This window comes from Tachyglossus aculeatus, chromosome 4, assembly GCF_015852505.1.
Source record: "Tachyglossus aculeatus isolate mTacAcu1 chromosome 4, mTacAcu1.pri, whole genome shotgun sequence".
Lineage (NCBI taxonomy): Eukaryota > Metazoa > Chordata > Mammalia > Monotremata > Tachyglossidae > Tachyglossus > Tachyglossus aculeatus.
This window is the reverse complement of record NC_052069.1, coordinates 40,051,823-40,196,001: the sequence shown is the minus strand read 5'-3', so window position 1 is coordinate 40,196,001 and position 144,179 is coordinate 40,051,823. Positions and strand designations below refer to the sequence as shown.

Sequence of the window (144,179 nt, the reverse complement as noted above, 5' to 3'; positions counted from 1 at the left end):
GCTCTAGAACTTCATTTTCTGTGATCTTTTCTGCCTATTTGATGTTGAGTACTGTCTCTAAATAATGCTTATGGAACTTTTCAAGCTCAATGTGGTAAGGGAATGCGTCTCCCGACACTGTTATGACAGAAGCAGCATGACCCAGTGGATAGAGCTTGGGACTAGGAGTCAGAAGGTCATGGGTTCTAGTCCCAGCTCTGCTACTTGTCTGCTGTGTGATTTTGTCTCTGTCTCCCCGTTTTAGACTGTGAGCCCACTGTTGGGTAGGGACTGTCTCTATATGTTGCCAATTTGTACTTCCCAAGCGCTTAGTACAGTGCTCTGCACATAGTAAGCGCTCAATACGATTGATGATGATGATGATTTTGGGCAAGTCACAACTTCTCTGTGCCCTAGTTAACTGTTCTAAGTGCTGGGGTAGATACAACGTAATCAGGTTGTATCTATGTATTCTAAGTGCTGGGGAAGTTATAAAGTGATCAGGTTGTCCCACAAGGGGCTCACAGACTTAATCCCCACTTTACAGATGAGGGAACTGAGGCATAGTGAAGTTATTTGTCCAAAGTCACATAGCTGGTAAGTGGCAGAGGCGAGATTAGAGCCCACAACCTCTGACTCCCATTCCTGGGCTCTTTCCACTAAGCCACCTTAGAGGTGATCTAAGGTTGTGATGGGGGCTCATTATAGTCAGGAAATGCGTCTGTTTATTGTTATTTTGTACTCTCCCAAACTCTTAGTGCAGTGCTCTGCACACAGTAAGCATTCCAATATGATTGAATGAATGAATGAATAAATGAATGAAAGAAAGACTGACAGAGGGACAGGGGAGTGAAGCAGATTGGAGTGAATTTGTGCATGAGCAAGCGAGGTTGGTTCTGGAGTTCAGTGAGGTACGGTGATCTGGGATAAGTGGAGGAGGTCAAGAGATTGGAGGGCTCTGTGGAGGAAGGGCAGGCGGGTTAGAAGGTGGTGGTCCAATAGAGGGCTTTCAGACATGGGGCTGCAGCTTCTAACTCCTGGTCTAGAGTAGCTATGGCTTCCAGTTCAAGATCTGGAGTGGCAACAGCTTCCAGAGTAACTACAGCTTCTAGTCCCTGATCTGGAGTGACCACAGCTCCCGGACTCTGGCCCGGTGTGGCTGCAGTTTCTAGTCCCTGGTATAATACTACTACTACTAATAATAATAATGGTATTTGTTAAGTGCTTACTATATGCCAAGCACTGTTCCAAGCACTCGGGTGGATACAGGGTAATCAGGTTACCCCACGTGGGGCTCACATTTTTAATCCCAATTTTACAGATGAGGTAACTGAGGCACAGAGAAGTGAAGTGACTTGCCCAAAGTCACACAGCAGACAAGTGGCGGAGCCAGGATTAGAACCCACATCCTCTGACTCCCAAGCCCGGGCTCTTGCCACTAAGCCACGCTGCTTCTAACAGAGATTAGAGTCTCTGGTCCAGTGAGGCTACAGATTCCAGTCCAGAATGGTCACAGCTTCCTGACCGTGCTCTGGCATGGCCCCCTCTTCCAGTCCCTGGTCCAGAATGGCTGTGGCTTCTAGTCCCTGGTTTGGAGCAGCTGTGACCTTGGGCAAGTCACTTAATTTCTCTGTGCCTCACAGATTAAGACTGTGGGGATTAAGACTGTGAGCCCCATGTGGGACAACCTGATCACTTTATAACTTCCCCAGCACTTAGAACAGTGCTTTGCACATAGTAAGCACTTAATAAATGCCATCATTATCATTTAGACTGTGAGCCCACTGTTGGGCAGGGACTGTCTCTATATGTTGCCAATTTGTACTTCCCAAGCGCTTAGTACAGTGCTCTGCACACAGTAAGCGCTCAATAAATACAATTGATGATTATTATTATTATTATTATTATTAATTCCCACTTTACAGATGAGGTAACTGAGGCACAGAGAAGTGAAGTGACTTGCCCAAAGTCACACAGCTGACAAGTGGCAGAGCCAGGATTAGAACCCTTGACCTCTGCTTCCCAAACCCGGGCTCTTTCCCCTGAACCACGCTGCTTCAGTACATTTCCTGGGATATAGGAAGCGCTTTACAAATACCACTATTATTATGATTTAGCAATTAGGAAAAGAAAGTTTACTCTCAATTAGCCATTCTGTTCATATCTTGCAAATTTGATCCATGAATCAATCAATCGTATTTATTGAGCGCTTACTGTGTGCAGAGCACTGTACTAAGCGCTTGGGAAGTACACGCTGGCAACATATAGAGACAGTCCCTACCCAACAGTGGGCTCACGGTCTAAAAGCTGAATATCTCAGCTTTCATGTCCTGAGTCTGTAGAGAAGGAAAATACTTAGAAGTTTCAGGTACTTTGGTAATCTTCGAAAAACACTCATTTTCTTCTTTAGGGGAATTGGCTGGTGCCATCTGCTGGTCAAATCTAACTAGAATAATTATAATTATGGTCGTTATTTGCCACCGTTTTTTCTAATAATTTTCCCCTCAAAAGTACCTCTCCTACAACTGAATTCTTCTCTTTCTGTTATCCTAGGCCTGTGCACTTCGGGTCGGATTTGCTCTTGGGAGCAAGATCTGTATAAGTGGATTACCAAATGACAAAAAGAGGGATAGTTCAGGGCCGCTATTGAGTTTTAGCAAAGATGTATTTATATCCTGGGCATATGTTACCCACCGAGGAACTGCAGAGTCTCATCCATTTCCCACTATAGGAGTAACTGGTCAAAAATGCAAATTTTTCCACGCAGATCATGTCATGCAATGAAACCACCATAAAATACAGCTTTTGAACGAGCACATTAGTTTCTGTTCAATAACTTGGTTGTGTTGTGTACATGCCAGACAGAATTTATCAAAGCCTAATGGTAAGATTTTTTTTTTAGCTGGAAAATACATTAACTGTGATACGAGGCCTGAACATCCTGACAAAAAAAGCTGTTCCCTCCCCCTGCCACCTGAGCCCCATGCAGGTCGGGGACTGGGGCTGACCCCAATGCTTAGAACAGTGTTTGACACATATTAAGTACTTAAAAAATACCATTTTTTTAAAAAAAAGAGTCCCTGCTTTGAGACATATGTTGGTTATGCGGGAGTAAAGGGGGCACTGAGAAGTCCAAGCTTACCTTCCGCACAATTTCAACCTGCTGCTTTGGAGAGATGCCAAGTGGCCTAGCGGTTAGAGAAACGGTGTAGCTCAGTGGAAAAAGCATGGGCTTGGGAGTCAGAGGTCATGGGTTCAAATCCCAGCTCCGTCGCTTGTCAGCTGTGTGACTTTGGGCAAGTCACTTAATTTCTCTGTGCCTCAGTTACCTCATCTGTAAAATGGGGATTAAGATTGTGAGCCCCATATGGGACAAACTGATCACCTTGTATCCTCCCCAGCACTTAGACTGAGCCCCCATTTTCCTCTCCTCCTCCCCATCCCCCCGCTCTACCTCCTTTCCCTCCCCACAGCACTTGTATATATGTTTGTACTGATTTATTACTCTATTTTACTTGTACATATTTACTATTCTATTTATTTGTTAATGATGTGCATCTAGCTTTACTTCTATTTATTCTGATGACTTGACACCTGTCCACACGTTTTGTTTTCTGTCTCCCCCTTCTAAACTGTGAGCCCGTTGTTGGGAAGGGACCGTCTCTGTATGTTGCCAACTTGTACTTCCCAAGCACTTAGTACAGGGCTCTGCACACAGTAAGCACTCAATAAATATGATTGAATGAATGAACAGTGCTTTGCACATAGTAAGCGCTTAACAAATACCAGAATTATTATTATAGAGTACAGGCCTGGGAATCAGAAGAACCTGGGTTCTAATCCTTACTCTGCCACTTGTCCTCGGTGTGACCTTGGGCAAGTTACTTCATTTCTCATCTGTAAAATGGGGATGAAGACTGTGAGCCCCACGTGGGACATTCTGATCACCTTGTATCCTTCCCAGTGCTTTGAACAGTGCTTTGCACATAGTAAATGCTTAACAAATGCCATTATTATTATTATTATTATTGTTCTCTGGACTTCGGTTACTTCATCTGTAAAATGGGGATTAAGACTATGAAGCCCATGTGGGACATGGATTGTGTCCACTCTTGTGTCTACCACAGCGCTATGTGCCTAGGCAAGTCACTTCACTTTGCACATAGTAAGCGCTCAATAAATACAATTGAATGAATGAATGGGCCAAAGTTACCTCATCTATAAAATGGGGATTAAAACTGTGTGGCCCATGTGGGACATGGACTTTGTCCAATCTTGCTTAGCAAAGTGCCTGGCACATAGTAAGCACTTAATACCATTTAAAAAAAACACCAAAGAGAAAAGCAACAGCAATAGAGCTGTAATTACAACAGGACCTTCAATCACTCCCGAGATCAGAATTCAACTGTTATCATATTTAGCGATGGACTCCTTGAAAAGGAACATGAAAATCCAGGTGGCATCAGCCCGGCTCTGCTTCTAACCTCTCAGAGGCTAGAGGGAATTTATATTGAAAGCAACAGTAATTGTATGTTACTTTTCTCTGCAAGAAAATGCCTAATGCTGTCTGGGGGGAAAAAAAAGTAAAATAAAAGAGAAAAGACTGTGCGCAGCGTGGTGCTTTCCTAAAATAAAAGGCAGCCTTTTGAGCAGCAGTTTGAAATAAACAGCTGGACCCTTTCAGCGGACCTATTAGCACGTGATGGAGTCTGCTGAAACACAGCTGCTTGAAAGGGAAAAAGTGATTTCTCCACACAAAGATTTAGTGGGGAGGGAAGGGGGGGGCATGCAATTTTTTCCTTCTCTCACAAAGCACGCCATAGGGTGGACATTTTGGCTCTGCTAGATCCCCTGGAGAAGAAGAGGGATAAACTCAGTGGGGCTGCCACTTGGAGATGTGAACAAGAGGAGAGGGAGAGAGGTACAAAATAGCGCACGGATTTAGGGACCAACGATTTTCACCACAGATGTTGCTACTTTCCAGTGGCCTTTCGGCAAAGACTAACGGCAGTATGTTTTATCAACAGGACAGCACAAGGCTTCCCGGCCTTCTAGTGTGACCGAGACTGGTGGAAAGAATCCCAACCATCTCCAAAGTTCACTCGAGTCCTGACTCCAGCTCGGATGCCCTCCTTTGTCTTGGGCCGACCACTAAATCCATCCAAATATTTCTGCATGAGACCTGAGGCCAAAAGTTCAGCCCGGCTAAATTAAAACACATCTCACCAATCAAACCTCAAATAAAATCACCCGGAAATCACTGAATGAAATTGAAGCAGGCTTTGCTGAGATATGATTGAAATGGAGCCTAAATCTTATTGAAAAATTGGGAAAGGGCACTAGCCCTCCCCGTGGTCATAGACATGGTTTTTAGTTGCCACAAGCAAGTGGATGAGAGCTTATTGGTATGAAGTAGAGTGGCCTACTAGGGAGACCACAGGTTGGGAAGTCAGTGGACCTGGGTTCTAATCCTGGCTTGGTCATTTCCCTGCTGTGTGGCCTTGGGCAGGTCACTTCACTTCTCTGTCACTGGTTTCTTCATCTGTAAAATGGGAATTAAGTGCTTGTTCTCATTCGACGATGATGCTAATGGTATTCGTTAAGTACTCACTATGTGCTAAACACTCACTGAAAGGTTTTTCCCCCCTACCCTGACCCTGCCTACGTCCCACATCTAAAATAAACTAAACATCTATCCTGTGTACTGAAATTTCATTTTTCCTTTCCATTTCCCTCTCAGTATCTTCCAGTAAATTAGCAGAATTCACAGTAAAAACTGTGATATTTGAGGGCTTGCTATGTGCCAAGCACCATACTAAGCGCTGGCGTAGATACAAGCTAATCAGGTTGGACACTGTCCATGTTCCACACGGGACTCGCGGACTGAATGGGAGAGAGAAACTCCACTGAATCCCCATTTTAGAGATGAAGAAACTGAAGCAACAAGGAGTTAAGTGACTTGCTTGATTTGTCGCACAGCAGTTAAGTGAAGGAAGCAGGATTAGAACACAGGTCCTTTGTCCTAGGTCCATGCTCTTTCCACTAGCCCACATTTTTTTCCCTCCATTTTAGACTGTGACCCCCCCCCCCCCATGGGGAACAGGGATTATCTCAGACCAAAATCTTGTATCCACCCCAGCACTTAGTACAGTGCCTGGCACATAAGCAAACACTGAAATGTCACATTTTTAACTGTGAATTCTTTGTGCGAAATGGAGGAAGATATTGAGAGGTAAAAGGAAAGGAAAAATGAAATTTCAGTACACAGGACAGACTGATGGTTAGTATATTTTAGATGTGGGAAGTGAGGGGGAAAAAACCTTTTTATGATAAAAATGCAGAATTACTGTCTGAATATTAAGCCTTTTACAAATAGTTTTCTGACATCAGTGACGGATAGAAAGCACATTAGCATGGAGAACATACAGCCCGTTAATAATCTGAATTTTAAAAAGGGGTTTTTTTCTGACGGCTCAGAATTGTTTTATAAATTTTTAAAAAATGTTAAATGGCTGTCTGGCATGAACAATGAAGAGGAAAGTATTTAGTATTGCAGGATGAATCAAAGCTTTTAAAATCTCTCTCCCCAGTTATGGGCAGAAGCAAAACTGCTGAAATTGGAGTAATGAATTGGGAAATTGCTACTTCAAAAAGGGAGACGTCTCAAACTACCTCTCCAAAAATAAAACCCTCTTTCAGTGATGGGGCTGGGATCGCTGAGAAGCTAAATTTTAAGGCTTGGCATTGATATGCAAATCCACCAAGAGACCAACAACGGGGAAAATGATTTATGCCCGTTAAGAAGGAATCGCTCCCACCTCCTCTTCTCTCCCCATTACATGATCTCCTCACTCCTCAGCCCCCTACTTTCTCCAGCTCTAATTCCACCCCACCTCACATGAGCTAATTTATTCTGTCAATTGTATTTATTGAGCTCTGTGTGCAAAGCACTGTACTAAGCGCTAGGGAAAGTACAATACAACAAGAAACAGTGATGTTCCCTGCCCGTAATAAGCTCACAGTCTAGTGTGACACCTCAGCCCATGAGGGAGTGAGGGTAGTTTCTTAATAACAATAATAATAATAATAATAATAGTAATGATGATATTGTTAAGCACTTACTATGTGCCAAGCACTGTTCTAAGTGCTGGGGTAGATACAAAGTAATCAGGTTGCCCTCCATGGGGCTCACAGTCTTAATCTCTATATTACAGATTAGGTTACTGAGGCACAGAGAAATTAAGTGGCTTGCCCAAGGTCACACAGTGGACAAGTGGTAGAGCTGGGATTAGAACCCACGTCCTTTGATCCCCAATCCTGGGCTCTTTCTGCTAAGCCATGCATAGTTTCCCCCAAATGGCCACCTTCTGTAAACAGCTTTGGAAATTTGCATTGCATTGTTAAAACACTTATTTCTTGCCTAATTAAGAAAAATCTTATTCTTGAAGAAAAACAGTGTGGGCTAGTGGGAAGAGCATGGGCCCCTGGGAGTCGGGAGAAATGGATTTCGATTCCAGCTTCATCAGTTGCTCAATGGGTGACCTTGGGCAAGTCATTTAACTTTTCTGTGCCTCGGTTTCCTCCTCTGTAAAAATGGGGATAAAATATCTGCTCTCCCTCCCCCGTAGACTGCAAGCATCATGTGAAACAGGGGATGTGTCTGATTTGATTGTATTTTATCTAGCCCAGTCCTTAGCATGTACTAGACATGTGACAAATACTATTATCTTTATATATTATTGTTAATAATAAGAATATCTAGTGAAGTGAGCCCAGGATTGTGAGTCCCATATGGGACAGGCACTGTGTCAGATCTGATTATCTTGTATCTAATTCAGTGCTTAGTTCTCGTATGTAATTCGTACTTGGCACGAAGCAAGTGTCTAATTATTATTATTATTATTAAGCGCCATCGAGTCATTTCTGATTCATAGCAACTCCATGGGTATACTTTTTCCAGAATGTCCCATCCTCTGCCACAATCTGCAATCTTTCTAATGGTTCTTCCGTTACCATTGTTATGGTCTCTGTCCATCTAACTGCTGGTCTGCATCCTCCACATTTTCCCTGGGCTTTTCCTAAAATTAGTGTCTTCTCCAGAGAGTTAGTCCTCCTGATTATGTGCCCAAATTATGCTAATCTAAGTCGAGTCATTTGGCCTTCCAAAGACCACTTTGGTTTAATTTGCCTAACAAATATTATTATCTAATCATGTTAAAGTAACTCTAAGAGGTGGTGGAACCCATAGTCTCATAGGATAAAAACGCTTAGCATTTAGTACAGTGCTCTGCACACAGTAAGCGCTCAATAAATACGATTGATGATAAAAACCTAAGAACAAAGAAATGACTGGATCAGACCATTAATTCCCCCCCATCCCAGCATCCTGTCTCTGACAGTGACACAACAGGATATGTCACCTCCCCATCTAGAATTCGGTGACAGACCACTCTCATCAATGCATTTACCCATACTCAATCAATCAATTGTATTTATTGAGCACTTACTGTGTGCAGAGCACTGTACTAAGCGCTTGGGAAGTACAAGTTGGCAACATATAGAGACAGTCCCTACCCAACAGTGGGCTCACAGTCTAAAAGGGGGAGACAGAGAACAAAACCAAACATACTAACAAAATAAAATGAATAGAATAGATATGTACAAGTAAAATAAATAGAGTAATAAATATGTACAAACATATATACATATATACAGGTGCTGTGGGGAAGGGAAGGAGGTAAGATGAGGGGGATGGAGAGGGGGACGAGGGGGAGAGGAAGGAAGGAGCTCAGTCTGGGAAGACCTCCTGGAGGAGGAGACCTCTTGAGACCTCATCACTTCCAGTGGTGACAGATTCTAGAGGTTCAGTTAGAGAAGCAGCGTGGCCTAGTAATAGAGCCTAGGCCTGGGAGCCAGAAGGACCTGGGTTCTGATCCCGGCTCTGCCACTTGTCTGCTGTGTAAATTTGGGCAAGTCACTTCACTCCTCTGTGCCTCAATTACCTCATCTGTAAAATGGGGATTAAGATGAGCCCCACCCCATGTGGGTTAGGGACTGTGTCCAACCCAGTTGACTTGTATCCATCCCAGCGTTTAGCAGAGTCCCTGCCACATAGTATTTAGCAAATACCACTATTATTATTATTCAGTATATTACAGTCTGGGAGACTCTGAGAGAAGGCAAAGGTGAGTGGAGAATCCATCAAGTCGTTGTATTGACTGAGTGCCTGCCAAGTGCAGAGTTCTGTAAAAAGCCCATAGCAAGTAGTGCCAGAGGACTTCAGTAATCTCAGAGGACTTTAGTAATCTCACCCCTTGGACAGAGCTCAGGTGATAGATTCATCATCATCATCCATCCCTGAGCAGAGGCTGAGGGCTTTCTAGGCCACGAGGGCCAACAGAATCTTAGTAATTAATTTGTCTGCTGATGCATGGCAAACATGGGGGACACTGGTTAATTCATGTACCGAGAAAGGTAAACATGGTGTGAGGAAAATGGGATATCAGCCAGGGTAAGTAAGCAGCAATGTTGGATGAAGAAAGAAGGGGGAAAAGGAAAAGGGGGGGAAAGGAAAAGGGGGGGAAAGGAAAAGGGGGGGAAAGGAAAAGGGGGGGAAAGGAAAGGGGGGGAAGAAAGGGGGGGAAGAAAGGGGGGGAAGAAAGGGGGGGGAAGAAAAGGGGGGCAGAAAAGGGGGGAAAGAAAGGGGGGGGAAGAAAGGGGGGGGAAAGAAAGGGGGGGGAAAGAAAGGGGGGGGGAAGAAAAGGGGGGGAAGAAAAGGGTGGGGAAGAAAGGGGGGGGGGGAAGAAAGGGGGGGAAGAAAGGGGGGGAAGAAAGGGGGGGAAGAAAAGGGGGGAAGAAAAGGGGGGGGGGGAAGAAAAGGGGGGAAAGAAAAGGGGGGGAAAGAAAGGGGGGGGAAAGAAAGGGGGGGGAAAGAAAAGGGGGGAAGAAAAGGGAGGGAAAGAAAAGGGGGGGACAAGGAAAGGGGGGAAAGGAAAGGGGGGAAAGGAAAGGGGGGAAAGGAAAGGGGGGAAAGAAAGGGGGGAAAGAAAGGGGGGAGAAAGAAAAGGGGGGGAAAGAAAAGGGGGGGACAAGGAAAGGGGGGAAAGGAAAGGGGGGAAAGAAAGGGGGGGAAAGAAAGGGGGGGAAAGAAAGGGGGGGAAAGAAAGGGGGGGAAAGAAAGGGGGGGAAAGAAAGGGGGGGAAAGAAAGGGGGGGAAAGAAAGGGGGGGAAAGGAAAGGGGGGAAAGGAAAGGGGGGAAAGAAAAGGGGGGAAAGAAAAGGGGGGGAAGAAAAGGGGGGGAAGAAAAGGGGGGAAAGAAAAGGGGGGAAAGAAAAGGGGGGAAAGAAAAGGGGGGAAAGAAAGGGGGGGAAAGAAAGGGGGGGGGAGAAAGAAAAGGGGGGGGAGAAAGAAAAGGGGGGGAGAAAGAAAGGGGGGGGGGAGAAAGAAAAGGGGGGGAGAAAGAAAAGAGGGGGAGAAAGAAAAGGGGGGGAGAAAGAAAGGGGGGGGAGAAAGAAAAGTGGGGGAGAAAGAAAAGGGGGGGAGAAAGAAAAGGGGGGGGAGAAAGAAAAGGGGGGGGAGAAAGAAAAGGGGGGGAGAAAGAAAAGGGGGGGAGAAAGAAAAGGGGGGGGAGAAAGAAAAGGGGGGGAGAAAGAAAAGGGGGGGGAGAAAGAAAAGGGGGGGGAGAAAGAAAAGGGGGGGAGAAAGAAAAGGGGGGGAGAAAGAAAGGGGGGGAGAAAGAAAAGGGGGGGAGAAAGAAAAGGGGGGGAGAACGAAAAGGGGGGGAGAAAGAAAGGGGGGGGGAGAAAGAAAAGGGGGGGGGGAAAGAAAAGGGGGGGAGAAAGAAAAGGGGGGGAGAAAGAAAAGGGGGGAAAGGAAAGGGGGGGAAAGAAAAGGGGGGGAAAAAGAAAAGGGGGGGAAAAAGAAAAGGGGGGAAGAAAAGGGAGGGAAAAGAAAAGGGGGGGGAAGAAAAGGGGGGGAAGAAAAGGGGGGGAAGAAAAGGGGGGGAAGAAAAGTGGGGGAAGAAAAGGGGGGGGAAAAGAAAAGGGGGGGAAAAGAAAAGGGGGGGAAAAGAAAAGGGGGGGAAAAGAAAAGGGGGGGGAAAGAAAAGGGGGGAAAGAAAAGGGGGGGGGGAAGAAAAGGGGGGGAAAAAGAAAAGGGGGGGAAAAAGAAGGGGAAAAAGAGGAAAAAGGGGGTGTGTGTGTGTGTGTGTGTTTGTCTGTCTGTCCCAATCTTGGTACCCAGTCAGTGACTACACAGAAAGATTGGAGCTTGCACCATGCAGAAGCTCCAGACAATTCTCTGCTCACATGTCTTTTTGCTGTTGTATCATGCTCTCCCAACTGCTTAGAACAGTGCTCTGCATACAGTAAGCGCTCTATAAATATGATTGAATGAATGGATATAGGAGAAACACTGTGGCTTAGTGTAAAGAGCACAGGCTAGGCTTGGGAGTCAGAGGTCGTGTGTTCTAATCCCAGCTCTGCCATTTGTCAGCTGTGTGACTTCAGGCAAGTCGCTTCACTTCTCTGTGCTTCAGTTACCTCGTCTGTAAAATGGGGATGAAGACTGTGAGCCCCATGTGGGACAACCTGAGCACCTTGTACCTACCCCAGCACTTAGCACATAGTAAGTGCTTAACAAATGCCATCATTATTATATTATTATTACTACCCCACAATTTCCCTTGTGCCCTACCAGCAGGCTAGTTTGTCTGCAGGTATGTAGGTAGGTGGGTGGGTTTGGTCACTCAGTGTGGAATCCTCACAGGCTAGTGAAAGAGTCTGGGGCTGGGAGTCGGAGTCAGGAGCACCGAATTCGAATCCCAGCTCTGCCCCTGGTCTGCTGGGTGACTTTGGACAAGTCGCAAAACCTCTCTGACGCTCAATTCCTTGTCCCATAATATCTGGCAGCACAGCTTAGTGGAAAGAGCATGGGCTTGGGAGTCAGAAGTCGTGGGTTCTAATCCCGGCTCCGCCACTTGTCAGCTGTGTGACTTTGGGCAAGTCACTTAACTTCTCTGGGCCTCAGTTCCCTCATCTGTAATACGGGGATTAAGACCGTGAGCCCCGTGTGGGACAACCACTCCAGCGCTTAGAACACTGCTTGGCACATAGTAAGCGCTTAAATACCAACATTATCATTATTATTATCTCACTGGGATTTTCTGATAAAAATGGAGATAATTAATCAATTGTACTTATTGAGTGCTTCCTGTGTGCAGAGCACTGTACCAAGTGCTTGGGAGAGAACAATACAACAATAAACAGACACATTCCCTACCCACAGAGAGCTTACAGTCCAGAGGAGGAGACAGACAGTAATTTAAATAAATTACATACACACACATGCTGTGGAACTGGGAGTGGGGATGAATAAAGGGAGATAACTGATGTGAAAGAGCTTTGGAGAAAAGAATAGCAATAGCACCAGACCAATATGGAGATGTATTTTACAATCTTCCTTGAAAGTCTTTTTACAACTGGGGCCCCAGAGAGACCATTGATTGATTTTGTGGACTAGAACCCATCTACCTGTCCCCCACCCCCTCCCCAAAGATGCCATGCTGCTCACTGCTGTTTCCACCGGTTTTCTGCTTAGTGCCTTGGTGCCATCCTCTAGACTCTAAGCCTGCTGTGGGCAGGGATTGTCTCTCTTTATTGCTGTATTGTACTTTCCAAGCAGTTAGTACAGTGCTCTGCACACAGGAAGCATTCAATAAATATGACTGAATGAATATTGCACAATAAGGTAATTTAAATTGCACATTGAAGTAATTTAACCTCTGGAAGCAGCATGGTCTAGTGGAAAGAGCCCAGGGCTGGGAGTCTAAGGGCTTGGGTTCGAATACTGATTCCGCTACTTGTCTGCTGTGTGTGACCTTGTGCAAGTTATTTCACTTTTGTGCCTCAGCTCATGCATAAAATGGGGATTAAGATGTGAACACTACATGGGGCAGGTAGTGTATCCAACCCAATTACCTTTCATCTACCTCAGCATTTAGAACAGTGCCAGACACCTAGAAAGTAAAAAGCAAAACAAAACAGAAACACAGTCTATTAAGCCCATTCATCCCATCCTTTAGAGAAGCAGCGTAGCTTAGTGGGAAGAGCATGGGTTTAGGAGTCAAAGGACATGGGTTCTAATCCCAGCTTTGCCACTTGTCTGGTGTGACTTTGGGCAAGCCACTTAACTTCTCTGTGCTTCAGTTACCACCTGTGTAAAATGGGGATTAAGACTGTGAGACCCACGTGGGACAACCTGACTGCCTTTTATCTACCCCGGCACTTAGAACAGTGTTTGGCACATAGTAAACACTTAACAAATATCATAATTATTATTCTGCTTATCAGAGCATCTGCTTTTAGGAGAATTGCTCTATGCCTACGCCTCTCCCTCCCTTGTCCCTGCTCCCTAGATGGTGTTAATAATAATAGTAATAATAATACTAGTACCTGTTAAACATTTACTATGTGGCAAACACTGTTCTAAGTGCTGGGGTAGATAAAAGGCAGTCAGGTTGTACACAGTTCCTGTCCCACATGGGGCTCACACTCTTAAAACCCATTTTACAGATAATAATAATAATAATAATAATAATAATAATGGCATTTGTTAAGTGCTTACTACATGCAGAGCACTGTTCTAAGCGCTGGGGTGGATACGAGATGATCAAGTTGCCCCACGTGGGGCTCACAATCTTAATCCCCATTTTACAGATGAGGTAACTGAGGCCCAGAGAAGTCAAATGACTTGCCCAAGGTCACAGCAGACATGTGGCAGAGCTGGGATTAGAACCCAGGTCCTTCTGACTTCCAGCCCTGTGCCCTAACCACTAAAGCCACGCTGCTTCTCAGCCAAGGTGTCCTCTCAAGGATGGCTCTGTTCCTCCTCCCCTGCATCCACCCCCAAGTTTGATGTAGCATGGGCTTGGAAGTCAGAAGTCATGGGTTCTAATCCCAGCTCCACCACTTGTTAGCTATGTGACTTTAGGCAAGCCACTTCACTTCTGTGTGCCTCAGTTACCTCAGCTGTAAAATGGGGATTAAAGACTATGAGCCCCGTATGGAACAACCTGACTGCTTTGTATCCCCCCCCCCCCCCCAGCGCTTAGAACAGTGCTTGGCACATAGTAAGCACTTAACAAATACCATTATCATCATCATTAGGTCCTGTTCTGCTTCAGCATCTCCAGTCACTGCCCTCACTTCCAGCAGCCTGCTGGGCCGCAGAAATTTAACATTTGTCCTGGATCCTGTATCTAAAGTACCTTGTTTTTCTTAAAGTTGCAGACTGCAAGTTTTGAAGTGATGGGGAACATTATAAGAGAGAAAACGGAGGCTACAGAGCAGAGGAGCAAAGGGCCAGAGCGGGAAGTAATAATAATAATAATAATAATAATTAATAATGATGGTATTTGTTAAGCACTTTCTATGTGCCAGTCACTGTATTAAGCACTGGAGTGGATACAAGCAAATCGGGTTAGGCAGAGTCCCCGTCCTACCTGGGACTCACAGTCTCAATCCCCATTTTATAGATGAGGTAACTGAGGGCACAGAGAAGTGAAATGACTTGCCTAGGGTCACACAGCAGACATGTGATGGAGCCAGGATTAGAACCCATGACCTTCTGACTCAAATCAGTCCATCACTGGTTTTCATTAAATGCTTATTTGATCAATCTATCAGTCAATCACTCAACAAAGCACTTGGGAGAGTTCAAAAGAGTAATCCGTCAATCATATCTATTGAATGCTTTACTGTATACAGAGCACTGTACTAAGAGCTTGGGAGAGTACAGTGTAATAATAAACAGACATTCTCTGCTTACAGTCTACAGGGGGAGATAGACAATATAAAGAAATAAAATTAGATATGTACATAACTTCTGTAGGGTTGGGAGTGAGTATGAATAAAGAGAGCAAGTGGAAGGATGACAGAGGGGAGTGGGAGAAGAGGAAAAAAAGGGCTTAGTCAGGGAAGGCCTCTTGGAGGAGATGTGCTTTCATTAAGGCTTTGAAGGTGGGGAGAGAAATCGTCTGTCAGATAGGAAGAGGGAGGGTGTTCCAGGCCAGAGAAAGGACCTTGGCAAGATAGATGAGATCAAAATACAGTGAGAAGGTTAGCATTAGAGGAGTGAAATATGTGGGCTGGGTTGTAGAAAGAGAGTAGTGAGGTGAGGAAGGAGGGGGCAAGGTAATTGAGTGCTTTAAAGAGTAAGTAGATACAATCACTGCCTCAAGAAGATTGCAATCTAGCGGCTCAATTTCAAGGGCTGTGAATCCCTCTCTCTGGGATTAGCAATCAACCAGATTTACTGAGCATATACTGTGTGCAAAGCACCATTCTAAGTGCTTGGGAGAGTACAATAAACAGAGTTGGTTGCTCCCTGCCCACATTGACCCTACAGTCTAGAGGAAAGATGAACCCCCCCTCTGACCCACAGGTGACTTACCCAAGGTCATACAAGATAGTAAACACCCTCTAATGATGGTATTTGTTAAACACTTACTATGTGCCAAGCAATGGGGTAGATAAAAGTCAATCAGTGGTATTAGTTGAACACTTACCATGGACAGGGCCCTGAACCAAGCACTTGGGAGAGTACAGCACAACAGAAGCTTGTTGTGGGCAGGGATTGTGTCTGTTTATTGTTATATTATACTCCCCCGAGTGCTTAGTACAGTGTTCTGCATACCATAAGCGCTCAATAAACAATGGGAAGCAGCGTGGCTCAGTGGAAAGAGCACAGGCTTTCGAGTCAGAGGCCGTGGGTTCAAATCCCAGCCCCACCACTTGTCAGCTGTGTGACTTTGGGCAAGTCAAGTCACTACACTTCTCTGGGCCTCAGTTCCCTCATCTGTAAAATGGGGATGAAGACTGTGAGCCCCTCGTGGGGCAACCTGATTACCTTGCATCTACCCCAGTGCTTAGAACAGTGCTTTGCACATAGTAAGTGCTTAACAAATACCAACATTATTATTATTATACAAGGTAATCAGGTTGTCCCACATGGGGCTCACAGTCTTAATCCCCATTTTACAGATGACATAACTGAGGCTCAGAAAAAATTAAGTGACTTGCCCAAGGTCACACAGCAGACAAGTGGCGGAGCCAGGATTAGAACCCAGGTCCTTATGACTCCCAGGCTTGTGCTTAATCCACTGGGCCATGCTACTTTTCTAACTTCTCTCTAGACTCTAACCTCACTGTGGTCAGGGAATGCATCTGCCACATTTTACTGCCACATTGTATTCTCCCAAGTGCTCAGTACAAGGCTCTGCAAACTGTAAGTGCTCAATATAACTGATACATTCTTTGCCCACAATGAACTTACAGTCTAGATTTTATAGCCTCAGCCTTCCCTTTGGCCTGACCAGGCTCCATTCCGGCAGGGTCTTAACTTCCACTATCCCCCTGCCCTGGACTGGATCAGTCCACCAGCACGAGTGTCCTTATCTTCCAACCCACTTGACTTTTCTGAAGTCATCTTCAAAGGGTGAAATTCATTTTGTGCCTGAAGAGTTTCTACCAGTCGATTGCTATGTTATAACTGCCCCCACAGGAAAATATTTCTCTTTGTTTTGAATTCAGCAACTGGATCGGTTGTTGGTGCCCACAAATTAAAACAAAAACAAAAAAACTGTCCATGCAGAAAGGTCAACGCATTGATCTTCTGAAAATGTTAGGACGGCTGCTAGGTAGCCTTGGATTGTCCTAGATTTCAATCCAAGCCTTGCTGAATGGAAGCCTGAAGTGTGTTCTTGCGCTCTCTCTCTGTCTGGAATTCTTGCTCTTTTTTTCTCTCTCTCTGGCACTCTATCACTGTCTCTCTGTCTCTTTCTCAGGCTCTCTCAACTGTTCTGGCCTTTGCACTTTCTTAGACTGGGACAGAGTGGTTAATTGCACAGATCAGTGAAACACAACAAAAGGAGTTGCTGAGGAAAGGTCATCTTCACATCCCACCGCCATTCACATTTCTAGGTTCCCCATTTGTGTTGCATCGGCTTCATTTGGCTTCGTATCTAGTTTGGGGGATGGAGGCCTCGGTTTTCCAGCACTTCTCTCTGACTTTCTCCTAACTGCTAATGAACGGCTCTCTCTGGCCGTAGACTCGGACAGGAGGGCAATTAAGTGGCTTTCCGGATCCCAGATAAGTATTATCAGCCCAGTAAATCCAGGTCTAGTGGTTCAATTGGGTCTCAATTAATGGCCTTGCTAGTAGGGTCCCCTGCACTGGCTTGATTTAGCCCTGCTAACAATGTTGATTTCAGTAGCTCTGGGATCTGCTTTTAAAGGACAAACATATACACAGAGCCAAAAGTAGGAGGGATGGAGGACAGAGCCAAATGCCAACCGTCATTGGTTCTTTCTCTTTCTTCCACAAATTCCCTATTACTTCACTCTCCTAGCAGCTCTTCCACAGGAGTGGTAATTACAGGCCAAAGGAAAGAAGCACGGAAGGATCTATGACCCCCCTCTGGGCTTCCTTCCCATATCCATTCATGAGCCCAGGAACATTGGCCCCAGGCAGAGGAATAATAATAATAAATAGTGATAATGATGACATTTGTTAAGCACTTACTATGTGTCAAGCACTTCTAAATGCTGGGGTAGATACAAGCTAATCAGGTTGGACAAAGTCCCTGTCCCACCTGGGGCTCACAGTCTTAATCCACATTTTACAGATGAGGTAACAGGCACAGAGAAGTGAAGTAACTTGCCCAAGGCCACACAGCAGACAAGTGGTGGAGCCAGGATTAGAATCCAGGTCCTTCTGACTCCCAAGCTTGTGCTCTAACCACTAAGCCATGCTGCTTATTCCGCTCTGAAGTGAATGCACAAACACACAACCATCATTCAATAGTGCTCACTGAGCAATCAAATGTATTTATTTAGAGCTTAATGTGCACAGACCACTGTACTAAGCACTTGAGAATGATGTAATGGCATTGGTAGACACGTTCAGATAAGGTTAAAGTCTTACAGCTAAGTGCTTGGGAAAGTCTAATTAAAGAGACACAGTCCTTGCCCTGAAAATGCTATGAAGGCTATCTTGTGAAAGCTAAGTTACGTGGTTGAGAGGCCTCAGGTTTCACATCTGGTTTCTTGAGCCCTTTACCTTCACTAAATAGAAGTTGCATAAAAAGACATTATTTTCAGGTCCATCTTCCTGATAGACTCTAAGCTTCTTGAGGGCAGGGATTGTATCCACTAACTTTATTGCACTCTTCCAAGCACTTAGTACAGTACTCTGCATTCAGTAAGAGTTCAATAAATGTTCAGTATAGGACAGCCTAGGTTGATCAATCAGTCGTATTTATTGAGCATTTATTGTATGTAGAGCACTGTACTATGATGATGATGATGGCATTTGTTAAGTGCTTACTATGTGCAAGGCACTGTTCTAAGCACTGGGGGATATACAAGGTAATCAGGTTGTCCCACGTGGGGCTCACAGTCATAATCCCCATTTTACAGATGAGGTAACTGAGGCCCAGAGAAGTGAAGTGATTTGCCCAAAGTCACACAGCTGACAAGTGGCAGAGCCAGGATTAGAACCCATGACCTCTGACTCCCAAGCCCAGGCTCTTTCCACTGAGCCACGCTGCTTCTATAACCATATAATAGACACATTCCCTGCCCACAATGAACTTATGGTCGAGGGGGGGGGGGATAGACTTAATATAAATTAAACTTACAGTCTAGAGGAAGAGATAGACAATATAAATTAATGAAATACAAGATACATACACAAATTCTGTGGGGCTGAGGGCAGGGGGTGAATAAAGGTAGCAAATCAGGGTGATGCAGAAGGGAGTGGGAGAATAGGAAATGGAGGCTTAGTCAGGGAAGGCCTCTTGGAGGAGATGTGTCTTCATTAAGGCTTTGCGAATAGAGTGAGAGTGATTCTTGTTCGGATATGAAGAGGGAGGGTGTTCTGGGCCAGACGTGGGACACGGGCAAGCAGTCAGCAGTGAAATAGATTAGATGGAGGTACAGTGAGAAAGTTGGCCTTAGAGGAGTGAAGTGTGTGGGCTGGGTTCATTCATTCAATCGTATTTATTGAGAGCTTACTGTGCGCAGAGCACTGTACTAAGTGCTTGGGAAGTACAAGTTGGCAACATATAGAGACGGTCCCTACCCAACAACAGGCTCACAGTCTAGAAGGGGGGTTGTAGAAAGAACAGCGTGCAAGGTGACTGAACGCTTTAAAGCTGATGGCAATGAGTTTTTGTTTGACGTGGAGGTAGGTAGGCAACCATCGGAGGTTCCTGAGAATAATAATAATAATGGCATTTATTGAGCACTTACTATGTGCAAAGCACTGTTCTAAGCGCTGGGGAGGTTACAAAGTGATCAGGTTGTCCCATGGGGGCCTCACAGTCTTCATCCCCATTTTACAGATGAGGTAACTGAGGCCCAGAGAAGTTAAGTGACTTGCCCAAAGTCACACAGCTGACAAGTGGTGGAGCGGGGATTTGAACCCATGACCTCTGACTCCAAAGTCTGTGCTCTTTCCACTGAGCCATGCTGCTTCTCTAAGCAGTGGACTTGTGTAGAAAAATGATCCGGGAAGCAAAGTGAAGGCCAGGAGGTCAGCAAGGAGACTGATGTGGTAATAAAGGTGGAATAGGGTAAGTGCTTTGATTAACGTGGTAGCAGCAATCTGATTTTGGGCCCCACAAGAGGACAACCCTGGATATTTCCAGAACTTCCTTTAACTACTCTCTTGCTGAGGAATAACATGTTAAAATAACCCCACGACCCCCTAGAATAACTCTGAAGGTTGATTCTGAAGCAATGTGGCCTAGGGAAAAGGGCCTGAGCATGGGAGTAAGAGCACCTGTGTTCCCCCTAGACTGTCCGCTCCTCATGGGTGGATCATGTCTATCACCTCTGTTGTATGGTGTACTCTTCCAAGCGCATAGTACAGTGCTCTCCCAGTAAGTGCTCAATAAATACCACTGACTCATTCATTCTAATCATGGCTCTGCCCCTGGGCTGCTGTGTGACCTTGAGCAAGTCACTTCACTTCTCTGGGCCTCTGTTCTCTCATCTATAAAATGGGAGTTAAATTCCTGTTGTCCCTCCTACTTATACTGTCTGTGCCTGTTACCTCAGCTGTAAAATGGGGGGTAAGACTGTGAGTCCCATGTGGGACAACCTGATCATCTTGTAACCTCCCCAGCGCTTAGGACAGTGCTTTTCATGTAGTAAGTGCTTAATAAATGCCATCATTATTATTATACTGTAAGCCCCATATGGAATAGAGACTATGTGTAATCTATCTTGTATGTACTACCACGTACGTTGTACCTACGGGGAACTGAGGCCCAAAGAAGGGAAGCGATTTGCCCAAGGTCACCTAGCTGACAAGTGGTGCATGCTGTGGGGCTGGGAGGGAGGGATGAATAAAGGGAGAAAATCAAGTGAGGCAGAAGGGAGAGGGAGAAAAAGGAAAGCTTAGTCAATTGAGTTGGACGCATTCTCTATCTTATTATAATAATTATGGTATTTGTAAAGCACTGACTATGTACCAGGCACTGCACTAAGCACTGGGGTGGATGCAGGCAAACGGGGTTGGACACAGTCCCTGTCATCATCAATCGTATTTATTGAGCGCTTACTATGTGCAGAGCACTGTACTAAGCGCTTGGGAAGTACAAATTGGCAACATATAGAGACAGTCCCTACCCAACAGTGGGCTCACAGTCTAAAAGGGGGAGGCAGAGAACAAAACCAAACATACTAACAAAATAAAATAGAATAGATATGTACAAATAAAATAAATAAATAAATAGAGTAAAAAATATGTACAAACATATATACAGGTGCTGTGGGGAAGGGAAGGAGGTAACATGAATCAGGAGAAGCTCAGAGCTCTTTACTCAGCTCCTTCTACTGAGGGGTTCATAATAATAATATTCCCCTTGCTGAGGAATAATAATAATAATTGTGGTATTTGTTAAGTGCTTATTATGTGTTAAGCACTGTACTAAGCTCTAGGGTAAATACAAAGTAATAATAATAATGGTATTTGTTAATACCATTTGTTATTACAGTGCTAAGCACTTAGTACAGTGCTCTGCACACAGTAAGCGCTCAATAAATACAATTGAATGAGTGAATGTTAAGTGCTTACTATGTGCCAGGCACTGGAATAAGCGCTGAGATGGATACAACCAAATTGGTTTGGACACGGTCCCTGTCCCACTTGGGGCTCACAGTTCCAATCCCCACAGAGGCACAGAGAAGTATAGTGATTTGCCCAAGGTCACAGAGCAGACAAGTGGTGAAGTCAGAATTAGAACTCATGACCTTCCGACTCCCAGGCCAGGGCTCTATCCCCTATGCCATGTTACTTCAAGTCTCACGGTTTCAGGGGGATGGAGAGAGGCATTGAATCCCCATTTTGCAGATGAGGGAACCGAGGCACAGAGAAGTTAGGTGACTTCCCCAAGATCACACAACCGGTGCACGGCAGAGCTGGGATTAGAACCCAGATTCTCTGATTCCCAGGCCCATGCTCCTTCCACTAGACCACACTGCTTCTCCGTGTGGGAAGCAATAGCAAGAGATTTGCTTGTTGAATTGCTGTATAGAGTGAGACGAGAAGGGGTAAAACCAAGCAGGGAGCGTGCAGGAGTGATGAAGCAGCGTCTGGGAGAGGGGAGAAAGGAGAGGCGGCTGAAGGATTGCTTTGAGGTCCCCCATCCCTTGCTCTCCCATTCCCCTCACCATCCCACCCAGGTGAGTGACTGGTCTTCACCCAGAGAAAGTCACCAGCAAGGCTGACTTGGAGCCGAAAGGAGCCCCTTTCTGTGGATACTGATCCACTTTTGGGACCAAGTGCTATCACAGTTCCCTCAGCTGGAGTGAAGCACCGTGGTCTTAAAAGAAAAATAAATCAATGGTACTTATTGCTCAATAAGCTGCTCTTAATGTGTGCAGAGCACTGAACTAAGCACATAGGAGAGTACAATATACAACAGTCTCGGAAGACACATTCCCTTCCCACAGGGAGGTGGAGACAGATATTAATATAAAGACACATACACGTACAGCTATGCGCATAAGTGCTGTGGGGCTGAGGGTGAAGTGGATATCAAGTGCTCAAGATGAGCTTCCACCTTCTGTTCGTGTTCTTTGGTGACTTTTCTGCAACTTTTAATGCTAGCTAGATTTGGGCAGAAGAAGTGACAAAAGGAACTAAATCACTAAACTGCAAAATTATAAAATTTTTGCTTGGAAATGAGTGCTATTTATGCAATCTGAGATGCATTATGGAGATGGCTTCAGCTGGTACACACAACTTAGCTTTTATAATGCTTTTTGTTGTCATCATTCTTATTTGAAATTAATTTTTAAAGCCATTTCTGCCGAGCATACCCAGCATGTGAATTTTCTGTCAACTACTTACTATTCGACACAGGATACACTAAAACCAGCTCCCTATGGCAGTTTTAGATGTTGTATTGTGCTTTCCCACGTGCTTAATACGGTGCTCTGCACTTAGTAAGCGCTCAATAGATAGAATCAGATGATGAATGAACTCCTTTTAATGAGTCCTACGAGGCAGCAACGGGATCGTTTTCTTTCCTTTCTGAGTCATTTTCTCCTTTAGAGAAGGCAGGATTCTGCCCCAAGTCCCCCAGGCATCCAGAAGTGGGGTGCAGCCTGGCTCAGTCCTCTGTTTGTAGCAGTAGGCACAGAGACAGGTGATTATGGAGTTAGGCAGCGGTGGGAGAGGCAGCTAAAATAATAATGATGGCATTTATTAACAATAATAATAATAATGGCATTTGTTAAGCACTTACTATGTGCAAAGAACTGTTCTAAGCGCTGGGGGGATACAAGGTGATCAGGCTGTCCTGCGTAGGGCTCACAGTCATCATTCCCATTTTACAGATGAGGTAACTGAGGGTCCGATAAATTAAGTGACTTGCCCAAGGTCACACAGCAGACGTGTGACAGAGCCGGGATTCAAACCCATGACCTCTGACTCCAAAGCCCATGCTCTTTCCACTGAGCCACACTGCTTCTCATGCACCGCTTACTATTAGTATTAGTACTGAGCACTTACTATGTGCCAAGCCAGTGCTGGGGAAGATAAAAGCATATCAGGTTGTTCCAGGTGGGGCTCACAGTCCTAATCCCCATTTTACAGATGAGGTAACTGAGGCACAGAGAAGTGACTTGCCCAGCTGACAAGTGGCAGAGCCAGAATTAGAACCCACAACCTTTGACTCCCAAGCCCGTGCTCTTTCCATTGTCACAACTTATATTAACATCTGTCTCACCCTCTAGACTGTGAGCTCACTATGGGCAGGGAATGTGTTCGCTAATTCTGTTGTATTGTACTCTCCCAAGAGCTTAATACACTGCACATAGTAAGTGCTCAATAAACATAATTGATTCCAAAAATTAAATGGAATGGATCATTCAATCAGCAGTATTTATTGAATGCGTACAGTATGTCAAGCACTGTGCTGCATGCTTGGAAAGTGCATTCATTCATTCAATTGCATTTATTGAGCGCTTACTGTGTGCAGAGCACTGCACTAAGTGCTTGGGAAGTACAAGTGGGCAACATATAGAGATGATCCCTGCCCAACAACAGGCTTACAGTGTAGAAGGGGGAGACAGACAACAAAACATGTAGACAGGCAGTGTGGCCTAGTAGATAGAGCACTGGCCTGGGAATCAGGAGGTCATGGGTTCTGATCCTGGCTCTGCCACTTGTCTGCTGTGTGACCTTGGGTGTGTCACTTCACTCCTCTGGACCTGTTATCTCACCTGTAAAATGAGGAGTGAGACTGTAAGCCCCACATAGGACAGGGACCCAACTTGCTTGTGTCCACCCCAGCGCTTAGTACCGTGCTTGGCACATAGTAAGCACTCAATACCATTACTACAATACTATTAAGTCGGCAAACATGATGGAGTTGGGATTTGCTTAATGTTTTTATTTTGCCCTTTTTCACCCTCTTCTCTTCCGGCTGGAGATGGGTGATAGAAAAAGACGGGTGCATTGAGATGGTCTCAGATGCCGCTCAACCAACTCCTCAGGCTCGGTAAGATCACTCATTCATTCAATCATATTTATTGAGCACTTACTGGGTACAGACCATAGAACATGGTGGGGATGCCTCAGTAAAATGCAGGGACATACAGTGATGCTCCTGAAGCACCCACTTTCTGTGCAAAACATTTCACTAGACTAATATTTTACTTCACATTCTTTCATCTGGAGCTTTTGATGGGGTGATAGGGTAGGCAGGTGACAGAGAAGCAGCATGGTTCAGTGGAAGGAACATGGGCTTTGGAGTCAGTCATGGCTTCAAATTCCAGCTCCGTGACTTTGGGCAAGTCACTTAACTTATCTGTGCCTCAGTTACCTCATCTGTAAAATGGAGATTAAGACTGTGAGTCCCCCATGGGACAACCTGATCACCTTGTAACCTCCCCAGTGCTTAGAACAGTGTTTTGCACATAGTAAGCCCTTAATAAATACCATTATTATTATTATTCTCACCCACTACCTAGTAAGGCTCATAACTTCCTGCTAGTTCTGTGGGTAGGGAAAAAATAAGCACAGAGTAGTCATATAACTTAGCCCCAATTCTGTGAGTATTGGTGATAAAACTCAGAGAACTTACCACATTTCCTGACTCATCAGGCCCTCCTTCTCTTAACTCCTCAATTCTGGCTCTTTCCCTGCCAGAAGAAGCTGGAAGCACAAATGAGTGGCAGTGTGGATGATCCAGTAGTGAGTTGCTAATGAGCCATCTCTCATTAGTCAATTTGTAACCACCTGGTTTTTAAAGGCAGCCATTGATTATCCACGTTGGGTCTGGCATCAGGAGAGAAACTGCTGCAGGTTTGCAGTTCTACTGAGGCAGCCAAGGAGAGCTTCTTGAGGGAAGGGGAGGAAGGGTAGCTCGGAACAAAAATAAATTATCTGCTAATTGGAATGAAATTCAATCTTTCTTGAAGGCAACTAATTCCCTTCTGTTCCTTAGATTTAGCCAATTTTGTGAACTATCCCAATGAAGCATTGTATAGTGCTTTAGCTTATAGTGAGTTGAGGGAGAAACCTCATTAGAGATAAAGTGAGAAGTAAGTTGAGTATTACATATCTTTTCTAAGATGCATTATGTAACTTCTTGGAGAGAATTACAAGGAAAAAGTGCCTTGTTTTCCCCTGGGGCCTCCTATGGGCAATTAATAAGCTCTTCTGAAGTAGGGACCTTGAGTGGAGGAAGAGGAAAATGGTTTGTGGCAAAAAAACAAACAAACAACACTCTTTGGTACTGATTTCTATCAGTATGCTCAATTGGTAAAAGCTGGGAGGTCCTTCCCACACCCAACTTGAATCCTCTTCCAGGTAAATTCTCTTAGCTTCATTATAATTACTCAAAATCAAACAGGTGGGTGAAATGTGAGGGTTTTTTGCGGTGGGGGTGGTGTTTGTTGTTGTTTTTTTTTTAAAAATGGCATTTGTTTAGCACTTACTATGTGCCATGCACTGTTCTCAGCACTGGTGTAGATAAAAGGTAATCAGGTTGGACACAGTCCATGTCCCACATGGGACTCACAGCTTTCATTCACATTTTACAGATCAGGTACTAAGGCACAGAGAAGTGAAGTGACTTGCCTAAGATCACAAAGCAGACAAGTGGCAGAGTTAGGGTTAGAACCAGGTCCTTCTGGCTCCAGGTCTGTGCTCTAGCCACACTGTTTCTCCATGGTGGTGAGAAGTCAAGAGATTCTTATTTCATTCTTGCTTGTGTATGTATGTGATTTAATAACTGTCTGCAGAAGTTGTTCAGTTTTTGTTGAAGGTGTACAGAGATAAGGCAAAATGAGTCTAATTGCCTAAATTTTTGTACCTGGATTTTTCTCAGACTTCAATATTAGTTACGTGAAGGTTTGGGGTTTTTTTAATAGATTTTTTTCCAACTACTATACTTTAATTCGAAACAAGAAATAAATTGAGTTTAGCTTGTCTCTCAAGTGGATACTCTCTGGTGGAAACTCAAGATCTTGGATTCCAGCCACATCTGGAAATGTCTGCATTTCTACATTTTCCCCTTCTCTACAGGCCAGGCTTCATTTTGGGAATTAGATTTAGCTTGGTGTGCTTTCCCCTGGCCCCACTCAATTGTTAAGCCTTTACTGTGTGCTAAGCATGGGATATAACCATGGTTTAGTGGATAGAGCATGGCCTTGGGAGTTGGAGGTCATGGGTTCTAATCGCAGCTCCACCACTTGTCAGCTGTGTGACTTTGGGCAAGTCACTGAACTTCTCTGTGCCTCAGTTACCTCATCTGTAAATTGGGGTTTAAGACTGTGAGCCCCATGTGTACTATCTATGTATCTATGCCAGTGCTTGGCATATAGTAAGCGCTTAACAGATACCATCAGCACCATCAACCAATATAAAGAAATAGGACACAGTTCTGGCTTTCATGGGACTGATAGTCTAAGGGGAAAAGACAACAGGTATTTATTTAATCATCATTTTACTGATGAGGAAAATGAGGTGTAGAGAAGGTAGGTGACTTGCCCAAGGCCACACAGCAAGTGGAGCTGGGATTAGAACCCAGCTCCTCTGACTCTTATCCCGCCTTGACTACTGCGTCAGCCTCCTTGCTGACCTCCCAGCCTTCTACCTCTCCCCATTCCAGTCCATACTTCATTCTGATGCCTGGATCCATTTTTTACGAAAATATTCAGGACTTGTTTCTCCACTCCTCAAGAAACTTCATTGGTGCCCCATACACCTCTGCATTAAACAAAAGCTCCTCATCATTGACTTTAATGCACTCAACCACCTTGGCCCCTCCTACCTCAGCTCACTACTCTCCTCCTCCTCCTCCTCCTCCTACTACTAATAATAGTGGCATTTGTTAAGCGCTTACTATGTGCAAAGCACTGTTCTAAGCGCTGGGGGGATACAAGGTGATCAGGTTGTCCCGCGTGGGGCTCACAGTCATCATCCCCATTTTACAGATGAGGTGACTGAGGCTCCGGGAAGTTAAGTGACTTGCCCAAAGTCACACAGCAGACATGTGGCGGAGTAGGGATTCGAACCCATGACCTCTGACTCCAAAGCCTGGGCTGTTTCCACTAAACCACCCTGACTAAGCCCTCCTTTACTCTTCTCCCACTCCCTTCTATGTTACCCTGATTTGCTCCTTTAAATCATCCTGCTTACCAGTCCCATATTACTTATGTACATATCTGTAATTTATTTATATTAATGTCTGTCTTCCCCTCTAGACTGTAAGCTTGTTGTGGGAAGGGGATGTGTTTATTGTTATATTGTACTCTCTCAAGCCTTTAGCACAGTGCTGTGCACACAGTAAGTACTCAATAAATATGATTGAATTACCTCATATCTACCATGGTGCTTGGCACACAGTAAGTACTTAACAAATAATAACAATGATGGTATTTGTTAAGCACTTACTATGTGCCAAGCACTGTTCTAAGTACTGGGGTAGATACAAGGTAATCAGGATGTCCCCCATGGGGCTCACAGTCCTAATCCCCATTTTACAGATGAGGTAACTGAGGCACAGAGAAGTTAAGTGACTTGCCTGAAGCCACACAGCTGACAAGTAGCAGAGTCGGGATTAGAACCCATGACCTCTTACTCCCATGCTTGTGCTCTTTCCACTAAGCCACTTATTATTAAATACAGATGAAGGATGGGATGTGACTGGCAAATTGTTTGGGAAGTGTAATATTTAAAAACGGTGTCTGCAAAGCGGATTGAAGTGCCAAAATAAAAAGGCAGTTTTATTGTATGACCTTGGACAAGTCAATTTGTTAAGGGAAGGCCTCTCTCCCTCATGACCTGGTACAACCAATCCCATAACATCCTTTCCACAGCCCTCTGTGTCTGCCCCAAGAACCAGGACCACAACATTTAAATGAGCACTGGATTTATTGCTGTGGTCCCCCACTTTGGGTGCACCCCAAAGAGAGACCCCAATGAAGTATTTATTTATTTATTTAATGAAGTATTTATTTAATGAAGTACGACCTCAATCGTATTTATTGAGCGCTTACTGTGTGCAGACCACTGTACTAAGCGCTTGGGAAATACAAGTTGGCAACATATAGAGACGGTCCCTACCCAACAACAGGCTCACAGTCTAGAAGGGGGAGACAGACAACAAAACAAAACATGTGGACAGGTGTCAAGTCGTCAGAACAAATAGAATTAAAGCTAGATGCACATCCTTAACAAAATAAATAGACTGGTAAATATGTACAAGTAAAATGGAGTAATAAATCTGTACAAACATATATACAGGTGCTGTGGGGAGGGGAAGGAGGTAGGGTGGGGGCATGGGGAGGAGGAGAGGAAAAAGGGGGCTCAGTACATGAGTGTTGTAGGGTTTGGGGAAGGGTGACTGAAGGGTGGAAATCTAACTGCAATGGTGATGCAGAAAGGAGTGGGAGAAGAGGAAATGAGGGTTTAGTCAGGGAAGGCCCGTTGGAGATGTCCTTTTAATAAGGCTTTAAGGGTGGGGAGAATGATCATCTGTCGGATGTGAAAAGATGGGTATTCCAGGCCAGAGGCAGGACATGGGTTAGAGGTTGATGGTGAGATAGAAGAGATGGAAGTACTGTGTGCTGCATGAAAAGCGTGGGAGAGTACAACGCCATGGAGCTGGTAGACACAATCACTGTCTATAAAAGACCGCTGTCCTCTTCAAAGACTCCTCCCCTTTCCCCCAATCACCTCGTCCCAATCGGCTTCAACTGGAGGTTTGCTGTGCATCCTTACTTCAGTGCCTCCACAATCCCTGACTCGCTGTCTTCCAGTAAGTAGTTCCTCTCTTTTCCACAGCAGCTGACTTTTTCCCTTACTTCCCAAGCTTATGTTTTCATTTTACAACCGGCCTTCAGCCCATACATCCTTCTTGCAATTCCAACTTTTCATCTTTCATTCTTCTTGCAAACCCGGTCTTTGAAGGCAAACATTCTCTAGCTCTGAGTCCCACAGAACCCAGGGTAAAGAGTCACAAGTTCTCTCTTGTTCTCCCTTGGCCTCAGGAGAAGCAGTATGACTTAGTGTATGGGAGTCGGAGGACCCGGGTTGTAATCTCTACTCTGCCAAATGCTTGCTGTAATAATACATAATTATGGTATTTGTAAAGTGCTTATTATGAGCTAGGCACTGTATTAGGCTGGGGTGGATACAAGCAAATCAGGTTGAAAATAGGCCCTGTCCCACATGGGACCCACAGTCTCAATCCCCATTTTACAGATGAGATAACTAAGGCTCAGAGAAGTGAAGTGACTTGCCCAAGGACACACAGCAGACAAGTGGCAGAGCAGGGATTAGAACTGCTCAGGCCTCAGTTACTTCCTCTGTAAAATGAGGATTAAATCCTCCTCCCTCCAACATAGACTGTGAGCCTCATGTGGGATAGAGACTGTGTCAAATTTGATAAACTTTTATCTACCCCATTGTTTATAACAGTGATTGACACGGTTTTAAGTGTCAAAGTGCATACTATGCACTTAAAAAACACTTTTAAAGGTAAATTGTGAGCCGCAGGTTACACAGGGACGGAGTCCAATCTTATCACCTTGTGTCTAGCCTAGAGCTTACCACATTGTAATAGTAACATTAATAATATTATATAATTATATAATATATCAGTATATAAAATATAGTTATAATAATTATGATATTTAAGTGTTTATTGTGTGCAAGGCACTGTACTAAGCACTGGGGTGAATATAAGCAAATCGGGTTGGACCCGATCCCTGTCCCTCATGGGGCTCGCAGTCTTAATCACCATTTTACAGATGAGGAAATTTAGGAACAAAGAAGTGAAGCGACTTGCCCGTGGTCACACAGCAGACACATGGCGGAGTCAGGATTAGAACCCAGGACCTTCTGACTCCCAGGGCTGTGCTCTACCCACTAGGGAATACTGCTTCTCTTTATTAAGTGTAAGCACTTAATAAATGCCATATTTACTATGCAACAAAACTCACCACTCAGAAAACCTCCTTATAGGTAGGAATCCTGTCTACCAACCCTATTATATTGTACTTTCCTGAGTGATTAGTATGGTGCTCTGCCCATAGAAATCCCTCAAATACTCTGATCCAGTAGGCCTGTGAAAACTAGCCAACCAAGACTCATGTCTTAATGTAGTTAAGAGCAGTTCCTGATTTATTTGCAAGACCTCTAGCATCTTCAGAGAGACTTCTCGGCTAATGCAAAGTGGACAGAGGTTTGGGACTCTTGTCATATTTAAAAATGAATTTCATTCTTTTACCAATTAAAGACTACCATTAGCAGACACAAGGAGAACAACGCCAGTTGGTGAGAGAAAGAGCTAGCACTGAAATTGTACTTGAAAAGCATTCAGTTTAAGGCACCAGTGAATTCATCAAGAATGGTCCATTAGACCTATGATTGGAAACTCCAAAGAACATCTGCTCTTCCTCCTCCACTCTCCCTCCCTATTAGAAATCATTTTAGACTAAATTAGAGCCAACCCTCAAATTATTCAAGGACTGATTACCCAGGACGTTGGGCTGCTTTTTATCCCTTCTGCTGTCCTCTTTTTGCTTCTTTTATTGCTTCTTAGCACTCATTTTTCAGAATGTGCAGGAGGTGAAGGTACAACCAGTCCATTTTACTACTCATTTACGGAAATTTGAAAGCCGTTTGGCGGGAGAATAAATCGAGAGTTGGCCAAAGTGAGTTTTTTTGATTGTCCATGGATTTTATAGTTCTCTGCACACAGTAAGTACTTGAAATATCACTCTTTTTTCCTAATTTTCCATTGGCTCCTCATTGTCCACTTCCATAGAGGGTGATGCTGAACTAGTCACTCCCATCTCCCTTTTAGAGTAATAGAAATCTCCAGATGGGGTTGTTTGAGTGTTGTTGATTGTGAGAGTTGTTTGCGGTTGTATCTCCATACCCCAGTATACTGGTCATGGTCAGAGAACTAGAAACTGATTCTCTAGTGTGGAATGCAGCACAGCTGGATGCTAACAGATTCTAAACTGCTGTAGATCAGAGGCAAGACAAGCAGTGCAGCCTAGTGGATAATAATAATAATATTAATGGTATTTGTTAAGCGCTTACTATGTACCAAGCACTGTTCTAAATGCTGGGGGGGATACAAGGTAATCAGGTTGTCCCACATGGGGCTCACAGCCTTAATCCCCATTTTACAGATGAGGTAACTGAGGCCCAGAGAAGTTAAGTGACTTGCCCAAAGTCACACTGCTGACATGTGGTGTGGTCAGGATTAGAACCCATGACCTCCAGCTCCTAAGCCCATGCTCAATCAATCAATCAATCAATCAATCAATCCTACTGATTCAAACAATTTCTACTGAGCCATGCTGCTTCAGAGCATGGGCCTCAGAGTCAGAGGATCTGGGTTCTAATCCCAGCCCTGCCACTCATCCGCTGTGGGACCTTGGGCAAGTCACTTCTCTGTGCCTCAGTTACCTCATCTGTAAAATGGGGATTAAGACCATGAGCCCCATGTGGGACATAGACTGTGTCCAACCTTGTATCTACCCCAGTGATTGGTACAGTGCCTGGCAAACAGTAAGCCCTTGAAACATACCATAAAAAAGGCAAATTCTGGTGCACAGATGCCTGCACTGATGATGATTTGTACTTTTGAGTGCTTAGTACAGTGCTCTGAACACAGTAAGTGCTCAATAAATATGACTGAATGAAATAATAGTATTACCTGAGTTATTTAAATGATTATTCTGTGCCTGGAACATAGCGCTCAACATATAATAATAATATTATTATTATTATTATCATCTTCAGAGGAGTGAGGAGGAAGAGAGAAGACTCCCTTTCCCCTAAGTAGGGAGGGAATGGGAGAAGGTGAGGCCTTCTCAGGACAGAGAGGCAGAGGAGAAAGGGTTGTCCCCTTCTCCATCCCCCCCGCCCCCATCTTACCTCCTTCTCTTCCCCACAGCACCTGTATATATGTTTGTATATATTTATTACTCTATTTATTTATCTTGTATATATCTATTCTATTTATTTTATTTTGTTAGTATGTTTGGTTTTGTTCTCTGTCTCCCCCTTCTAGACTGTGAGCCCGCTGTTGGATAGGGACTGTCTCTATGTGTTGCTGACTTGTACTTCCCAAGCGCTTAGTACAGTGCTCTGCACACAGTAAGCTCTCAATAAATACGATTGATTGATTGATTGTCCGGAATGAACCAGGTCTCAGTAATAGTGATGATGGTGATGATGATGGTATTTAAGCGTTTACGATGTGCCAAGCATTGTTCTAAGTGCTGGGAAGGATACAAGGTAATTGGGTTGTCCCACGTGGGACTCACAGTCTTAATCCCCATTTTACAGATGAGGGAACTGAGGCACAGAGAATTTAAGTGACTTGCTCAAAGTCACAAAGCTGACAAGTGGCGGAGCCATAGCGATTGGCTGTGTTAGGAATAGGTCATGGTTGAAGGGTAGTTTGTCCACATGGAACAGGAATTCCTCAAAGGATGTTTGGATGAGGGGTGGGGAGCTGGAGAGAGAATGGAGCAAATGATGGGGATGGATAGAGTGGAAGCAGCATGACATAGTGGATAGAGCCCAGGCCTGGGAGCCAGAAGGTCCTGAGTTTTAATCCTGGCTCTGTCACTTTCAATCAATCAATCAATCAATTGTATTTATTGAGCGCTTACTGTGCACAGAGCACTGTACTAAGCGCTTGGGAAGTACAAGTTGGCAACATATAGAGACAGTCCCTACCCAACAGTGGGCTCACAGTCTAAAAGGGGGAGACAGAGAACAAAACCAAACATACTAACAAAATAAAATAAATAGAATAGATATGTACAAGTAAAATAAATAAATAGAGTAATAAATATGTACAAACATATATACATATATACGGGTGCTGTGGGGAAGGGAAGGAGGTAAGATGAGGGGGATGGAGAGGGGGACGAGGGGGAGAGGAAGGAAGGGGCTCAGTCTGGGAAGGCCTCCTGGAGGAGGTGAGCTCTCAGTAGGGCCTTGAAGGGAGGAAGAGAGCTAGCTTGGCGGATGGGCAGAGGGAGGGCATTCCAGGCCAGGGGGAGGACGTGGGCTGGGAGTCGATGGCGGGACAGGCGAGAACGAGGCACGGTGAGGAGATTAGCGGCAGAGGAGCGGAGGGTGCGGGCTGGGCCGGAGAAGGGGAGAAGGGAGGTGAGGTAGGAGGGGGCGAGGGGATGGACAGCCTTGAAGCCCAGGGTGCGGAGTTTCTGCCTGATGCGCAGATTGATTGGTAGCCACTGGAGATTTTTGAGGAGGGGAGAGCACTTGTCTGCTGTGTGACCTTGGGCAAATCACTTAACTTCTCTAAGCCTCAGTTCCTTCGTCTGTAAAATGGGGAGTAAGAGTGTGAGCCCCATGAGGAACAGGGACTGTGTCCAACCCAATTATCTTGTATCTACCCCGGCATTTAGAACAGTGCCTGGAACATAGTAAGCACTTAACAAATACCATAATAATTAATAAGTGAGATGACAGGATGCTACACTAGGTATGGGTCACTGTGATGTGAGGGGCGGAGGGCTGGCAGCAGGAGAGGAGAATGGGGAGGCAGAAGCCCTGGAATCTCATGTAAGACAGCTTCCAGTCATTGGTTCAGAAACTTGTTGTTATATTGTACTCTTCTAAGTGCTTATGATGTAATAGAAAGAGCAGGGGCCTAAGAGTCAGAAGGCCATGGGTTCTAATCCTGGCTCTGCCACTTGTCTGCTGTATGACCTTGGCCAAGTCAGTTCACTTCTCTGTGCCTCAATTACCTCATCTGTAAAATGGGGATTAAGACTGTGAGCCCCATGTGGGACAGGGACGGTGTCCAAACTGATTTGCTTGTATCCACACCAACGTTTACTATAGAGCTTAGCACATACTAAGTGTTTAACAAATACCACAATTATCATTAGTGCTCTGCCCACAGTAAGCACTCAATAAATGAGCTTAATACCATAATTATTATTATTATTATTAAATACAACTGGTCAGGCCAGTAATGTATATGGATTTGTAAGGTCGAGCTTATTTCAGAGGTTTCAGCAATGGAAAGAAAAAAGCTAACCCACAAAACCAACCAGGGTGAAGAAATAATAAGAATGACGTAGTGGGTAGAGCCCAGGTCTGGGAGCCAGAAGGTCCTGAGTTCTAATCCTGCCTCTGTCACTTGTCTGCTGTGTTGCACTGAATAGGCAACATAACAAATAACAAAACTACATTTAAAAATTTCTACAATTTAGACAGTGTATCCCCACCCTCCAGTCAAATCGTATTTGCATCTGCCCACTGATTTGCTCTTTAATAGCAGTCCCAGTTAATTGACAAGAACCATGCTCTACACAGTCAATTTAATCAATGTAATTTAATACAGTGGGGAGAATGCATGGTGATTCATTCTTTTTTTGGTGTAATTGTAATTTTGTGTCAGCACTGGAATCAACTTAAAGCTGGTACTCATCATCATCATCATCATCATCAATCATATTTATTGAGCGCTTACTGTGTGCAGAGCACTGTACTAAGCGCTTGGGAAGTACAAGTTGGCAACACATAGAGACAGAAATACACTTATTTCAAACAACTGAACTTTCCACAAGTCACAGGCTGATCTTTCTGGTTTAATGGTTACGCATAAGGTAATCCTTTGGCTTTATGGCTTAAGGTTGGGATCTTGATGTTGAAATGTATCGGCATTCTTCTTGACTTCTCAGCTAGAGAAGTAGGGGATATTTCCTCAGTCTCTGGAGAAACGGGACTTCAGAGATGAAAAAGGTGTATTTTTCTGGCCCCTTTTAAGATCTGAGGCACAACTATGCAAAATTCATTAATGAGTGCGGTTCTGGAAAAAATGAGAGGGCAGAGGTTTCATTCTGCTTTCACCGTCAGTCAGCAAGCGGACCAGGAGAAGAGCTTTGAACAAGCCGTTAAAGGCTAGTCAATCAACTCTGGCAGAAGCCACTCCAAAGGCAGTCCTTAAGAAGAGGAAATTCCTTCTTCCAGAAACTGAAGTGAGGGGCTGCTTTGTGTATTTTGAAAAGAAACAAAACTGGTCTTGAACAATCTAATAGAAAAGTATGGGCTGTTCTTCTTGAGTTTTTGCCTGTTCAAGTTGAGCTGGTTTATTTAAGATATTTAGCAAAATGGTCAGAGCACTATCAAATGCAAAGTGTTCTATGCTTCCAGTTAGAGGGTTGAAGGATTACTGACTGATCAGCTAGCAGGATGATGCTGGGAGTCTCCCGTTGAGGAAGACAGACGAGAACAACAACAACATAATAATAATAATGGTATTTGTTAAGTGCTTACTTTGTGCCAGGCACTGTACTAAGCACTGGGGAGGCTACAAGAAAATCTGGATGGACACAGTTCCGGTCCCACATAAGGCTCATAATCTTAATTGTCATTTTTCAGATGAGGTAATTGAGGCACAGAAGCGAAGTGACTTGTAGACAAGTGTTGGAGGTGGGATTAGAACCCAGCTCCTACTGATTTCCAGACCCATGCTCTATCCACTAGGCAATGAAACAGTTGCTTCTATCCTGTGCCTCCACCAGTCACTTTCTCACTGGAGCACAGAGTGGAAGCATAATAATAATAATAATAATAATAATAATAATAATAATAATAACGGCATTTTAAGCGCTATGTGAAAAGCACTGTTCTAAGTGCTGGGGGGATACAAGGTGATCAGTTGTCCCACGTGGGGCTCACAGTCTTAATCCCCATTTTACAGATGAGGTCACTGAGGCTCAGAGAATAATAATGATAATAATAATAATAATGGCATTTATTAAGCACTTACTATGTGCAAAGCACTGTTCTAAGCACTGGGGAGGTTACAAGGTGATCAGGTTGTCCCACAGGGTCTCATAGTCTTCATCCCCATTTTACAGATGAGGTAACTGAGGCACAGAGAAGTGAAGTGACTTGCCCAAGGTCACACAGCAGACACGTGGCAGAGCTGGGATTAGAACCCACAACCTCTGACTCCCAAACCCGTGCTCTTTCCACTGAGCCACACTGCTTCTACTCCCCATAACCTAGTGGGAAGAGCACAGGCTGAGAACCAGAGGACCTGGGTTCTAATCCCACCTCTGCTAATAGTCTGCTATGTGACCTTAGGCAAGTCACTTCTCGGTGCCTCAGTTATGTCATCTGTAAAATAGGGATTAACTCCCAATGCCTCCTGCTTGGTGTGCTCCACGTGGGACAGGGACTGTGCCCAACCTGATTATACTGTATTTTCCCCCACCATTTGTTAGAGTGCTTGGCACAGAGTGAGGGGTTAAAAGGCATCATAAAAAGGAAGTGATGGTGTAGAAAGGCGGGGGTGGAGCACATTACGAAGTGCCTGTAAAACATCCAACCCACATCTTACCACTCTGACTCCACTCAGCCATCACCAGTTGAGGTTTCCGACCAAAGAATAACCTCGGAAGTCTTGTGTGAAGGAAACGCTAAAGCGGGGATCCTAGAAGCAGCTGGCTAACATGGGTGGCCCCCTGGCAACCACCCCTGGTCTGGGCCACTACCCCCCTTGGCCTTGGCACTATGTTGTGGTCACCTGAGCCACAGAGAGCTGGAAAACTTTCTGCATGCAATTAGTAAGATGTGGCCTCAGAAAAACAAAAAAGGTTAGAACTGTCACTCCTGATTTGAGGTGAGCTACCTTAGCCCACCCCTTATTTAAAACTGCCATATTTTGTTCCCCCAAACAACCCATGTCACTGATATGTTGCCAACTTGTACTTCCCAAGCGCTTAGTACAGTGCTCTGCACACAGTAAGTGCTCAATAAATACGATTGAATGAATGATGATAGTGATAGTCATGATAATTGTGATATTTGTTCAGCTTAGTGCCAAACCCAGTATTAAGTACTGGGGTAATAATAATAATATTTGTGGTATTTTTAAGAGCTTACTATATGCCAGGCACTGTACTAAGCCCTGGTAGATAAAAATTAATTGGATTGGACACAGTCCAGCCCACATTGGGCTCACAGACTTAATTCTCATTTTACAGATAAGTTACTGAACTGAGGCACAGGGAAGTGAAGTGACTTACCCAAGTTCACACAGCAGCCAAGTAGCAGAGCTTGGATTAGAACCCAGGTCATCAGGTCAGTCACAGTCTCTGTCCTACAAGGGGCTCTGGTTTAAATTAGAGGGAAAATGGGTACCAAATCCCCATTTTGCCGATAAGGAAACAGAGGCACAGAGGACATAAGTGATTTGCCCAAGGGCACACTACAGGCAGGCAGCAGAACTGGGGTTCTAATCCCCGGCCCAGGTCCTCTCCACTAGGCCACACTGCTTTCATTTAAAATATTTTAAAACATACCTGTCGTCAGGCAGCATAAAGGGAAGGTAGTGTGACCTAGTGGAAAGAACATGGGATTGAGAGGCAGGAGACCCAGGTTCAGTCCCAGATCTGCCATCTGTCTGCAGTGTGTCACCTTGCCTCAGTTCCCTCATCTGTAAAATGAGAAGCAGCGTGGCTGAGTGGAAAGACACCACAACTCCACCACGTCTGCTGTGTGATCTTGGGCAAGTCACTTAACTTCTCTGGGCCTCAGTTACCTCATCTGTAAAATGGGGATTAAGACTGTGAGCCCCACGTGGGACAACCTGATCACCCTTTATCCTCCGCAGCGCTTAGAACAGTGCTTTGCACATAGTAAGTGCTTAACAAATGCCATTAAAAAAAAAGAGCATGGGTTGGGAGTCAGAGGTTGTGGGTTCAAAGCCCGGCTCTGCCACTTGTCAGCTGTGTGACTTTGGGCAAGTCACTTCACTTCTCTGGGCCTCAGTTCCCTCATCTGTAAAAGGGGGATCAAGAATGTGAGCTTCATGTGGGACAACCTGATAACCTTGTATCTATCCCAGTGCTTAGAACAGTGCTTGGCACCTAGTAAGCACTTAACAAATACCATTATTAAAAAATGGAGATAAAATACCTGTTCTCCCTCCCTCTTAGACTGTACACCCCACGGAGGACAGAGACTGTGTTTGATCTGATTATTTTGTATCAATCCACTGTTCTGCACATAGTAAGCACTTAATGCTGTTCTGATTAAACAGAATAGAAAGAGATTAGCAGAAAGTGCCAGTGCTGAATCAGGGTATTGCTTTCTGTGTAAAACAAATATGCATTGGAGTATGATATTTCAGCCAGATAGATTCTTTGGCTGTAAATGAAGTAGTACAGGAAAGTCTATGAACCAGGAAGGATGTGATTATCATGGATTCTACAGTCTAGGCAGAGCACTTCACAAGCAATTAGTGAAATTCAGGGTGACTCTAATCTTTGGAAGGATTATTGCATCAAAATCAGATTTATATATCTGCTGTATTTATTTTAAGCTATGCTGCCCATATTCCCAGAAACTTTTAAAATTACCTCCTAGTATTTCCAACTGGTTCCTCTGACCTGATTGCTTAATCCCACTAGGTAATCATGACCAACGGGATCACATAACAGGATCATGGCTTAGGGCAGATCCTCTTTATTATTATTATTAATAATAATAATTATTATTATTATGGTACTTGTTAAGTGCTTACTCTGTGCCAAGCACTCTTCTAAGCACTGGGGTAGATTCAAGTTAACCAAGTTGGACACAGTCCCTGTCCCACATAGAGCTCACACTCTTCATCCCCATTTTACAGATGAGGTAACTGAGTCCCAAAGAAGTAAAGCGACTTGCCCAAGGTCACACAGCAGACATGTGACGGAGCAGGGCTTTTAGAATTCATGACCTTCTGACTCATTGACTCCCACATGCTGGGGTGCACCATCCCCACACAACTGGAAGATAAACATCTTTGCAGCAAAGTTTTGTTTCTTTTATAAACAAAGAAATACACTCTCCTTAATTCCCAGTCCACCACGGAGTTCTTCAGGATGAGCAACTTCCTCCTTTCTTTTTTGTTTATGTATTTTAAGTGGCTACCAGGTGGCAGGCACTGTACTAAACGCTGGGGTAGATCCAAGCTAATCAGGTTGAACGCAGTCCATGTCCCACGTGAGGCTAATCCCTCACTTTACAAATGAGGTTACTGAGGCATGGAGAATTTAAGTGACTGACCCAAGGTCACACACCAGACAGATCCTTCTGCCTCCCAGGAACATGATATATCCACTAGGCCACGCTGCTTCTCTAATCTCTGTATTTATATAATATCTATTTCCCATCTGGTTTCACTACTTTTGACGAGGAAGCCCTGTTCTCCCAATCCACTTGCCTGAGGAGAATTCAGCCCCCATACACAGCAAGCATTTGAAAATTGTCAGAACCCCGCTACTGGCTGTGTAGTTAATTATTTGTTTAAACATTAAGTAATTATAACCTAACCTTCAGCTCTCCACTTATACTCCCCACTGAGCCCTTCCTCCAAACACTCCCTCCTATTCAAGGGAATAATTGAAGTTATAATCAGTAAACCAATTGCTAATTCGAATGTAGGAAGCTCACCCTAATGCTGATTCTGGTTAATCTTGGGGGTTTGATTACTATGATTACTGCAGTTGTTAATTTGGAGACCTTGTTAACTCCAAATCCTTAACTGGAACAACATTCAAAAAATCTGAAAAACAAAACAAAACCCCAGAACTTTGGGCTGTGTTAATCGGGGAAAAACACAGTGAATTGTAAGCCCCACTTCTAGAGTTCCAATCATAGGATGACACTTCGTGTTGTAAAGTTAACCGTGTTTAAGAAATAAAATCTGGTTAAATGGTAGAAAGACCTATCCTCTAACTGGGTAGGAGTCCTGAAGAAATAAGGCAGTTTTGATACTGTAGTTAAACACATTACAATTTTGAAATGTTAACGGAGGCATTTCTTATAGGTGAGGCATACCAGTCTGACTGCTTGCACACAATTTTTTAATAATGGCATTTGTTAAGCGCTTACTATGTGTCAAGCACTGTTCTAAGCACTAGGGTAGATACAAACTAATCAAGCTAAATCCAGTCCCTGTTCCACATGGGGCTCACAGCCTAAGTAGTGGGGAGAACAGGTATTGACCCCCCTTAGCAGATGAGGAAACTGAGGCACAGAGCAGTCAAGTGACTTGCCTAAGGTCACACAGCAGGCAATTGTCAGAGTCAGAATTAGAACCCAGGTCCTCTTTTCACTAGCCACTCTGCTTCCCAATTATTCAAAGGGGACCAATTTCCACATTAATGGAAAATTGGAGGATAACTGACAAATTACCTTTAAATTATCTGTTTACTCTCACTACTTAGAACCACCAAAAGGGTTTTTATTTAGCAGGAAGATTTATTCTAGTAGGAGGCTGCCAACAGATTGTCTCCCTAAAGTATTTGACTGAAAACCGTACGATCGAGAACACTAGACTCTGTCTCCTAGGGGAAGAGGAGAAAAAACAACACTGACATTCCCCATCATTCCAAAGACTAGCGACGGAACCACAAATTATCACCTTAATAGGAGTTGGGAAGTGGTTGTATGTCTGCCACACTAGAAGGGAGAAGAAAGGGGACAAAATGCCATTACATCACCCAAAGAAATTCATTCTCACTACGATGGCAGAGTTAGTGCCCGAGAAAAAGGAAGCAGGCTGGGCTCCGGAGACCAACGTGTTCCAGCATATGAAACCTTCTGTTTTAACTTCCAAGTGGCATTAACTTCCTCTAATCCTCCTCCAATTTCATTCATTCATTCATTCAATAGCATTTATTGAGTGCTTACTGTGTGCAGTAAGTGCTTGGAAAGTACAATTTGGCAACAAGTAGAGACAATCCCCCCAACAATGGGCTCACAGTCTAGAAGGGGGGAGACAGACAACAAAACAAAACAAGTAGACAGGCATCAATAGCATCAATATAAATAAATAGAATTATAGATATATACACATCATTAATAGAGTAATAAATATGTACATATATACACAAGTGGGGTGGGGAGGGGGATAGAGCAGAGGAAGGGAGTTGGGGTGGAGGGGAGGAGGAGCCGAGGAAAAGGGGGGCTTAGTCTGGGAAGGCCTTCTGGAGGAGGTGAGCTTTCAGTAGGGCTTTGAAGGGGGGAAGATTGATGGTTTGGTGGATGTGAGGAGGGAGGGCGTTCCAGGCCAGAGGTAGGACATGGACAAGGATTGACGGCAGAACAGGCAAGAACGAAAAGGTCAGTGGGTGACCCTGGGTGGACTGGGGAAGGGGGGTAAAGGTCGGGGGGCGACCCTGGGTGGCCTAGAGGAGGGGATAAAGGTCTGAGGCTAACCCCAGGCGGACTGGGGGTGGGGAGGTAAAGGCTGGGAGGTGACCCTGGGTGGACTGGGGAGAGGGGGTAAATGTCATGGGGTGACTCCTGGTGGGCTGGGTGAGGGGTCCTAGGCTCCCAGCTCAAAGTTGTCATGCTCCTCATTGTAGTTCATGATGTGCCGCTTGATCTTGGAGGAGTCCAGTTTCTCAATTTCTCAATCCAGGGAGAGATTGTCTGGCAACCAAAGAAAGGAAACAAGGCCCAACGTGTGGAGTAGTGAATGGTAATGGTGGCAAACCAGAGGAAACAGTGAGTTAGTCTCACTGCCCCTTAGCAGGTGTGTGTGTGTGTGCGTGCGTGGGTGTGATTAAATAACAGTCAAAACCAGAGAACAAAATGAGTCAGCCTCCCTGTCTCGGTTGGTTTGTTAGGGTAGGGATTGGGGGAATACGTATGTTTGTGTGTGCACACATGCTCATAAGTAATATTCAATACGAGTCTTCCCTGCAAAAGATACTGCATTTGACATCTTGAAAATTCAGCACCCACATCTCTACTTGCTTTCATCTGCCAATTTGATTTCCTCCCTTGCCCTCAAACCACTTTTGCCAAGTAGAACAGATCTAGTTCCGCCTGTCTTGTTCATCCCAGGAGAGTCCTAAGTTCTATGGATAGGATAGGATAGTGTAGGGCTCAGCATATGATCAGAAGAGATGATCATCTCATTCCTGCCATCAACAGACCACTTTTTCAATCCTAAACAGTGTCAAGTGATGTTGAAGCATACATAAGAGTAACTGTCCTAGGTGGACGGAAACTTCTGAATTCAGTAAAGGACATTCACCTCTCATCTATTTCCATCTTATGCAACCAGGAGACATTCAGATTCTTGAATCTAGGTTGTATTCCTTACCATATACCATATGGGAGGTAGCATGGTCTAGAGGAAAGAGCACAGGCTTAGGAGCCAGAGGACCTGGGTTCTAATCCTGACTCCACTACTTGCCTGCTACATGGTGGTGGGCAAGTCACTTAACATCTCTGTACCTTAGTTTCCTCATCCATAAAATGGGGTGAAACACTTGTACTCCCTTCCTCTTAGAATGTGAGATCCATATAATAATAATAATAATAATGATGGCATTTGTTAAGCACTTCCTATGTGCCAAGCACCATTCTAAGCGCTGAGGGATATAAGTTAATCAGGTTGTCCCACACGGGGCTCACAGTCTTAATCCCCATTTTCCAGATGAGGGAACTGAGGCACAGAGAAGTTAAGTGATTTGCCCAAAGTCACACAGCTGACAAATGGCGGAGCTGGGATTAGAACCCATGACCTGTATATATGTATATATGGTTGTACATATTTATTACTCTATTACTCTATTTATTTATTTATTTTACTTGTACATATCTATCCTATTTATTTTATTTTGTTGGTATGTTTGGTTTTGTTTTCTGTCTCCCCCTTTTAGACTGTGAGCCCACTGTTGGGTAGGGACTGTCTCTATGTGTTGCCAATTTGTACTTCCCAAGCGCTTAGTACAGTGCTCTGCACATAGTAAGCGCTCAATAAATACGATTGATTGATGATGACCTCTGACTCCCAAGCCCGTGCTCTTTCCTCTGAGCCACACTGCTTCTCCCTATCAGACAAGGACTGTATCTGACATGATTACCTTGTATTTCTTCCAGTACTTAGTAGAGTATTTGTCATATAGTAAGTGCTTAACAAATACTATTATACACAAGCTAAAAACATTAGTTGGGTCCGCACTGAAGCCTAAATTAAAATCCAGAGCAATGATTTTCAAGAGTGCTATTCACTAGGGACCTAACCTTTCATTCATTCATTCAATCGTATTTATTGAGTGCTTACTGTGTGCAGAGCACTCTACTAAGCACTTGGGAGAGTACAATACAACAATAAACAGACACATTCCCTGTCCACAACGGGCTTACATTCTAGATGGGGGGAGACAGACAGTAATATAAATAAATGACTTCTAGATGCATTTATAAGTGCTGTGGACTGGGACACGGGAAGAACAAAGAGAGCAAGTCAGGGTGACAGAGAAGGGAGTGGGAGAAGAAGTAAGGGGAGGCTTATACAGGGAAGGCCTCTTGGAGGAGATGTGCCTTCAATAAGGCTTTGAATGGAGGGAGAGAAATTAGCTGTCGGGTTTGAGGCGGGAGGGCGTACCAGGACAGAAGCAGGGGTTGGAGCCCATGCAAGGGGTTGGAGGGGAGACAAGTGAGATCGAGGTACAGCGAGAAGATTAGCAATAGAGGAGTAAAGTGTGTGGGCTGGGTTGTAGCAGGAGAGTAGTGCGGTGAGGTAGGAGGGGGCAAGGTGATGGAGTGCTTTAAAGCCAATGGTCAGGAGGTTTGGTTTGATATTGAGGTGGATGGGCAACCACTGGAGTTTTTTGAGGAGTGGGGTGGCGTGTCCTGAATGTTTTTGTAGAAAAATGATCTGGGCAGTTCAGCTTGAGGTGATGGGAGGACATTCAAGAAGGGATGTCATGAAGGCAAGAGGAAATGTGAGACTGCGGAGAGGGAGAGAGATCAGGGCTGGAGGTGTAGATTTGGGTATCATCAGCAAAGAGGTGGTAGTTGAAGCCATGGGAGCGAATGAGTTCTCCAAGGCGGTGGGCGTGGATGGAGAGTAGAAGGGGGCCCAGAACTGAATCTTGAGGAAGCCCCACAGTTAGGGGGTGGGAGGCAGAGGAGGAGCCCATGAAAGAGACTGAGAATGAATGTCCAGAGAGAGGAGGAGAGTTGGTATAGAGTCCTTGAAGCCAAGGTTCCAGGAGAAGGGGTGGTCCACAATGTTGAAGGCAGCTGAGAGCTTGAAGAGGATTAGGATAGAGTAGAGGCAGTTGGATTTAGCAAGGAGATAATTGGTGACCTTGGAGAGGGAGGTTTCTGTGGTGTGAAGGGGATGGAAGCCAAATTGGAGGGGGTCAAGGAGAGAATTAGAGGAGAAGAATTTGAGACAGTGGGTGTAGACAACTTGGTCAAGGAGTTTGGAGAGAAATAGAGGGCGAGGGGGTGAAACTGGAGGGATCGTGGGGTCAAGGGAGGGTTTTTTTAGGATAGGGAAGACATAGGCATGTTTGAAAGCAGTGGGGAAGAAGCCATTGGAGAGCAAACAGTTGAAGATGGATGTTAGGGAGGGAAAAAGGGAGGAGGCAAGAGTTTTGATAAGGTACGAAGGAATGGGGTTGGATGTGCAGGTGGAGGGGGTGGCTCTTGAGAGGAGGCAGGACCCCAGAGCTTATTATATTGCCTGGCAAACAGTAAGTGCTTAACAAATACCAGAATTATTATTATCTTTAAAGACACTGCTGGGAAGGATGGGAGAGTTGAAGAGGGGACCAGAACCAGAAGGGGGAGGGACTGAGGAGGGATCAGGGGAGATTTTAGGGACACCTAATGGTGCCGATTTTCTTGAGAAAGTAGTTGGACAGGTCACTGGGGGCAAGGGATGGGGGAGTTGGGGGGCAGGGGACCTGAGGAGGGAGTTAAACGTCTGGAACAACTGGCGAAGGTGATGGGTATAGGGTGGGGAAATAATGTTGCCGGACAGAGGAGAGGGCAGAGTTAAAGTATGCAAGAATAAATTTGAAGTGGACGAAATCGGTCTGATATTTATCAGTGAAGTGTCGATCCTTCTCTGACTTAGTTGATTTTTCTACATTTGATTCTGTTGGTGTTATAAGAGTATTTGAGGTAGCTTGATTCATTGCTGAGACCATTATTCAATTTCAAAGACAGACACACCTAATAGATACTCTGCTTCATTAAACCACCCCCTAAATTGTTTTTGCCAACTCTCGATAATCCACAAGGGATCATTCTCTTTTATCCACAATACTCTATGGATATGGAAGCATATGCTCCAGTAAGTGCAATTAAGCTGCGAAGGTATTGAACTGAATTCTAGCGTCCTCTTCCCGCAAAGACCAGGCTAATTGAAGGTGATGGAGGGCCGTAGCCATAGAACAGAAGGTCTGACGGTCTCAGGCTTCTGCTGCCAAAAACCTGCCCAAATGACAAAATATAAACCCAGTCAATTGAGGGTGTCCTGTACTGTCTTGGATGAATAGAGAAATTGAAAAGTAGCATGGCATAGTGGATAGAGCACGGGCCTGGGAGTAAGAAGGTCATGGGTTCTAATCCCAGCTCTGCCAGTTATCTGCTGTGTGACCTCGGGCAAGTCACTTCACATCTCTGGGCCTCAGTTACCTCATCTGTAAAATGGGGATTGAGACTGTGAGCCCCACGTTGGGCAGGGACTGTGTCCAACCTGATTTTTCTTGTATCCACCCCAGTGTTTACTACAGTGCCTGGCACATAGTAAACACTTAATACCATAATTATTATTATCATTAGAAATTAATCCCTACCTAGTAAACTACAAACCACAAACTATCACTAGAGGACACAGCTCAAATTCAGGGGGTATTTCCTAAGAGCTTGCTGTCCAGTAGAAAGTGATCAATTCCTCCTCCAGAAATCAAAGGATGACAGAACCAGAATTGAATTCCTTGTGAAGAATGCCATCTGTCATGCATTTATATCATTTCTCCAAGAGTAAAGACGCAACCCGCTATTTAAGCATTGTAACAACCAAGAGATGCCCACTGCCATGGCCAGAAGACAAGGAAACTGTGTGACTCTGTGGAAAATAATAAGAGCAATAATGATAATAATAATGATAATAGGATTTAAGTGCTTACTTTATGATGTCAGGAGTGTGGCCCAGTGGAAAGAGCACGGGCCTGGGAATCAAGAGGACCCGAGTCCTCATCCTGGCTCTGCCACATATCTTTCAAGAATCCTTCCCTAAGCCCTCCTCTCCTCTTCTCCTACTCCCTATTCCTTTGCCCTGACTTGCTCCCTTCATTATTCCTCTCTCCCATCCCCACAGCACATATGTGTATAACTGTATATATCTGTAATTTATTTATTTATTTGTATATTTATATTAATGTCTGTCTCCCCCTCTAGACTCTGGGCTGGGATTGCGTCTGTTATTATATTGTACTCTCTAAAGTGTTAAGTACAGTGCTTTGCACACAGTCAGTGCTCAATAAATACGATTGAATGAATGAATGCGGTGTAACCTTGGGCAAGTGACTTTACTTCTCTGTGCCTCAGTTCCCTTATCTGCAAAATGGGGATTCAATACCTGCGCTCCCTCCTACTTAGAATGTGAGCCCCATGTGGGACCTGATTATCTTGCATCTATCCCAGTGCTTAGGACAGTGTTTGGCACATAGCAAGTGTTTAACAAATACCACCATTTTTATTATTATTACTATTATTAAGTATCTTAATAATAATTATTATTATTTTATTATTATTGTTATTATTAATTATTATTATCTTATTATTAAGATACTTAATAATAGTTAATAATTTTATTAGCTACAGAAGCAGCGTGGCTCAGGGGAAAGATCCCAGGCTTTGGAGTCAGAAGTCATGGGTTCAAATTCCGGCCCTACCAATTGTCAGCTGGGTGACTTTGAGCAAGTCACTTCACTTCTCTGGGCCTCAGTAACCTCATCTGTAAAATGGGGATTAAGACTGTGAGCCCCCCGTGGGACAACCTGATCACCTTGTAACCTCCACAGCGCTTAGAACAGTGCTTTGCACATAGTAAGTGCTTAATAAATGCCATTATTATTATTATTATAGAGAAGAGAGATAATTAATCTCTCATTATTATTATTATTGGAGAAGAGATGATTAATCAGGTTGGCCACAATCCCTGATGCGCATAGTCTAAGTTGGACAGAACAGGCATTTTTACCCCATTTTATAGATGAGGGACCAGAGAAGTCAGGTGACTTACCCAAGGTCACACAGCAGGATGTGGCAGAGCCAGAATTAAAACCTTGACTCCTGACTCCCAGGCCAGAGTCCTTTGCATTAGGCTACCCTCCTTCTCAGTTGAAGTTGTGCTTAAAAAAGCACTATATGCCATGGAAAAAATGGGCTTCCAGCTGCTAGGGGTAGACAGTCCTTGCCACCTGAGTCTTCCTTAATAATAATAATAATAATAATAATAATAATGGCATTTGTTAAGCGCTTACTAAGTGCAAAGCACTGTTCTAAGCGCTGGGGAGTTTTACAAGATCAGGTTGTCCCATGGGGGGCTCACAGTCTTCATCCCCAGTTTACAGATGAGGTCACTGAGGCCCAGAGAAGTGAAGTGACTTGCCCAAAGTCACACAGCTGACCCCCTTTATTCACCCCTCCCTCAGCTCCACAGCGTGTATGTCCATAGTACTAATGATAATAATAATGGCATTTATAAAGCGCTTACTATGTGCAAAGCACTATTCTAAGCGCTGGGGAGGTTACAAGGCGATCAGGTTGTCCCCTGGGGAGCTTACAGTCTTTATCCTTACTGGTGGGGAAGCGGGTGTGAGACTAAAAGGAGGGGTAAATTTACAAAAGGTGAATAGGGGGTGGGGGGGACTGCCAAGGTGATTCCCCAGCCTGCTTGGGTTTGGGAGAAGCAGGGACTGTGATCCCCATGTGGGAGGGAGACTGTGTCTAACCTGATTATCATTCATTCATTCATTCAATCGTATTGAGCGCTTACTGTGTGCAGAGCACTGTACTAAGCGCTTGGGAAGTACAAGTCAGCAATATATAGAGAAGATCCCTACCCAACAGTGGGCTCACAGTCTAGAAGGGGGAGACTAAGCGCTTAGTACAGTGCTCTGCACACAGTAAGCACTCAATAAATACGATTGAATGAGAGACAACAAAACAAAACATATTAATAAAATAAAATAAATAGAATAGTAAATATGTACAAGTAAAATAGAGTAATAAATATGTACAAACATATATACAGGTGCTGTGGGGAGGGGAAGGAGGTAAGGTGGGGGGATGAGGAGGGGGCTCAGTCTGGGAAGGCCTCCTGGAGGAGGTGAGCTTTCAGTAGGGCTTTGAAGGGAGGAAGATCATGATCTTACCCCAGTCCTTACTATAGGGCTTGGCACATAATAATTGTGGAATCTGTTAACTGCTTACTATGTGTCAAGCACTGTAATAATAATAATGGTATTTGTTAAGCGCTTACTATGTGCCACACACTGTACTAAGCGCTGGGGTGGATACAAACAAATCGGGTTGGACACAGTCCCTGCTCTGCTTGGGGCTCACAGTCTTAATCCCCATTTTACAGATGAGGGAACTGAGGCACAGAGAAGTAAAGTGACTTGTCCAAGGCCACACAGCAGATAAGTGGCGGAGCCAGGATTACCCTGTACTAAGCACGGGGGTACATACAAGGTGATTTAGACAGCTCCCAGTGGGAGCTATGGGGGGCAGGGAGGAGGAGGAGGAGGAGGAGGAGAGAGAGAGAGAGCGAGAGAGAGAGAGAGAGAGAGAGAGAGTGTGTGTGTGAGTGTGTGTGAGTGACAACTACTGGCCTTCAAGTGATGATGATGACGGTATTTGTTAAGCACTTGCTATGTGCAAAGCACTGTTCTAAGCGCTGGGGAGATTACAAGGTGATTGGGTTGTCCCACATGGGGCTCACAGTCTCAATCCCCATTTTACAGATGAGGTAGGTAACTGAGGCACAGATAAGTTAAGTGACTTGCCCAAAGTAACACAGCTGACAATTGGCGGAGCTGGGATTTGAACCCATGAACTCTGACTCCAAAGCCCGGGCTCTTTCCACTGAGCCACGCTGAAATGAGGGCTTAGTGAGGGAAGGCCTCTTAGAGGAGCCATCGCACCATAAAGTCAGTCAGTCGAATTTATTGAGCGCTGTGTGCAGAGCACTGTACTAAGCACCTGGGACCGTACACTAAAACAGGCACGTTCCCTGCCCACAATGTACTTACAGTACTGAGGGGGAAAAAGTCATTCTATTATGAATAATTCGACAGCTCACAAGTCCTTAGAGAGGAGACCCAAACTTGTATTCCTTGTCTTGGTTGGACAACATACTTCTCATTCAGTCTCTATATCCTCTTAATAATAATAATAATAATAATAATAATAATAATAATAATAATAATAATAATAATAGCATTTATTACTAAGCACTTGACTGCACCACTCCGTTCAGTCTCTATATCCTCTTAATAATAATAATAATGACATTTATTACTAAGCGCTTGACTGCACCACTCCGTCAGTCCCACAACTCATGGACATATCCAGAATTTACTTGTGTTAATAATAATAATGGCATTTATTAAGTGCTTACTATGTGCAAAGCACTGTTCTAAACGCTGAGGAGGTTACGAGGCAATCAGGTTGTTCCACAGGGGGCCTCACAGTCTTAACAGCAGCACGGCTCAGTGGAAAGAGCACGGGCTTTGGAGTCAGAGGTCATGGGTTCGAATCCCAGCCTTACCTCCAGGGGACCGAGGGATACAGACAGAAAGAGGATAGAGAGCAACCACGCATGCCTTGATGGACAATTTGGAAAAGGACTGAACGCTAAGAAATCCCACCTACACATCACAAACACAATCTCCCCAAATCAACAAGGCCAGTGGAATTAGGATAGTCTTTATGGAGTAATCTGGAACTGGATAACTACACAATAATAGACATAAAAATAATCTTTTTGGATAATAATAATAAAAATGATGGTATTTGTTAAGAGCTAACTCTGTGCCTAGCAGTGTTCTAAGCGCTGGGGTAGATACAGGCTTATCAGGTTGTCCCATGTGGGGCTCACAGTCTTAATCCCCATTTTCCAGATGCAGTAACTGAGGCACAGAGAAGTTAAGTGACTTGCCCAAGGTCACACAGCAGACAAGTGGCAGAGAGGGGATTAGAACCCATGTCCCCTGACTTCCAAGCCCACGCTCTTTCCACTAAGTCACGCTGGATCCTCAATAGTAGGTGGAGCTGGAATTTGCACTAGCTCAGACCACTGACTGCTGCAGGTGGCCTGAGAAAAACAAATTGTGTCAAAACCCACCACTGAATTGACATGTGTATATATCTATAATTTCTATTTATTTATATTGATGCTTGTTTACTTGTTTTGATGTCTATCTCCCCCCTTCTAAACTGTGAGCCTGGAGTGGGCAGGAACTGTCTCTCATTACTGCTGAATTGTACTTTCCAAGTGCTTACTACAGTGCTCTGCACACAGTAAGCACTCAATAAATATGATTGAACGAATGACGTAGTGAAAAACTGTTTGTACCCATTTTATCTTGAACTCTGGGGTGTCCCCTACAGTGACCTCTAAAAAAATAAGGCTAAATAAACATGCCAAGAATGGGAAGATCGGTTAAGGAGATGACACTGAAAATAACGGTGAGGTCAGGCATGAAATTTGAAGGAAAACACGGAAAGAGGCATTTTCAAAGATATTTGATAAAGATAAAGAGTGTGATTTAGGGACTGGCATTGCCTGGGGCTGCCAGTTTTCAATAACAATGATGGTATTTGTTGAGTGTTTACTACCTTCCCCTCTCCAGGCTCCCATCTCCTCCTGCCTTCAAGACACCTCTAATTGGATGTCCTCCAGTCACCTCAAACTTAACATGTCCAAAATTTAGCTCCTTATCTTCCCTCCCAAACTCTGCCCTTTCCCTGACTTTCCCATCACTGTAGGCGGCACAACCATCCTTCCCATCTCACAGGCCCGTAACCTTGGCGTCAACCTTGACCTCGTTCTCTCATTCAACCCACATATCCAATATGTCACCAATTCCTATCGGTCTCACCTTCACAACATCGCTAACATCCGCCCTTTCCTCTCCATCCAAACCGCCATCACGTTATTACAATTCTGAAAACATAAAACATTCACTCAGAAGCTTGAGAAGGCCCTGGGCAGAGAGGCTCAAATCCTTTTAGCTATAAAGGAATAAATGAGGGTGTTTGTACATTTCCAACTGAGTAGTCATTTGATCCCCTAGTGCTAACCTACCATGAGCATGCCTTTCCGCTCAGTCTCCCTAAAAAAGGAATAAAATCCTATTAAACTACTCTGTTCTTGCTCATGGCTTCAGTTCAGTAAGACACAATACTTCTTACCCCCTTAACAGTGTTTACTGTTTGATTCACCATTTCCCTTCACCAGAATTTCTTTCAGGCCTAGTGGTAAGAGCACGGGCTTGGGAGTCAGAGGTCGTGAGTCTAATCCTGGCTCCGCCACTTGTCTGTTGTGTGACTTTGGGCACTCACTTTACTTCTCTGTGCCTCAGTTACCTCATCTGTAAAATGGGGATTAAGATTGTGAGCCCTCCATGGGATAGGGACTGTGTCCAACCTGAGACGGTGAGCCCACTGTTGGATAGGGACCGTCTCTATATGTTGCCAATTTGTACTTCCCAAGCGCTTAGTACAGTGCTCTGTACACAGTAAGCACTCAATAAATACGACTGAATGAATGAATCCACCCCAGTGCTTAGTACAATGCTTTGCACATAAGCGCTTAAATACATAATGATAATTATCATTCATTCAATTATATGTCTTGAGCACTTACTGTGTGCAGAGCACTGTATTTAGCTCGTGGGAGAGTACATTGCAACAATACACAGACATTTTCTGCCCACAATGAGTTTACAATCTAGAGGAGACAAATGTTAATAAATTACAGATATGTACATAAGTGCTGTGGGGCTGATGGAGGGGGGGGATGAACAAACAGAGCACGTCAGGGTGATGCAGAAGGGAGTGGGAGAAGAGGAAAGGGGGATTTAGGGAAGGTCTCTTGGAGGAGATGTGCCTTCAAAAAGGCTTTGAAGAGGGCAGGGGGTTGGGGGAAGTTGTAATAGAGGAGGGAGGGCGTTCCAGGCCAGTAGCTGGACTTGGGCTAGGGGTTGGGGGTGAGACAGGAGAGACTGAGGCAGTGCGAATGTTAGCACTAGAGGAGCAAAGTGTGTGGGCTGGGTTGTAGGAGAGTAGAGATGTGAGGTAGGAGAGGGCGAGGTGATGGAGAGCTTTAAAGTCAATGGTGAGGAGCTTTTGTTTGATGCAGAGGTGGACAGGCAGCCACTGGAGATTTTTGAGGAGGGGGGTGACATGTCCCGAACATTTCTGTAGAAAGATAATCTGGGCAGCAGAGTGAGGTATGAGCTAGAGTGGGGAGAAGCAGGAGGTTGGGAGGTCAGAAAGGAGGCTGATGCAGTAATCTAGGTGGGATAGGATGAATGACTGTACTCACATGGTAGCGGCTTGGATGGAGAGGAAAGAGTAGATTTTAGCGATGTTGTGAAGGTGGGACTGATGGGATTTAGCAATGGATTGAATATGTGGGTTGAATGACAGAAAGGAGGCAAGGATAACACCAAGGCTATAGGCTTGTGAGACAGGAAGGGTGGTGGTGCCGTCTACAGTGATGGGAAAGTTAGGGGGAGGGCAGGGTTTGGGTGGGAAGGTAAGGAATTCTCTTTTGGACATGTTAAGCTTGAGGTGACAGGAGAACATCCAAGTAGAGATGTCTTGAAGGCAAGAGGAAATGCAAGACTGGAGAGAGGGAAAGAGATCAGGGCTGGAGACGTAGATTTGGGTATCATCCTCAAAGAGGTAGTAGTTGAAGCCACGGGAGCGAGTGAGTTCTCCGAGGGAGTGGGTGTAGGTGGAGAATAGAAGGAGACCCAGAAATGAACCTTGAGGGACCCTCACAGTTAGGGGACGAAGGAGCCCGTGAAGGAGACTGGGAATGAACAGCCAGAGAGATAAAAGGAGAACCAGGAGAGGACAGACTCAGTGAAGCCAACGTTGGATAGCGTTTCCAGGAGAAGGGGGTGGTCAACAGTGTCTAAGGCAGCTGAGAGGTCGAGGGGGATTAGGATGGAGTAGAGGTCATTGGATTTCATAAGATTTATGTACGAACCAGCAAAAGCAGCATGGCCTAGTGGAAAGAGCAGGAGCCTGGGAGTCAGAGAACCTGGATTCTAAATCCAGATCTGCCACTTGTCTGTTATGTGATCTTGGGCGAGCCACTTCACTTCTCTGGGCCACAGTTTCCTCAATTGTAAAATGGGGATTGAATACTTGTCCTCTCTCTTACTAACACTATGAGCCCCAATGGGACAGAGACTGTGTCCAACCTAATTAACTTGTACCTACTCCAGTTATTAGAACACACATATTAAGCTCTTAAAAACCATAAAAAATGCTAAAGGAGCCTTAAGAACAAACATTCTGCTACTGTAAAATTCTAGAGCACTCATGTTTGAGATGCATTGTCTATAGTATAATTTGTCTTAAGTACTTTGAAATTATTTCTATTCTGTACACCTGTTTAGTGTAGATTCTTTCAGAGATGCTACAGGGGCTATTAGTATTGCTTACCTGTCAATCAATCATATTTATTGAGCACTTTGTGCATGGCACATATTTGTGAGAGTACAAAAGAGTTGGCAAACAATCTCTGCCCTTAGAAAGATCTTGGAGCTTGGGAGAGAAGTTGGGGGAAGACAGACACTAAAATAAATGATAGGAGGAAGGAATAGAGATAACGTGCATAAGTGCAATGGGGGAGATGTGAGCACTCAAATAAGTTACAGGGAAGTGTGGAAGTGGGGAGATACAGGATGGGCAATGTGAGAAATTAATTAAGGAAAGCCTTCTGGAGAGGATGAAATTACAGCAGGGTTTTGAGGTTGAGGGGACTAGTGGTCTGGTGGCTGTCAAGATATAGATTAATATCCTTAAATAACAGTTCTGATCATTCCTTCAGCTTCTTTGTTGCTTTACTTTGGGTTAGGAGAATTACAAAGGGCAGATTTTCTTAGGTCATTTATTTTTTGTGGGGGAAGGGTTGGAAATAACAGGAAACCTGATTTCCAACTGTTAATGAAAGCTTTGGGAATTTGGCAGGGGAGACAGATGTGCCAGTTTTGAGACGTGCAAACGTTCATGATATCAGTCTTATTTTTACCTCTGTTATGCCAGTTGCCAGGAGTAAGGTTATAGAGTGTGGTTTTTGCTGAGGGTTAAAATCTCTACGATGGCTTGCTGTTCAGTCGATTTTTTGGGTTATTCATCCTATCAAGTAAATAAGTACAGTCAACCTTGCATTGTCAATTCACAATAAATTTATTTTACATAAAGGAAGAAGCTTGCCATTAATGAAAAGTTCAGTAGAAAACAGTTCTCCTGCTTTCGATCTAGGTTATTCAAAAGTAGAAGCCACTTGTTAGTGAAAACTTCAGTAGAAACAGAGAATCCTGGGGAAAAAAAACCCAATCCTTGGCACAAAGTAAAAAGCTCTTAACACAAACTTGTAACGAAATATTTACCATGCAATATTTTAGGCAGAAAAAGCCAGTTTCTGATGGCTGGTATTCATTCTCTGTCTCTTAAGACATTTAAGTGGAAGACACGAATCTGCCTTATGTAAAGTTACTCGTATATAAATATGGTATCATAACTGGTAGTCTTTCAAAAGGCCACCGATTTAGTTTAGCAGTTCTAAATAAGTAATTGGCACTTTGCCCTTTTGATTTCCCCTTTCACCCATCAGCCAGTCTGAATCCATGCCGCTGATGCTGTACACTGTTATCACCTAAAAATAAAGAGACCATTTTAGTGGGGTATTTCATTCCACCAAGAAAGCATGTTCTATATAAAGCACATTACCCTTGCTTGCCCAGACTACAAAATCATGAACACATACTTGGAACTTTTTTCTGAGGCCTTTCCAAGTGAGTTTACATTGAAACCAATGAAGTAAGAAACATGTATTTATAATAAGACACAAGATTTGGGTTCCAGATCTCCCCAAAGGGAAGATACTTTGCTTTCAGGACCTCTTGTGATACCCCGTTTTACCAGAAAGGAGATGAAAGCAAAAGTAAACCAGCCAGCTGATCCTCCATAATCACTGATGAGGAGTTTTCCCAGAAGTGCAAAGCTAATGAGTTCGCAAGTCCTAAAGGCTTCACTTCGCTTTTTATAACAGTACTCCTTACCATCAGTGTATGCTCCTTGGGGCGACCAGGGGTCCTCACTTCCACAGGCTGGACCCCAGGAGGGTGATGCCGCTAGCTTCTCCCTTATGGCTTTTTAGGGGAGGTCAAAGCTGGCCTGCACACCCACTAGCATTGGAAAAGGCCCAGAGTTGGAGTTAAAAGTGGCGGCTCTTGCCTCTGCTGGCAGGAGGAAAAGCCAGCGATTGTGTCTAGGCCTCGCGGAGTGGCTGGAGATTGGGTGGGAGGGGGGCTTGTGGAGAGGACTTGGCCCTAACCACCGAGGTGGCCTGGAGATGGCTTCACACTGGGTGAGGAAGGGGGTTAAGATTCGGGAGGTGAGACTGCCCCTGGGGGAAATCGCACAGCCACTTTTACAGCTTGATTTGGCAAGCCACTTAACTTCTCTGTGCCTCAGTTACCTCATCTGTAAAATGGGGATTAAGACTGTGAGCCCCAAGTGGGGCGACCTGATCACCTTGTATCCCCCCAGTGCTTTGCAAATAGTAAGTGCTTAACAAATACTACCATTATTATTATTATTATTATTTGGGCTGTTCCTGGCAGCGGCCACAGCACACGCCCAGCAGCACCCAGCTGGTGAATCCAGGCCTGAGATCGAGGGCCTCGTGTGAACCAGTGGTGCAGGCTGCCATGACGGTTCAGGTAGTGGGGAGGCTCGCGCTCTACCCCAGGCCGGACCATGGGGGTGGAAGTGGAGAAGGAGGTGCTCCCCCTTTCCTACCTTTCGCCCCCTTCATTCCCTCTTTTCCTCCCTCCTCAGAGCCCTGCCTCCATATTCACAAGTGAGATGTTGGCAGCCCCGTGCCTTACCTCATCTGCAAGAAGTGATAATTCGCTACTGTTCGCGGCGTCGTAATCGTACAGAACCCGGGCCTTCCTGCTGCCGCTGGCTTCCTTCAAGTCACTGAAACCTGGAGCGGTTATCGAGCTGCTTGATGAAGGCAGTGAGGCAGAGGTGGAAGCCACGGATGGGGAAGCAGAAACAGGCGGCACAGTGATGGTGGAGGACTGATTGTTATTGGAGAGGAAGGCAGTTGGAAAGCTGTTGAAAAAGCAAATACCAAAATGGCAAATAATTATGACCCAGTTTATCTTTGGTGGAATTCATTCATTCATTCATTCAATCGTATTTATTGAGCGCTTACTATGTGCAGAGCACTGTACTAAGTGCTTGGGAAGTACAAGTTGGCAACATATAGAGACAGTCCCTACCCAACAGTGGGCTCACAGTCTAGAAATTCTATTTATTTTGTCGTGAAACTATGTACATCTTCCATTTCCAGTCAGTCTGAACTTTCAAAAAGGGTATAAAAAATATCTCTACGTAGGTTCGTCCTTGTTTACAAGTAGAAAAACCCATTTATTTTCCAAATGGATTAAATGAGTATGTAAAATTTGCATTTCATCCCCCACTAAACAGAAGCAGTTAATCTCTAAATCAAAGTAATCACAAACATTCTGAAAGTAAGAGAATCTTGAAAAACTATTTTGTGAGACACGCCTTGCCCTTCTGCCTTCTGTGGGGACTATATTCCCTCGAAAATCATCAGTGATATTAATTGAATGTTTACTGTGTGTTTACTAATTCTCTGGAGAATTAGTCATCCCCCAGGCCTGGAATGCCCTCCCTCTGCCCATCCGCCAAGCTAGCTTTCTTCCTCCTTTCAAGGCCCTACTGAGAGCTCACCTACTCCAGGAGGCCTTCCCAGACTGAGCCCTTTCCTTCCTCTCCCCCTCTCTATCCCCCCCATCTTACCTCCTTCCCTTCCCCACAGCACCTGTATATATGTATATGTTTGTACATATTTATTACTCTATTTATTTCACTTGTACATATCTATTCTATTTATTTTATTTTGTTAGTATGTTTGGTTTTGTTCTCTGTCTCCCCCTTTAAGACTGTGAGCCCACTGTTGGGTAGGGACTGTCTCTATATGTTGCCAATTTGTACTTCCCAAGTGCTTAGTACAGTGCTCTGCACACAGTAAGCGCTCAATAAATACGATTGATGATGATGATGATGAAGACACTAATGCTAGGAAAAGTCCAGGGAAAATGTGGAAGAGAAAGACCAGCAGCTAGATGGCTAGAGATCCTAACAACGATAACAGAAGAACCAGAAAGGTTGTGGATTATGGCAGAGGACAGGGAGTTCTGGAGAAAGTATATACAGGGAGTTGCTATGAATCGGAAATGACTCGACGGAACATAACAATAATAATAATTACTGTGCGCAGAGCATGGTACTAAGTGCTGGGGAGGAAGTACCATAGAGCAAGTAGACATGATCCCTTATAACATGATCCCCCACCCCCTCAATCCCTTCCTTGAAAATATGATTTTAATGGTTAACACTGTCTCATCCTGACCTACCTGCGTCACTCTGGAATCAATTCTCTCATCTCCTTGAACCCCTTGCACCATAAAAATCAGAACTCTGTTGGCCTAGAGCTCCACCTATGCTTTAGATGGCAATAAGCAATTCCAAATCTTTCTGAAGACAGAGCTTATTAAAAAAAAACCCACAACAAATGGAGTTGTTCTCATTGAAGCTGGAAATAGAGTTCAGCGAATATCTGACTTCGATTATGAATTTTTATTTGGATTTTCATATTCAATGATTTGGCTATTTCATTCTGATATAATTGAACAGCATGAGGCATCCTTCCACTCCCACTGTTCACCCGTAATTTCGGTCCTTCTCCCTCATTAGGAGGTGCTCGAGTTCCTAGAGGGCAAGGGGGATTGGTTCTGTTTTGGTTTGGACTTTGCAAAGACTTGAAAGTCGTCGGCTGATTCAACAGAGCATCTGGGCACCACAATGGCAAGAAGGGTGTGAGTGAAACGTTTCAATCAACTCTCCCCTTCACTCCTATTATCGGCTCAAGTGCAGCCTTGTTTCCTTTGCCCAGGGTTTTGCTTTTATGGTATTTGTTAAGCACCTATTACGTGATAAGCACTGTTCTAAGTACTGGGCTAGATATAAGTTTACCTGGTTGGACGCGGTCCCTGCACTACGTGGGACTCACAATCTAAGTAGGATTTAATCTCCATTTTACATTTGAGGAAACTGAGGCATAGAGAAGTTAAGTGACTTGCCCAAGGTCACCCAGCAAGCAACTGGGGGAGGCAGGAGAACCCAGGTCCTCTGACTCCCAGGCCGGTTGCTCTTTCCACATTGGGCCACGCTGCTCCTGAAGACCTACCTCCCAAGCTGTTTCTGGAGGTCCAACATGTACTGGTAGCATTGTGCGTAATACGTCATCTGTGCTTCTACAAAGTCATTCAGACAGCGGAGGTGATGAGCCTGAAACAGAGAGTGAGCTTGAAAGCTGAGAGTGAAAAGACCACAGGGATCCAGCTGAGGGGTCACTGAGCATCTACACGAAGCTCAACCAAGTCTTGGTAAATGAGTGACCTGGAGTTGTAAACCTAGCATTTTGGTGGCCCAGACAAACCGGCATTCCACAGCTCGAAGGGGAGAAAGAACGTGGAGGGAAGGGGGTTGTATAAGGAGCAGAGTAACAACAATGATAAGAACAACTGACAATCAATCAGCGCTTAGAACAGTGCTTTGCACATAGTAAGTGCTTAATAAATGCCATCATTATTATTATTAATCAATCAATGGTATTGAGCTCGTACTACGTGCAGAGCACAGTACTAAGGGCTTGGGAGAGTACATTACCACAGAATTAGCAGACACGTTCCCCACCCATAGTGTGGGTCCCTGAAATGCTTCCTTTTCTGTCAGTGCCTGTAGGCTGATGGAGAACAGCACGAAGGAAGGGGGTTTATGATACCACAAGTGCAGCCACTACGGCCACCCAAGAATGCACTGGATGCATAGGTTACCCTGCGCCGACACATCCTGACCACTTAAGGGCCATTGCTGGAAGAATCAGTCAGTCAATTGCACTGACCGAGCGCCTACTGTGTGCAGAGCACTGCACTAAGCACTTGGGAGAGTACACTGCAACAATAAACAGCCACATTCTATGTGCCAAGCACTGTACTAACCACTGGAGTCAATACAAGATTATCTGCTGCACCGGCAGTTCCACTAAACCTCCCCTTCCTGGGAAAGAATCCAGAGGACTTTGGTTCTGAGGTCAGTGTCCTGGACTTGATCTGGTTATGATTTAAGGAGCAGGTCTGTTAGAGCAGTAAGAACCTCAGGCTTCAATTCTCAGAGATGGAACCAGCGAAAATAATCTCCTGAATATGAGAGGTACATGTTCAAAAGAGAAAAGCCTTTTCCAAGGGTCAAATACTCACGTGGGTGCTGCTGATTCCTTCCAACAGGAGTCTGGTTATCTCTGCTTGACGGTCAAATTCACTCTGGGTTATTCTTAATTCCTGTTCAGACTTAAAGGAGAAGTTATTTTCAGGACTCTCACATACCAATGGGTCACTTAAACCTAGTCTTCCCTCATCTGGGTTTTCTTCACAATCCATTTGGTTTTAAATCCCACATAGTGCTCAAATTTTATCTGATGATCATCAGAGCCAAGTGAAGATCATGGGGGAATAAACTGATGAAATGAACTGCTCAAAGCTTGGGGAAGATTGGCACACGGTTTTAAAAACCAATAATCATCAGATTATCCACAGAACATGAAAAGACACTAGGAGAAAAATCTCTAGCAATAATATTTTCAGAACTGCAGCACTTTGGCAAAAACCTGCACATTCCTGAAAAATCTTTAAGTCACTCAGCTTTCAGAGTGAGCAAATATTTCAATAGGCTTTTAGGCATGACTTTACAAACGAGTTAAATTGCCAACCTAAGGTAAATTTCAAAAAGGGTACGGTTGGCTGACATAACACACCTGAATATACTTAAATGACCCAGGTTGACTGCTAGTTTAGCATCCTACAGTATCTTCAAGCTCTTCTCTCAAAAGACTTCTTTCTCTGGGATTCTGAAATTTTTCTGTGCTGGAATCTACCGGTTAATAGCTGGTTTTTAAAACTGTTCAATCTATCCACAAATTGTTCTGTTTATTTTTGAGTCTAACAGACTTAAGGCCAACTCAGCTTTCCATAGTGATTTGGGATGTTGTTGTATAAGACTAACTGCAATTCTGAGATAACACCACCTCTTTTTTTTTTTTGGACTACGAGTTACAAACCTTTAACCAGAGCTGCTAGCACAGTGTTGTTCATATGTACAATGAACAGTCCAAGCTTTGTTTTGGCCAGTTTATATATTTCCTTTCCCCTCCTTCCATAAGGGCTAGAGGAAGGGAAAGGATGATGAAAAACCAACAGGATTTAAAGGAGCATGGCTTAGTGGAAAGAGCACACGTTTGGGAGTCAAAGGTCATGGGTTCTAATCCCGGCTCCGCTACTTGTCTGCTGTGTGATTTGGGCAAGTCACTTAACTTCTCTGTGCCTCAGTTACCTCATCTGGAAAATGGGGATTAATACTGTGAGCCTCACGTGGGACAACCTGATAACCTTGTATTTACCCTGGTGCTTAGAACAGTGCTTGGCACATAGTAAGCACGTGGCTTAGTGGAAAGAGCCCGGGCTTGGGAGTCAGAGGTCATGGGTTCTAATCCCGACTCCACCACTTGTCAGCAGTGTGACTTTGGGCAAGTCACAACTTCCCTGGGCCTCAGTTACCTCAGCTGTAAAATGGGGATTGAGACTGTGAGCCCCATGTGGGACAACCTGATCACATTGTACACACCCAAGCACTTAAAACAGTGCTTTGCACATTGTAAGCACTTTAAAAATACCATCATTATTATTATTAACAAATACTATTATTATTATTGTTATTATTATTATCAATTGCCCAGTGGAAACTGCTGCTTGCTCTGGGATAAGAGCAAAATAAATGGCTTGATTGTAATGAAAAGAGAAACCACACACTGCCTCTTCCTCCTTTCATCCCCTCAGTTCACTCTGGTGAGGGTGATAGTGAACAGTGAAATGGCTAGTCAGAGATCAAGGAGGCTGAGATGTAAAGACAGAGAAATATTCCGTGCCCAAACTCTAGCCTAGTCGAAAAAGAGAATGCGAAGTGTTAGTATTTTACACTGGTTTGAGATTTCTGGGGGTGCATTTTCTCCTAACTAAAAAAAAAGAGTCATTGAGTGCACAGCCTTCAGTGAGTGCTGAAATACTTGAAGATGATGACAATGTCGTGAGAAGAGCACAGTCCCCAGGGCTTCAAGAGAAGCAGTGTGACCTGTATATATGTATATATGGTTGTACATATTTATTACTCTATTTATTTATTTATTTTACTGGTACATTTCTTTCCTATTTATTTTATTTTGTTGGTATGTTTGGTTCTGTTCTCTGTCTCCCCCTTTCAGACTGTGAGCCCACTGTTGGGTAGGGACTGTCTCTATGTGTTGCCAATTTGTACTTCCCAAGCGCTTAGTACAGTGCTCTGCACATAGTAAGCGCTCAATAAATACGATTGATTGATTGATTGATTGATTGATAGTGGAAAGACAGGCCTGGGAGTCAGAGGACCTGGGTTCTAATCCTGGCTCCATTACTTCTCAGCTGTGTGACTTTGGGCAAATCACTTCACTTCTCTGTGCCTCAGTTACCTCATCTGTAAAATGGGGATTAAGACTGAAGGCCCTATGTGGGATGGGGACTGTGTCCAACCCAATTATTATTTTTTATCTACCCCAGCACTTAGTACCTTAGTACGTTGCCTGGCACAAAATAGGTACATAAATACCACTTAAAAAGAAAAGAGCAGGGTTTGATCAGTTCCTAGGGAGATGGCAAACTAGTTGCTTGTCCATTTTCTCCGTGTTTGTGGGCCCGAGGAAATTTCTCCAAATTGAGATTCAAGTCAGCTCAAGAGTAGTTTGAGGAATCTTTGGGATTTGTCCCCCACGAGCTCATGGCGGGGGGGGGGGAGGGTGTTGAGGAGCAGTTCTAAACACATTAAATTAACTCATGAGAAACTTTCCTTTATATGCTCAACTTGGAGCAGGTGGGCTTCAGTTTTGTTGGACCTTCCAGGCCCATATAGGGGTCTGGGTCAGAAGTATATAGGCACAGAAGCCCAGACTGAAGCAGAGTTCTCAGACCACCTTTTCCCTTCCCACCCTCCAACCCCCGGGGGGCTGGGATTCAGTCAAATGATGCTCAGGTTCTCTCATTCACAGAAGTGGACACCCTCTCCTCAACCAGGAGAGCACAAGATTGAGCCTTGATTCTGACTAAACTCAGCAAAACTAAGCCCTTTATAAAAGGGGGGAAATATATGGTTCCTCTTTCCTTGCTAAAGTGCCAGGAATAAATGGCCAATCATCCAAGTTTTAATGGGATGTCAGTACACTGAATGGAGGAAAGGGGATTTGGTTCAGCATTCTCCTCAACCAACATTTAGGGAGAAAGTGAAGGCCGGTGAATCAATTTAGTGTTACTTTTGCATCATTTTAGATTATCTGTCCAAGATCTGTTGGGCAGCTTTTAAGAATAATGCAAGAAAGAATGAAGTGACAAGAAATTAAGATTACTGGGAAGAAAAGTTTCAATAGTATTTGTTAAGGGTTGTACAGTGTACCAAGCACTGGGAAAGAATACATAGGTAAGGATTTGTGCGTTCTAAGTCTTTACGTGGTGTAGAAGAGTTGAAGCAACATCTGTAGGTTAGCTATATGATGGCAAATGAAGTGGCATTTGGGAGATTTAAAGGGGAAATCATTCAGGGGAAGGCTCCTGGAGAGATCTGATCTCAGGTAGGCTTTGAAAAATACAGAGTTTTAGATTTGGAATGGGCAGGGACAAAGAAGGACAGATCTGTGTTTTGTAGGATATAATAATAATTACATTATTATTATTGTGGCATTTGTTAAGCACTTACTATGTGCTAGGCACTGTACCAAGTTCTGGGGTGAATACCAGTAAATCGAGTTGGACACAGTTCCTGTCCCACCCGGGGCTCACAGTCTCAATCCCCGTTTTCCGGATGAGGGAACTGAGGGAGAAGTGAAGTGACTTGCTTAAGGTCACCCAGGAGACAAATGGCAGAGTCGGGATTAGAACTCATGAACTTCTGACTCCCAGGACTGTGCTCTACCCACTAAGCAACACTGCTTCCCACTAGGCCACGTTATGGGTCTCTGTGAGAACTAAAAGAGAGCAGAGAGGTGACTGGAGAAGAAGACAGAATGGGTCTGTACAAGCCATACGCCCAGGTTGTATGCCTAAGCCTAAAGATGCCTATGACAAATGTTGCCTACTTTATGTATGAAAAAATGATTTTGAGAATCACACAGAAAAAAAGGTTTAATCAGCCCGAGGAATTAGAAAGGTCATCTCATGGGCCAAATTTGAATTCTAAAACTTATTTGGAGAGGAGACAAAAAAGATCATTCCTTTAAGGAACTAGGATACTGGCCTAGGTTTTACCCTCTCTATCTACAATGGCAGTTTTATTCACTCACTCTACCTCCTCTCCCTGACCGTGTCAATGCCATGAAAGGAGTGGAGCTGCTTCTTCCTGCCTTGCTTCTATTTCTAGGAAAGACGGAGGTACACCTGATTTATGTGACTGGATTAAATTACTGGGCTCTAGAAAGTGGCTGTATAATTGTAGGCCTCTCATTTTAACCTACCGGTGCACCCTACGAACTAGCTGCCACCCTAACATTCCCTCAGTTGGACCAGTAAAGACTGCAGCCTCCATGTTTTGCAGAGCAGTTCAGGTGCTCCCAAGGAGTCCATAAAATAGGAACAAAATTCCCACCTACATTCACTCCTTCATTCAATCATATTTTTTTTTAGCATTTACTGTGTGCAGAGCACTGTACTAAGCACTTGGGAAAGTACAATACCACATTTGAAACTGCCATAGGGAGCCAGTTTTAGTGAATCTTGTATCATATAGTAAGTAGATGACAGAAAATTCACATGCTGTGTACACTCTGCAGACACGGCTTTGAAAAAAATAATTTCAAATGAGAATGATGACAACACGGAGCATTACAAGAGTTAAGTTGTGTGTACCGGCCTAAGTCATCCCCATAATGCTTCTAGGATTGCACAAATATCACTCATTTCTAAGCACATATTTTATAATTTTGCAGTTTAGTGATTTACTTACTTTTGTCACTTCCTCTGCCCAAATCTAGCCAGCATTAAAAGTTAGAGAAAAGTCATTGAAGCACATGAAAAAGAGGTGGGAGTTAATATTCTCTCTATATAGCTCTATCAGATAAATGGAAATATTTAAATTCAGCTGTCTCTTCTCTCAGTCATATACAGAATAACCACTTTAGCAAATTAAAATTTTAGCACCTAAGTCAGTTGAGGTCTACTTTTCAATTTGCAAATGAAACTAAAAAATGTCATGCATCAAAAAGTACAAATGGACCATTTATTTCTGCAAAAATGATAAAGTTATGAGAAGAAATTCCAAAATTAAAAATGAAGTGCAGTGATAAAATATTTATAGCAAGTTTTGTATTTAAAGAATAAGCTGAAATCAAGCTAACAATCATGCTGGGAGTTGCTATCTTAAAATAATGTGAAACAGAACTGTCAACGGTAAAGAGGAAAACTTGATGGATCAATCAATAGTATTTATTGAGTGCTTACTGTGTGCAGAGCACCGTACTAAGCGCTTGGGAGATTACGCTACAGTAGAATCCACTAGGAGATGATGAATTATTCTAAACCATTAAAAACTACAGAATTGTCTGGAAAGTTTTTGACTTCACAGCGATTATGATTCACATATTAACTTGAAATGTTATATCAACAAACAGCCTAATTAAAAAGAGGCATTTAAGGACAGTGAAACAAGTAAATGTATTCTATTGCTATCTGAGCCCAATACCCCACATAACAAGGGCTTCAATAATTCAATTTTGTGAGGCAGGTAAGGGGGGGAAGAGGAAGGTGAACACAATAGCAAGCTTTGTACATTTAGAGTGTACAATTACCTTTAAAAAAATCATACTGTCTGAAGATGGATTTTAATGGAATTTAGTTGTGTCCAAGTCAAATACACTCAAATTCCCTCAGCCAAATTACCGATTACCCATTACTCCAACTGAGAACATGTTACATTTACTCATTTTGGATATCTGCATAATGTTTAGCAACTCCAATTTTGTTAGGAAAAGGCAAGGTCAAATTTGTTTTCTCAGTGTCAGTGTCAAAAATTACAACAAAATCTCATCATACCAGAATTTCATTCTGATTAAATTTTTTGCTTCAGAAAGTAGTCTGTGTTTGATTACCACCATCTTGCCTCCTCCTCCTCCTCCTCTCTACCCTCCTTCTCTCTGTCTACACATTGGCAAGCTTGGCAGATGGGTGTACCCCTTTGCCAAATAAGGAATGGAGTTAGTTCCTCTCAAAAACACACTAGCATGAATACCAGTTGGGCCCTGCCACCTTAAATTTTTCACCTCTTACTTTCTTCCATCCCCTGGGCTTAAAAAAAAATAATAGGGAAACTCTTCTGGTATAATGGGATTTAACAGATGACTGAAGCTGAGTACATTAAATGATCCTTCATTCTTTTTCCAAAATAGATAATTGTAAGTTCTAAGATATATCTTTCATCAAATGAAATGCTTTTGCCCAAAAAGGAAAAGATAGTGCATTAAAAAGTCCTTGTCTAAGCCTACTTTAAGAATGCAAGATAGTATGAATATATTTGCTATTAGTGCACATTGTTCCATTTTCTTAAGCAGCAAAGTCATACTGATAGATATATTTCTTATAATTTGATCATTTTGCTGCAATGGATGAATTTCACATTTTCAAATACAACAAATTTTGGATAGCAAGAGAAGACACTTTTCTAGAATGTAGAGTACACAATAGGCCAACAAACCTTCAGCCATTTTACATGCAGCAAGTTGAGCATGTAAAAGAAATTTACCATAATGTTATCTCCTTCTGGTTGAGGCGAATTTAGTTGCTTATGTGCATAGATAAGAGACAAAAAACGGGTTATACTAGTGAACACAGTGACCCAAATGAACTATTCTAGAAAAACACAGAACAAAATTAAAGAGATGATCATGAAATGTCCCTACTTTTAAAATATTGGCTCTAATAACCAGTGTCTTTCCCCTTGGTCTCCAAGTGGTGGTGATTAGTCATACAGTTACCCGTTCTAGAAAAGTACACTGAGGAAGTTTATTTGTAGTTTCTGAATAAGATTTTAAAAGGAGATTTGTAAGGAAATGGATTAAAAAGTCCATTTCAAAGTTGGAAATATTTAGAAGAAACTGTTCCACTTTACGAATCTCCTTCTTCTGCTTTCCCTAGACAATTCGATAGAAATATTTTACTTTCAATCATTTCCTTTAGCATCTCTAGTCTACCCTTAAAATTTATACTTAAACCCATGAAACGATTTCACTCATAAGGAATGATTTATTCTAATTATGTATTTACATGTACATTTCTCTCTTGATTATTATGTTTAAAAGGACTCATTACAGAATCACTTACAGGTTCACTAAGTGCCTAGTTTAGTGCTTTGCACACAGCAGGCCTCAAAAACTACTAATTATATGTAAAGATAATGGTGGTAGAGGAGGGCTGATTTTGAAAATCCAACCCAAGCAATACTCAAGGCACAGAGTTTCAATTTGTAGATAATGTGCAAAGGCCTATCTGGGCAGGAGAATGTGTAATCTTCATTCCACATGAGGGAAAAAAAAAAGTCTATAGCTATCACCTGGCATTCAGAAGTAATTGAGAATATAAGTTGTTTTCTAAAGCAAAACTTGGAAGCAACATTTCTACTGAAGGAATAATAACAATAAAAAGACACCAAAAAAACCACAAAACATTTTTCCGCCATTTCCTCTAATCAGGAGGGTCCAAAAACAGTATTTTCCATTTCCAAGTAAAAGAGACCTGTAAAATTTTAGTCCTATTTATTTGCATGCTTTTGTCTAATGTAGCAATTTTATTAGGTTATGTACTGTTTTTCAATGTTTACTTTTTTGCATGAGAAATTTACCCCTTTCCTTTATTTAATTATCCCCTTAGGTTATGTTCACTTTCTACTCTCCTTCCATGATTACTAAATTCTGAGCTGTTGAATGAAAGTCACTGAAAGATATAAAATTTAATTACTTATCCAAAGTCAGGTAAGTGTGAGGGGGAAAGTAATGCTTTAAAGTTTATTATAAAAGAAATACATGGCAAGAATTTTAGCAGTACCAATGAACCTGTGCTATGGAGCTACACTGGAGAAAAAAATAGATCCAGAGTGAGAAGTATGTTTTTAAAATCCCAAAGAACTTTCATTGAGCAGAACTTCTGAAATGACATTAAATGATGTTTCTCATTGCTACAATCTCTTAAAAACCCCTGGTCATCTTGCTGTTTAATATTCATAGTGATCATATCCTCCCTCAAAACATCCTCAAAAATTAGGTTCAAAATCATCATTGATGGTATTTATTTTACACCTACTGTATAAAGAGCACTGTACTGAGCACTAAGAGTACAATATAACAGAATTGGTATGTATGTTCCTTGGCCACGATGAGCTAAAGCATTATTTATCTCAAGTCAAGCAAATCTAACCTCACTTTTCCTATTTAATTTAAGAGATAGAAGATTAACAAAAGCCTGATAGCCGTGACATTTGGTTCGAGGAGTGCAAGACCGATATCAGGAACTGTATTAGTTTTAAAATGATTGGTTGCTTGGAATTGATAAGGGTATCAAAGTTATCACTGCATATACATTTCAAAGTTCTCAATAAGTTCAGGATGGAAATGTCATCCCCTGCTGCTCTGTTTTAGAATATCCAAGGAGAAGGACGTTTCCCTCATGGGTCGTCGTTTCGCCAGGTCTCCTTTCCCTAAATATGCGAGATAGAAAACCCAATTCTTTGGCCCTGCACGAGTGATAGGGGAGGATAAGTATGAAATGAAATCAATCGATGTATTTATTAAATGCTTACTGTGTGTGGAGCACTGAACTAAGCCCAAGGGAGAGTACAATACAACAGGGTTGGCTGACATGGTCACAAAGAACAAACAATGCAGGCCTTTGTGTTCTGTATGGCAGAGGGGATGAATGATGTGATACAGTCACAAGTCAAATTTCTTCCAACACCTTTTCCTTCTTCTGCTTTTTCCAAGTGAAAAGAATCCAGAAAACCACAATACCTACAAAGTCAATAACCTAGAACGTTGACTGAAATCAGGAGATATGAATTCTATTCAAAGTCCCACAATTTACTGGTGACTTGGGGAAGTTCATTTATCCTCTCTTGCCTTAGTTTCTCCAATGAAAGTTAGATTATCTGCCAGAAAAGCAGGAAAACTCCTAAAAAGTACATAAGGAAGCAGTGTGGCCTAGAGGAAAGAGTATAGGGCCTCATAGTCAGGAGACCTGGGATTTAATCCTGGCTCTGCCACTTTTTTCTCTTTTTTAAAATGGTACTTGTCAAGCACTAACTTAAGTGCTCTGCTCTCACTATATGAGAGGCAGCATGACCTACTGGAAAGAACATGGGGCTGGGAGTCAGAGTCAGTCAGTCTGGGAAAGTACAATATAACAGAGTTGGTATAGGCATTCGCTGCCCACAATGAGGTTCTAAAGTTTAAGGTGTGGAGCAATTATCTTAAATAGTCCTATGGATGGGACAAAGCCCTAAATGAAAGTTATTAAGTGTTTTCAATAACCTGACTTTGAATATATGCATATTCAACCACCCCAATCAACTTCATCCGAAAATTAAACTTAATATTTGGTGCACGTTACATAATTTCATTAAAAGTATTTTATAGCATTAAATATTCATCAAAAAATTTGCATTTCAAACACTACTTACTGACGCTCTAGCTTCTGCGGCTTTTGCCTTTTTCACTCTGGTTTTTGCAGCATCCAAGTCCAGTCTTTTGTTCTGCAATAATTTTCTTTCTTTCTGCAAAACAGAGGAAAAATACCTTTTCTCAAGAGTAATACGAAAAAAGAAACTTCAAAGTTTACCCTGCAAAACACTGCGGCAACTGAAACAGTTGTCAAATATTAAACTTGCAGGATTAAATGCTAAGTCCACATTTTTAACAATTCCAGCTATCTGATATTCTAAACACCCATTCTAAACTTCATCGATTACTTTGACAATGAAAGACACTTACTTAGATCTAAATATTAAATAAGCCATTCCTTCAGAAGAGTAGCCACTCTCGGTTTCATCTCACTTAAATATACTATTTAAGAAGTGCGCAATTCTGCAGCTTCACAGGGGATCTTTTAAATCAGACTAATAGAAACGGAAAAACTTCCCAAACTGGATTGTTTGAGTATTCTTGAAATTAATCGTAGTACTATATTCCAATGCATGGAGCTCAACTTACTATATCGCTGTTAATTATGTACAAAGTTTTTGGTTTTTTTTTTAATAGGAAGGCACTAGTTTGTTTTATTTTGGTAAGGTTAACGATAACCCCCCTCCTTGAAGCCTATGGATTCCCATTAAGATGAGAAATGACATCTTTGTGTCAGGCCACTGCATGGGTTCGCCTAGTTCTCTTAGAATGCTAGGACTATGTTCTTGCAGAACTCTGCACTAAGTAAAACCTCTCACTTTGTGGTTGTCAATAGATCAATCAATCGCATTTATTGAGCGTTTACTGTGTGCAGAGCACTGTACTAAGTGCTTGGGAAGTACAAGTTGGCAACATATAGAGACAGTCCCTACCCAACAGTGGGCTCACAGTCTAAAAGGGGGAGACAGAGAACAAAACCATACTAACAAAATAAAATAGAATAGATATGTACAAGCAAAATAGAGTAATAAATGTGTACAAACCTGTATACATATATACAGGTGCTGTGGGGAAGGGAAGGAGGTAAAATGGGGGGGATGGAGAGGGGGACGAGGGGGAGAGGACCCCGTGCAACTAACTTTTTCCGCTGATACCACGGCATACCATACCCAGACAGGTTCACGGTGTCAGCAGGATGTTCCCTAATTCTGCAGTCATCGTTGTCTAGCCAAAATGTGCATTTTAAACACATTTTTAACACATTTTAAACTGAGTACATGTGGGGTAGGAGATTCTTTCACAGTCCCTTAAACTAGTCACCTCCTGCAAGAGGCCTTCTGTGATTAACCCCTACTTTACTGGTCATGTCATCTCACTGGCCAAGTATATTTAATGGCTTTGTTTTTATCATTTTTATCTTTGACCATACTTTCTTATCTGATATTTATTTGGTCATTTGCTCTCTTGTCTCTCATTCAATTGTAAGCAACTAGAGAGCGGGGATGGTGAATTTTACTTCAAAAAGCAGGCTCCCAAGAACACAGTTCCTTAATAATTGTTATTCATAATGATGGCAAAGAGGTCGTTGCCTTTTTGGAAAAAAAACCCAGCGCCCTCCTACAACCCCAAGCCTAATGTTTAGAAACACCCTGACCTCTCTGACTTTTTCCCTCTAGAAATCTACTCACCAACGAATTGATCCCTTACTGACCCTATTAATGATGGCATTTGTTAAGCATTTACTATGTGCCAAGCACTGTTCTAAGTGCTGGACAGATAGAAGATAATCATATTATCCCACTTGGGGCTCACAGTCTTAATCCCCATTTTACACATGAGGTAACTGAGGCCTACAGAATTTAAGTGACTTGCCCAAGGTCGCACAGCTGACAAGTGGTGGAGCTGGAATTAGAACCCATGACCTATGACTCCCAAGCCTATGATCTTTCCACTAAACCATGCTGCTTCTCTCTATTGGAAAGCAGTGTGGCCTAGTAGTTAGAGCACAAGCCTGGGAGTCAGAAGGACTTGGGTTCTAATCTCAGCTCCGCCACTTGTCTGTTGTGTGAACTTGGACAAGTCACTTCACGTCTCTGTGCCTCAGGTATCTCATCTGTAAAATGGGGATTAAGCCTGTGAGCCCCATGAGGGATAAGGACTATGTCCAATCTGATTACTTGTATCTACCCCAGCACTTAGAACAGTGCCTGGTACATAGGAAGTGCCCAACAAGTCCCATTTAAAAAACAAAACAAAAACAGAATTTTCTGCCTATGCAAAATAGCATTTCCTTCTATTTTGAATTTATCTTCAAACTTCAGTGGGTAGCCTCATTTCAGAATTGAATGAGTTGGTGAACAATAATTCTGGGTTTGCTATGTCCTGTCCTTTAAAGTCTGCAAAAGCATAATCTTGTCTTGTCTCAGGATTCCTCTTTCCAGACTGAACAGGCCTAATCCTTTTGGTCTGTCCTCATAAGAAAATTTCTCTTTTGAAAACTTCTAGGAGATAGGATAGGATATGAACATATCTGTGCAGCAGTATTACCAGTTGGCCTACGAAATCCTTTTGTCTACTAACAAATCTGAGGCTAAATTCACTTGACTAGAGGTAAATTAAAAGTTAGTCCAAGTTTTTAGGGACAAGGTACATCTTTGAAAATAGGTATTAAAAACAGACTAAACAAAATGCCAACTATTATCTACTGGAGTCCGAACACAAGAAGTATGGATAAAGTTTCAGGAAAATATAAAGCTCAAAAGATTTGGGTTAGGAAGGCATGTTTGGGTGAGGACTTTACAGCGTGAAGGTTCGGCGGCAAACACGAGGTCAGTGGAAGAAGAAAAGAGATCTTTTTTCCTAAAATGTAAGGGATTTAATTTCGCTCACATGGCTTCAACTATCACCTCTATGCTGATGACACCCAAATCTACATCTCCAGTCCCGGTCTCTCTCCCTCTCTCCAGTCTCGCATTTCCTCCTGCCTTCAAGACATCTCTACTTGGATGTCCTCCCGCCACCTCAAACTTCATATGGCTAAAACTGAACTTATCTTCCCACCCAAACCCTGTCCTCCTGCTCACTTTCCTATCACTGTTGCCAGCACCATCATCCTTCCTGTCTCACAAGCCCATAACCTTGGCATTATCCTTGCTCCTCTCTCTTGTTCCACCCACATATTCAGGCCATTATTAAATCCTGTCAGTTCTACCTTCACAACATAGCCAAAATCTGCCCTTTCCTCTCTGTCCAAACTCCTACCATTTTAAATGCAAGCACTTTCCCTATCCCGCCTTGATTATTGTATCAGCTTCCTTGCTGACCTCCCTGCCTTCTGTCTCTCCCCACTCTAGTCCATACTCCAATCCTCTGCCCAAATCATTTTCCTTCAAAAACGTTTAGGCCGTGCTTTCCCACTCCTCAAGAAATTCCAGTGGTTGCCCATCCTCCTCCGCATCAAATAAAAATGCCTCACCATTGGCTTTTAAGCACTTAATCACCTTGCCCCCTTCTACTTTATCTCGCTATGCTCCTACTACAACCCAGCCCACGCCCTTTCTTCCTCTACAGCTAACCTTCTCACTGTGCTTCCATCTTGTCTATCTCGCCGCCAACCTCTCACCCACATCCCACCTCTGGCCTGGAATGCCCTCCCTCCTCATATCAGGAAGATAACTACTCTCCCCAACTTCAAAACCTTACTGAAGGCACATCTCCTCTTCTCCCACTCCCTTCTGCGCCACTCTTACTTGCTCCTTCATTAAACCTCCCTCCCATCCCCACTGCACACAAATATCTATTTGCATATATATCTATCATTTATTTATTATTTATCTATATTTTTATATTAATTTGTCTCCCCTTCTATACTGTGAGCTTGTTGTGGGCAGGAATGTGTCTGTTATATTGTACACTCCCATGCACATAGTACAGTGCTTTGTATGATTGAATGAATGAATGGACTGCACAATTCTGAGGTTGCAAAGGGGTGGTGGCACTTTTCAAATCTGCCATTAAAAAGAAGGATCCAAGCAGATTCTAACATTTACCACTCTGTGGACTTTTAGATACTAACTATTCTATTTATTAGGAAAGGAAAATTTTCCAAACTCACAGCAATTGTCTTATAATCGCCTTCTATAAAATTTCGTAAGGGGTTGAGAAAGTTTATTGCAGACGTTTGAATAAGTTCTCTGTCTGCTGTTCCAATTCGTCTCTGAGTTTCGCCACATTTAATCAGGGCATTACCTGAAAGAAAAAGAGATTGTTTTATTACCTTCTGGGAAAATTGGAAGTTTATACCATAAAAGAATAAATGAGCAATTTGGCCTGTTTAAAGTTAAACATGCATTTAGTTCAACATTGAGTGAATATGAAAAATATCCACAGCCAGTGCTGTTTTACCAAAATTGTAGTAGTAAAGTTTCTAAAGATCTAAAATAAAGGGCTAATCCTTAGGTTTACATTAGGTGAACACATATCTAAAATAGTGAACACTGCATTTTTAACCTCCCTTTTTTTAAAAGATTTTACATTGAAGAATATTTCTAAATGCTTCCTGAAAATAAAGGCTAAAGGGTAACGGCTAAAATTACAGATTAAAGAAAAATTAGATTGAGATATGACGAAGTCTCCCTCCGGACCGACGGATGAACCTTTGACCTAAGACTTCGGGATCGAAAGCTGCATGGAGGAATTGACTGCAGTGCTAGTGACTTGCAAAGGAGATAATTCACATTATCTCACTGCTGCCGGTCATGGTCCTATATGTAGCCTGTAAGCTCCTTGTTGGCAAGGATTGTGTCTACCAACTCTATTGTACTGTATTTTCCCCAAGCACTTAGGAAAGTACTCTGCACACAGTAAGCGCTCAATAAATTGGATTGATTGATGTTCCCCCTGAGGAAGTGGGGGTGATAAGTGATTAGACGGCAGATGTTCAACACACTGAGAAATACACTCAGCTTCACCCTCATCAGGTTTCCTGATTTCGAGAGAAGTGCTCTTTCTAGAGGACCAAAATGGGAGAACTTAAAAAAAGTTGCCGAAAGAAGGCCAAGTCACGTTTGAATTTAGATTCATTCATTCAATCATATTTATTGAGCGCTTACTGTGTGCAGAGCACTGTACTAAGTGCTTGGGAAGTACAAGTTGGCAACATATAGAGATGGTCCTTACCCAACAGTGGGCTCACAATCTAGGTCTGGTTGGTGTCAGCTTACCTTCTGTATAATGATGATGATGATGGTATTTGTTAAGCGTTAATAAAGTTCTTGTAATACCATCTGGACACACTTCTAGGCTTCTTGGTAATAATAAACTCTTGGAAGATTTGCCTGCTTGTAATCCTCCCTCACAGCAGACACTGAGTCTGAGCTGCTTTTATTGTATCGATCTCAGGGCTCGGCCCATACTATGTGTTTAACGAATGTCTTTTTTTAAATTCCACAAATAATCTCAGAGAATGGACTGTCTGGACTGTATAATCAGCTGTGAGGTCCTAATACATTTCACAAGCCCAATGTACACTCTTAGATTAAGAGTTAATCTTCTGACTGTACAGTAAGCCTATTTGCATTTCATGAACATGTGCCTACGTTTCTCATAAACAGGGCAATTTCAGGACTACTTGCTTCTCACTCCATCTAAAAATTTCAAAAAATTAACTTAAAATTTTGAGGCTAACTACTAGGAAAATAATAAAAAAAGGACATAAGCAAGTTACATATAACTCTATGAAAAGAATCTCTACAGCTATTTTAAAGGAAGATTTCTTACCATATCTTCTTAGCTGTGACTTACCATAAGCTGTTCCAGGACCAAAGTCATTCCCCGCGTCAATCATATACTGCCCTAAAAGTTCTGGGTTGTTGGTACGACTTGGTACTTTTCTATCCAACTTCTCATACACGAACTCTTCAATTCTAGCATCTGCAATAAAATTTAAAATTGACTGGATTCAAAGTGTTACTTTAAGCAAAAAAAAGGGCAAGTATTTTTCCCCAAAATGGTTGTTGTTGCCCTTTAACATTTTTTCCAATTTCAATATAGTATGCATACATATGTACCAACTCTGGAAGCAGGGGAAGCAACATATGTACCACGGGAAGCAGCGTGGCTCAGTGGAAAGATCCCGGGCTTGGGAGCCAGAAGTCTTGAGTTCTAATCCCGGCTCTGCCACTTGTCAGCTGTGTGACTTTGGGCAAGCCACTTCACTTCTCTGTGCCTCAGTTCCCTCATCTGTAAAATGGGGATTAAGACTGTGAGCCCACGTGGGACAACCTGATCACCTTGTATCCCCCCCAGTGCTCAGAACAGTGCTTTACACATAGTAAGCGCTTAACAAATAACATCATTATTATACATGTTTACACAAGATAAAATGCCATTCCTAGAAAAAGATTGAGAGAGAGAAAAATAATTGAATTTAAGGTAGTCTACATTTTTAGGCCCCAAAAGGCTTGTTTTTGGAGGTTGGGCTATCTCCTCTGGAGTAAAGGGTGAAAGTCTTCCCCTGAACTAATCAAGGTCAATGGGTTTGTGCCCTCATTCCCTAAGGTCGCTGCACCTTCCAGCCAAGGGGCAGGGAACATATCTACCAACTCTGTTATATTTTACTGTCCCAATCGCTCAGTACATTGCCCTGCACACAGTACGTGCTCACTTAACTTCTCTGTGTCTCAGTTACCTCATCTGTAAAATGAAGAATAAGACTGTTAGCCCTATGAGGGACATCTGATTACCTTGTATCTACCCCAGTGCTCAGTGCTTGGCACATAGTAAGCTCTTAACAAATACCATCATTATAGAGAAGCAGCATGGCTTAGAGACAAGAGCACAGGCTTGGGAATCAAAGGTCGTGGTTTCTAATCCTGCCTCCACCACTTGTCTGCTGTGTGACCTTGGGCAAGTCACTTGGCTCTCTGTGCCTCAGTTACCTCATCTGTAAAATGGGGATTGAGACTGTGATAATAATAATAATAATGATAATAATGAGGGCATTTGTTAAGCGCTTACTATGTGCAAAGCACTGTTCTAAGCGCTGGGGGGGGAATACAAGGTGATCAGGTTGTCCCACGTGGGGCTCACCCTGTATCTACCTCAGTGCTTAGAACAGTGCTTGGCACATAGTAAGCGCTTAACCTATACCATCATTATTATTATTATTATTATTGTTAACAATAATAATAGTAAAAACCACTGATGATGATGAGGACAACAAAAGGAGGCTCTGGAGCATTATGGAGGGGTGGGAGAGTCTCGGATTCTTGCTCCCTCACCTGTCTACCAACACTGTTATACTGTAGTCTCCCAAGCACTTAGTACAGTACACTGCACACAGTAAGCGCTCAATAAATACCATCTATTGATTACTGCCGCCTCAGGTAGGGGCAGGTTAGAGCCCCACTAAATGGATGCGGGAGAGGCTGCTTCGGAGCAGCAGAGTGTGAGGGACGGTAGAAGAGAAGCAGTGTGGTCTAATGGATAGAGCACGGTCCTGGGAGTCAGAAGGACCTGGATTCTAATCGTGGCTCTGCCACTTGTCTGTTGGGTGACCTTGGGCAAGTCATTCGACTCTTCTCTGGGCCTCAGTTACCACATCTGTAAAATGGGGATTAAAACTGTGAGCCCCATGTGGGTCAGGGACTGTGTCCAACCTCATTATCTTGTAGCTACCCCAGAGAGAGAGTGAGAGAGAGAGAGAGGGGGAGAGAGGAGAGACATATTCATTCATTCATTCAATCATATTTATTGCGCGCTTACTGTGTGCAGAGCACTGGACTAAGCACTTGGGAAGCACAAGTTGGCAATATGTAGAGACGGTCCCTACCCGACAACGGGCTCACAGTCTAGAAGGGGAAGAAACGCAACAAAACATGTGGACAGGTGTCAAGTCGTCAGAACAAATAGAATTAAAGCTAAATGCACATCAGAGAAGCAGCATGGCTCAGTGGAAAGAGCACAGGCGTTGGAGTCAGAGGTCATGGGTTCAAATCCCATCTCTGCCAACTGTCAGCTGGGTGACTTTGGGCAAGTCACTTAACCTCTCTGGGCCTCAGTTACCTCATCTGTAAAATGGGGATTAAGACTGTGAGCCCCACGTGGGACAACCTGATCACCCTGTAACCTCCCCAGCGCTTAGAACAGTGCTTTGCACATAGTAAGCACTTAACAAATGCCATTATTATTATTATCCTTAACAAAACAAATAGAATAGTAAATATGTACAAGTAAAATAGAGTAATAAATATGTACAAACATATATACAGGGTCTGTGGGGAGGGGAAGGAGGTAGGGCAGGGGGGATGGGGAGGAGAAGAGGAAAAAGGGTACTCAGTCTGGGGTATATGAAGACAAATGAAGACTGCAAGTTCTGCTCTTTAAACCTTTCTTATCCACCTTCTTGGGAGGACACTGCCATCACCTTCCTGCAGGATCTGGCCAACTGGGAACCCCACCCCTCAAGAAGAATGGGACTCCGCCATGGCACAGCAACGAATTGGGGGTGATGGGGGGAAAGGAGTATGAACTGCAACTGCTCTTGTGTGCTGGCAGCTCTCTGCAGTGACACACCCTGAGAGGGTCCCTAGGGCGTGGACACTGGAGCTCTCGGGAAGGTGGCAGAGAGGGGGCCATCCACGATGAGTAGTGGGGGGAGGCAAGGGGGGGCAATCAATCAATCGTATTTATTGAGCGCTTACTGTGTGCAGAGCACAGTACTAAGCGCTTGGGAAGTACAAATTGGCAACATATAGAGACAGTCCCTACCCAACAGTGGGCTCACAGTCTAAAAGGGGGAGACAAAACCAAACATACTAACAAAATAAAATAAATAGAATAGATACGTACAAGCAAAATAAATAGAGTAATAAATATGTACAAACATATATACATATATACAGGTGCTGTGGGGAAGGGAAGGAGGTAAGATGGGGGGGATGGAGAGGGGGGCGAGGTGGGGAGGAAGGAAGGGGCTCAGTTGGGAAGGCCACCTGGAGGAGGTGAGCTCTCAGTAGGGCCTTGAAGGGAGGAAGAGAGCTAGCTTGGCGGATGGGCAGAGGGAGGGCATTCAGGCCCGGGGGATGACGTGGGCTGGGGGTCGATGGCGGGACAGGCGAGAACGAGGTACGGTGAGGAGATTAGCAGCAGAGGAGCGTCGGGTGCGGGCTGGGCTGGAGAAGGAGAGAAGGGAGGTGAGGTAGGAGGGGGTGAGGTGATGGACAGCCTTGAAGTCCAGGGTGAGGAGTTTCTGCCTGATGCGCACCCTTCACCCTCTCCCCCTGCTAGCCTCTTCTGACCTCAAACACGCACATGTCTCCCTCATACTTGAAAAGCTCTCTAGATCCCACAGCTCCCTCAGGCTCTCACCCCAGCTCCCCTGTTCCCATTCCGAGTAAAGCTCCTGGAACAGATTGTTTACACCTGCTACTTTCACATCTTTTCTACCAACTCTCTTCTCTTCCACTCCAAATCAGGTTGTTGACACCCTTCACTCCACTGAGATTCTACCTCTCAAAGTGATTGACGACATAACCAAATCCAAAGGGCTCTCCTCTCTTCTAATTCTCCTTAACCTCTTGACCTTTAGCCCTGTGTATCACGCCAACTTCCTTGAAACACTCTGGACCTCTGTTTTGCCCCCCTGGTTCTCCAACCTCTCTCACTGCCTCTTTTCAGGGGTTTGCTGACTTCTCTTTCACTAAGCGGCATGGCTTAGTGGCTGGAGTATGGGCTTGGGAGTCAAAAGAACCTGGGTTCTAATCCTAACTCTGCCACATGTCTGCTGTGTGACCTTGGGGAAGTCACTTCACTTTTCTGGGTCTCAGTTACCTCAGCTGTAAAATAGGGATTAAGACTGTGTGTCTCATGTGGGACAGGGATTGTGTCCAACCTGATTAACTTGAATTTTATGTCTTTGTTGCTGAATTGTACTTTCCAAGCGCACAGTACAGTGTTCTGCACACAGTAAGCACTCAATAAATACGACTGAATGAGTTGAATATTCCCACAGGCTCCACAAATTTGTCTACAACCTAATTACTCATCTTCCCTTTCCTATCTCAGCAAACAACACCATCATTTCTGTTCCAGAAGCCCACAATCTTGGCATCAACCTTGGCTCTTTGCTCCTTCAACTCTCATATCCAATCTACTGTCATATCCTGCCGGTTCTTCCGACAAAACATCTCACGGATTTCCCCACCACTCCCTTTCCTCTCCACCCAGACATTTACCACTTTGGTATAGCTTTCTCTGATCAAACCTGCAGCAAAACTATTGTATAAACTTCCTCGCTTCCAGCCTCACCCCTCTGCAGTTTACAACACCCATTGCAATACAGATCATCTTCCTGTAATGCCACTCAGAAAAGTCTCTCCCATTCTCAGAACTGTCCACTGGATTCCCCACGTACTGCTGCATCAATCAATCAATCAATCGTATTTATTGAGCGCTTACTGTGTGCAGAGCACTGTACTAAGTGCTTGGGAAGTACAAGTTGGCAACATATAGAGACAGTCCCTACCCAACAGTGGGCTCAGAGTCTAAAAGGGGGAGACAGAGAACAAAACCAAACATACTAACAAAATAAAATAAATAGAATAGATATGTACAAGTAAAATAAATCAACCAAAGACTCCCTCATTTGGCTCTGTGAGTAAGCCCCCTTCAGGGCAATTATCATGTCTACTGACTCTATTGCACTCTCCCACGTGCTTAGAACAGTGCTGCACATAGGAAGTGCTCAATAAATACGACTGATGGATTGAGTCAAGGCTCTCCACCACTTCACCGAACCTCACATGTCATTAATTTATTCATTCAGTCATATTTATTGAGCACTTACTATGTGCAAGGCACTGCACTAAGCGCTTGGGAGAGTACAATATAACAACAGACACATTTTTGCCCACAACGGGCTCCCAATCTAGAGGGGGAGACAGACATGAATATAAATAGATGAATAAATAAATAATATATATATATATATATATATATATAAAATATATATACAGATAGATGTGTATGTGCTGTGGGGATGGGAGGGAGGATGAATGAAGGAGCAAGTAAGAGCAGCGCAGAAGGGAATGGGAGGAGAGGAGGGCTTAGTCAGGGAAGGTTTCTTGAAGGAGATGTGTCTTCATTAAGGTTTTGAAGTAGGAGAGAGCAGTTATCTGTATGATGTGAGGAGGGAGGGTGTTCCAGCCCAGAGGTAGGATGTGGGCGAGAAGTAGGCGGTGAGATAGATGAGATGGAGGTACAGTGAGAAGAATGAAGTGTGCAGTCTGGATTGTAGTAGGAGAGTAGAAAGATGAGGTAAGAGGTGGGCACGGTGATTAAGCGCTTAAAAGCCAATGGTGAGGCATTTTTATTTGATGCAGAGGTGGATGGACAACCACTGGAGTTTTTTGAGGAGTGGGGAAATATGGTCTGAATGTTTTTGAAGGAAAACAATTGGAGTATGGACTGGAGTGGGGAGAGACAGAAGGCAGGGAGGTCAGCAAGGAGACTGATACAATAATCAAGGCAGGATAGGGTAAGTGCTTGCATTAATGTGGTAGCAGTTTGGATGGAGAGGAAGAGGCGGATTTTGGTGATGTTGTGGAGGTAGAACTGACAGGATTTAATGATGGCCTGAATATGTGGGTGGAACAAGAGAGAGGAGTCAAGGATAATGCCAAGGTTATGGGCTTGTGAGACAGGAAGGATGGTGATGGCGTCAACAGTGATGGGAAAGTGAGCGGGAGGACAGGGTTTGGGTGGGAAGGTAAGAATTTCAGTTTTAGCCATAACAAGTTTGAGGTGATGGAAGGACAACCAAACAGAGATGTCTTGAAGACAGAGGAAATGAGAGATTGCAGAGAGGGAGAGAGATTAGGGCTGGAGATGTAGATTTGGGTGTCATCAGCATAGAGTTACAGAGGTTTGAGCGAATGAGTTTTCCAAGGGAGTGGGTGTAGATGGAGAAAAGAAGGGGATCTAGAACTGAAACTTAGGGACAGTCACAGTTAGAGGATGGGAGGCAGAGGAAGAGCCCACAAAAGAGACTGAGAATGTGTAGCCAGAGAGATAGGAAGAGAACCAGGAGAGGACAGTGTCAGTGAAGCTGAGATTGGATAACGTTTCCAGGAGAAGAAAGTGGTCAACAGTGTCAAAGGCAGCTTAGAGGTTGAGGAGGATCAGGATGGAGTAGAGTTGGATTTGGTGAGGATTTGGATCACTGGTGACCTTTGAGAGGGTGGTTTCTGTGGAGTGAAGAGGACGGAAGCCATATTGGAGGGGGTCAAGGAGAGAATCGGAAGAGAGGAACTTGAGGCAGTGGGTGTAGAGAGTTCGCTCAAGGATTTTGGAGAGGAATGGTAGGGGGGAGATGGGGTAATAGCTAGAGGAAGACACGGGGTCAAGGGAGGATCTTTTTTAGGATAGGGGAGATAAGGGTATGTTCAAAAGCAGTGGAAAAGTCATTGGAGAGTGAACAGTTGAAGATGGCAGTTAGGGAGGGAAGAAGAGAGGGGGCAAGTATTTTGATAAGGTGCGAAGGAATAGAGTAGGATGCACAGGTGGAAGGGGTGGAATTTGAGAGATGGCAGGAGTTTTCCTCTACAGATATTGCTGGGAAAGATGGGAGATTGAAGAAGGGGCAGGAGAGGGGAGGAACTGGAGAGGGGCAGGGGAGATTTTCAGGAGAACACACCTAATAGTGTCAATTTTGTGGATGAAATTAGGTGGCTAGGTCATTGGGGGCAAAGGATGGGGGAGGCGGGGGGGACAGGGGGCCTGAGGAGGGAGTTAAATGTCTTCTCTCTTCATGCTCCAGTCCCCAACACACAATCTCTATTCCTCCTGAGAGAGAGAGAGAGAGAGAGAGAGAGAGAGAGAGAGAGAGAGAGAGGAGAGAGAGTGTGTGCATGTGTCTGTCTCTCTCTTCCCCCACCCACCCCTCACCTACCTCCATTCCTTCACTCATACTGTTCCAGCTTGGAACTCCCTCCCTTACTGACTACAAATGTGGCAGAGTACAGCCCTCCCGAATCCCCCCCCCCCCCCCCTCCAGCAAGTGTTCCTCAATACCCACATGTAAAACTAGCAGCCATCCCTAGACGTATGTACTTATTTTTCTACCCTTCTTCCCCATTGATGTATACAGGTAGAATCAACTTGCCATTCCATTATTTATTTTGATTATTCTGTAACTACTCATGTCAATCTCCCCCTTTAACATGCGAGCTCTTTGTATGCAGTGAATGTGTCGCTGGTTTTGTCCTTCTTAAGCAGAGTAGTGCACTGCATCTAGGAGACACACAAATGCTATTATTATTAATAATAATTATAATTATTATTGGTAGTATATTTGTTAAATGATTACTATGTGCCAATCACTGTCTAAGCACTGGGGTAGATACAAGGTACTCAGGTTGGACACAGTCACCGTCCCACATGGGCTCACAGCCTTAACCTTCATTTAAAAGATGAGGTTACTGAGGCACAGATAAGTGACTTGCCCAAGGTCACACAGCAGACAAGTGGCACAGCTGGGATTAAAATCCATGTCCTCTGACTCCCAAACCCGGGCTCTTGTCATTAGGCTATGGTACTTGCCATATTAATCTGACTACTATGGTCCTGTACCAGTTTTACTGTTCCTGGTATGGACGCTTCTAGGAACAGCCTGCTTATGGCATTTATCCAAGCATAGACCTAGTTTCTGCCACAAATCCACTGCAAATAAATGGGAGGAAGAGGAGAGGTGCCCACCTTTCTGGCCTCCAAGGTCTGTGGGTGCCCTGTCAGACACACAAATTGTTACCTGTCGTGTTCCCCCACAGAGACCTTTGATCTTTTGACCTCCTCCAATTTTCCAAAGACACCATGACCCATTCGGTCTCCATGTCCAACCTATCTTCTCAATGCAAAACCTGACACCCTCAAAACCACCCTCTCCACTGAACTCAACTCCCTCACTCCCCTGTCTCTCAACCGATCTTATACAACTCATGCACAACCCTGGATCACCTCCACAATACAACTCCTCCGTTCCTGTGGATGAGCTGCAGAGGGTTACTGGTGGAAATCCAGAGACCTGGCTGATCTTCTGCATCTTATGTTCATTCTCACCTGCTCTAAATCTGCCCTCTCCACCTCCCGGTAGCAATATTGCTCCATCCTTATTGGCTCCCATACCCATTACCTGAACCAGCTATTTTACACATTTAACACCCTCCTCAAACCCCACCTCTCTCTTCCCATCTCTTTCCCCTAATGACCTGGCCACATACTTTATCGATAAAATTGAAACCAACAGGTGTGACCTCCCTACAATCTCTCCTGGTCTCTTCTAGTCCCTCCCTCATCCTGCCCACATTTCAACTCTCCCATATTCCCTGCAGTAACTCAAGAGTAGATCTTCTGCCTCCTCTCAAAAATTCCAGCTCCGCCACCTGTGTCTCTGACCCCAACCCTTCGCATCTTAACAAAACACTTGTCCCCTCCCTCCTTGACCATCATTTTCAACCATTCACTTTCCAATGACTTCTTCCCCACTGCTTTCAAACATACTCATCTATCTACTTCCCCTCCGCAAATAAACACACCCCTGAAACAAAAAGCTGTTCCTTTGACCCCATGGTACCCTTCCTCTCACCACTCTTCTCCACACAACTCAAGTGAGTTGTCTATACGCACCGCCTCCGACTCCTCTCCTCCAATTCTCCCCATAACCCCCCCCCCGATCTGGTTTCCACCCCCTTCACTTCATGGAAACCGCCAACGCTAAAGTCATCAGTGACCACCGTCTTACCAAACCCAACAGCCTCTACTCCACCTTGACCCTGCTCAACCTCTCAGCTGCCCTCAACACTGTGGACCACCCCCGTCTTCTTGAAACATTACCCAACCTTGTCTTCACTGAAACTTTCCTCTCAGTCAATCACTGGTATTTATTGAGCGCTTAATGTGTGCAGAGCACCGTTCCGAGCACTTGGGAGAGTAATGCCATAGAGTTGGTAGACATGTTACCTGCTAACAATGCAGGCTCTTTTGCAGGCTCCTCCTCTGCCTCCCAACAGTGGGAATCCCTCAAGGTTCAGTTCTGGGTCCCTCCTACTCTCCATTTACACCTACTCTTGTTGAGAACTCATTTGCTCCCAAGGCTTCATCTGTAAAATGGGGATTAAGTCCTCCTCCCTCCAAGTTGGACTGTGAGCCCCATATGGACAGTCCAGCCTGATTTTTTTTTTTTATATATCTACCCCAGTGCTTAGTACAGTACCTGGGACACAACAAGCCCTTAACAAGTACCATTAAAAAAAATTACCATCTCTACATGGATGATTCTCATGTCTACCTCTCCAGCCCTGGCCCCTCTCCTCTGCTGTCTCACATTTCCTCCTGCCTCGAGGACATCTCTAACTGGATGTCTTGTTGAATCCCAACAGAACTGCTTATCTTCTCCCCCAAACTCTGTGCTCCCCATTGCTGTAGACAATTCCACAATCTTCCCTAACTCACAGGCCCGTGACCTTGGCATTGTCCTTTATTTGCCTCTCCCTCAACCTACACATTTAATATTTCACCAAATTCTGTCAGTTCTACCCTCAGAACAGCCCTTTCACCTCCACCCAAACCGATTCTATGTTGATCTAAGCACCTTATCATCCACCTTGACTACTGCATCAGTCTCCTAGCTGTCCTCTCCACCTCTCCCTATTCCAGTCCATACTTTAGTCTGCAGCCCAGATTATTTCTTTAAAAAAAAAAAATCAGTCTACATCTCCCCACTCAAGAATCTGTTTTAAAACACTCAATCACCTTGTCCTTCCCACCTTACCTTTCCACTTTCCTACTGTAACACATTCTTCACACTTCATTCCTCTAACGCCAGCTTACTTGCTGAACCTCAAACTCATCCTTCTTGTCGCTGATCCTTTTCCCACATCCTCCTTCTCAATCATATTTATTGAGCACTTACTGTCTGCAGAGCACTGTACTAAGTGCTTGGGAGAGTACACTATAACAGTATAACAGATACTGTCCCTGCCCACAACGAGCTTACAGTCTAGCAGGGGAGACGGTTAATATATGACCTGCCACCAATCTCCCCATCGTCTGTCTTATTAAAACCACATCTCCCCCATGAGTCTTCCCTGATTAAGCCCTCTTTTCCCCTACCTTCTACACTGCCTATGCACCTGGATCTGTAACTGTTTAGCACTTGATATTTGCCCCGCAGCATTTATGTACATATTCATTCATTCATTCATATTTATTGAGCGCTTACTGTGTGCAGAGCACTGTACTAAGCAATTGGGAAGTACAAGTTGGCAACACATAGAGATGGTCCCTACCCAACAACGGGCTCACAGTCTAGAAGGGGGAGACAGACAACAAAACAAAACATGTAGACAGGTGTCAAAATCGTCAGAACAAATAGAATTATAGCTATATGCACATCATTAACAAAATAAATAGAATAGTATATATGCACAAGTAAAATAAATAGAGTAATAAATCTGTACAAATATATACAAGTGCCATGGGGGGGATGGGGAGGAGGAGAGGAAAAAGGGGGCTCAGTCTGGGAAGGCCTCCTGGAGGAGATGAGCTTTCAGTAGGGCTTTGAAGGCAGGAAGAGAGCTACTTTGGCGGTGGAGGGAGGGTATTCCAGGACAGGGGAAGGATGAGGGCCAGGGGTTGACGGTGGGACAGGCGAGAACGAGGCACAGTGAGGAGGTTAGCAGCAGAGGAGCGAAAGATCCGGGCTGGGCTGTAGAAGGAGAGAAGGGAGGTGAGGTGGGGGGGGGGGCGGGGGCGAGGTGATGGAGAGCCTTGAAGCCGAGAGTGAGGAGTTTTTGCTTGATTCGTAGGTTGGCAGGCAACCACTGGAGATTTTTGAGGAGGGGAGTGACATGCCCAGAGCGTTTCTGTACAAAGACAATCCGGGGAGCAGAGTGAAGTATAGACTGAAGAGGGGAGAGACAGGAGGATCTAAAATTTTATTTTAATGACCATCTCCCGCTCTAGACTGTAAGCTCCCTGTAGCGCAGAGATGGTGAGCTCGCTGTGGGCAGGAAATGTCACTGTTTATTGTCGTACTGCTTAGTACAGTGCTCTGCACACAGTAAGCACTTAATAAATATAACTGAATGAATGAACTCTGTTGTAGTCTATTCTTCCAAGTGCTTAGTACATTCTCTGTACACCGTACGCACTCAAATACCAATAACTGATTGATTACTAAAGAGCCCAAATAGCCTCAAGGGAGTGTTATGTTCAAGTCTAGTGAGTAGGTCAAGAGCGTTAATTTAAAGTAATAAGCCCTTGGCTAGGGAAATGAGAATATTCTGCAAGTTTCATTACTTATCAATAAGGTTCCATGTGATTTTACAGGATTCATTTCTAAGACTTAGTCAAAATTGCTTAGATCTATCTAATTTTCTTCTTCTGATGATCTCAACCTGCTTTTGACCCAGGTTATGAAAACCAGAGATGAAGGTGCTCTACAAAGTTTCAACTATATATAAACCATCAACAGGCAGACATCTCACTACTGATGGCTGAGATTGAAAGGTATGAGGACAGCCAGTCCCCACGTGTCTCTTTGGATATGTAACTTCACACGTACTTAGATGCTCAATGACTCTTGAAAAAATTCAAATGTTAGCATAATAGAGCTTTCCTCCCCATCCAAACTACTACCACGTTAATACAATCACTCATCCTATCCCTCCTGAATTACTGCATCAGCCTCCTTGCTGACCTCCCAGCCTCCTGTCTCTCCCCACTCTCTCCAGTACTTCACTCCGCTGCCTAGATAATTTTTCTACAAAAACATTCAGGCCGTGTTTCCCCACTCCTCAAAACACTCCAGTGGTTGCCCATCGACGTCTGCATCATACAAAAACTCCTCACCATTGGCTTTAAAGCACTCAATCAGCTTGCCCCCTCTTACCTCACCTCATTACTCTCCTACTACAACCCAGCCCACACACTTCATTTCTCTAATGCTAATCTTCCCACTGTGCCTCAGTCTCGTCAGTCTCACCACCAACCCCTCGCCCACGTCCTACCTCTGGCCTGGAACACCCTCCCTCCTCAAATCTGACAGACAATTACTCTCCCCCACTTCAAAGCCTTATTGAAGGCACATCTCCACCAAGAGTCCTTCCCTGACCAAACCCCTCTTTCCTCTTCTCCCACTCCCTTCTCCATGACCCTAACTTGCTCCTTTTGTTCATCCCCCCTCCCAGCCCCACAGCACTTATGTATATATCTGTAATTTATTTATTTTTATTACTGTCCACTTCCCCTTGCTCTAAACTCGTTAGCTCATTGTAGGGAGAAAATAATACTAATTACAGTACTTGTTAAGCGTTTACTATGTGCCAAGCACTGTACTAAGCGCTGGGGTAGATACAAGGTAATTAGGTTGTCTGACATGGGGCTCACAGTCTTAACCCCCATTTTTACAGATGAGGTAACAGGCACAGAGAAGTTAGGTGGCTTGCCCAAGGTTTCACAGCTGACAAGTGGCGGAGTCGGGATTAGAACCCACGACCTCTGACTCCCAAGCCCAGGCTCTTTCCACTATCCACGCTGCTTCTCTGTGTCTTTATTGTTGTATTGTACTCTCTCAAGTGTACAGTGTTTTGCACACAGTAAATGTGCAACAAATATGACTGAATGAATTAGGTATCTGTTAAGAGCTAAACTCTAAACTCTAAAATTAGCGCCAGGGTAGATACAAGATAATCAGGTTGAGAATGGTCCTTGTTCCACATGGTGCTCACAGTTTAAATGGGAGGGGCACTAGGCAGTTTCTGAACTTTGGATGAAGGATATGCACATAAAGATAGCTTGCAAGAGAGATTATTATCTCAAAGGTTAGCCACCGTAAGATCACATGTTACAGTTTTCGCTTCATGAATAACAGAGTTAACTTAGCCATGGGCTCAGACATTTCAAGCCTAGGTTTTTCTCATTTCAGGTGGTAATATTTTGGGCCCAAAGGTTCAAAATATTGTATTCATCATCCTATTTTAGGTGCTCTTCCATGTATATCATATTGTCCTGTGGCCAACTCTGTTGTATTCTACTCTCCCAAGTGCTTAGTACAGTCTCTGCCCACAGGAAGCACTCAAGTAAGCTCACCCAGTTCTTAGAACAATGCTTCCAGTGCTTAGAACAATGCTTGGCACATAGTAAACGCTTCACAAATACCATAATTTTTATTATTATTAAGCTTGTTGTGGGAAGGGAATGTCACTGTTTATTGTTGCATTTTACTTTCCCAAGCACTTAGTTCAGTGTTCTGTGCACAGTAAGCACTTAATAAATACAAATGAATGAATGAAATATCAACAATTGATTAGTACTAAAGAGCCCAAATAGCCTGAAGGGAGTGCTGGGTTACAGTCTAGTCAGTAGGTCAAGGGCGTTAATTTACGATTAAAGTAATAAGCCCTTGGCTATGGAAACAAGGATATTCTGCAAATTTTCATTATTTATCAAAAACATGTCCAAGACTGAACTCCTTGTCTTACCTCCCAAACTCTGTCCTCTCCCTGACTTTCCTGTTCCTGTAGACGGCACTACCATCCTTCCCGTCTCACAAGCCCGCAACCTTGGTGTCATCCTCGACTTCGCTCTCTCCTTCACCCCATACATCCAATCTGTCACCAAAACCTGCTGGTCTCACCTCCACAACATCGCCAAGATCCGCCCTTTCCTCTCCATCCAAACCGCGACCTTGCTGGTTCAATCTCTCATTCTTATCCTGACTGGATTACTGCATCAGCCTCCTCTCTGATCTCCCATCCTCCTGTGTTTCCCTGCTTCAGTCTATACTTCACTCTCCTGCCCAGATTATCTTTTTACAGAAATGCTCTGGGCATGTCACTCCCCTCCTCAAAAATCTCCAGTGGTTGCCTATCAACCTTCGAATCAAGCAAAAACTCCTCATTCTCGGCTTCAAGGCTGTCCATCACCTTGCCCCCTCCTACCTCACCTCCCTTCTTTCCTTCTATGGCCCAGCCCACACCTTCCGCTCCTCTGCCAGTAACCTCCTCACTGTGCCTCGTTCTCACCTGTCCCTCCACTGACCCCTGGCCCACGTCCTCCCCCTGGCCCGGAATGCCCTCCCTCTGCACATCGGCCAAGCTTGCTCTCTTCCTCCCTTCAAAGCCCTACTGAGAGCTCACCTCCTCCAGGAGGCCTTCCCAAACTGAGGGCCCCCCCATTTTTCCTCTCCTCCTCCTCTCCCCATCATCCCCCTTCCCTCCCTCAGCCCTACCCCCTTCCCCTCCCCACAGCACTTGTATATATTTGTACATATTTGTCACTCTATTTTATTTGTACATATTTACTATATTTTATTAATGATGTGTATATAGCTATAATTCTATTTATTCTGATGGTATTGACACCTACCTACTTGTTTTGTTGCCTGTCTCCCCCTTCTAGACTGTGAGCCCGTTGTTGGGTAAGGACCATCTCTCTATGTTGCCGATTTGTAATTCCCAAGCACTTCGTATGGTGCTCTGCACACAGTAAGCACTCAATAAATACGATTGAATGAATGAATAAGGTTCCATGTGATTTTTCAAGATTCGTTTCTAAGAATTATTCAAAAGTGAATTGCTTAGGTATAGTCAAACTTCTTCCGATGATTTCTGCCTGCTTGTGACCAGGTTATAAAAATCAGGGGTGAAGGTGCTGTACGAAGTTTCGATTATATATCAACCATCAGCAAGCAGACAGCTCAATGTTCATCGCTGAGACTGAAAAGTATGTGGACAGCCAGCCGCATGGGTATTTGGATATGTTACTTCATTTTCCAGCAGGAAAATAGCTGCCAGGGTGAGCACGACTATGTAATGCTGCACAACTCACTGGTTCCATAATCATTTCCCTCGCCCAGAGACTTTGGAACGAACAAGAAACTTCATCATTACCACTGCTGAACACCAGCCAATTTAGCACACTTGGCACATCAGGTTTTAGAGTGGTTTATATAAATCATTTTTCCTCCAGACTGTAAGCCCCATTTGGGATGAAGATTGCCAAATCCGATTATCTTGTATCGACCCCAGTGCTTGGGGGCATAATAAGTGCTCAACAGATAGTTTGGAGGAAGAAAAATTCTCAGTGTTTGTAGCAATTTGAGCATTTGCACTGCAGAGATTCATTCTGCATATTCGAGTTACCGCCTTTTGTTCCAATTGGAATACTCTTGAGGCCTCTGGGTGGAAAATTACCTTTCTACACCAAAGTGGTCTTTGGAAGGCCAATGACTCGACTTAGATTAGTATACTCTGGACACATAATCAGGGGGATTAATTCTCTGGAGAAGAAACTAATGCTACGAAAAGTCCAGGGAAAATGTGGAAGAGGCAGACCAGCATGTAGAAGGATAGAGACCACACTAATATCGCCTCCACTACTTGTCTGCTGTGTGACCTTGGGCAAGTCACTTAACTTCTCTGTGCCTCAGCTACCTCACCTGTAAAATGGGGATTAAAAGTGTGAGCCCCACATGGGACGCCCTGATTACCTTGTATCTACCCCAGTGCTTAAAACAGTCCTTGGCACATAGTAAGCGCTTAACAAATACCAGAATTATTATTATTAACGACGATAATGGAAGAACCATTAGAAAGGTTGTAGTTTATGGAAGAGGACAGGTTGTTCTGGAGAAACTATATCCATGGAGTCGCTATAAATCAGAAACGATTCGACAGCACTTAATAATAATACTAAGGTCCTAAGAAGACTCTGATGACCTTACTAGCTCTATGCCCAACCCCTTCATTAGGCCAAATCTCAAGACTTAATGAAGCCCAAGGAAGAAGAGAAGCAGCATGGTCTAGTGGATACTGCAACGCCTGGGAGTCGGAAAGACCTAGGTTCTAATCCCAGATTCTCCACTTCTCTGCTGTGTGACCTTGGGCAAGTCACTTCACTTCTCTGTGCTTCAGTTACCTCATCTGCAAAATAGGAATTAAGATTATGAGTTCCGCTTGGGACGGAGACTGTGTCCAACCTGATTAGCTTGTATCTACCCCAGCACTTGATACAGTGTGTGGCACATAGCAAGAGCTTAACAAAGGCCATATAAAAAAAAAAAGGAAGAAGAAAAAGAGGGGTACTGGGGTGGCAAGAAGGCCTTAACTAATCTAGGCCAAGAGTTTCCGAACACTCATTTTGGAGGAGCTGACAGTAGCATTGCCCAAATCAGGGTAGAGAGGAGTGAGGTTTTTATTTTAGTATTTTGGGGGAGCTGTAGGGGGGGGGGGAGGCGACATGTATATAGCTATAAATAATGTATTTATATTAATGTTTGTGTCCTCTTAATGGTGAGCTTCTTGTGGGCAGGGAATGTGACTACCAACTCTGTTGTTTAGCACTCTCCCAAATACAAGGTACAGTGCTCCACACACAGTAAGCGCTTAATAAATGGCCACTGACTGACTGATATGGGGGGAAACAAGGCGAGTGGTCACTAGGTAGAGGGAATTTGAAGAATAGACCCCTTTGTGGTTGGGGTCATTCTGCCCTTAAGTGTCCCTCTTCCGTGGAACCAGTAGCTGGAAACACTGGCTCCAGCAGCTACTTTAGAGCTGGTTGCTCTACTACTTTCCATGAAGACCAGACCTTCAATCTATGTCAGACTGGATGAAGCCATGCCATGAGATGCATTTTAGCTGCAAATTCATCTAGACTGTAAATCCCTCTAGACTTAATCCCTCTAGACGGTAAACTTGATATGTGCAGGGAATGTGCCTGTTTACTGTTATATCGTACACTTCCAAGCGCTTAGTGCAATGCTCTGCACATAGTAAGCGCTCAATAAAGACGACTGAATGAAGCAAATTGCAGAGTTTGCCTCTCCCTGATGTAGGAAGCAGTATTATTGGCATTCATTGGGCACGCTCTAGGTGTAACGCACTGTCAGTGTCTGGGAAGTACAAAATAAAGCAGCGGCATCTTCTCTATCAACAAAAAGCTCATACTCTAATGGGAGAGATCTATACAAAAATGTTTACTAATAAACAGTGGCGATAAATACCTAAATAGACGTAAATTCATGAGCCAGAAGCCCTTTCAAAACTAGCTGAAGCTATAGTTGACCTAAAGAGTCGGGGGAGTCGCCCCTCTAGACTAAGCTCGTTGTGGGCAGGGAATGTGTCTCTTTATTGTTCTGTACTCTCACAAGTGCTTAGCATAGTGCTCTGCACACAGTAAGTGCTCAATAAATACGATTGGATGCATGGATGAATGAATGAATGGGGAGGGGTTAGAGCTTCGGCTCAGCAGGGAATTGAAAGGGCAGCCCAAATTCACCTTTCCTCCCATTCTCTGAGCTCAGGAATCAATTATATTTATTGAGCTCTTACTACCTGAAGAGCACTTACTAAGCACTTGGAGAGTACAACAGAATCAGCAGACATGTTCCCTGTCTGTAACCAGCTCATGGTCTACAGGAGACAGAAAGACATTAATGTGAAAAAGTGATTAATAAGAATGGAGCAGATTCTTTAGAGGATATTTTAAGGGCCCATAAATTGCCTCTATCTTGGATAGTTTCCTAGGTCTAGAGGAGTTAAGAGGTTTTGCTTTTTTTTTTTTTTTCAAATGTTATTTGTTAAGCACTTACTATGTGCCAGGCACTCTACTAAGTGCTGGGGTAGACACAACCAAATCAGGATGGACACAGTCAATGTCCCACATGGGGCTCACAGTCTTAATCCTCATTTTACGGATGAAATAACTGAGGCACAGAGAAATGAACTGACTTGCCTCATATCACACAGCGGACAAGTGAAGCTGGAATTAGAATCAATCAATGGTATTTATTGAGCGCTTAGTATGTTCAGAGCACTGTCTAAGCATTTGGGAGAGTGCAAAACAACAGAACTAGCAGACCCTCTCCCTGCTCAAAACAAGCTGTTCCTTCTGACTCTCAGGCCTGTGCTCAAGGACAGATCAGTGAACGCCACCTTCAGAACACAGTTTATGGATCTAATATAATAATAATAATAATAATGGCATTTACTAAGTGCTTACTATGTGCAAAGCACTGTTCTAAGCACTGGGGAGGTTACAAGGTGATCAGGTTGTCCCACGTGGGGCTCACAGTCTTAATCCCCATTTTACAGATGAGGTATCTGAGGCACAGAGAAGTTCAGTGACTTGCCCAAAGTCACACAGCTGACAAGTGGCGGAGCCGGAATCTGAACCCATGACCTCTGACTCCAAAGACCGGGCTCCTTCCACTGAGCCACGCTACTTGGTTGTTTTTAAATCATGGAACGTATCCCCCAAGGCTTCAGTTTTGTTGAGATAAGTATCACTCTGATCCGAAACACGGGCAAGTCCTACAGCCCCTTACCCAAAAAGCAAAACACAAAAAAAATCCAGGGAGGGAAGAAAAAAGATCAAGGAGGAAAGAGAGAAGGCCTTCTACCGAACAGTTCCGTACAATGAAACTAGTCAACTTGCTCCATCCTGTCTTCTTTTATTATTATTATTATTAATAATAATGGCATTTAAGCGCTTCCTAGGTGCCAGGCACTGTACTAAGCACTGGGGTATATACAAGCAAACTGGGTTGGAGACAGTCCTTTTCTCACGTGGGGCTCACAGTCTCAATCGTCCGGGCCCCCGAACCGGACACTTGGGGAGGGGGGCCTTGGCAGACGTCTCCAGGGAAGCAGCAGTGCCCAGTGGAAAGAGCCCAGGCTGGAGAGTCAGAGGTCGTGGGTTCTAATCCCGGTTCTGCCCCTTGTCAGCTGTGTGACTTTGGGCGAGTCGCTTCACTTCTCTGGGCCTCAGTTCCCTCGTCTGGAAGGTGGGGATGGAGACTGTGAGCCCCATGAGGGACAACCTGATTACCTTGTATCTACCCCAGCACTTAGAACACTGCTTGGCACTTGGTGGGCGCTTAACGGGTGCCATCATCATCATTATTATTATTATGGGGATGAAAACTGTGAGCCCCGCGAGGGACAACCTGATTACCTTGTATGTACCTCAGCGCTTAGAACAGAGCTTGGCACATAGTAAGCGCTTAACAGAGACGCAGCGTGGCTCAGTGGAAAACAGCACGGGCTTTGGAGTCAGAGGTAATGGGTTCAAATCCCGAATCCACCAATTGTCAGCTGTGTGACTTTGGGCAAGTCACTTAACTTCTCTGTGCCTCAGTTCCCTCATCTGTCAAATGGGGATGAAGACTGTGAGCCCCCCGTGGGACAACCTGATCACCTTGTAACCTCCCCAGCGCTTAGAACAGTGCTTTGCACATAATAAGCGCTTAATAAATGCCATTATTATTATTATTATTGTTATTATTTTACAGATGAGGTAGCTGAAGCCCAGAGAAGTGAAGTGGCTTCCCCACAGCCACACAGCAGACAAGTGGCGGAGCTGGGATTAGAACCCAAGACCTTCTGACTCCTAGGCCCACACTCTATCCACTAGGCCATTTTACTGCTGCTCAGAGGCAGCTCCCCGGAGAGGATTTTGTAAAAAGCCATGCTCTTTTCGCGAACCCATGGCCAAACTGTGGGTAACAAGCCAGAAGCGACTCTTCCTCCCTCCAAGTAAGTTTCACAGTGAAAAGTGGGAAGTCAGAACGGTTGGCACTTGGTCCCGATAGACGACAAAGATTGCCAGTGTTCCAGACCTCACCTTCATTCATTCGATCGTATTTATTGAGCACTTACTATGTGCAGAGTACTGCGCTAAGCACTTGGGAGAGTACAATATAAAAATGAACAGGCACATTCGCTGGCCACAACGAGCTTACCGTCTAGAGGAGGAGCTTCCAGCGATGGAATGACTCTCAGGGCCTGGGGTTGGGTGGGGGTGTGTGCAGGACTCAGCTTCGCTTTCTGCTATCTCCTGCTCCCCACCAACCCCCACAGGGTGAGGGTGGCCACTTTTCCTTGATCTGTGGCTCTCTGCACACCGTAAGCTCTCAATAAATAACATCAGCTGATGTTACTCCTCCATGTTGCCAATTTGTACTTCCCAAGCGCTTAGTACAGTGCTCTGCACATAGTAAGCGCTCAATAAATACGATTGATGATGATGATGATTAGCCCACTGATTTTCCTGGCTAGAAGTGCCGGCTATCACTACAGCTCCCTCAACTCCAAGAAATGAGGTCCTGAAAACGGGCCTCCCCTTTGGGAAGCAGTGTGGCCTAGTGGGCCTGGGAGTCGAGAGGACCTGGGATCTAATCCCAGCTCCACCACTTGTCTGCTGTGTGACCTTGGGCAAGTCACTTCAAATCTCCGTCCTCAGTTACCTTGTCTCTAAAATGGGGATTAAGACTGTGAGTCCCATGCGGAACAGGGACTGTGTCCAGCTTGATTAGCTTGTACCTACCCCAGCGCTTAGAAAAGTATCTGACACCATAGCTCTTAACAAGTACTACTACTATTAAAGTACATTGGAAACTGTTTCTTGCTTTAAGAACGACTGACCATATTCTTCAAGATTTTTAGGGGTCTTTCTCTAGCACCTGAATTTAGGAATAGTCTATGGTCAGTAACAAGGGGGTAAAGTTCAATCACATGGATCTCGTAAAAACAGGGTGTCTAGAATAAGAACGAATGGTCAAGAAAAGGTGAGGTGAGAAAAAAATAGCAAGAGAACAGGGGTGAGTTCTAGGTGGGGCAGGGACTGCGTCCAACCTGATTATTTTATATCTACCCCAGTGCTTACCCCAGGGCCTGGCACATAGTGAGCACTAATCAAATATCATTAAGAGAAAAACAAAAATAACAGGGTAATAACATTGCCAGACATCATCAGCATCACATGCCTTCCTGCTCAATAGCTGCTTATAGTGGCACCCAACATATTATTTTGATAGGCAACTGATGGTAATTGGCTGTGACTGGTTTAAAAGAAGCCTGGAGGCAGAGAAAAGGATTAGATCACTGTCATCCTGATAGGCCATTTCAACCCTATGATTTTATAATGATTCAGTGAGATCACAGCCTAAAAGTGTAACTACATCTTAAAGAAAACTTTAGGTACCATCTGAAGCCGTTTGTTTTTCAGATTCCATGAAGTTTCAACAGTTGTAAATGAAGTCTATAGATATAATCACCCTCTTTAATAAAACGGAATTAAAAAGTATATAAATCAAGAATGTAAATTGAAATGTCAATGTCATAAAATGCACAAATAAAACACAAGGGAGAAAGTCTTATTCGATAACCACATTTAAATCGAAGCAAGAGAGAGAAAAGGTTTCTTACTAGGGTTGGGCTGCAATAACACCTCTGTTTGCCTCATTATTTTTTCTGTCCATTGTTTGGTACATTCTGCTTTGCTGAGAAGATTCTCTAAGTGAGCATCCAGTTCAGTCTTCTCTGCCTGACCAAGCTTTTCTTCTGTAAACTGTCATGTAAGGGAAAAATAAATAAATAAATAAATAAGAGAGAGAAGAAAAACAAGCACACAGAGACTTTTACATGTCACCCCCACACATGGTTTTCACTCCAGAGCTGTGGTGCTCTGAGAGATTACATTTCCTCTTCTATTTTTCCCCTTTACTGTAGCCCATGACTTAAGTGTTATACATTGTATTATCTGGAAGGATTTTTTTTAAAGCCAATAAAATGATAAATCTAAGGTTGGTGAACTTGAAGAGGGAGTCGTAATCCCAAGGGGAAACATTATAAAAAGTGCTTAGAAATTTCTTTTGCAATCAAAAGGCACAATGCATATGTGGTTGACAACAACTGTGACTAAAGATACCACTAATGGCTATTTCAAATGATTTTTTTTTTTCCTACAAAAAGCACAACTTGATTCTAGTCAACAGCACTTTTTGCTCACTCCCCATGAGCACGATACTGCTCTAAGCACTGCGGGGAATTATAGTGAATCCAAGTCACAGCCATGCCCCTGAGGACTGGGTAGTCATCTGGATGGTTTTAGTTTTTAGCTGGTTGGTCTCCTTTCCGATACTGCTACAGAGGATAGCTTTGTAAGCGAGTATTTTCTTTTCAATGCCCACCTTCCTTCTGCCTGCTGAATTCTGGGCTCAGAAGACGGGTAAACAATGTCTCTGGATCGGGGGAGGTGGCCGTGCTTTGGGTTCCGTAGATTTCCGCTAAACGTACCCTTCATTCATTCAACTGTGTTTATTGAGTGCTTATTGTGTGCGGAGCACCGCTGTACGTGCTTGGGAGATTACAACGATAAACAGACATTTCCTGTATCATATAGCGCTTTTCTACACTGTGGAACCTGTACAATGCATGCATGTCTATTACTTCCAGGTCAGCAGAGGAGTGACCAGTAACCCTGAGTACCTTTAATCAATGAATCAATCAATCGTATTTATTGAGTGCTTACTGTGTGCAGAGCACTGTACTAAGCGCTTGGGAAGTACAAGCTGGCAACATATAGAGACAGTCCCTACCCAACAGTGGGCTCACAGTCTAAAAGACTTTAAGGGACATCCTACGTGCAGACCTGTCTTCCCCCACCTCTAAGCTTATAGTTGAATGCTCATTATGGACAGGGGACGTGTCAGCTAATTCTGCTGTATTGTACTCTCCCAAGCACTTAGTACGGTGCTCGGCACCCAGTAAGTGCACACATCCGTTCGATTGATTGATTCCTATGGTTAAACCCTGAAAAGGTATCTAGGTGGCTAACACGAATGATGGCTGCCCTGGGTCTAATCAATCGAATCAGTCAATCAATGGTATTTACTGAGCGCTTACTGTTGAAAGGTACTGAGCACTAAGCGCTTGGGAGAGTGAAATATAAAAGACGCATTCCCTCCTCACAGTGAGCTTACAGGCTAGAGGGACTGTCGACAACCCCAGAAACCAAAGTATCCAGAATCTGGATGGACAGAAATGTGATTTTTCAAACGGAAACTCACTGCATGACTCCTGAAGCCACACCAACCCCTGTGAGCACAATATTGCTGCATGATAACGTTAAGATGAAAACTTAAACCTCTAATTTGGTGGACAAGGCATTCGACACCCTAATATTACCAAAGTTCACACGCATTGTATAGACACACATTTAGAGGCAAGTGCTTAGTACAATGCTGTGCACACAGTAAGCGCTCAATAAATACGAACAAATGAATGAATGAGGCATTTTTCTTTCCTGGAAAAGGGACATTCTTATTTGTGGAAAAGGACTACATTTCTTATTGGCGCTGCAAAGACAAATTCTCCAAGAATGGAAATGCCCAGTAAGGTGCTTGCTCAATCACAATTCAAAGTCCAGCTTGAATCTCTACTTGAATGAAAGCACAGTGGTTCAGTTTATCACTATGTTGAAAGCCATCTTCAATCAAAAACAGCCCCAAGTTTAAACTGGAGGTCATGAGGATTCAACACATTAAGACGGTCTGCGCGGAGGCATTTTTAGTGTAGCCACAAAATGGCAAGGCATTTGTCCAGGGGTGACTTGCCCACTTTTTGGCCCAATAAAATCTCAATTTTCCTAACATTATTTGCCACTTTTCCACTTGGAGCATTTCTGGTAAGAAAATATTTGCCTCACTTTGCTTCCACACTGACTCTATTCACTAAATTGTTTAGGTCATTTCCCAGCCTAACCACAGATTGTAACACGGAAATACAAAAACCAAAAAAAACAAACAAACCCCATACCAAAAAACACCTCACAAATTTTTGCTATAAGTTTCTGTAAGCAGAAGGAATCAGAAACATGCTTAGAACAGTGTTTGGTACATAGTAAATGCTTAACAAATACCAACACTATAATAACAACTATTATTATTATGGTATTTGATAGGCCCTTATTATATGCCAGGCACTGTACTAAGCGCTGGGGTGGCTACAAACAAAGCAGGTCGCACACAGTCCCTGTTCCACTTTGGGCTCACAGTCTCAATCCCCAGTTTACAGGTAAGGGAACTGAGGTCCAGAGATGTGAAGTGACTAACCCAAGGTCACAGAGCGGACAAGTGGTGGAGCCAGGATTAGAACCCACAACCTTCTGACTCCAAGGCCTGTGCTCCATATTGTTAAACTGTACTCTCTCAAGTGCTTAGTACAGTGCTTGGCACACAGTAAGCGATTAATAAATACAACTGAATGAATCAACAAAGGAACAAGGGTCTGCTTCCCCTTGGGGGTTTCCTGCTCCAGCCTGTGGTTGGACAGAGCCCGCCGCCCTGTAGCCAGCAGAAGGACCTAGTCTCTCGGGCTCCCAGGTGGACACCTACAACCTTTCCTGGGGGCGGGGGGAAGGGTATTAGACAGTAAGCTCCTTGAGGGCAGGGAAGGGTGTCTACCGACTGCTTTGTTCTCTTCCAAGTGCTCAGCACAGTGCTCAATAAATACCATCCTTTGTTGGAATGATTGATTCCTGCACATTTCCACCCTCTGTAGATGGAAAATTCATTCATACTCGAGTGCTTACTTTGTGCAGGGCACTGTACTAAGCACTTGGGAAAGTGCAATACAGCAATGGATGTTGCCAACTTGTACTTCCCAAGCGCTCAGTACAGTGCTCTGCACACAGTAAGCGCTCAATAAATACGATTGATTGATTGATTAATATATAATTAATATATACTAATATTATCGATAATAATAATAAAAAATAGATTTTTCAAGAGCCTAATGGGGTTATTTGGAGACGTTTTGAAGCGTCTTGTGGAAGACACGGTTAGTTATGGAAGTAAAAGAATTTTACTAAAACGTAGTCGGTAGTTCAGACACTTCTTTGCTAGCGGAAACGCCCTTCTTCATCCCAGACCGAACAACTTCCCCTTCTCGATCCCTCTTCCCTTCCTGGGCTTAAAGCTCCCCGGCCCATCATTCACTTCATTCACAATATACATTCACCTGTATATATGTTTGTACATATTTATCACTCTATTTATTTATTTATTTTACTTGTACATATCTATTCTATTTATTTTATTTTGTTAGCATGTTTGGTTTTGTTCTGTCTCCCCCTTTTGGACTGTGAGCCCAATGTTGGGTAGGGACTGTCTCTATATGTTGCCAATTTGTGCTTCCCAAGCGCTTAGTACAGTGCTCTGCACATAGCAAGCGCTCAATAAATACGATTGATGATGATGAGCAATAAAAAGAGACAATCCCTGCCCAGTCCCGAGCGATGGCTTCTATTTCTGACCTCACTACCAAGGCCACATCCCAGCACGACTAATCCATCGATCCCTCTTTTTTTTAACGGTACTTGTTGGGTGCTTACTACGTTCCAGGCACAATACTAGGCACAATACTAGGTGCTGGGGCAGATACAAGCTAATCAGGTCCCCCATGGGCTCATGGTCTTAAACCCCATTTTACAGATGATGTCAAGGGGGCACAGAGAAGTTTATCTAGAAGGGAGCAAAAAACCCTAATTTTTCTAAAAAGGGTGCGTGAGCATGGACATTAAAAATATAAATCTTGCCAGTCAATTCTAGACTGGTTTCTAAAACTGAGAGTAATATGGTCCTCTACATGTTCAGGCTATATATTACTGGTTTTAGAGGTAGTTTTACTTTCTTTTATGCCTCTTTGGGTAGCAACTGTTTACTTTCACTTTTGTCTGTTTTGTCTCCCATCCAAATGCTCCGGCATAACTAGTTTTATTTATGGAGACTATTAAAAAGGTTCAAGTCTTCAAAATCCCAGAACCATATTGTGTTTGGCTTAAAATAGTGTGGTTTTTGTTTTAAATGGAGACAACTAAGATCATAACCAGGAAATAGCCACACTTGTCCCATCACGCTTTTCTAATAGCCATATGACGGAAAAACTGTGTTTGAAATACAAATATTATTTGGCAGAAAAACAGACATTTTAAATAGAGTCCCAGAGAAGTGAAGTGACTTGCCCAAGGTCACCCACAGACAAGTGGTGGAGTGGGATTAGAACCCATGTCTTTCTGACTCTCAGGCCTGTGATCTAGCCATTACACCATGCTGCTTCTCTAAGTAGGAAGGAGAAGAGACTGTGAGCCCGTTGTTGGGTAGGGATTGTCTCTCTCTGTTGCCGAATTGTATTTTCCAAGCGCTTAGTACAGTGTCTGCACACAGTGAGCGCTCAATATGATTGAATGAATGAATGAAGAGTTACTGAATCCCCATTTTACAGATGAGCAAGATGAGGCACCGAGAGGTTAAGTAACTTGCCCAAGATCACACAGCAGGCAAGTGGGAGAGGCAGAATCAGAACTCAGGTCCCCCAAAACCCAGGCCGGTGCTTTTTCCATTAGGCCTCCCTGCTTCCATGACTAATGATAATAATAATAATAATGATAATGGTATTTGTTATGTGCTTACAATGTGCCAAGCACTGTTCTAAGTGCTGGGGCAGAGACAAGGTAATCAGGTTGTCCCACGTGGGACTCACACTCTTCATCCCCATTTCACAGATGAGGGAACTGAGGCACAGAGAAGTTAAGCGGCTTGCCCCAGGTCGTACAGCAGACAGGTGGCGGAGCCGGAATTAGAACCCACGTCCTTGGTCTCCCAGAGTCCGGATTCTTTCCCCTAAGCCACGCTGCTTCCCGACACGGCACAGGATTGGGGGAAGAGACAGGACTTGCTTCCTGGGAGCTTCTACTCTAAAGCAGCTGAGGCGGACACAAGTCACAGACTTCAACCCCAGAGGACGAAAGTTAAAAAAAAAATGGACCGTGTTTGCACAAAAGATCAGGCCAAAGGAGTGGGTGTCAGAAGGGAACCATGAATTCAGATGAAATCCACCCCTACTTTCCCCTTAGCAAGGAACATCCGCTCTCAAGAGGGAGTGGGGAAAAGGGATGAGGGTGGATTTCTGGAGTTAACAGAGAGAATGAAGGTAAGGGAGGAAGTGACTCAGAGAAAATGTGAGCGAATAGGCTCGCGTTATTCACACAAGCCAGTACTTCTGGACTGCTCACTAATGGGTGCCACGGAAATTTGACGAGAAATTTTTCTTGGATCGAGCGGGACTCCAAACAGAAAAAAGAAAGTGCCGTCCTAACGCTTTAAAAAAGGCACTGATACAATCCTTCCCTGGAAGTATCAGTCAAGCTTGAGTTTACCCCCCCCATTTAAATCTGCTTTGAAATAGGGAAGTTTTTCTTTGAATAGGAAAGGTGCCTGTTTTTAAAAGGGGAAAGAAAATGCAGCATTGTTGAAATGTTTGTTTCTCTAATGAAGTAATTCGAAATCACTCAAAACAATGAGTGTTGCTACAAACAAAGGCAAAACTAAACCTTCAATAGCAACGAACTGAAAATCAGTTTCTCTGGCTAGGGATGAGGGAAACTACTGAATGCAGACAATAGTAGGAAACGAAACAAAAATTCAAGAGTATAAACAATTATTATTTTTTTTTTTTACTCTTCATATTCCGAAATTATGTTGTAAGCAGGGCTATTCTTTATGAGAAAGGTTCTGGAGAAAGTTTAAAATTTTAATAGAAACAAAGTGACAATACTACACTTGATCATTTCTAGACTGTGAGCCCGCTGTTGGGTAGGCACCGTCTCTATATGTTGCCCACTTGTACTTCCCAAGCGCTTAGTACAGTGCTCTGCACACAGTAAGCGCTCAATAAATACGATTGAATGAATGAATGCTAAAGTACTTCATTGTTTCAGCAAAGGCAAGGCAATAACAGGCTCCAAACAAGGGATTAGAAATGAGGCATGTTCATTCATTCAATCGTTCATTCATTCGTATTTATTGAGCGCTTACTGTGTGCAGAGCACTGTACTAAGCGCTTGGGAAGTACAAGTCGGCAACACATAGAGACGGTCCTTACCCGTTCGTTCAAAAAGCTCTTCAATTTTTTTTTTAAGTTGACCAGCAAGATAGAATTGAATGAATGAAGCTACTCTGAAAATGAATGAAGCTACTCTGATGGGAAAAAAATGGACTGTTTCTACATAAGTTTATTTTACCTTGTTTACGAGGCTTATCTGGGTTTAGCTCAATCCACTTTTAAAACATAAATAGCCTCTCATGAATTTATCTTTGCGCAACAGCACGCTTACTGATTTCAATACGGCCTTGAAGAGTTTATCTTAGGAACTGATTGGCCCCAATTCTTGCTCATGGATTTAATTGATTTTCAATCTCCTGTAAAATACTTTGATTAGAGGAATACTGGAATCACCTTGGAAAATATTTGAAAGTCAGCAAATTAGAAACTTGATTGCTCCAAAGCAGCGTGGCTTAGTGGAAAGAGCCCAGATTTGAGAGTCAGAGGATGTGGGTTCTAATCCTGCCTCCGCCATTTGTCTGCTGTGTGATCTTGGGCGAGCCACTTCACTTCCCTATGCCTCAGTGACCTCATCTATACAAAGGGGATTAAGACTGTGAGCCCCACATGGGACAACCTGATTACCTTGTATCTGCCCCAGCTTAGAACAGGGCTTGGCACATAGCGCTTAACAAATACCATCATTAGTATTATTATTATAAAGGGATGCAGCAGAGGAATGAAAGATTAGATGACCGCTTAGATCCTCTCTGGCTCAAAGGAAGCTAAAAAGCAACTAAAATCATTCTGCTGATTTTTAACCTATCTTGTGGATGGGGAACGGGGGGCTACGAACGCCGTGGTGCTGTACTCTCCCAAGTGCTCAGTACTGTGATCTGCCCACAGTAAGCTTTCAGTAAATACCACAGGCTGATGGAGAGGATGTTTCACGCATTTTTCTACCTGTCAGTTTCCTCCGCTCTGTCTCCAATATCCAAATTAGAGTCAGTTCTTTGAAAACACTTGTTTTCACTCCCTGCTTTGGGGGAATTGGAGGACGTTCTTCCGACAAAGTGCGTCTCCTGTGACTCCGCGCGGGGTTGTACCCAGAGGGTTTAAGTGCACATCTGTCTTCGGTCAAGGCTTGGGGATCCTAATGCGATTTTTCAGGGTGGGTTCCTGGGGAACATAATTTCTATGTCGTTGTCAAACTGGCTCTACTGCAATTACCAGTAACTGTCCTCTGGGCTCGTCTATCCAGACCAAAACAGACTTGAGCCGATGACACTGGATCAGATTGTATTTTGCGGAGATTAATGCTAGCTGTAAGGAAATTGGATTTTCAATCGTATTCAGCGGACAGCCTGGCCTCTCTCTTGCCCTGGCTGACCTAGTGGGCACCTGCCACCCAATTGGTTGTGGATTAAAACAGACCAATTGTCAAGTCTTGTCTACGACAAGCGTGATTAGTCATTGCCACATGTTGGGTAACAAAACTCCGCAACAGCTGAAGCCTTAACATTATTTATTAGAAGCAACTATCTTCCAGCATTCCACGTGTGAGCTCCTTGTTTTGCTGGTGGGGTGATCGATCCTTCTGAGCTGGTTCCCCGGCCCCAGCGGTAAAACAAGCCAGAGGGTTCTCCCCCTCTAGACTGAAGGCTCTTTGCGGGCAGGGAACGTGTCTCCCAATTCTGTCCTCTTGCACTCTCCCAGGCGCTTAGTACGGTAAGTGCTCAATACGGTTAACTGATTGAGAGAGAGCATCTGGCTCCTCCTCTGGCTCCTGTGGCTAGATCACAGTACTGAGCACTTGGGAGAGTAAAGCGAAACAGCGTTCAGAGCCCCCTTTCCCTGCCCACAATAGGTTAAAAATCATCTGAATGATTTTAGGTGCTTTTTAGCATCTATTGAGCCAGAGAAGATCTAAGCGGTCGCCTTATCTTTCCTTAGACTAGTAACCAGGCCCATTCAGAGGGGGTTGAATGCTAAGGAAAGCTAGGAATATCACTCAGTGGATCATAACAAAAGTTTACATTCATTTTAGGGCCTCGATATTTGCGTCCACTCAGATTTTACAGGAAAGAGAAAAAAAACCCCACAAAACTAAAAACGGACCTGCCGCAAACTCTCCAAAAAGGCAGCCAGAGCAAAAACTTCGGATGGAAGCTATTTTTAAATATCCAGATAGTCTACTTTCATTGCAGGCTGGTGGAATGAGTGAAATAGTGGCACATAGTAAATGGACTATAGTCTTCACACACTTTGATATTCACCCCTCTCCCAGCACTGATGTACATAACCATCTGTTATTTATTCTAAGGCCAGTCTCCCCCCTTTAGCGGGGGACTGAGCTCCTTGTGGGTAGGGATCATCTCTACCTACTCCTTCCCACTGTACTCTCCCAAGCATCTAGTACAGTGTTCTGCACACAGTAAGCGCTCCAGTTCCTTGCACCGATCTTACCTGATGAGAGAATGCTAGCAAGAGAGGCATGGGCTAGCGGATAGAGCATGGGCCTGGGAATCAGAAGCACGTGGGCTCTCATCCCGGAACTGCCAATGGCTTGCTGTGGGACCTTGGGCAAATCATGCCTCGGTTTCCTCAACTGTAAAGTGGGATTAAACCTGTTCTCCCTCCTCCGTAGACTGTGAGCCCAATGCAGGAGGGGGACTGGGTCGGACCTAATTAACCTGCACCTACCCCAGTGCTTTAGAACAGTGGTTGACCCACAGTAAGTGCTTGAATACCATTAAAAAAAACGGTAAAGCGTTATGAAGTGGGACCCACGTGGCCGGTTCCTGGACGCGGCAGGTCCTAATCAACCTGTGCAGCAGCGACAGCCTGGATCTCCCAACCGCCGAGGCCTCCAGCGTCCTCACATTCACCACCAACTTATGCCTCGCTCCTGTCCCTACCCCCCCAACCACTTCCCCTTCCCCCTTAGCACATAGGAATTCTCCCCAAAGACTCCTCTCCTCTCCTCCAATAGCCCAATGACCCCCAGGCCCTTGACCTTTATGCCTTTTTTCCCTTTGCCCCTCCACCCCAACCTTTCCAAACTACCTTTCCCTAACTGGGGCGGTCAATCAATTCTATTTATCGAGCACTTACTGTGTGCAAAGCACCATACTGAGAGCTTGGGTGAGTCCGATAAAACAAAACAGATACAGTTCCCGCCCATGACCAACTTATGATCTAGGAGCGTGCACTGCCTGGAGGCTGGATGACTTAAAGGGTTGCCTGGTTTCCCCCCTAAACGGGCTGCTCCTTGGAGGTGGTATGCCTACAGGCCGGCATCCCAGCCTCTTCTTTTTCCAAATTGGGGGGCTGGGGTGGGGGCTGGAGGAACTCCAGGAGAAATAGAGGGAGAGAGGCCAAAAGAAGTGTAGGGCAATTCCCTTGCGCTGCCAGTTCCCGAAGCAGGTTTTGCTCCAGACGAGAGCATGTCTGCCCAAGACTCTATGCTCCTCCAGGGCAGGCTGGGGGTGGGGGTCTTATCTCTAGTGTATTTGCACCAGGCATCTAATACAGTGCTCCGCTGACCCTGAGAGGAAATATTGAGCAAGACGCTACACTCCTTGAGGGCAGGCCGGGGTCTTACCTCTACTGCATTTCCACTGGGCACCTAACACAGTGCTCTGTAAACTGAGAGAGGGAATAAGCCTGTTTTTAAAGCAGAGGAAAAGAGGTCTAAAGGGAAGAGTACATGATAACCGGGGCAAACCTTTCTCCTTGCATTTTACTGTTGTTTCCTTACACACCACTGCACACTTGCCTCTTTGCGATCCCTCTCCTACTCGGGACGGTTGGTGTGCCTGACTGAGAAGAAATTCCATCACCAAGAACAGTAGTATATGGACTACCGGGAATAAAACTCTTTCCTCTGAGCACGTACACCCCTCCTCCACCAAAGTGAGACAGTCTCAATATATTCACAAGTGTATTACGCGATGCCGACAGTCTTTAAACCTCACTTTGCTTTCTCCTCCCGTTCGAAACCAAGTATGGAATTTCCTCCCCTTAGACATCATCAGCCTGGCCTAGTGGCAAAAGCCGGGCCTGCGAGTCAGAGATCATGGGTTCTAATCCCGGCTCCGCCCCCTTTCTGCTATGGGACCTCGGGCACCTCACTTTGCTTCTCTGGGCCTTGGTTCCCTCATCTGTCAAATGGGGGACGGAGACTGTGAGCCCCACATGGGACAGGGACCGTGTCCAACCTTGTCTCCACCCCGGTGCTTGGCATGTAGTAAGCGTTTGACAGATACCCGACTTATGATTATCATCACCTGGGAGTCCTTCATCAACCATTGCATGAAGCAAAAACTCCTCACCCTGGGCTTCAAGGCTGTCCATCCCCTCGCCCCCTCCTACCTCACCTCCCTTCTCTCCTCCTCCAGCCCAGTCCGCACCCTCCGTTCCTCTGCCATTCACCTCCTCACTGGGCCTTATTCTCGCCTGTCCCACCGTGGACCACCGGCTAAAGTCCTCTTCCTGGCCTGGAATGCCCTCCCTCCACACATCTGCCAAACTAGCTCTCTTCCTCCCTTCAAAGCCCTACTGAGAGCTCACCTCCTTCAGGAGGCCTTCCCAGACTGAGACCCCTCCCTTCTTCCTCTACTCCTCCTCCCTTATCGCCCCCACTCCCTCCCTCTGCCCTACCCCCTTCCCCTCCCCACAGCACTTGTGTATATTTGTACATCTTTATTACTCTATTTTATTAATGATGCGTGTATCTCTCTAATTCTATTTATTTTGATGGCACTGACTCCTGTCTACCTGTTTTGTTGTGTTGTCTGTCTTCCCCTTCTACACTGTGAGCCAGTAGTTGGGTAGGGATCATCTCTATCTGTTGCCGAATTGTACTTTCCAAGCGCTTACTGCAGTGCTCTGCACACAGTAAGCACTCAATAAATACGACTGAGTTGAATGAATGAATAAAGTGAGGGATGAAGTGGATGGACCAGCAGTTTTCCATTTAGCCGCCCAAATTCGGGGACCAAGGGGAAGGGAAGGCAGGGGAGCGACCTCTGGCCCGGAATGCCCTCTCTCCTCAAATCTTCCAGACAATCACTCTTCTCCCCCTTCAAAGCCCTACTGAAGGCTCACCTCCTCCAAGAGGCCTTCCCAGACTAAGCCCACCATTTCCTCAGCTCCCCCTCCCTTCCGCATCCCCGACTCGCCCCCTTTGCCCTTCCCCCGTCTCCCCGCGCCACAGCACTTTGGTCTATATGTATATAATCTATAATTCTACTCATTTATATCGATGCCTGTTTACTTCTCTGAGAAGCAGCGCAGCTGAGTGGAAAGTGCCCGGGCTTGGGAGTCAGAGGTCATGGATTCTAATTCCGCCTGTGCCACTTGTCAACTCTGTGACCTTGGGTGAATCATTTAACTTCTCTGTGCCTCAGTTACCTCATCTGTAAAATGGGGATTGAGACTGTGAGCCCCACATGGGACAGCCCGATTACCTTGTATCTACCCCAGCGCTGAGAACAGTGCTCGGCACACAGTGAGTGCTTAACAAATACCATTACTATTTGTTTTGATGCCTGCGTCCCCCCCCCTCTATACTTTAGTAAGCCCATTGTGGGTGGTGATCGACTCTCTTGATCGCTGAATCGTACTTTCCAAGCGCTTAGTACAGCGCTCTGCACACAGTAGGTGCTTACTAAATACCCCAGGGGCCGTTCCCCAGGAGCAGCAGGGTGGTTTTGCGGGTTGGAATACAGGCGCCTCTCTATAGGACCGGTCCCGGGGTCAGGGGTCAGAGGTCAGAGGTCAGTCTCCGGGGGCGGCCCTTCTTTACCTCCTTAAAACGAGGCGCTATTTCCAATTAAGGCCTTTAAATCATAGACTGAAAGGGGCAGGACGGTCCTCGATGCTTCCTTCCTTCCTTCCTTCATTCCATCGTATTTACTGAGCGCTTCCTGTGTGCGGAGCACTGTACTAAGCGCTTGGAAAGTGCAATTCGGCAGCAGAGGGAGACAATCCCTAACCCCACAACGGGCTCACTTCCATTTTCACTCACTCATTGATTCAATCGTATTTACCGAACGCTTCCAGCGCCGGACTAAGCGCTTGGAAGGTACAATTCGGCAGCAGGGCCAATCCCTGCCCACCGTGGGCTCTTCCATTTTCATTCACTCCTCCTTCACTCGGCCGTATTTATTGAGCGCCTCCTTTGTGCGGGGCACTGGACTAAGCGGTTGTAAAGTCCAACAACTGGGCAGCAGAGAGAGACAATCCCCGGCCACCGGCGGGGGGGGGGGGGGGGGGGGCGGCCGGGGCCGGTCTTCCATTTTCCTTCGTTCGCTCCCGGCCCCGTAGCGGGCGCGCGGTGCGGCCGTTTGGACCGCCGGGCCGGGCCGGACGGGCGGCCCCTCCCCTCCCCTCCCCTCCCCTCCCCATCCATCACGGCCGGCCGGCCGGACCGCCCGCCTTGGGCCGTCCCCGGCCGTCCCCCCCGTCTCCTCCCCGGTCCCCCCGGAGGCTGCTGGGCTGGGGCTGCGGCCCCGGTTTGGTCCGGGGACCCAGGGCCCGGCCCGGCCCGGCCCCAAGCTAAGCCCGCTGCCAGGGCCTGCCCCGGGACCCCCCACCTCCTTCCCTTCTCCTCCTCTTCCTCCTCCCCCTCCCCTCCTTCTCCTCCTCTTCCTCCTCCCCTCCTTCTCCTCCTCCCCCTCCCCTCCTTCTCCCCTCCTTCTATTCCTCCTCCTTTTCTCGTCCTCCCCTTCCTCCCCCCTCTTCTCCTCCTCCTCTTCCTCCCTTGTCCTCTTCCTCCTCCCCTTCTTCTATTCCTCCTCCTTTTCTCGTCCTCCCCTTCCTCCCCCCTCTTCCTCCTCCCCTTCCTCCCCCCTCTTCCTCCTCCCCTTCTTCTATTCCTCCTCCTTTTCTCGTCCTCCCCTTCCTCCCCCCTCTTCCTCCTCCCCTCCTTCTATTCCTCCTCCTTTTCTCGTCCTCCCCTTCCTCTCCCCTCTTCCTCCTCCCCTCCTTCTCCCCTTCTTCTATTCCTCCCCCCTCTTCCTCCTCCCCTCCTATTCCTCCTCCTTTTCTCGTCCTCCCCTTCCTCCCCCCTCTTCTCCTCCTCCTTTTCCTCCTCCCCTTCTTCTATTCCTTCTCCTTTTCTCATCCTCCCCTCCCATTCCTCCTCATCTCATCCTCCCCTTCCTCCCCCCTTCTCCTCCTCCCTCCCCCCTCTTCTTCTCCACCTCCTCCCTTCTCCTCCTCCCTCTTCTCCTCCACCTCCTCCCTTCTCCTCCTCCCTCTTCTTCTCCTGTTCCTCCCCCTCCTCCTCTTCTCCTCCTCCTTCCCCCCTCCTTCTCCTGCTCCCCCTCCTCTTCTTCTTCTCTTCCTCCTCCTCCCCCTCCTCCTCTTCTCCTCCTCCTTCCCCCCTCCTTCTTCTTCTTCTTCTCCTCCCCTTCCCCACCTCCCCCTCCTCACCCCCCCCCCCCCGGCGTCCGCAGCGGGCGCTGGCCGGGTGCGGAGCCGCGGACGAAGCGTTGTGGCAGGACCACCGGGGGGCCCGTGGGGGTGTGTGTGTGTGTGTGTGTGTGTGTGTGTGTGTCCGTGCCCCCCCCCCCCCCCAGTGCCCGTGGCGGCGCCCACCTGCACGGCGCGGCTGAGGAAGGTTCCCGCGTCGGCCGCCAGCTTCTTCATGTTGAAGTCCATCATGTTCGGCCCGGGGGACGCCCCGGAGCCCACGGCCGGAGCCCACCGGGACACGCCCGTCAGGACGGAGGGAGGGAGGGAGGGACGGACGGACGGGGCGGTGGCGCGGCGGAGAGGAGGTCCGGCGGGCGTTAGGACCCGGGGGGGCGGGGCCGGGCGGGGCGTGGCCGAGCCGCAGAGCCTGCCGGGACCCGGGGCGGGGGCCGGGCCGTAAACGGCCCCCCTCCCGCAGCGCCCCCTGCGGGCCCACGGCGGACGCCCGCCCGTCCGCAGCCACCCCTACCGACGGCAACGGCGGACGCGGACCGCGCCCCCTGCAGGACGCCGCCGCCGCCGCCGCCCGCGGAGAGTCACCGCCCCCGCAGGACAAGGGCGGGCGCGGAGAATTCATTCATTCATTCATTCATTCATTCATTCATTCATTCAATCGTATTGATTGAGCGCTTACGGTGTGCGGAGCACTGGACTAAGCGCTTGGGAAGTACAAGTTGGATGACCCCCGCGGGACAGCACCGGGCGCGGACAGCGACCCCAGCAGAGACCCGCGGACAGCGCCCCCCCCATCCCCCCCCACCTTACCTCCTTCCCCTCCCCACAGCACCTGTATATATATAATAATAATAATAATAATGATGATGACATTTATTAAGCGCTTACTATGTGCCAAGCACTGTTCTAAGCGCTGGAGGGATTGCAAGGTGATCAAGTTGTCCCACGGGGGGGGCCACGTTCTTAATCCCCGTTTTTACAGATGAGGAAACTGAGGCCCAGAGAAGTGCAGTGACTCGCCCAAAGTCACCCAGCTGCCAAGTGGCGGAGTCGGGATTTGAACCCATGACCTCCGACTCCAAAGCCCGGGCTCTTTCCACTGAGCCACGCTGCTTCTCTATGGGTATATGCTTGTACGTATTTATTACTCTATTAGTTTATTTGTACATATTTATTCTATTTATTTTATTTGATTAATACGTTTTGTTTTGTTGTCTGTCTCCCCCTTCTAGACTGTGAGCCCGCTGTTGGGTAGGGACCGTCTCTAGATGTTGCCGACTTGGACTTCCCAAGCGCTTAGTACAGTGCTCTGCACACAGTAAGCGCTCAATAAATACGATTGAATGAATGAATGGCAGCGCCCCCTGTAGGACAACGGCGGGCGCGGAGAGTGACTCCCGCAGGGCCCCACGGCGGGCGCGGACGGCGCCCCCTGCAGGATAAGGGCAGGAGCGGAGAGTGACCTCTACAGGCCCCCAGGGTGGGCGCGGACAGCGCCCCCTGCAGGACAACGGCGGCCGCGGACAGCGCCCCCTGCAGGACAACGGCGGCCTCGGACAGCGCCCCCTGCGGGACAACGGCGGGCGTGCGGGCGGACGGGCCGTTAACCGCCCCCCATCAGAATCCCTCCCCCTCTCCCCTCCATAGTGGCCTCAATCAATCGTATTTATTGAGCGCTTACTGTGTGCAGAGCACTGTACTAAGCGCTTGATGATGGACAGACATCCCTGCTTTAGAAGAATTCTTCTAGTACTCGTTAAACGCTTACTATGTACCAAGCACCGCCCTAAGCCCTCGGGTAGAGGCAAGTTAATCAGATTGGACACAGTCCCTGTCTCACAGGGAGCTCACAGTCTGAATCCCCATTTTACAGATAATAATGATAATAATAATAATAACGGCATTTATTAAGTGCTTACTATGTGCAAAGCACTGTTCTAAGCACTGGGGAGGTTACAGGGTGATCAGGTTGTCCCACGGTGGGGGGGGGGGGCTCACAGTCTGAATCCCCATTTTACAGATAATAATAATAATAAATAATAATAATAACGGCATTTATTAAGTGCTTACTATGTGCAAAGCACTGTTCTAAGCGCTGGGGAGGTTACAGGGTGATCAGGTTGTCCCACGGGGGGGCTCACAGTCTGAATCCCCATTTTACAGATAATAATAATAATAATAAATAATAATGATAATGGCATTTATTAAGCACGTACTGTGTGCAAAGCACTGTTCTAAGCGCTGGGGAAGTTACAGGGTGATCACGTTGTCCCACGGGGGGGCTCACAGTCTTAATCCCCATTTTACAGATGAGGTAACTGAGGCACAGAGAAGTGAAGTGACTTGCCCAAAGCCACACAGCTGACAATTGGCGGAGCTGGCATTTGAACCCGTGACCTTTGAATCCAAAGCCCGCGCTCTTTCCACTGGGCCACGCTGCTTCTAATAGGATGTGAAGAGAGAAGGAGTTCCGGGCCAGGGGCAGGATGTGGGTGAAGGGATGGCAGCGAGACAGATGAGACTGAGCTTCAGTGAGAAGACTGGCATAAGAGGAGCCAAGTGTGCTCAGAGACGTAAGGTAGGAAGGGATAAGCTAGGAAGTCCCTTCTGATCTCCCAACCTCCTGTCCCTCCCCACTTCAGTCTATACTTCACTGGGCTGCCCGGATTACCTTTGTACAGAAATGCTCTGGGCATGTCACTCCCCTCCTCAAAAATCCCCAGCGGTTGCCTATCAACCTTCGAATCAAGCAAGGCTTCAAGGCTGTCCATCACCTCTCCCCCTCCTACCTCACCTCCCTTCTCTCCTTCTCCAGCCCAGCCCGCACCCTCCGCTCCTCTACCGCTAACCTCCTCACTGGGCCTCGTTCTCGCCTGTCCTGCCGTTGACCCCTGGCCCACATCATACCTCTGGCCTGGAATACCCTCCACACATCCGCCGAACTAGCTCTCTTCCTCCCTCCAAAGCCCTACTGAGAGCTCACCTCCTCCAAGAGGCCTTCCCAGACTGAGCCCCCTCCCCGTTTTTCCTCTCCCCCTGCTCCTCCCCTCCTCATCGCCCCCCCCGCCCTACCCCTTTCCCTCCCCCATAGCCCTTGGATATATTTGTATACATATATTACTCTATTTTATTTGTACATATTTATTACTCTATTTTATGAATGATGTGCATATAGCTATAATTCTATTTAGTCTGATACTATTGACACCTGTCTACTTATTTTGTTTTGTTATCTCTCTCCCCCTTCGAGACTGAGAGCCCATTGATGGGTGGGGACCGTCTCTGTATGTTGCCGATTTGTACTTCCCAAGTGCTTAGTACAGTGCTCTGCACACAGTAAGTGCTCAATAAACATGATTGAATGAATGAATGACAAGGTGATTGAGTTCTTTAAAGCCGATGGTGAGGGAACTGAGGCCCAGAGAAGTTCATTCAGTCATTGTCGTATTTATTGAGTGCTGTACTGTGTGCAGAGCACTGTACTAAGCTCTTGGGAAGTACAAGTTGGCAACATCTAGAGACGGTCCCTACCCAACAGTGGGCTCACAGTCTAGAAGGGGGAGACAGACAACAAAACAAAATATATTAACAAAATAGAATAGTAAATATATACAAGTAAAAGAGAGTAATAAATCTGTACAAACATATATACAGGTGCTGTGGGGAGGGCAAGGAGGTAGGGCGGGGGGAGGGGGAGGGGGAGAGGAAGGAGGGGGCTCAGTCTGGGAAGGCCTCCTGGAGGAGGTGAGCTTGCCCAGGGTCACTCAGCAGATAGGGGTGGAGGTCAGCATTAGAGCCCAGGTCCTTCTGACTTTCAGGCCTGTGCGCTATCCACTAAGCCACATCGTTCCTTTTTATCCAGTTACTGGACAACAGCATGGCTAGATTTTCAGTATCTTTGGAAAACTGGCCATACACCCTCAAATCACCTGCATTTGACAAGTAAAACACTCGCCCAATCAATCAATCATATTAAGTGCTTATCATGTGCAGTTCAGTCAATCAATTGTATCTATTGAGCACTTACTGTACACAGAGCGCTATACTAACTTCTTGAGAGAGTACAATATAACAGTTGGTAATAATAATAATGGTATTTGTTAAGCACTTACTATGTGCAAAGCACTGTTCTATATATCTGATTATGCAAGATAATCAGATCGTCCCATGTGGGGCTCACAGTCTTAATGCCCATTTTACAGATGAAGTAACTGAGGCACAGAGAAGTTAGGTGACTTGCCCAAGGTGACACAGCAGACAAGTGGCGGAGCCGGGACTGAAACCCACGACTTCTGACATGTTCCCTGCCCACAAGTTTACATTCATTCATTCAGTCGTATTTATTGAGCCCTTACCATGTGCAAAGCCCTCTACAAAGTGCTTGTGAGTGTACAATGCAACAATAAGCAGGCACATTCCCTGCCCACACCGAGCTCACAGTCTAGAGGGGGAACTGTAAGAAATGATCGTGTATTTTTGAAGAAAAAATAATGCACCCAGCCAAAAGAGAACAAGCTCTTTCAGGGCAGAGAGCATGTCCGTCAATGACAATGCCCCAAAGACTTAGTACAGTCCTCTGCACCCAGGAAACGCTCAATAAATACCACTGATTGATTGAGGCGGTTGGATAGGTAAGAAGTGGGTTAGGAACTCATGGTTGCCTTCATCTCTTCAGTGTCATCTACCACCCAGATCGGATTCCCACCTATCCCATGGTCCTTGCACAATTCCTACGCATTTGTGCAACCATCAAGTGCTCAGGAAATATTATTTGGGAGTAAGGCTAGTGATTGATGTTGACAGTCCTCCAATTAATGGTAAAGTCTCCACATCCTCTGACCTTAATCTGGCCCGAGAATACTGCCTAATTTGGCCTCTTCCTCGTGCATTGAAAACAGCCCGAGAAACACCGAGTCGGGATTGAACTAATACCTCAAGATAGAAATTCAGGTTGGAGAATAGCCTGGTTTGAATAGGTATCTGCATAAAAGAGCGTGAAAATCTAAAGACCCCTTTTTTAAAAAAAAAAAAAATTTCATTGGACCTGCTGGAAGTCTTCCTTGTCTTTTAATCTTGCTGGTTATACACCCTAAAGTTTTACTTCTGCCCTAAGGTTTAATTCTTTTTATGTAGTTTTGCCCCGAAATAAGTGTTTAATTTGATGACTCTGCTGTTGAAACCACAAGTTTACTGGGTTCAAAATTAAGAATTAATAAAAAAAAATGTCGTTTAAGTTTTGCGGTTTGGGTGCTTGATTCTGAATCTCCAACAGCAAGTGATGCGCATCTAGCTTTACTTCTGTTTATTCTGATAACTTGACACCTGTCCACGTGTTTGGTTCTGTTGCCTGTCTCCCCCTTCTAGACTGTGAGCCCGCTGTTGGGTAGGGACTGTCTCTCTATGTTGCCAACTTGGACTTCCCAAGCGCTTAGTCCAGTGCTCTGCACACAGTAAGCGCTTAATAAATATGATTGAATGAATGAATGAATGAATGAGGTTTAACTGGGCTAAGTAGCCAAGCATGGCAACAAAGACAGCCATGTTTCAAGAGCAAGCAAATTTTCTCCTTCCTCCATGGCAGCGGTCTTTTGAAACGGTTCTGCCAGAAAGATGCAGGAAAAGAGGTCAATAATAATAATAATAATAATAATGATAATAATAATAATGGTATGTGCCAAGCACTGTTGCAAGCACTGGGGTAGATACAAGGTAATCAGGTTGTCCCACATGGGGCTCACAGCCGTGGCTCAGTGGCAAGAGCCCGGCCGTGGGTCAGAGTCAGAGGTCGTGGGTTCTAATCCCGGCTCCGCCACTTGTCAGCTGTGTGAACGTAAGCAAGTCCCTTCACATCTCTGTGCCTCACTTCCCTCATCTGCAAAATGGGGATGGAGACTGTGAGCCCCACGGGAGACAGCCTGATGACCTTGTATCCCCCCAGCTCTTAGAACAGTACTTCACACATAGTAAGCGCTTAACAAATGCCATCATTTTTTTTTAATCCCCATTTTCCAGATGAGGTAACTGAGGCAAAGAGAAGTGAAGTGACTTGCCCAAAGTCACACAGCTGACAAGTAGCAGAGCCGGGATTAGAACCCACAACCCCTGACTCCCAAGCCCAGGCTCTTTCCACTAAGCCATGCTGCTTCAAAGCAGGAGATGATGGGACAGGTTCAGAGGCAGCCGGAATAACAGCAAAGTAGGCTAAAGGCAAAAGACACTTAAAAACATCACAAGAGGACCCGGGGTCTAATTCTGCCTCTTATCTGCAGGGCCCTTGGGCAAGTCACTTCACTTCTCTGTCCTTTCCGCTTCCTCATTTGTAAAATGCTTTTCCTCCCTACTGAACCCACGAGCCTCACGTGGGACAGGACTGCAACCTGACCATCTCGGCATACGGTAAGTGTTTAACAAATGCCACAATACCCAGAGCAGGCCACTATTCTAGGAAAAGGATAGTCATTTTCCTCTTTAGCCTTAGGTTTTTTCAAGGTCATTCCTCAGAGTTCCTTCTGATATCTCTATCTTAGTTCCCTTCTGTCTCCCTAGTGCCTTATTATTTCCTCTCCGCTGCTAGAAAATACTCGGATTTGAATCTTAAATTAGCAGCTGAAAATCGGCTTTGATGGAGTTTTTCTGCTTATGGAAACTATGACTCCGTTCTCACTCCACTTCTTCATAGCCCATAGAAACATTTAAGATAGAGTGGTGGGGCGGAAGGAGAAAGAAAAGGAGACAATAGAATTGGTTTCCACGTTCCCTGACCACAAAGAGCTTACAGTCTCCCCCTCTAGATTATAAGCTTCATGTGGGCAGAGAACATGTCTGCCGACTCTGTTGCCTTAGACACTCCTGAGCTCTTAATGGAGTGCTCTCACACAGGAAAGTCTCAATAAATACCATTGATTGATTGATTTGATCGGGGGCAAAGAACATAGCTTGGAAACAGTGGTCGCTTATAGTCATTGTTTTATAGGGAAAGGTTAATGAGGCCATGTTTATTTAGTGCTTTCATATTCTCCAGTGAACGCTTTCATGTAGAACACATAGCAATTAAGACTATGAATAAAGAAGGCCAGCAACAATAATAGCTAAAGTGCTAAATGCCCAGATTCAGAGTTTGGAAAACTTGTGAGTTGGTGATACCTATTTTCCGGCCTCACCTTGACTGTTAAATGGAGTCATCACAATAAACCCAAGTTAAAAGAGCCCAATTCTCTCTCTTTCCCCCTCTCTCTTCCCTCATCCTTTCCTCTGCGATTAAACACATTTTAGGGCAGGCCTTCCACTTTCTAAGATGGGAGATTTCAGAGATGGTTACTGCCAGTTAAATCAAATCAATCGCATGTATCGTGCACTTACCGTGGCCAGAAGTCCATACTACGCACTTGGGAGAAAATGACATAACAGACTTGATAGACCCTCTTTCCTTCCCACAATGAGCTTTCAGTCTAGAGGAATAATCATTCATTCATTCATTCAATCGTATTTATTGAGCGCTTACTGTGGGCAGAGCACTCTACTAAATGCTTGGAAAGTACAAATCAGGTCCCATATGGGGCTCAGGGTCTAAGTAGGAGGGGAGAACAGGTATTTAATCCCAGGTTGCAGGTGAGGGAACTGAAACACAGAGAAGTTAAGTGACCTGCCCAAGGTTGCACAGCAGTCAGTGGCAAAGCCAGAATTAGAACCCAGGTCCTCTGACTCCCAAGCCTGGGCTCTTTCCACTAGGCCACGTTACTTCCAAATCAAATGTGAGGAAGCAAGTCAGGGAAGGGCATTTCTGTTTTATTTCTGGCCTACTGTTCCAAGTGCTTACTACAATGCTCTGTACTCTAGAGGCCCTCCACAAATAGCAGTATTTAATTAAAATGCATTTGAAAAACAATTAGAAGTTGGGTTTTTTTGTAGGATCTCTATGCTGTCTTTCTCCTTTCAAGGTTGCACCTGGAGAGTTTCCAGTACTCTACCAGTCATGACTATAAGAGGGAGAGTCAAGCAGAGGCCTATCCATACCATTCCTTGCTTGGGCAGTGGCTAGTGAGGGGAAGGCTATCTGCTACAAGTCAAAACTCATCTGTGCTGGGCAGCAGCGGTGCGGGAGAGAGTCGAGGGCAAAGACTCTTTTGTTGCACAGAAGGAGGCAATGGTAAACCGCTTCCATATTTTCACCAAGAAAACTCTTTGGATTCACTACCAGAAAGATTGCAGATGGAGGTGGGGAGTTGTGGAAGAGATGTGTCTATGGCGTACCTATGGGTCGGACAAGACTCGACAGCATATGACAACAAAACAACAGTGATGCCTTTAGGTTACAGAGTTTGAAAATGAATGCCATAAATTTAGCCATCTCTCCATAAAGAGAAGTCACCAGCAGGGCCGCTCTTTACCGAAGTATGTCAGGTTATTATCATTCTCCTTCTTCTTCTTGTTGTTATTATGATTATTATATTTAGGTCCTGACTATGCATCAGGCACTGTTCTAAACAATGTTCTAAACTGTTCTAAACACTGGGGCTAGATACAAGTCATCAGGTCAGACACATTTGCTGTCCCACATGGGGGGCTCACAGTCTAAGTAGGAGGAAGAACAAGCATTGAATCACTATGTCACAGATGAAGAACCTCAGACATAGAGAAATTAAATGCCCAAGATTACACAACTGGCAAGAGCAGGTCTTCTGATCCCAGGTCTATGCTCTTTCCATTAGGCCACGCTGTTCTTGCCGTTCTGGTAATATTACCTTTATCAAACTTCCAACTTTCTTACTTTTACTCACTATTTTATTTGGACAATGGCTTGCAACTACCCTATTTAAAGTTGCAACATAGTTTTCAGGACAGTGAGGCCAGTTATATTTAAATACGACTATTGAAGTTGGGCATCTAGCTTCTCAGGTTAGATCAGATACCAACTTTTCCTCATTTTTAAAGTACTCTTTCCTTTCTCGGTTGAAGTCAGAACAGTCTTTTTCATCTATCTGAGTATTCAGAGTCACTGCAGATCTGGCCAGTTTGCCTAGGCCTTCCATTTCTCCTCTTTGCTTGCATGGCAGACCCACTGGTCTGAGATGTTTGGTAATAACGACAACGATTGTGGTATTCATTAAGCTGTTACTATGGGCCAAGCTCTGTGCGAGATACAAGATAAGCCGGCTGGACACAGTTCCCGCCTCACATGGGGCTCCCAGTCTGAGGGGAGGAAGAACAGGTATTGGAAACCCAGTTTGCAGAGAGAAAACTGAAGCTCAGAGAGTGAAGTAACTTGCCCATGATCACACAGCAGACAGGTAGCGGAGCCGGAATTAGAACACTATCCCCTGATTCTAAGGCCTGTGTTTTCCACTAGGCCATGGTGCTTTTGGTCAATCTGATCCCCTAGAACCAATGACTCAAGATCTTGAGTCCAGTGATGAGAAAGGTTGAAGCAGCCTAGTTGTTGTTGTCTTACTCTGTCAAGTCGTGTCCGACTCCACAGACACATCTCTCCCAGAAAGCCCCACTTCCATCTGCAATCATTCTGGCCTAAGGAACAAAATCAAATGCATCAGTCAGTAGTTCTGCTCCTTAACCATCTTCCTCACTCAGTCTCCTTCCCCTCTCTAGCTCCACCATCGAACGAACCCCCAAAGGACGACCCATATTTGGCCACTGTTTAAATAAAGGAATTAATATATGTGTGAGTTGCAGCATAAATCATAAGGGTTGTGTGACTGTTACACGCAAGCTTGCCTTTTTATGAAAGGGTGTCCCTACAGCTCTTAGAGAGTCACCACTAGGCAGATTAATCTTCCATTTTGGCTAAAGAAGAGCTCCCTTGAACAAAGACGAGCGAAAATTTATATATGAACTAAGCAGGTTTTGTAAGGAGCAAACTTTACGTAACAAATGTTCAGTTTAAGGGAATATAGCTCCTCGTTCAAGACGTGATCAGTCTGATTGCATTTTCAGTATTAGAGAAGCTAGAAATGTACCTATCAGTGTTCAGGACTCCTTGTTTTTGGGTGCCCTGATAAACAACTGCTAAAAGTTGAGGGAAGAGCAGCTGTTCGGGGAAGAAATGCTAGCACCTGATGGATTTGGCATTTTGCCCAAGTGCCACACGAGCCCAGCTGTGCTGAAGTTTCCAGGAGGGGGTTGGGGGGACCCATAACTGAAAGAAGAAATTCGAGCCTGTTCGGATACGCGTCGAGTCTGGTCTCCCCAGCTGCTGTTGCCGAATTGATATCAGGGAAGTTTTGGGGGCCGAGGTGGAGGTTTTGGTAAGGGCCTTATGCCTCTGTGACACCCTTTCCCCAGGCCCTATGTCAGCATTCTGTTTTCGTGTTCCTCAAGACTTCATTCTGTGTGTGTATGGAGCAGGCTGGAATGACACCATAAATAACGTTTTATAAGAGAGTGCTTCTCCCTCATGGCATTGCTGCTGGAGCTTAATTTTTTCATTTTGAACCCTGGGATGAATGTGGAGGAGGAGAGAAAACGTGGGGGAAGAAGAGAAAAGCCGTGGGCGCAGGAGAGGGAGGAGAAACCCCAAAAGCCCAAGAGGAGGAGTCTTTTTCACCACTGCTCCATTAGTCCTCACTTGACTCTTCCCCACTGGGTTCCAGGATAGAGGAAAAGAGGAATTCCACCCATGACCAGGGTTGGTTGCACAATGATGACCAGAAACAAGACTGAGGTCTCCTTGTATTTTTTTTTTAATGACATTTAAGTGCTTACTATGTACCAGACACTGTCCTAAACTCTGGGGTAGACACGTGAAGCAGCGTGGCCTTGTGGATAGAACATGAGCCTGGGCGTCAGAAGGACCTGAGTTCTAGTCCTGACTTGGCTACTTGTCCTCTGTGTAATCTACGGTAAATCCCTTCCTTCGCTGGGCCTCGGTTACCTCATCTGGAAAATGGGGATTAAGACTGTGAGCCCCATGGGTCTAACCCGATTACCTTGTATCTACCCCAGGGCTTAGAACAGGGTCTGGCACATAGTAAGCGCTTAATGAATACCCCACTCACAAAAAAATACCCAAGTTAATCAGGTTAAACTCTGTCCCTCTCCCATACGGGGCTTACAGTCTTAATCCCCATTTTACAGATGAAGTAACTGAAGCACAGAGAAGTTAAGTGACTAGCCCAAGGTCACACAGCAAAGTGGCAGTGCTGGGATTAGAACCCAGATCCTTCTGACTCTCAGGACCGTGCTCTATTCACTGGGCCACATTGCTTTTCATTCCTGTCCTTTATGGTCATGCCATCCCCTCAGCCCATGTGAATTTATCACGTATCTCTCTGCTCTCTACTCTCCATTTGTGTTTTTTATTTATATCTTCTATCACACTCTCTTAGCTGTTGTTTCATCCATTTAGATCAGCCTGTCCTCCCTGCTAGATTCAAAATTTCTTGAGGACAAAAACTTCACTCTTTGTTTCCACGTGTGCCCTCTCAACATCTGCTGCCATGCTCCGCACAGGCTGGATTCAATCAACTGATGTATTTATTGAGCGTTTTCTGTGTGCAGAGCACTGTACTAAGTCCTTGGGAGAGGGCAGACGTGACACCTGCCTTCGAGGAGCTTGCAGTCTAGTGAAGGAACTTAAAGACATTTGACCATCACAGGCAGGAAAAATCTGTGGCCTTCTCTCCTTCTGTAGGATGGTATGATATGCTGCATGTGCACCTAGTATTTTGAAAGACACCATAATTTTTTTAATGGTATTTGTTAAACACTTATTATGTGCCAGGCACTGTTCTAAGCACTGGAGTAGATACAAGGTAAGATGTTGGGAACAGTCCCTGTCCCACATGGGGCTCACTGTCTTAATCTCATTTTCCAGTTGAGGTAGCTAAGGCACAGAGAAGTTAAGTGACTCATCCCAGGTCACACAACAGACAAGTGGCAGAGCCAGATTTAGAACTCGGGTCTTTCTGACTCGCAGGCCCATGTTGGAACCACTAGGCCACACTGTGCTAGACTATGCGGGCAGACAGCATTCCGTGTACAGATAAATTTTGCATTGAGGAATCCCCCATGAAGCTCTAAGTCTAGAGGATTTCTCTAGGGAAACCTCAGATCCTCCTCCAGTCAATCAATTATATTTATTGAGCATTTATTGTATACTAAGAACTCAACTAAGTGTTTGGGAGAGTTCAGTATAACAATATAACAGAGTTATACTCCACATTCCCTCCCGACAACTAGCTTACAGTCTAGAGGGGAAGACACCTCCTCCAAGAGGCCTTCCCAGACTGAGCCCCCTTTTTCCTCTCCTCCTCCCCATCCCCGCCGCCCTACCTCCTTCCCCTCCCCACAGCACCTGTATATATGTTTGTACAGATTTATTAGTCTATTTTACTTGTACATATTTACTATTCTATTTATTTTGTTAATGATGTGCATTTAGCTTTAATTCTATTTGTTCTGAAGACTTGACACCTGTCCACAATGTTTTGTTTTGTTGCCTGTCTCCCCCTTCTAGACTGTGATCCCGTTGTTGAGTAGGGACCATCTCTATATGTTGCAGACTTGTACTTCGCAAGCGCTTAGTACAGTGCTCTGCATATAGTAAGCGCTCTCTCTCTATATATAGATGGCATTTATTAAGCACTTACTATGTGCAAAGCACTGTTCTAAGTGCTGGAGAGGTTACAAGGTGATCAGGCTGTCCCATGGGGGGCTCACAGTCTTAATCCCCATTTTACAGATGAGGTAGCTGAGGCCCAGAGAAGTGAAGTGTCTTGCCCAAGGTCAGTACAGAGGCAGGCATTTCCCTGCTGGGTCTCAGCTTCTCCCTCTGTTATGCAGAAGGATGGACTTTACTCTCTCCCTTCACCGACTACGAAATAATTAATAGAATGTGTGCAGGAGAAGAATTAGTGTTACATAAAAATAGATGACCGTACTCAGTAACTTTCTATTGTCCAACAAATGTAGCACAAAGAATGAAGATGAACAGTCAATAATAATAATGATGATGGCATTTATTAAGCACTTACTATGTGCAAAGCACTGTTCTAAGCACTGGGGAGGTTACAAGGTGATCAGGCTGTCCCACGGGGGGCTCACAGTCCTAATCCCCATTTTCCAGATAATAGAATGTGTGCTGGAGAGGAATTAGTGTTACATAAAAATAGATGATTGTACTCAGTAACTTTCTATTGTCCAACAAATGTAGCACAAAGAATGAAGATGAACAGACTGTCAATAATAATAATAATGATGGCATTTATTAAGCGCTTACTATCATCATCAATCGTATTTATTGAGCACTTACTGTGTGCAGAGCACTGTACTAAGCACTTGGGAAGTACAAGTTGGCAACATATAGAGACAGTCCCTACCCAACAGTGGGCTCACAGTCTAAAAGGGGGAGACAGGGAACAAAACCAAACATACTAACAAAATAAAATAAATAGAATAGATATGTACAAGTAAAATAAATAAATAAATAAATAGAGTAACAAATATGTACAAACATATACATATATACAGGTGCAGTGGGGAAGGGAAGGAGGTAAGATGGGAGGACGGAGAGGGGGACGAGGGGGAGAGGAAGGAAGGGGCTCAGTCTGGGAAGGCCTCCTGGAGGAGGTGAGCTCTCAGTAGGGCCTTGAAGGGAGGAAGAGAGCTAGCTTGGCGGATGGGCAGAGGGAGGGCATTCCAGGCCCGGGGGATGACGTGGGCCGGGGGTTGATGGCGGGACAGGCGAGAACGAGGTACGGTGAGGAGATTAGCGGCTGAGGAGCGGAGGGTACGGGGTGGGCTGTAAAAGGAGAGAAGGGAGGTGAGGTAGGAGGGGGCGAGGTGATGGACAGCCTTGAAGCCCAGGGTGAGGAGTTTCTGCCTGATGCGCAGATTGATTGGTAGCCACTGGAGATCTTTAAGGAGGAGAGTAACATGCCCAGAGCATTTCTGGACAAAGACAATCCAGGCAGCAGCATGAAGTATGGATTGAAGTGGGGAGAGACACGAGGATGGGAGAACAGAGAGAAGGCTGATGCAGTAGTCCAGACGGGATAGGATGAGAGCTTGAACGAGAAGGGTAGCGGTGTGGATGGAGAGGAAAGGGCGGATCATGGCAATGTTGCGGAGCTGAGACCGGCAGGTTTTGGTGACGGCTTGGATGTGAGGGGTGAATGAGAGAGCGAACAAAATAAATTAACAAAATAAAATAAATAGAATAGTAAATACATACAAGTAGAATTAAACAAATAGAATTAAAGCTAAATGCACATCATGAACAAAATAAATCTCATCATGATCATGGGCAGTGCTTACAACATGCCCATCCCTGTTCTAAGCGCTGGGCCCTGCCCTTCCCCGGCCCGGGATGAGAGGCTCCGCTCATCACCATTGTCACTCATTCATTCAATCAATCGTATTTATTGAGCACTTACTGTGTGCAGAGCACTGTACTAAGCGCTTGGGAAGGACAAATTGGCAACATCTAGGGACAGTCCCTACCCAACATTCATTCAATCGTATTTATTGAGAGCTTACTGTGTGCAGAGCACTATACAAAGCGCTTGGGAAGGACAAATTGGCAACATCTAGAGACGGTCCCTATCCAACATTCATTCAGTCATATTTATTGAGCACTTACTGTGGGCAGAGCACTGTACTAAGCACTTGGGAAGGACAAGTTGGCAACATATAGAGACGGTCCTCATGAACTTCTAGAGGTTGCCCAGTCACCTCAGCAAACAAACTTCTTACAATTGGCTTTAAAGCACTCAACCACCCTGTTTTCTCCTATCTTATCTCTCTGATTTCCTACTACACCTAGTTTGCATATTTCGCTCCTCTCATCTCCCTCACTGCCAACCCCCTTCCTGCATCCCGCCTCGGCCTGGAACTCCCTCCTCCTTCATATCTGACAAGACAGTGTCTGTCTGTCTCTCTTTCTCTTGCCATCTTCAAAGCCTTATCAAACTCGCATCTCCTTCCCTGACAAAGCCCTCATTTCCAGTATACCCTTTCCCTTCTGTGTCACCTGAATTTGTCACCTTTAGATACTTGATATTTACCCCACCTTTATCCCCTGACCTCCGACCACTTAGGAATAAAGCAGCAATTTATTATAGTGTCTGTCTTCCCCTGTAGACTATATGCTCTTTGAGGGAGGGTGCAGTCTATCAACTCTGTTGCATTCTCTCACACAGGAGGCTCTCAAAAAATACCATTGACTGATTAAGCAGGAGAGACTTGGAAGAAGGGAGAAGGGGTTCACCTGATATCAGGCGAAGCCACCTGGGAGGGTTGACCCATAGTAATAACGGTATTTGTTAAGGGCTTATTAAACAGGGGATGGGACTGTTTGAGGCTCTGCAGAGAAGTGGGTTTAGGAGCTGAAGCTCAGTTTCCTGAATCACAGGCCCCTGTTCTCTCTTCCGCCTCAGGTTGCTTCCCTCCTGTTGACTGGGTGGTGAATTAACTGCTGCTGCCCGGCTCCACCATGTGTGCCAGCGTGGACTTGGCCTGCAACCTGCAGCTGGTGCGGAGCCACCTGCTGAAGGGCACGTCTCCGCAGAGCACCATCCTGGGCATCGTGCCCAACACCAGCGACCTCGACACAAACCTCGACAGTGACGCGCAGGACCTGCCCCCTCTACGAGGGCGGGGGGCACGGGCCGGATGCAAACACCCCGTTGTGCCTGCGGGCACCTGTATCTATCTTTGTACATATTTATCACTCTATTTTACTTGTACATATTTATTCTATTCATTTTATTTGGTTTATATGTTTTGTTTTGTTGTCAATAAATACGATTGAATGAATGAATGAATATAAATAGATTATGAATCTGTACAGAAATGATGTGGGACAGAGGGAGCGGTGAATCAAGGGAGCAAAACAGGACAATGCAGAAGGGAATGAGGGAAGAGGAAATGAGGGCTTAGTTAGGAAAGGCTTCTTGGTGGAGACTTCCTTTAAAGCATTGAAATGGGGGAGAGTAATTGTCTGTTGGATATGAAGAGGGAGGGCATTCCAGGCCAGAGGCAGGACGTGGGTGAGAGGACATTGGTGAGATATTCAATTGTATTTAATCAAGATTCAATCAAGATAGGTGAGATGGACGTGCAGTGAGTAAGTTGGCATTAGTGGAGCTGAGTTGTAGTAAGAACGGAGTGAGTCGAGTTAGGAGTGGGCAAGGTGATTGAGTGCTTTAAAGCTGATGTCACGGAATGTCTGTTTGATGCAGAGGTGGACGGACAACCATTGGAGGTTCTTGAGGAGTGGGGAACCATGAACTGAACGTTTTCGTAGAATGGGCAGCAGAGTATGAAGTATGGACTGGACTGGGGGAAGACGGGAGGCAGAGACGTCACCAAGGAGGCTGATGCAGTAATCAAGGTGGGAGAGGTAAGTGCTTGGATTAATGGGGTAGTATTTTGGATGGAGAGGACAGGGCAGATGTTAGCAGTGTTGTGAAGGTCTAGGGGGCAGAGAAGCAGTGTGGCTTAGTGGAAACAGCATGGGCTTGGGAGTCAGAGGATGTGGGTTCTAAGCCCGGCTCTGCCACTTGTCTGCTGTGTGACCTTGGGCAAGACACTTGACTTCCCTGTGCCTGTTACCTCATCTGTAAAATAGGTATTAAGACTGTGAGCCCCATGTGGGACAACCTGATTACCTTGTATCTACCCCAGGGCTTAGAACGGTGCTTGGCACATAGTAAGTGCTTAACAAATACTATCATTATTATTATTATCATTGAACCAACAGGATTTAGGGATAGACTGAATACGTGGGTTGAATGAGAGAGATGAGTCAAGGATAACGTGAAGGTTATGGGCTGCCTACAGTGACAGGAAAATCGGGTGGAGGACAGGATTTGGGTGGGAAGGTAAGGAGTTCTGTTTTGGACATGTTAGGTTTGAGGTGTCAGTGGGACATCCAAGTGGAGATTTCTTGAAGGCAGGAGGAAATGCAAGACTGCAAAGAGGGAGATAGATCAGGGCTGGAGATGTAGATTTGGGAATCATATGCAAAATTGAAGTCATGGGAGCAAATGAGTTCTCCAAGGGAGTGGGTGTAGATGGAGAACAGAGGCCACCCAAAACTGAACTCTGAGGGACTTTGAGAAGAGATAGGAGGAGAAGCACGAGAAGACAGTGTCCGTGAAGCCAAGGTTGGATAATGTTTCCAGGAGAAGGCAGTTGACAGCGTTGAAGGCAGCTGAGGGATCCAGGAGGATTAGGATAGAGTAGAGGCTGTTGGATTTGGCAAGAAAGAGGTCACTGGTGGCCTCTAAGAGGGATGTTTCTGTAGAGTGAAGTGGACAGGAGCCAGATTGGAGGGGGTCCCCACTGCTCCAGAATCACCGTATTTTCTTCCCAGGACCCCTTGAACATGAGAAGCAGTGTGGCTCAGTGGAAAGAGCATGGGCTTGGGAGTCAGAGGTCATGGGTTCATAATCCTGGCTTTGCCAATTGTCAGCTCTGTGACTTGGGGCAAGTCACTTAACTTCTCTGTGCCTCAGTTACCTCATCTGTAAAATGGGGATTAAGACTGTGAGCCCCCCGTGGGACAACCTAATCACCTTGTAACCTCCCCAGTGCTTAGAATATTGCTTTGCACATAGTAAGCGCTTAATAAATGCCATTATTATTATTATCATTATTATTATTATTGACACCACTTTGGAGTGGTGGAGTTCAAAGTGGAGTACGGCGCAGCTCTTAAAACACACCTAAGAAGCAGCTGAGAAGCAGCATGGCCTAATAGATAGAGCATGGGCCTGGGCGTCAGAAAGACCTGGGTTCTAATACTGGCCCTGCTACTTGTCTGCTGTGTGACCCTGGACAAGTCACTTAACTTCTCTGTGCCTAGTTATCTCATCAGTAGACTGTGAGCCCCATGTGGGACAGGGACTCTTTCCACCCTGATCTGCTAGTCTCTACCCCAGCACTTAGTACAGTGCCTGACACAAAGTAAGTGCTTAACAAATACTACAATTATTGTTATCTACCGGCTGATGCCCTTTTGCCACAGCTGCACTCCTGGAAGCTATGATACTGTACCCTGAGGTGTTTTGTTTTTTTTTACCTTGTATACTACCTGAAGCTAGCCCTGGCCCTGCATATAATAGACACCTGAGAAATTCCACGGAAACCAGGGGAGACAGGCCTTAATGTGAATAAATAAATAAATGACAGTGTCCTTAGTACAGTATCCCTCACAAAATAAGATTTTGATAAATAGAATTGATAGACTGATTAATTGCTGAAAATGATGATGCAGAAGAAGAGTGACAGGAGGTCTTCAAGGCCTCGGAAAATGGATGGAGTTGAGGCAGAGACCTTTGCTGTTGGCAGAGAGTAGTTATGACATTATGCAGACTTCAACTGCAGGTGGAACTGAGGTCATGAGACTGAGAAGAAATGGGACACTTATTAATAATAATGATGGTATTTGTTAAGCGCTTACTGTATGCCAAGCACTGCTCTAAGCACTAGCGTAGCTACGAGGTTATCTGTTCGGACCCAGTCCCTGTCCCACAGGGACTCACAGTCTAGGTAGGAAGAAGTAGGATTCAATAATCCAATTTACTTGTATCCATCTAGCACTTAGTACAGTGCCTGGCACATAATAGGTGCTTAATGAAAAGCATTATTATTATTAATGATAATAATAATAATAATCCTCATTTTTACAGATGAGAAAACTGAGGTACAGAGAAGTTAGGTAACTTGCCCAGGGTCACACAGCAGACAAGTGGAGGGGTAGGAATCAGAACACATGACCTCTGACTCTCCGGCCTGTGCTCTTTCCACTAGGCCAAGCTGAGCACTTGGTGTCTGAGAGCGATACCTCCTTGAAATCACCTGGGAATGATTGCCAATCAGCAAACTGGGAGTGACCTTTAAATTCAGGAGAGGGGAAGCTGTTTGGCTGAGTTTCATTCTTTGGTTGCAGGTTGAGTGGTGCTGCTCCTAGGAGGTGTGTCATGCTCCCTTGTGAGTAGACACACCCTGAACTTTGGACTTTTAAGGATATTTGTTGTACATTTATGCAGTAGGTAGGTCAGTGGGTTTATTTGACACTGTTCTATTTAGGGGTGGGTAGTTACTTGCCTATGATCTAGTTTTTATATATTCATTCAGTTGTATTTTTTGAGCACTTACTGTGTGCAGAGAACTATACTAAGTGCTTGCAAACTACAATTCAGCAGCAGAGACAATCCCTGTCCACAAAGAGCTCCCACTCTAGAAGTGGGGAGACAGACAACAAGCAAATAAACAGGGTTTTCTCTTCTTGTACATTAAATGAAACATGTGGCTTTAAGTTCCAAACACTTGGGACTTGTTTGGAAGTACTGTAACTTTTTTTTTTTCCTTGATTTGGTCTTCTCAAAACATGTTAAGTTGGTTTTCTACAGTCCTGTGGCTTGGAATTTTGGTCTGAAATGTTTTAAAGACTTGGAGTACCACAACAATAATAATACTTGTGGTATTTAAGTGTTTACTTAATTGCTATGCACTGGACTAAGTGCTTTGTGTATGGTAGACTCCATATCAGGGTCTGATTTATTTTAAGTTTCCCGCAGAGAAGGGGAGCATTGAGGTTAGACCAGGCCTTAAGCTGAGGGCAGTGAGGAGGAGCACAATGACCAGTCCCCAAGATCTCTTCTAGATTTCTTCCCTTTTTATCCTTGAGCTGGTTGAGTCTCAAGTCTGGCAGACAGTGAGGGAACTGACTGCTGACTTGATGCTTGTTCCAAAATCCAAGAATCTGTGAAGTAGTGTGGCCTACTGGAAAGAGCCTGGACCTGGGTTCTAATTCCAGCTCTGCTGCTTGTTTGCTGGGTGACCTTGGGGCAAGTCACTTCTCTGTGAATGTTTTATCTTCCCTTTAAAATAGAGATTGAGACTGAGAGCCTCATATGGGAGAAGGACTGTGTCCCAAGTGATGTCTTGTATCTAACCCAGTGCTCAGTACAGTGTCAGTCATGTAGTAAGTGTTCTAGCAAATGCCCCCCCTAAAAAAAAAAATAAAAAAAGGGTTCCCTGCTTCCTTTTCATCTTGAACAACTGCTTTGTTCATTCTCCTCCTCCTTCCTCTAGGGACATATCATGGGCATAGGGCAAAATTAGGTAATCTGATCACTTGATTGCCTCGTCCAACAATTGAATTTAGTAAGCATTTACTTTATGCAGAGTGCTGTTTTAAGAGCTTGGGGAGTGAAATAGAAATCATGATCCCTGCCTTCAAGGACTTTAGCAGGGAAGAAACACACAAATTATAACAGGAGGAAGTAGAAGAGTATAAAGATATGAACCTAAGTGTTGTTTGGGGTAATGCCAAAGTGCCAGCTGGGAGCTATAAATTAGAGATTAGGGACTAATTGGGGAAGGCCTCCTGATAGAGGTGATTGCAGACAGGTATTGGAAATGAGCAATTGCCATCTGTTGGCTATTACATTGATTACATTTAGTTACACTATTTGTTTACTGACACATTGCTGAATTCCACCAACCTCAATAAAGGAAGGTCCAAGATAAGCCTTCTTGACATTCTGCTCAATTGTTGCTGTAAATTCCCTCCCTGCTCCTCTTCCTTGGGTTTCTCTGTTCCTTCTTCTCCCCACTTCAAACTCTGCCATTCCTTCCCCTGCCCCATCCCTGAGCTTTATTTTATTTTTTTTAAACAAATGAACACACTTTTTGTAAAGTGGTATTTAAGTATTTCCTACATATCAAACACCGTTCTAAGGGCTGGGGCAGGTACAAGTTAATTAGGTCAGATGCAATCCCTATCCCCTGTGGAGCTCATAGTATAGGAAGGAGGACAGGTATACCCATTCTACACTTGAGGAAACTGAGGCACAGAAAAGTTAAGTGACATGCCCAAGGTCACCCAGCAAGTCTTTGGAGGAGTGAGGACTATAACCCACATCCTCTGACTTGTAGGCCTGTGGTCTCTCCACTAGGCCCAACTGCTTCTCATGGATAAGGCTCCTCAGGCCCACCCAGCTTCTCCCTGTCTTCAGCTCGATCACCATATAAAACAGCGGGTGGGATTAATCTCTGCAGAAGTCAATCAATCATATTATGTGCTTACTGTGGGCAAAGCACTGTACTAAGCACTTGGAAGAGTGCAACATAAGAGTTGGTGGACACATTTCACTCCCACAATGAGCTTACAAACTACAAAAGCAGTGGCTAGATCATGGGCCTCAGTCAGATGGTCACGGGTTCTAATCCCAGCTCTGCCACTTGTCTGCTGTGTGACCTTGGGCAAGTCACCTCACTTCTCTGTGCCTCATTTACCTCATCTGTAAAATGGGGATTGAGACTGAGTCCCATGTAGACTGTGAGCCCACTGTTGGGTAGGAAACGTCTCTATATGTTGCCAACTTGTACTTCCCAAGTGCTTAGTACAGTGCTCTGCACACAGTAAGCGCTCAATACGATTGACAGATTTTGTTCAACCCAATTTGCTTATATACACTCAGTGCTTAGTACAGTGTCTGGCTCATAGTAAGTGCTTAAATAGCATAATTATTATTATTATATTAATATATTATATTAATTATTATTAATATATATTATTTTATATTATTATTATTATTAGAGGAACCTGAAGAAGGGAAAGATTAGGGGGGTGTAGAAGACCTCTCGGACCAAGTGGGTATTGAGCAGAAATTCAGGGGGGAGAGATTGGAGACAGTTGAATCAAATGGAGTGGTCACCTCTCCGAGTCAATTGTATTTATTGAGCGCTTACTGTATGCAGAGCACTGTCCTAAGTACTTGGGAGAGTACAATATAAGACACATTCCCTGGCCACAAGGAGTTTTCAGTCTGGGCATCCAGACCCTGGGAATAGAACTGTTAGCATTTTCCTGTCTCTGTCCTGGCAACAGCTATAGTACAGCTGATCGATTTATAACAAAACTACTGGGGGTTGAGGGATCTTGGTGAGGCAGGAAGGGAGGGCCAGGAGATTGGGGTGTTTGAAATCAGGAAGATCCTTAGGAATAGTGGGTGGGAAGAGGTGAGGCAGGGGCCAGCTTGGAGGGATTCAACAGTGTGACTTTTACTCAGCTAATGGGCTGGTCATTTTATTGGAAGGATAACCAACCAATTGCATGTAAGACTAAGGGGAAAAGATGGTAAAGCTGCTCCTGATTCATCCACAATTTCCAGAAGTACACTTTGGCTGTATTGTGAGTGAGGCATTCCTTCTTTTAAAAAAAAAATCAGTGGGTTTTATTGACGGCTTACTATGTGCAGAGGATTGAGAAACATAATGATCTAGTGGAAAGAGTATGGGTCTGAGTGTCAGAGGGCCTGGGTTCTAAGAGAAGCAGCGTGGTTTAGTGGAAAGAGCCTGGGCTTGGAAGTCAGAGGATGTAAATTCTAATCCTGATTTACAGTCTACCCCTCAGTATTGGTTTCTTTGTACTTAGCTGTGTGTGTATATGTGTGTGTGTGTGTGTGTGTGCACGCACACACACCTTGAATAGGCAATATAGTGCAGTAGTTGAATTCATTCAATCATTTATTGAGAGCTTACTGTGTGCAGAGCACTGTACTAAGCACTTGGAAAGTACAATTTGGCAACATAGAGACAGTCCCTACCCGACAATGGGCTCACAATCTAGAAGGGACCAAAATAATTAGCCCTCAATCAACCAATGACATTTATTGAGCAGTGACCTAAGGACTTGGGGAGAGTACAATACAGCAGATGTAGAAGACCCACTAGAAGCTTACATTCTAGAGGGGGAGGCAGACATTAAAGTAAACTTAATGATCATAATTTTATGATGTGTTATTTTCTGAGTCCATGATAGCCTACTTGGCTCTCTTAGTGAAATTGGAACCATCTGGGAAGGCATCATCCCTAACTCTGTTATTCCCTTAATTGTGTGAATTAGACTTTAGGTTTATTTTTAACTCTCATCATGTCTTTTGGTAAAATTTTATAGAAATACTAAATTCCATATGGTGATTGCCAAAGTACTTGTTTGGATGTTATATTTGAGGAAAAAACAATGTGTAAAGACACAGTTTACCAAGGGGTATCACAGAAGATGAACTTTCGTGTAGACCAGAAAACATTTCTAAATCTAGAGTGAACAAGTCATTTTAAAGAGGATGTTTTGCTAAAACATGACATGAACAGCACAATTTTATAGCACTCAGAAAAACATTAACCAAAATATAATGGAAATCTTGTTCTCTCTATTGATTGAAATGCTCTTTTAAATTCCAGTAAGCTGAAGCTTTTAAATGTTGAATTAGATTAGACATCAGTGTACTTAGAGAAAGCTAATAACCAGGAAAAAATGAGCAGCACTGATTTCACTAAAAATATGCTTGAGAAATGGCAGGAGTAAAATTTCAAGACTATTGGTTTCATCTTTATAAGTGATTCTATTGCTGACTAGGAGCCATGAAGTATGTGACATGAACTGAATCTTCCCTAATATTCATGATATTTAATGTAATAGAGTAAAGGATCACTTTTTTTCCTTGGAGAAACAAATAAGTTTTAAAGTTTACTTCAATCTGAGTGAAGTAAAATTGAATAAAAATATTCTCACTAGATTCAAAAGGAAGACACCAAATTGAAATGACTATAAGATGGCCATTAAAGCCCTGAGTCTATTGTGGAATAGAAAACTTCCTGATTGCATTAAAAAGAGGAAAAATACAATGGTTTGTAGTATTGCTAAAGCATGAAAGATTATTTGTATGTATGTATGCTTTAGAAATGACAAGTGTGAAGTCTAAACTGAAACAGACACATTGGTATTTGTTAGAACCTACTGAGGTAGGATGAGTTCATTAGGAGGCCAGATTTCCTTTAGTAGAAAATTGAGGCAATTATCTGTCTATGCTTCTGCTAATTCAGGCTAAAAATCTACAAAACTGTTTGTAGAGCACTATGAAGAGGCACACTTTGCTTCCTAAAATGTGCTGTAATAGCAAGTGATTATACTTAGGTAGCCAAGATTTATAGGAAAATATCAAACTTAAGAAGCCCTGTTTTTTGTGTGTGTGTGGGGGGGGGGGGGGGAGGATAGAGTGGCGAAGGTGTGTGTGTGTGTGTATATATGAGATAGTGTTTGGCACATAGTAAGCACCTAAAAAATACGATTATTATTATTATTTCATGCACAATTAGAGCTCAGGGTGGAAATCTCCTTTTAAAAGATAAGCTTTGGACTACTCTGAGACTGAACAATCAAACAATTTTTTTTTTATTGACCACTTACTGTGTGCAGGGCGTTCATTCCATCATTTATTAAGCACTTACTGTGTGCAGAGACAGACATTAATATAAATTACAGATATGCACATAAGTGCCATGGGGCTGGGAGGGGGAAGAACAAAGGGAACAAATCAGGGTGACTCAAAAGGGAGTGTGAGAAGAGAAGATGGGAGAGTACAATATAACAGAATCGGTAGACACTTTCCCAGCCCACAAAGAGCTTACAGTCTCGAGGATGACACAACCAGCATAGTTGAGTCATCTGGTTCTTACAGGGCAGTCTGATTTTCCGGCTTCTTAATGTCCACACATCTGTTTTTGATTGTGAGATTCCCTCTGCTGCTGAGCAGCTCTTGCTGCTGAGGTCCTTGACTTGGGTGCTGGTCCAGACTACATGCTGACCTGGAAGCATGGGAAAGAGGGACACCACTCCTGTCCCCCAGCAGGCAAAATGGCAGCCTAGTGGAAAGAGCACAGGTCTTGGAGTCAGAGGAATTTAGGTCTTTAATCCTGGCTCTGCCACTTCCCTATTGTGCAACCTTGAGCAAGTCACTTCATTTCTCTGTGCCTGTTACCTCATAATAAGAATAAATGTGGTATTTTAGTGCTTCTATGTGTAGGCAATCTTCTAAGCACTGGGGTGGATAGAAGAAAAACAGGTTGTCTACCGTCCCTGTTTTGCATGGGGCTCATGAGCTTAATCCCTGTTTTACAGATGAGGTAACTGAGATGCAGAAAAGTGAAGTGGCTTGGCTATGGTTACACAGCAGACACTGGGCAGAGTTGGGATTAGAACCCAAATCCTTCTGACTCATAGGCCCACACTCTATCCACTAGACCACATAGCCTCTCATCATTGGGTTGGGCACTGTCCCCATCCCATGTGGGGCTCATGGTTTCAATCCCCCTTTCACAGATGAGGTAACTGAGGCACAGGGAAGTGAAATGACTTGCCTACGGTCACAGGGCAGACAAGTGGCAGAGCTGGGATTAGAACCCATGACCTTCTGACTCCCAGGCTTGTGATCAATACACTATACCGTGTTCCTTCTACATGCCATGTTGCTACTTCTGCTTCTCATCAGTGGAATGGGGATTAGAACTGTGAACCTCATGTAGGAGATGGATTGTGTCCAAACTGATTATCTTGTATCTCTCCCAGGGCTTAGTACAGTGTCTGGCAAGGTCCCACAAAACACTCCCCCTCAACTGCTATAGGGTTTGGAACTGCTGCTGCCACAAACACAAGCAAGGTATATCTCCTCCCAGAGGTCTTCCCTGACTAATTCCTCCTTTCCTCCTTTCCCACCTCTATTCATCTCCCCTCCCGGTGCCACAGTATTTATATACATATCTGTACATTAATGTCTGTTTCGCCGGGTAGACTGTAAGCTAATTGTGGACAGGGAATGCCTGTTTATTCCTATCTTGTACTCTCCCAAGCAGTTAGTATGGTGTGCTGCCCACAGTAAGTGCTCAGTAAATGTGATCAAATGAATGAAGAAGCAGTGGTCTGTGGTGGGGCTGCTAGGGAATCATGTGCCCCTATTCCTGGAGCTGCAGCCACGGAGCTGTGGGTTGGTGCTGGTCTCTGCCAACCATGGATCGGGGAAGGGGGTGGGGGGTGAGGTGTATGGAATAAAACCCCTCCCTCCCTACCCACAGAATGGCCTAGGGCCTGGGAGTCAGAAAGACCTGGGTTCTAAACCTGTCTTTGCCACTTTTGTCTGCTGTGTGGACTTGGTTAAGTCACTTCTCTTTTCCTCAGTTTCCTCATCTGTAAAATGAGGATTAAGACTGTGAGCTCCAGGTGGGACAGGGACTGTGTCCAACCTGATTTGCTTGAATCCATCTCAGCTCTTAGTACAGTGCCTGGCACTTAAGGAGGGCTTAACATACCAATATTATTATTATTATTACTATTATTATTATTGAGGAATAATAACAGAGAAAAATGAATAATAATAGATAAGCAGTGTGGCTCTGTGGAAAGAGCATGGGCTTGGGAGACAGAGGTCATGGGTTTGAGTCCCAGCTCAGCAGCTTGTCAGCTGTGTGACCTTGGGCAATCCACTTCACTTCTCTTGACCTCAGTTCCCTCATCTTTAAAATGGGGATGACTATGAGCCCCATGTGGGACAACCTGATCACCTTGTATCCCCCCCAGCACTTAAAACATTGCTTCATACATAGCAAGCGCTTAACAAATACCATCATTATTATTATATATTATTATTGTTACAACTGAGCTTAACTGTGCCACCGAAGTGCCTGGAGCGGGGTGAGAAGTAGAGAAGGTGGTGGGTTGTGTGGGTTTTTTTTGTTTGTTTAAGGGTTTCGAAGCTGCAAAGTACTGTGGCTTGGGGAATATGAAGAGTGAGGAGTTCCTGTTAGTCTGGATGGAGAAGTATGTTGTGTGGTGATGCGATCATGCCTAACCACCTGTGGGGGTGGGGTTAAAAAAAATGCATAAAAGATGTAAGGTGAAAGTGAGAAATTTGCAGATGCACCTTTTTTTTTTTTTTGCATGCGATGTTATCTGAGTTGAGGGTCACATGGAGGCCTCTTGAGATCCTCATATCCTGGGACAAAACATTTCTAGTTACAACCTGAGATAGTAAGGTGTAAGTTTTATCATTTTTTGAGAAGCAGCGTGGCCTAGCGGAAAGAGCCTGGGCCTGGGAGTTAGATGACCTGGGTTTTAATCCCAGTTTTGGAATCAATCAATTGTATTTCTTGAAAGCTCACTGTGTGCAGAACACTGTACTCATTACTTGGAAAAGTACATTATAACAGAGTTGGTAGACATGTTTCCTGCCCACAGTGAGCCTAAAGAGGGAGACAGGCATTAATATTAATAAAGTATGTAAATAAAGTGCTATGGGGTTTAGCAAGGGGTGAAAAAGGGAGCAAATCCAAGGGCAGAGTAGAAGGGAGTGGGAGAATAGGAAATGAGAGTTGTCAGGGAAGACCTCTTGGGGGAGATGTGCTTTTAGTATGCCTTCTATACCCAGTTGGAGGGCTTGCAGTGGCTAAGCACATGGGTAGTGGAGGTCTTTGAAGAGCCACCTAGAGAATTCCAGGAGGCAATAGGCATCCTGAAAAGTAGCTGGCTAATGCCAGCCTTCTCACTGGTGGGACTTGGGGCTCTTGAAGGAAGCATGAAGGAGCACTGTACTAAGCACTTGGATAATACAATTTGGCAACAGAGACAATCCCTATCCAACAATCTTTTTTGATGTTTTCCATTAGAATTGGTTTGCCTTTAACAAGTATCAGTGCATGGTTTATAGCTGTACTTAATATCTGAAGATGACACTATTGAGAGTGAAGAGTGTAACCTTGTGGGCAGGGAACGTGCCTACCAACTCTGTACTGTACTCTTCTTAGTGCCTTACATGCAGTGAGTGCTCAATAAGTATGATCTTGCCTGTCTCACCACCAGCTCCTAGTCTACATCCTGCCTCTGGCCTGGAACGCCCTTCTTCCTCATCTGCCAAACGATTAATCTCCCCACCACCTTCAAAGCCTTATTGAAGGCACATTTCCTCCGAGAGGCCTTCCCAGACTTAGCCCCACTTTTCCTCATGTCCCACTCCTTTCTGCGTTGTCCTGACTTGCTCCCTTTGCTCTTCCCCACCTCCCAGCCCCACAGCACTTATGAACATATTTGTAATTTTATTTATTTGTATTGATGTCTGTCTCTCTTCTCTGCCCATGGCTGGAAGCTTGTTGTGGGGAAGGAATGCGACTGTTTATTGCTATTGTACTCCCCCAAGCACTTAATAAAGTGTTCTGAACTCAATAAATATGATTGAATGAATGAAATACGATTGATACTGTAAACTCCTTATGGGCAGAATCTACCCACTCTATTGAATTGTATGCTCCCAAGCATTGAGTATAGCACCTACTGAATGATCAATAAATACCATTGATCCACTGGTTGAAGTGTGTCCATGGGTGTGATTATGAATGAAAAGTCCAGTATGGAACTGACAGTCCTAAATACTTTTTGCATTCTCAAATTGTCTGGTGAAGTGTGGATATATCTGGGTTTCAATGCCTGTATCTTTGTCTTACAAATCTCTCAAACATTGTAGTGTAATTATTAGGGCTTACAAACTTCAATAAACCCGGACTGAAGGCTGAAATTGAGGAGTCCAGGAATAGGACATTTTTCCTTGGAGGATATGTATTTCTGGAACTTATTTCTTCTGTCATTCATTCAATTGTATTTATTGAGTGCTTACTGTGTGCAGCACATTGTACTAAGAGCTTGGGAAGTACAAGTCAGCAACATATAGAGACGGTCCCTACCCAACAACGGGCTCACATGTTTTTAAGCTTCAATTCACACTTCAGTTTCATCAGTCACCCTTACACAGTTGCATATTTATTCCTTTCTTCAGTATTTATTGTATATGTATATACTCATGATAGACAGGTAATGCAATTGCTAATTCTGTTATACTCTCCCAAGTGCTTAGTACAGTGTTCTGCACATAGTAAGTGCTCAGTAAATATCATTGATTATATTTTTATATATTCATGGAGTTATTTTTTCAGCTGTTTGTACTTCTTGTTCATGACTTTATTATTTATAAATGCTTTTAGTCCATCTTCCCCATAAGATTGTACATTTCTTGAGGGCAGAGGATGTATGTCTCTCTTGCCACTGCTGTCTGTACTCTTTCTTGAAAAAACCTCTGCAAGCTTTTGAACCATTCCAGTATTAGTAACCATGAGTTTATTCCCTTTTTTTATTTTTAATTTTTTATATCTTGCTATTAATGCCACCAGACTATAAACTTTTTGGGGAATAACACGTGACCCCTGTTTCACATCTTATCCATTGCAAAAGACAATGCTTCATTCTGAAATCAGGACCTAGTGGGTTGGGTTTTTTAGTATTAAAAATTAAGCCTCACTTTAAGAAACATCTTTGAAATTTCACTCAAGGTCTTTGGCAGGTAAAGCCCTCTGTCTCCTCTTTGCTTTCCCCGTGCTCACGCAAATATTAGAAAACATAGTGAAGCTCTCTTCAGAAAGAACTGGAGGAAAAACCTAAAATGAATTTGATGGCTTTTTTTTTTTTTAATAATCTTGGGTCTGTTTCTCTGCCTCTCCCTTTTCAGGTCTCTGCCTGTGTCTCTGCCTGCCTGCATCTCTTTGTCTCCATGTCCATCTCTGCCTCCCTGCTAGCAAATCCTGAACTGCCTCTTATTTTGACTGCAGAAACGAAAAGAGGGAGGAACAAAATGTTGGTATTTCACAGAGGTAATTGGCTGACAGACAAATGACAGACACAGAACTCTAGGAAAGGGTGAATGGAGTGATTAATTCACCCCACCCTCAGCCCCATAGCACTTATGTACATATCTGTAATTTATATTAATGTTTCTCTTCCTTTGTGGACTGTAAGGTCCTTGTGGGCATGAAATGTTTCTACTAACTCTAATATTATACTCTCCCAAGAGGTCTTTGCACAGTAACTGCCCAATAAATACAATTGATTGGTCAGTGAGAACCATCAGGATTTAGGTGTTCTTAATTGTGGTATTTGTCAAGCACTTGTATGCCTAGATAATAAAAATAATAATAATGGCATTTGTTAAGCACTTACTATGTGCAAAGCACTGTTCTAAGCGCTGAGGGGGATACAAAGTGATCAGGTTGTCCCATGTGAGGCTCACAGTCTTAATCCCCATTTTACAGATGAGGTAACTGAGGCCCAGAGAATAATAGTAATAGTAATAATAATGATGATGGCATTTATTAAGCACTTACTATGTGCAAAGCACTGTTCTAAGCACTGGGGAGGTTACAAGGTGATCAGGTTGTCCCACGAGCGGCTCACAGTCTTAATCCTCATTTTACAGATGAGGTAACTGAGGCTCACCCAAGTGACTTGACCAAGGTCACCCAGCTGACAAATGGTGGAACTGGGATTCGAACCCATGACCTCAGACTCCCAAGCCCGGGCTCTTTCCATTGGGCCACACTGCTTCTCTAGGTCTGTGGTTAAATGCTGAGGTAGATATATGATAATCAGATCTGTCAGGGCTTACTTGATTTTTGGAGCAATATTAGTGTTCAAGAGAAAAATAAAGGTACCGAGTCGCATCACTGCTGAAACAATAGCTACAGTTAGAATTCAGTATGTCCCTGAATATCAGAATTCATCTGTCCTTAAGTATTTATACTAAAGACTGGACCTGTTCTGAAATCTTTTTTAAGTGGTTGTATGATCCTCTGGGAAAGGCCTCAGTGTTAATTCTCAGTAGCCACCAGAGGCCAGTCTAACCTAAGACATGAACTGTTCAAAAGAGGTTACAGATGATTAAATTGGGCCCTTAGTTGCTGACAGCTGTTTCATTCAATTCATTCAATCGTATTTATTGAGCATTTATTGTATGCAGAGCACTGTACTAAGCGCTTGGGAAGTACAAGTTGGCAACATATAAAGACGGTCCCTATCCAACAACGGGCTCACAGTCTAGGAGAAGGAGACAGACAACAAAACAGGTAGACAGGAGTCAAAGTCATCAGAAGTAGAATTAAAGCTATATGCACAAATGTTACATAATTTGGAGTTGCTTAGGAATGAAGCCTGGAAGTGCTGTAACGTGTGGAACTCACAAAGCTACACAGCATTTTATTCACTCAATCATGTTTATGGAGCGCTTACTGTGTGCAGAGCAATGTACTAAGCACTTGTGAAAGCACGGTACAACAATAAATGATGACCTTTCCTTCCAACAACGAGCTTACAGTTTGGGGCGGGGGAGACAGACATTAATATAAATAAATAAAATTACAGCTATATACATAAGGGCTGTGTGGTTGGCAGGGGGGTGAGCAAAGGGAGCAAGTCAAGGTGTTAGCAGAAGGTAGTGGGAAATGAGGAAAGTAGGGCTTAGTCTGGGAAGGCCTCTTAGAGGAGACTTGCCTTCAGTGAGGCTTTGAAAGGTGGGAGAATATCTATCATGGAGGGAGTTCCAGTTAGGAGCCCAAATCGCAATTCCTTGTAATGCTTGCTCCTGTCAAGTAACTGACTGTTACCATTTGGATGGCTCAGAAACACTCCATGATTACAGAAAGAATTCAATCCTGTAAAACATGTATCACCAAAATCCACATTCAAGTTCACAGCCCTAGACACTGGTTGCATTTAGCATTTTAGACAGCAGCAATTGTTAATTCTCAGCAAGCCAAGCAGTTCTATTGAGACAGCATCAGTCAGCCAATCAGTAAATGGTCCTTTGATGCTTATGGGCAAAGCAATGTATTAAGAGCTTAGAAGAGTATAATATAGCAATTAGCAGACACAGTCCCTGCCCATAATGAGCTTACACTACTCTCAATCTTATCTGAGCACTTACTGGGGAAACAGCGTGGCTCAGTGGAAAAAGCCCAGGCTTGGGAGTCAGGTTGTGGGTTCTAATCCCCGCTCTGCCACTTCTCAGCTGTGTGACTTTGTGCAAGTCACTTAACTTCTCTGTGCCTCAGCTCCAGTTCCCTCATCTGTAAAATGGGGATTAAGTTTGTGAGCCCCATGTGGGACAACCTTGATTACCCTGTATCACCCCAGAGCTTAGAACAGTGCTTGGCACATAATAAGCCCTTAACAAATACTAACATTATTATTATTACTGTGTTCAGAGCACTGTACCGAGAGCTTGGGAGAGTACAATATTAGACACGTTCCATGCTCAAAATAAGATTACAGTTTAGAGACTGTAAGAGACTGCTTTCCTCAGCGTTAAATACACTAGAAAAGGTGTTCTAAACTGGATTAGCCAGAACACTGTGATTTTGTGAGTTTTTCACTTGGGTGAAGAACCAGAGGAGCAAACTAAGAGATGCTTTTGCAAGTGGAAACTGAAGCCACAAACCAAAAGACTGAGGGAAAGACTATTAGTCACACATCAATTTTCCTAGGCACATTTCTACAAGTTGAGAGTGATAATGGTAAAAATAAAAGGTAACTGTATATAATCTCCCCTGTCAATCTCCATGGTCTACCTGGCCCTCCCTTCATTGTGCAGTTAAAATATGAATTTGACTTTCTCCTGACCCCATCAGTTTTGTTCTGGAATTAGGGGGTTATTTCCTGGCAAATAGTGTGACATGCTCCCTGCATCTAGGTGTGCTAAGGGCTTAATGTCTATGATAACTTTTAGTAAAGGTTTAATGTTCTTAAAAAAAAAAAAAAGCCAAAAAAAAAAAAAACCCAAAGCAAGTGAGAAGTAACTGATTTCACTGGCCTGTTGATAGATTGAGTCTCACAAGCAATCAATGGATCGGTGAAAATGATTTAAAAAAAAATTGTAAATTTGAGCAAAAGTTTTGTAAGGCTCAGGAGGGAATTGAGTCATACATGAATTGCATTGTTAAAAATGCCTTGAGCGTTTAGAGAGCCAGAAGTAATTATCCCATGATTCACCATAGGGTGGAGGCATTTCAGCTAATGGAGTGAGCCCATTTAAAGAACCAAATTTCACATCTACATCAGAGACCACACTCTTTCATGGTAAAATGTCAGGAAAAACAGGTCAGAATGACTTAACTGCATTATCTTCCTCCTTAAGATAAATGAAAGGGAGGCTGCTTTAAGGACAGCCAAACATATTTAAGGTGAATGTTCTTCTCATCCTCTCCTCTCTGTGCGCTCTTGATCACCCAAACCTGTTTGGGTCTCGGTGTGCTATGTGAACACCAGGCCAGGTATAAAAGGTGCTGCTGAAACTTCTCAGCCCCTCTTCACTGTGACCAAGCAAAACATCTTGTACCTGCAGCCTTGCCTCACTGAATGTTCTTGGCCCCCTCCTACTCCCCGACCATAGTCGCGAAAACTGCCCTCCACTCATTGTCACATTTGAGTGCTTATTAATTAATTTAATATTGGCATTTGTTAAGCACTTACTATGTGCAAAGCACTGTTCTAAGCACTGGGGAGGGTACAAGGTGATCAGGTTGTCCCATGGGGGCCTCACAGTCTTAATCCCCATTTTACAGTTGAGGTATTGAGGCACAGGGAAGTTGCGACTTGCCCAAAGTCACACAGCTGACAATTGGTGGAGCCAGGATTTGAATCCATGATCTCTGACTCCAAAGCCCATGCTCTTTCCATGTGTGCAGAACATTGTTCTAAGCTCTTGGGAGAGTACAATCTAACAATAGACACATTCCCTGTCCACAGCGAGCTTACAGTATAGAGGGGGAGACAGAGACTAGTACAAATAAATAAATTACAGATAGGTACATAAGTGCTGTGGGGCTGGGAGTGGGGATGAATAAAGGGAGCAAGTCAGGGAAACACAGAGGGGAGTGGGACAAGATGAAAGGAGGGCTTATTCAGGGAAGATCTCTTGGAGAACAAGTGCCTTCAGGAAGGCTTTGAAGGCAGGGGCTGGGGGAGAGTGTCATTTTCTGTTGGGTTTCAGGAAGGTGAGTGTTGTAGGATGTGGGACGGGTTGGAGTTGAGATAATAATAATAATGGTGGAATTTGTTAAGCACTTACTATGTGCAAAGCACTGTCCTAAGCTCTGGAGGATACAAGATGATCAGGTTGTCCCATGTTGGGCTCACAGTCTTAATCCCCATTTTACAGATCAGATAACAGAGGCCCAGAGAAGCTGTGACTTGCCCAAAGTCACACAGCTGACAAGTGGTGGAGCTGGGATTAGAACCCATGACCTCTGACTCCCAAGCCCGTGCGCTTTCCACTGAGCCACGCTGCTTCTATAGATGAGCTTGAGCCTCTCCATTCATTAATTCAGTCATCTTTATCGAGTGCTTACTGTGTGCAGAGCACTGTACTAAGTGCTTGGGAGGT

General features: G+C 44.5%; 1 protein-coding gene across 4 annotated transcripts; it reads right to left on the bottom strand.

The window, feature by feature from the left end:
- Positions 1-54,297: 54,297 nt before the first annotated feature.
- SH3GLB1 (SH3 domain containing GRB2 like, endophilin B1) lies at positions 54,298-110,457 on the bottom strand. 4 transcript variants are annotated; one of them, XM_038745080.1, is made up of 11 exons: positions 110,293-110,457; positions 96,232-96,373; positions 74,768-74,896; positions 73,080-73,213; positions 69,025-69,117; positions 66,052-66,138; positions 64,309-64,332; positions 59,496-59,585; positions 58,424-58,524; positions 56,028-56,259; positions 54,298-54,790 (listed from the first exon to the last, which is right to left on the bottom strand). In XM_038745080.1, the coding sequence occupies exons 1-11, from the start codon at positions 110,356-110,358 to the stop codon at positions 54,683-54,685; spliced, it is 1,206 nt and encodes a 401-aa protein (XP_038601008.1). In that variant the 5' UTR covers positions 110,359-110,457; the 3' UTR covers positions 54,298-54,682. The 4 variants fall into 4 exon arrangements, with proteins under 4 accessions (XP_038601008.1, XP_038601009.1, XP_038601010.1 ...); XM_038745081.1 differs by having other exon boundaries at positions 66,100-66,138; XM_038745082.1 differs by lacking the exon at positions 66,052-66,138.
- Positions 110,458-144,179: the final 33,722 nt, after the last annotated feature.

What these genes read in the sequence shown, in the direction of transcription:
- SH3GLB1 (XM_038745080.1), bottom strand. Translation starts at nt 110,358, where the DNA reads ATGATGGACTTCAACATGAAGAAGCTGGCGGCCGACGCGGGAACCTTC. An exon ending in CCGCAGAAGCTAGAGCGTCA is followed by an intron (nt 66,139 to 69,024) that starts GTAAGTAGTGTT and finishes TATGCACATAAG; the next exon opens with CAACTAAATTCGCCTCAACC. An exon ending in GGGCAGAGGAAGTGACAAAA is followed by an intron (nt 59,586 to 64,308) that starts GTAAGTAAATCA and finishes TTCTCCTTTAAG; the next exon opens with TCTGAACAGGAATTAAGAAT.